Below are 144179 nucleotides of genomic sequence, written 5' to 3' on the forward strand. Positions count from 1 at the left end.
GTCCTTCTTTGTTTTCCATCCCTTTTATTTTTGTGATGTGAGGATCTGTGCTGCTTTCAGGTTATACCACTTACATACACCTCTCAAAATGAGGTTTGTCATATTATTGATGGATCTATGCTTCTCAAAACATATTTTTAGACCTTGTAGAAGTCTGTTTAATCCTGATACTGCAAGGGTGAGCCACTGACTGAGTTTATCTCATGGGCCTTAAAGAATAGTGACCTTTTAAAGTCTGAACAGCTATTTAAAGATATGATATAATCCACAAAACAATGGAGGCTTAGCCTAGCAGCAAAGATTTGAGTACCAGCTGAGTACCAAAGATTTGTCAACTTATTCAAGTCCAATAACTACATTTAAATTCAATTATTCTACTTCATATTATGAAATCCAGTGACTTGGATGGACCAGAGATTCCATACTAAACCCATTTTACACACACCTGCAAGTGGGGGATCCACCATCTGAAGCTAAATTATCTTTTTTTTTCTTTCCATTTAGTTCTCCTTCCGATTTGAGCTGCAATTAATGTAATAAATAAAATGAATAAGTTATATTTTAGAGACTACACTTGGATTTATGGCATTAGAAAAAAATTTATTTGGTGGAGCATCTCTGTGTTTGATTTCTTTGTCTTTGAAAAGGCTCTGTACAACTCAGAAATTATAATATGATGCTAGCTTCAGTATTCAGAAGAAATCATTAAAAAAAAACAGAAATTATTATTGAATTGTGGTCCACAAAATACTGAACTCATTGTGCTGCTGAAAACAAATGCCACAAATAACAGTCATACTGATATGAAATTTGAAATTCAAATAATGGTGCATGATTTGAATCAGGAGGCAAAGTTCACATGTTCCCTGCTTTTTATCGCACAAACATCACTGTGACGGAGCCTTAACAACAGTAATTTAAACCCATTCAAAACCCCTTTGTGTCCAAGGCCAGTAAAAAAAAAACAATGTGCTGAAAAGAGGACCTCTACATTGAGCTCTGAAAATAAACAAAGCTATATTCAGTCTTCTTTCACCATTTTTCTGCCTAACATCTGCCACATTTCCTGTCTCACATTTTCCATCTGTTTCTGTTTAAATTAATTTCTAGCCTCAACCTGCCTCTCTCCAACATGTTTCTGCCCAAACCCACCCACATAATTACTCGTTCCAGTTCAGTAATCCAGTTCCAATGAAGTTTAGTAATCCCTGGAAGATATGAAACTAGTTTCAATCAGTTACAGCAACAGTTTAAATCATTCCTAGATTAAATAAAAAAAGGACCTGGAAACAGGATTCAAAATACAGAAGATCTCCTTTGTACGCTGCATGAATAGACCTCTGTTCTTTTTTTTTTCTTTGCACATCCTTCTTTCCATTTTTTATTCCTCTTGTTCTCCTGTTTTAGCCACTGCTGAGATGACCAAATGTCCAAAAGCTGCTTACAATGACACAATTGAATCAATATTCAATTTAGTTACTTGGTACAGTTGTGTTCAAAATAATAGCAGTGTGTTTAAAAACGTCAAAATCTTAATAGTAGTTTTTATTTCCATGCATTGGGAACATTGCATACTGTTTTCCAAATTAAAACATGAAAAGAAATGTATATAATTTAACTACTTTATAGAAAATACCAAAAAAAATAGCAGTACCTGCATTTGTCTTTACTAACTCAAAAGATGTACTGTTTAGGATTTAGCATTCCTGTGAATCACTAACCTAATATTTAGTTGAATAACCAGTTTTTTAGAACTGCTTCACATCTGTGTTGCATAGAGTCAACCAACTTCTGGCACCTGTGAACTGGTATTCCAGCCCAGGATGCTTTGACTACACCCCACAATTCATTTGCATTTCTTGGTTTTGCCTCAGAAACTGCATCTTTGATGTCACCCCACAAGTTTTCTATCGGATTAAGGTCCGGGGATTGGGCTGGCACCATCTACTGCACCAACTGTTACATTGTTTGTCATGTGGTAATATAATTTATACCAAAAACAGTGATATTCTGGTTAGTCATATTGGACTGCTATTATTTTGAACACAACTGTACGTCAGTGAGCACAATCAGCCTCTCTGTCTACCCCCTGCTTGCCACATCATTGAGCACAAAGAGGGATGACCTCAGGTGGGCTAAGGTCAGCAAACATGGATTTTCTGTCCAGTTCCCACACTGTGCAGAATGTAGGATGGAGATCTCAAGAATGCAGTTGAGAGGAAGAGTTTGTTTGCTGTTTTTCTGTATTTTCATTTTTTGGTTATATGTCCATTAGTCTTTTCCATTTTGAATTATGGCCTACATCCACTTATGTTCTGCATGGGACTATAACATGGCTATGAATTTCTCTTGCCAATATTCAAACATGGTAGATTCAGGATTTCTAGCCACAAATCAAATCAAAAAGACCTAAAAGGTATGTATAAAATCCCTTAGAACCAAGGTATTACTCCCTTCAAAACACACAGATCTCTCGTTATGTGTTTAAAGGGGAATAAATGTCCACTCTAAAATTGACAATATTCATAATTTATTAAGCAGAATGTAGTTGTAGGAGGTAGAAGGACTAGCAGCCGTTACATACATTAGAAACTAACAGTCTCAGGAACAAATAGTTAACACATTTGAGAGCACTTCTGTGGCAATGAAACTGGATGTAGGAACAGTTGTGTGAAAGCGAATGTGTCAGACACATGGCATTAAGCCTATCAGGTGGGAGCAGAACCAAACTTGTCTGGTCCTGATATGAACAGCAGATGGTTTATTTCATGATATCAGAAAAAAAATGTGCCCACTTATGGTGAGCGGAGTCATGTAACGCTACATAAAGTAGTTTAGAAAAGTGCAGCTGAGCATGTGGTTCACATGTTTCTGTCTTATTCTCAGTTTGAGAATGTCTGTTTCAGACATTTTCTGTGAACAGTTCACTCACCATGTACCCACCTCTAAAAATGTCCATCTCCTATTTAGGTCATTGAAAAAGCCTGCTGTGCAGCCATATTATTTTCCTTGAAAGTGCTGTTGAACAATGCACACTTAATATCTTTGCAGTTCATTAAGGAACAAATGTCTATTCCCAAACTTATTTTAAATATAAACAGTATGTTTACTTTTACAAAATAACAAAGTAAAAGTGTATTTATTAACAGTTCATATAAAATCCACTTAGTGCAAGATTGCAATAGTACAAAGAGAACTTTAACACGAGTAATACTGTCACAATGCCACTATGAAGTATTAGTAGCTTAATATTCAGTAACAGCACAAAAAAGTAATATCAAAACTGCAGAGGGCATTTATTTTGAAATGACTAATGACTAACAGGAACGATAAAACTGATAACACCCAACTGCAGTGTCGGCAAATACTCAGTATTAAAATATCTGTATCAGGATCTGGGGCAACAATTAAAATAGTTTGGGATATCACTAGAGGTTATTTCAGATATATACACAAAAAATATATATCCAATAATACTCTAAGAAATATGGTCATATACAGTTGAATAGTAGGCTGTATGTGGCCTGTGAACTAGAGATTTCCCACCATAGCTGCAACAAATATTATTCCCCATGACCACAGAAAAAAACAGTAATAAAAAGAGAGTTTGTTTTATAAGAATAAAACAACACAGCCTTAGAACTCATGCTTAGAAGAGCAGCAAATACTACTGAGAATGCAGGGTTTTTCCAAGGAAAATAAGCTTCTTAAAAAACCTGAAGGAGACTTCAAAGATACTAAGGCAAAGCTAAACTACAGTTCCCTTCACAAATACAGACACCCCGATGAGAGAAACAGAGTGTAAAAACATTCCTTACTACTACTTATTTCTTATTGTGTTTGATGTTTCCTTTATGTTTATATTAATTTATATTAAGTACTAAGCGTGAAAGAAAGTATCATATTAAACTTTGCTGATTGCTGGAGTAAAATCTAATCGTCCTATGTAAATAAATAACATACTATTATCATTTTGTGCAACTTTGAAACATTTTCTCAGAGGACCAACATTTATACTCCAGGTAAATCCATTAAGCCCAAGAGAAACATGATGAAACCTGAAGACATCTGGCCTGGAAAGTACCCACAGCTGAATGCTGAATTCCCCTAACTATTTATCAACCTCACTGCAGTCACATTTTCTGCAGTAGTAGGCGGTTCTTGGACATCTTAAGTGGCAAAATGTACCAGACACACTAGACTCTAGGGCCTAGAGAGTCTGGCAATGCAACACTGACCCACCATTAACCCCCCCTCACTTGTACCTGTTCAGTGGATCAGAAATCAGAGTGTGCACTTGGGTAATAAGCAGATGAGACGTGTTGTTCACAATGGTATTGTCACGGTTGGGCAGGAGAAGACAAGGAGGTGGACATATACGCAAGGAATCACTTTAATTACACAGAACCAAAAGGACTTCTTGAACAGACAGCCGTGAACCGGGGTAGACCTATGAACACAGAGACACAGAAACACACAAGACCAGACAAGGGAGTTCTGAGACAAATGGACTATATATACACAGAGGATGGACAAGAAACTCCTAGGGAAGATAATGAGATGACAGGACTACAAAGGAGATAAATGTGGAGTCACTAATGAGAGGGAGGAGCTAAGACAGGACTAGGGCGGACAACAACAAACAGAGGCATGTGCTACATGAGGTAATGGTGAGGGAAACAGACACAGGACAATACAGGGCAGGGCCAGGGCATGAGAGGTATAGTGATTTTCTAGGAAAAGGATATATTTATGTGTCTGTTCACGGCTGTTCTCTGTGAATGCACACCTTGCAGTGATTAGATATTTTGTGTTTGGTATTTTTTGTCCTTTATTTTCTGTAACTTTTGTTTTAATGTGTTCATACAAGTGCATCTCAATAAAGAAAAGTTATTTCAGAAGATCAGAATATTATATAAGACCAATTTAAAAAATGATTTTTAATACAGAAATGTTGACCTACCGAAAAGTATGTACAGTGTATGCACTCAATACTTGGTTGAGGCTCCTTTTGCATGATTTACTGCATCAATGCGGCGTGGCATGGAGGTGATCAGCTTGTGGCACTGCTGAGGGTGTTATGGAAGCCCGGCCTTCAGCTTGTCTGCGTTGTTGGGTCTGGTGTCTCTCAACTTCCACTTGACAATACCCCATAGATTCTCTAAGAGGATTAGGTTAGGCGAGTTTGCTGGCCAATCAAGCACAGTGGTTATTAAACTGGGTGTTGTTACTTTTGGCAGTATGGACAGGTGCCAATTCCTACCAGAAAATGAAATCCATAGGTCTCCATAAAGCTTGTCAGTAGAAGGAAGCATGAAGTGCTCTAAAATGCTGCGCTGACTTTGGACTTAATATAACACAGTGGAGGTTGGTACGGTGGCGCAGCAGGTAGTGTCGCAGTCACACAGCTCCAGGGACCTGGAGGTTGTGGATTTGAGTCCCACTCCGGGTGACTGTCTGTGAGGAGTGTGGTGTGTTCTCCCTGTGTCTGCATGTGTTTCCTCCAGGTGACTGTGAGGAGTGTGGTGTGTTCTCCCTGTGTCTGCGTGGGTTTCCTCCGGGTGACTGTCTGTGAGGGGTGTGGTGTGTTCTCCTTGTGTCCGCATGGGTTTCCTCCGGGTGACTGTCTGTGAGGAGTGTGGTGTGTTCTCCCTGTGTCTGCGTGGGTTTCCTCTGCGTGACTGTCTGTGAGGAGTGTGGTGTGTTCTCCCTGTGTCTGCGTGAGTTTCCTCCGGGTGACTGTCTGTGAGGAGTGTGGTGTGTTCTCTCTGTGTCTGCGTGTGTTTCCTCCGGGTGACTGTCTGTGAGGAGTGTGGTGTGTTCTCCCTGTGTCTGTGTGGGTTTCCTCCGGGTGACTGTCTGTGAGGAGTGTGGTGTGTTCTCCCTGTGTCTGCGTGTGTTTCCTCCGGGTGACTGTCTGTGAGGAGTGTGGTGTGTTCTCCCTGTGTCTGCGTGTGTTTCCTCCGGGTGACTGTCTGTGAGGAGTGTGGTGTGTTCTCCCTGTGTCTGCGTGTGTTTCCTCCGGGTGACTGTCTGTGAGGAGTGTGGTGTGTTCTCTCTGTGTCTGCATGTGTTTCCTCCGGGTGACTGTCTGTGAGGAGTGTGGTGTGTTCTCCCTGTGTCTGCGTGGGTTTCCTCCGGGTGACTGTCTGTGAGGAGTGTGGTGTGTTCTCTCTGTGTCTGCGTGTGTTTCCTCCGGGTGACTGTCTGTGAGGAGTGTGGTGTGTTCTCCCTGTGTCTGCGTGTGTTTCCTCCGGGTGACTGTCTGTGAGGAGTGTGGTGTGTTCTCCCTGTGTCTGTGTGGGTTTCCTCCGGGTGACTGTCTGTGAGGGGTGTGGTGTGTTCTCCCTGTGTCCACATGGGTTTCCTCCGGGTGACTGTCTGTGAGGAGTGTGGTGTGTTCTCCCTGTGTCTGCGTGGGTTTCCTCCGGGTGACTGTCTGTAAGGAGTGTGGTGTGTTCTCCCTGTGTCTGCGTGTGTTTCCTCCGGGTGAATGTCTGTGAGGAGTGTGGTGTGTTCTCCCTGTGTCTGCGTGGGTTTCCTCCGGGTGACTGTCTGTGAGGGGTGTGGTGTGTTCTCCCTGTGTCCACATGGGTTTCCTCCGGGTGACTGTCTGTGAGGAGTGTGGTGTGTTCTCCCTGTGTCTGCGTGGGCTTCCTCTGCGTGACTGTCTGTGAGGAGTGTGGTGTGTTCTCCCTGTGTCTGCATGGGTTTCCTCCGGGTGCTCCGGTTTCCTCCCACAGTCCAAAAACACACGTTCGTAGGTGGATTAGTGACTCAAAAAAAATGTCTCCATAGGTGTGAGTGTGTGAGTAAATGGGTGAGTGTGTGTCACCCTGAGAAGGACTGGCGCACCCTCCAGGGTTCCGGGTAGGCTCACCCACCACGACTGTGAACTGGATAAGCAGTTTCAGACAATGAATGAATGAATGAATAACACAGTGGACCAACACTAGCAGATGACATGGCTCCCCAAACCATCACTGATTGTGGAAACTTCACACCAGACTCAAGCAGCTTGGATTTTGTGCCTCTCCACTCTTCCGCCAGACTGTGGGACCTTGATTTCCAAATGAAATGTAAAATTTTTCATCTGAAAACAAGATTTTGGATCACTGAGCAACAGTCTAAGTTTTTTTTTTTCATTGGCCCAGGTAAGACGCTTCTGGTGTTGTCTCTGGGTCATGAGAGTCTTGACACAAGGAGCACGGCAGTTGTGGCCCATGTCCTGGATACGTCTGTGTGTGGTGGCTCTTGAAGCACTGACTGAGCAAGCAGTCCACTCTTTGTGAATCCCCCCAAAATTTGCATGGCCGTTTCTTGGAAAATCCTTTCAAGGCTGTGGTTTTCCCTGTTGCTTGTGCACCTTTTTCTACGATGTTTTCCTTCCACTCAACTTTCAATTAACATGCTTGAATACAGCAGGAGGATGTCAAAGACTGCCTTCTGGACATCTGTCTAGTCAGCCGTCTTCCCCATGATTGTGTAGCCTATTGAAGCAGACTAAGGGACCGTTTTAAAGGTTAGGAAACCTTTCCAGGTGTTTTGTGTTGATTATTCTAACTTTCGGAGATAATGACTTTTGGCTTTTCATTTGTTATAAATCATAATCATCAACATGAAAATAAATAAATGCTCTGTTTGTAATGAATCTATATGAGTTTCACTTTTTGAATTGAATACCTGAAATAAATTAACTTTTTGATGATATTCTAAATTACTGAGATGCACCTGTATGTGTTTATAATTTTAGCTCTTTGTTTGAACATGTATCACTCCACCTCTGCTCCACACACTTCCTTTTTGTGACACTTTCAGTGTGATTTGTAGCATGTTTCTTGTTCTATAAAAAGACTCCTGTATCTCAGTATAGAGCTGTAGTGTGAATGTTCTCATTTGGTTTTGTTTCTGCTAGTGTTTCTTTTTAACCTATTTTGTTAATGAAGTTGTTATATTTTTATTCTCTCCTCCAGTGGAGGACAGAATAAAACACAGTAGGAGCAGTGGAATTATGGAATTATAACATAATACAGAGTCACTTCATTTAATGATTTTGCACATCCTTTTGCACTTCTGCTAAGGCAACCTCACTGGACAGCTCAGTGCACAGACCAGCACTGTGCCTGATGAGGCATGATGAGGCATTCCACACACCCAATGAGACAAAAACAACTGTGATGACAGGGCAAAACGCCTAGATCAGTGGGCCATTAGGGATCTCTGTTTGGGCAGGTTTTAATTCAGTAGGAAATTCTCCAAATGTGTGCAGGTACTGTTAATGCCAGACAGCTCCAGGGTCCTAGGTTATGGGCTCTACAGCAGGTCAAAGTTAAAAAAAAAAAAAAAAAACATAAAAAATGTGAGAGGTCATGTATTATGTTTTTAAATAAAAAAATTATTGGTTGTGTGTTTGTGATTTTTATTGAGCAAGTAGGATTCTGTGTAGTTTAACGGACAAGCCTGGAGCTGCCCATACAGATTTGTACCACATCACACATTCCTAACAGGTCCCATTTCACACAACACATAGAGAGTAATTAAAAAATGCAGGTCCTACAATGTTTCATTCTTAATACTGCTTCTGGGTTTATCAATATTATTAAAACCATAAACAGCCGTTTTTTTCCCTCTCTGTCTTTGACTGGACACCATAGTTCTTCAGAAATGAAGGGTTTTAACAGGGAACCTATCCCCTTTATAGCAGTCACAGCTTCTATTGTTTACTGATGGCTTTACATGGGATGCTGGAATATTTCTGTGAAGATTTGATGGCATAAATCAATGAGAAAAAATATATATCTTAAACATCTAAAATAGCTATGTATAGTTATCACAATGTGAGTTTGTGTGTTTTAACTGACTTCTGTTTGTGTGTTTATGTTAGTGTTTTCCTTTGTGAGGTAACACCCAAACTATGAATATTGATCCATTACTCATTTCTCAAAGTAATATCCTATGTTGCCAATATGAGTTTCTATCACACAACCTCAAAATGTGTTAGAAACACCACAGAAAGTTTGAATAACTATTAAAAGCTTGTCTTTATGCCAGAATTTAGCCACCAAATATCCTCTTACAAATAAACATGGTTCCATAAAGAGCCATTATTTGGCTAATAACGTTTAAATGGGCCAAGGACCTGAAAATAGAGGGGTGGACTTTTAAAACTTTTAAAATATTATTCACATTCACACATCTATTAAACAGTTATGTGTGAAACCAGAATCTCATTTTTTAATCTCGTTATTTTGAGATACTATCTCAATATAGGACGTAGTATCTCAAAATAATGAGATACTATCTTGAAATATTGAGATAACAACTTGCATATTAATGAAAAAAAATGGTACCTTCCATATTTTGTAGCACATTTATTTTTAAAGGTGTAGTCTATTTTATCAACGGTGAATCCTAAGTTAAACAGCAAAGTGAAACAAAACAAACCGCACAGTTCTCAGAGGTGTCACAAACATTTTATTTTCTCTACGTTAGTGCACTATAATGAAAAGCTTATGAACTGACTTAGGACTGAATATAAATGCCTTTGGGCATCCTTTAGACGACGTTTAGTTGGTATACACTAACAGCGACCGGTGCAGTACCGTTAACTGTGCTCCAGCATTGCATCCACACAAAACAGCGATAACATCCACCAAAACAGCGATAACATCCACCAAAACAGGGATAAAACACTTAATACTCACTCGAAAAGAGTTGAAACATCTTGGGCGCACGCAACCATTCGTCCTCGGTACTTAGAAACAGATTTCTCTAAATTCTCCTCAACAACATCACAAAGCCCAGACGGTAAAAGCACAGCGACGTTTCCGAAGAACAACTACGGTTAAATCAGCACTGCGGTTAAGCCAGCCGCCGTTTGAGAAAATACGGTTAAGATTATAGTGCGCGTATACTAGTGACAGAGCGGTACTCTGCGGGTGAAAACCTGAATGTAAGAAAGAAGCCCTTCATTTTACAGGAAAAGTAACCGCATTTAAGCGGTTTATATATTGGTCATTTCTAATAAGTAGTCCATACAACCAACAGATATCAGTTCAGTGTTTGCCACACTGTGTACCTGTGAAATATGAAGTGATTTTACTGTATAGTGTTTGAGTAAATAACAGTCAAACTTCCCATAATATTTCCAATGTTTTTAATAATGACTCAAGTTTACTGGTTTATAAAATGGTAATTTGGAATAAATAGTCCATACAACCAACATATATCAGTCCAGTGTTTACCAGGCTATATACTTGTGAAATATAAAGTGCTTTTACTGTAAAAAAAAAAAAAAAACTTCATCTCAGGTTGGAGGTGAGCTGAGGAGACTCCACACTAGGAAACTACTGAAGTCCTTTGCTGCTGAGGTGGGGAAATCTTTACAGCACACTTTTAACCTGAGTCTGACATTTGGGAGGCAAAATAGTAATATGTGTAATATTAGTAAGTTTGAAGTCACAGGGAAAATAGCTTTAGGAGTTGCAAACTTGTAGAAATAATTTCCCCTCCCACAATTTCACAGTTACACCTTCACAAATCATTTATTGCAGGCGCACAAATAAAATTCTACACACACAAGTACAAAAACATCATACACACAGTTTTGCTACAATTGCAGTGGTGAATATGGTGCAAAACACCTTTACATACTTGTATAAACATGCACATAAGTTGCACATTCAAAAACCAATATCTGTGCAATGCGAGTTACAGACATGTATTTTTTTTTTATTTTAGGTTCTTTTGTGGGATATCTACTACCATACTTTCCCAACTTTTTATATGTTATTTTCCGCCCTTGCATCATTTTATTTAACTATTTATTTGATATTTTGTGTGTTCTTATACTTTGATCTGCCATGTCCTGTGAATTTAACATCCCCTCTATAGTGGTCTATATGTCCTAGTAGTCTACTATGACCTGTTTGTTGCTAATGGCTAAATTTCCTTCTGTTTCTTTCTTTCTTTCTATCTATCTATCTATCTATAAATAACAATTTTATAAATCAGTACTTGGTTCATAATTAAGAGCAATGGACAATTCTATGGATTTTGGATGCCATTTATTCAAAACCTGTACAGTAAAATGATTTCATATTTCATTGGTACATATTAGGGTAAAGACTGAAATGATATCTGTTGCTTGTATGGACTACTTATTAGAAATAGCAATTTTACTGAGCATGGAACTTGAATAAACATTTTAAAATATGGGGATTTTGGATGCAAATTACTCAAATCTATACAGTAAAATCACTTCATATTTTACAGATACATAGTAGGGCAAACACAGAACTGATATCTGTTGGTTGTATGGACTACCTATTCAAAATATCCATTTTATAAAGCAGTAAACTTGACTCATGTTGAAAAACAATAGACAATTATGGGGACTTTGATGTTATTTACTTAAAAACTATACAGTAAAATCATTTCATATTTCCAGTTTAAGAAAAAAAAAAAAAATATATATATATATATATATATATTGGTAAACACCTACATATGATGCAATCAGAAATGATATGATCCAAAATTTATAAATTAACATTTAGATTTTATGTTAAAGGGCCACATGTATTATTTTTTTTTATCTGTTTTATTGTATTATTATTTCATGTGTCAGGCTTTAAAGGGTTAAATGAGTGTATTTTCATTTTCAGCTGCAGCCCAAACACCGCTTCCCTGAAGGAATCAAAAACATGGAGCTGGTCCTTAAAATGTTTAGGAATCCTGCTTGAAAGTTTTCCATGGGAATTCCATTTGATAAAACATTCCTGTTAAAGCAGTTTAAACAGTAATGAAAGAATGTTTCTGTTTGTAATCATTTTATTTTAGTATTTGATTCATTCGTTCATTGTCTGTAACCGTTTATACAGTTCAGGGTCGAAGTGGGTCCGGAGCCTACCCAGAATCAGTGGGTGCAAGGTGGGAACACACCCTGGAGGGGGTGCTAGTCCTTCACAGAGCAACACACACTCACACACTCACTCACACCTATGGACAATTTTGAGTTGTCAAGCCACCTACCAACATGTGTTTTTGGAGCACACAGTTGAAACGGGAAACCCACACAGACACAAGGAGAACATATGTCATATATATATTTCCAGATAAAATGCTATTGGATGTGCAAATATCTTGTGTGTCAAGATGTTGCTGGGAGACATTTCAGGGTCACAGTGGGAACAGGGCAAGGAAATAATACCCATGAGAATGAATATTTATCCTGCCAGTCATTATTTGAACCGGCAACCCTCTGATCTCAAGCTCACCTCTCTACACTGAGGCCATGGCTGAGATTAAGCCTTTAATGTGTTTTAACCTTCATTAGACCCTTAAGACACAGGGAAAAGGAAGCAAGGGAACGAACAGACATTTACCCTTCTCCACCACCTCTGTCACATTCAAATACATTCTGATTAATCTCCTGTATTTGTAAATTAGGAAGATTAATCCTCCAGTACATCTTTGAGCAGTTGTCAGTTAGATAAACCTTCAAGAAAATTAACAAATCATAGTCTTGTTTTTAATACATTTATTATAAAATGTGTATGGGAGAGAGAAGAGTGAGGAGTTTTTCATTAATTCATTCATTGTCTGTACTCACTTATTCAGTTCAGTGACAGTGACTCTACCTGCAGCGCCATCCAGGAGTTTATCATTCTCAATTCATCTGTATTTATACGCACGTTTTAATTAATATAATGCAGGTGTGTTAACAACATTTCACTTTCAACCAGGCATCTATTTCTGAATACTATTCAATTCAATTCAGAATAATAAGAAGAATAAAGTAAGGAATTAAAAGTAAGATCCAGAAACAGTAAAATTTGGGCCAATTTGAAAACTAATGTAGGGATCACAAGATTAAACACCACATAACAAGCTGCTGTACAGTGGGGCCAGACCATGAAGAGCCTTATAAACAAAAGTAGGTAGTTTTCAGTGTAACCCTATATAATCAGGAGACTATGACTGATATGATATCTCTGATCTAGGTTTTTAGCACCACAGGAGAGATTAAATCCCAAAAATTATAGGAATTTTTTGAAAGGGCTTCAGGCACTTGGGGAACATTTATTGATGATATTCAAAAGTCAATTCTTATTTATTTAGCGCTTTAAAAAAAAAGTGGCTTTACAGCAATCCGGGTCCAAGCCTCCTTTGAGCAACAGTGGCAAGGAAAAACTTCCACAGCACATGAGGAAGAAACCTTGAGAGGAACCAAGGCTCATAAGGGGGAACCCATCCTCCTCGGGTCGACACCGGAGAACACAACAAATTACAGCACAGCAATAAAGAAGAAGTGGCAGAGTTATATGTAATGTAACAGTACAGCATGAGTTCTGAAGTTGTGAGGGGGTCCCAGACACATGGTCAGTGGGTTAAAACTTTCCATTTGTCCTGAAATAGTCCCTTTCATATAGTCTCGCTGGATGCTGTTGGAGAGACAAGGCCAAGATCTTGAACAGGATGAATATCAGGTCAAACAATGGGCAGAGAAGAAAGAATAGGTCTCTATTCATGGGACAGGGTTCATACAGTTTTTCTAAGGTCAAATTCAAGCACTTTCAAGGTCCATTTTCAAGCTTTTCCAGCACTTTACAGCTGTAGATAAGAGCATATTTATTCAAATACATACAAACTCCAAACGATTAGTTTTGATATATTTTATAAAAGGGATGATAAACAACCAGAACTGTATTTGGTAATAGCAGAAGGATAAGAAATGAAAAAGAAATTAAATAATTAAAAGGCACCACCTGTTTATAAGTAGACTTTCCTTGCTATTTAACCTGGTGGAGTCAAGTCTTTATGTTTTTCACTCTGTGCATTTGTGACCCATATGTTTAAGTGTGCACATTTGTGGTTTATATTTTTGCTTTGTGTTTTGTGTCCTCTAGTAATGGCATTAAAATGACCCCATGAGATCTAACTTTACCCAATTGTATCATTAAGCCTGCAAATTCGCCAGCTAGCAGCGTACATAAGCGAATTATCATCCACATGCTCTCGAAAATTCTCCACTACAATGACTCAAAAGTGAAGAATCTCCAATTGTAAAAAGCTGCAGGTCATTTTTGCAGAATTTGCAGAAGGCTACTCATGGGTTTTGCCCTCATCTTATCCATCATTTGTATTTGTTATTTTCTAGCCAGCGCTCATTAAAACAGAAACCTCCCGGCAATTCTCTCGTGACTTTTTTGTTTTTGCCCCTTTCTCACTAGCATGGTAATCCAATAAAGTTCTGGAGTTTACCCGGAGGAGCTGTATTTTTGAACGCCACTACTCACAATAGTTGGATAGCTATTTTAAGCATTTTCAAGCACTTTATCCAAAATTCCAGCAATTTTCAAACCTGGAAAATACATTAACATTCAAGCATTTTTTTAAGGATTTCAATCACCCGTACAAACCCTGACAGGAGACAGCAGTAAAAAGAAAAAAGAAGAAAAAAAAGGGAAAAAAACTGGCGTTTGTCGGGTCATGGCAAATCACAGTCACTATCACCCTGCAAGAAAATATAAAATACAGGGTTTATACAAAACAATTGTAATATGTAAAACCAGCAATAACACCAGAAGAGAAAACGTAGTCTGAGAGAGGTGGTTTACTACCTTCCTCCAAATGTGACATAGAGCAGCTTCTGCAGTGCTCAGCCAAGAGTAGAAATGACTCTATTCACCCTAATACAGGTCAGTGGAGCATAAAGATTTTGAAGCTGTGATTTTAAGTTAAAAACACTACTGTTGCTTTAAACAAAACTTGGGTGAATATGTAGGTTTTCAGTCTAGGTTTGAGACCAAGAGTGTTTTTGAGCCCTGAACAGTAACAGGAAGTGCTGAGTTGAGGAGTATGATGAAGTCAAGTTTATGAAGTCAAAAAAGGGTCAAAAAGATTTTGAGTTTGTAAAACAATACTCACAAATGTAACGAAATTTGTAACTGCCTTTGAGCAACTACATACACGTAAAACGAAAAAGAACCAGAGTTCTTTTGGTGGAAAAGCTCTATGGTTGACAGAAACAAATCAGTGTTTCCGATTGGTTAAACAAACCTCGCGATCTGATTGGTCCAGCTAAAGCTTTCCTATTGGTCCATCAATTGGCCGTCAAATCAGGGTCTTAAATCTGCAACTGCAAAAAGAGATTCGCACTAGTGATGGGAATTTCGGCTCTTTTTGGGGAGCCGGCACTTTTGGCTCGACTCTTCATAAAGAGTCGGCTCTTTCGGCTCCTAAATGGCTCTTTGTTTTACCACTTATTTCCACTGGTACAGAACAATATTACCTACATTTTACATGACTATATGGACAAAATATTATTGTTCAATATTAAAAATAATACATTGTAATAACTCATTGATTGCACTCACACATTCAATTGTATAAATAACTGGATTTTTATTTAAACACCTTAATAAAAATCACTTGTAAACTCTGAAATATAGCCAACGGAACTCAAAAGGTAGGTATTACAAAATAGCTTATTAAATTAAATAATCATCCATTTCTGGGTAATAAAATAAACAAATACTCTGCAAAGTGCAAAACAGCAGCATTCAACGGTAGTGATTATAACAATCACAATTATCAACAAACATTTAACTGATTTAACATTTTCTTCAACTATTTTTGGAAGCAGAGAAGGCAAATGTGTGGATTTTTTCCACCTCATTCAAAAACTCCCACTGTCACATTTGGAACCTTAAAAAGGTTTGCTCTTGCACATTTTAAGCCATTTGAGAAGGTACTGATTCACACATTCACAGCATTTGATTTACAAATGCAAATCTTTGTTTTATATTTGTGAATTTAAATTATTATTGTTGTTGTTTTTTTTTTTATTTGTGCATTCCAATACATTTGTGGATTTTAGTTTTACGTGTATGTAGTTGCTCAAACACAGTTACAAAATCCGTTACATTTGTGAGTATAGTTTTACAAACTCAAAATCTTTTTGACCATTTTTTGACTCCATACAAGTTGTACTGACCTATCACCAAGGTGGTGCTGTAGTCCCTCTCAGCTGTGCTGTTATTTCATGATAAAACATGACCTTGAGTGTTATATTCTTTTATTCGACAGTTTGGATATCCATCCATCCATTATCTGTAACCGCTTATCCAATTTAGGGTCGCGGGGGGTCCAGAGCCTACCTGGAATCATTGGGCGCAAGGCGGGAATACACCCTGGAGGGGACGCCAGTCCTTCACAGGGCAACACAGACACACACACATTCACTCACACACTCACACCTACGGACACTTTCGAGTCGCCAATCCACCTGCAACGTGTGTTTTTGGACTGTGGAAGGAAACCGGAGCACCCGGAGGAAACCCACGCGGACACGGGGAGAACACACCAACTCCTCACAGACAGTCACCCGGAGCGGGAATCGAACCCACATCCTCCAGGTTCCTGGAGCTGTGTGACTGCGACACTACCTGCTGCGCCACCGTGCCGCCCCAGTTTGGATATTAAATCATGAAATAAATAGAGCAGTGAAAGTGGTGTCAGATATATTTATGAAATTAGTAAATCCTGCCGCCAAATCATAGTTCCTCAACAAGTAGCTTGCTACATCACAGTAACGAACTCTACTGCACTGCACTCACCGCCCAGTATTATCACTAATTATCATTGCCTGATGTTATCAGCACCGTTAGAACGCTTCTCAACAAATCAGTGTGTGTGTGTTTATATATCAAACTAAATTGTTTTGTATAGTTCTTTTTACCGCTGATGTTTAACATGAATATGTAAAAACCCCCAGGTGAGCAAGCCAGTGGTGAAGGGTCAAACATTGCATTTAAAACTGATCCATAGTTGTTCTAATCAGAAGCAGCAACAACACTGTAATGAACACAGTCAGTGAGAGAGTTAGAAGAGGTCTTCTTCTCATATGAGCAGCACTTCTTTCAGAGCATCCTGAAAAGAAAACAACATATTGCAGGTTATAATTAAAATTTCAGAAACAACACTTCCAGTAAGCTAGGACTGCAGCTCTCCCTATTGTCAGTGGTGCTTAACTACAACTGCAACTACTATGACGACAAATAGTAATTTTGAGTTTGTGTTAAATATAATTTTTTTCTCTCTCGTCATTTACGGTCATTAGTGATTGAAAAAAGCCTCTCTTTACTGAATTTAACTCTCTCTGTTTTATGGCATTTATTATAAACTAGAAGAACTATGTCCCTAACATTTATACACACAGACAAAAAAAAAAAAAAAAAAAAAAACGAGAAGCCTATTACTCCCAACAATTCATGTTTGTATAGTCCACACCAGCTAACATTTTGAAATGTAAAACCTATTTATTATATTATTTATGTCATAAAACATAAAAAAATAATTCATGAATTTTAGAGGACACGTCTCGGGGCGGGGGGTGGATGGAGTGATGAGCTCTCGCCCCTCGCTGCCGATGTATGCTTAGCTGAACCTATGTGTGCTTTTAGGTCCTTTACACCTTTATTTGCTACACAAAACATGGGAATTTCTTTTTTAATTTATCCGAGAACTTACATTTACGTTTCGGCATAGCTGCTCGAGCTGAGGGTAGGTACATGAGCTTTGCCTGACGTAAACAAGGACTACTGACGTGCAGACTGACCAATTAAATGTTTACAGAGAAGGTTATCGACTAATAATGGTAGCTCTACCTTCAGACCATCCAATCAGAAGAGTTTAGACCACTTCGCCACGCCCCCTTCTCACTCAAGCGAACCAATCGGAGTAGGGGAGGGCGGGACTAGTTTGTGAACGAAACTTCTCGAAGTTCTATGTAAGCTCTAGAAAAACAAAATCCCGGACGTTTGTGAAATTCCGGCCGGACATTTTTTAAGTCTAAAAAAGTGGTCACCCTACATTTTAATAATATATTCTGCAATTCTGATGTCTGAGAAAATTGAACAGGCTAGTAAAGTTTTCTTTAGTCTGAGGTTGTTTAGTCTGCCACTGTTGCCTTTGGGTTGTTCACAAGGGGCTTTCTGATACTAATTTTGTAAAGCCACTTTGCGACAACATCAGTTATAAAAAGTGCTATATAAGTAAATTCTCATTTGATTTTATCAATAGTGGCACAGTTTAAAACAAAATGATAATAATCTGGGAATGGTTTATAGTCATTGGCACCGCTGCACTAAATACAGTTCAACATAACAAATGATGCTCTCTTGTAGGTAAATGCAGTTGTTTAGTGCTCTTTAAGTACTAGTAAGGGCCACAGTATTCTCAGATGAGTGTATTGTGTTGTAATGTGTCACAGTAATGATAAATATCGCCATACTGCCTGTACATAGCAGTGTTTAACAGTGTAAAGAAAATACAAGTAACAAGTAAAAAAAATTATGAATTTACAATTTATTAATTATGTGCTGGCCATAGTTTACCGTTTTATCAGTGTCCCTAATGAAGCTCAACAATGATATGGTGGCCCTGAAGGACAAAAACACAGAGGGGGACCCCCCAAACACTTGAACGCCCCTGTTGCTCACCCTTTGACCGAGTCAAACATCATCAAACTGCACAATTCCAGGAAGGCCTTAGGGCTTAGGGCAAGTAATGGGACAGGGGACCCTAGCTGTCATCATATATAGTAACAGAAATCCCTAAACTAATGATATCACCATGTCACCAATAGATGTCACCATTTTAAGATACCTCTGCTGTGCCGTTTATGTTAGTGTGGTAGAGTGTGCATCTGGAAGGAGTGCATGTCTGCAGCCAGAGTCTATTGGTGAGATCGCATCTGACGCAGAAAATCTCCTGCTGTGCGCTGGGACAACTCCAGGACATCTCCGGACCTGATATTCTAGAAACTCTCCGAAGTTCATGTGTGAAAGAGGCATTATACACTTGTACCAGAACTAGTTTTTTAATCTTGGGCATGGTTTTAATGAGTGTTCAGTTATTTTATGCTATAAGCATGCTTGTATGCTGTTTAAAAAATGTATGTAATTAGCTAATTTTTAAAACGTGCATATATTTTACAATGTGCTTTTGTCCTTCAAGACCACCGTACAACTGAACAGAAATCAAACATCAACTATTTGTACCTTGCAGCTTTACAGCTACTTGGCTTGACCCACCATAGTATTATCAGTCATTGTCCTTAATGAAGCTTAACAATGATACGGTGGCCCTGAAGGGCAAAAGCACAGAGGGGGACCCCCCAAACACTTGAACCCTCACGCCCCTTTTGCTCACCCTTTGACAGAGTCAAACATCATCAAAGTGCACAATTCCAGGAAGGCCTTAGGGCTTAGGGCAAGTAATGGGACAGAGGACCCTAGCTGTCATCATATATAGCAACAGAAATCCCTAAACTAATGATATCTGGATTGTTCTGCTGTGCCATTTCTGATAGTGTGGCAGAGAGTGCACTCAGGCAGAGTGTGCATCTGGAAGGAGTGCATGTCTGCAGCCAGAGTCTATTGGTGAGATCGCATCTGACGCAGAAAATCTCCTGCTGTGCACTGGGACAACTTCAGGACAACTCTGGACCCGATATTCTAGAAACTCTCCGAAGCTCATGTGTGAAAGTTTTTTAATCTTGGGCATGGTTTTAATGAGTGTTCAGTTATTTTATGCTATAAACATGCTTGTATGCTGTTTTAAAAAAATGTATGTAATTAGCTAATTTTTAAAATGTGCATATATTTTACAATGTGCTTTTGTCCTTCAAGACCACTGTGCAACTGAACAGAAATCAAACATCAGCTATTTGTACCTTGCAGCTTTACAGCTACTTGGCTTGACCCACCACCCATTGCATCTTGTCAAACTGCCAGTGTTAGTTAACTTTGTGTTGACTAATAAAGAAAGGCAAACCTGTCAGGCAGTTAAAAGATAAAAAGATCTGTGACCATTAAAGTAATTTGTAGCTGCGGTTTAAACTGTTAACCAGTGTCTTCCACCACTCCTAGATTTTGTAAAACCAAAAAAGAGTCCATTAGAAGCTTTTTAAAATGCATTAGCCACTTTCATGTTGTAATACATATAGTCAAAAGTTTGTAGACACTTGGTTGTTCAATACTTCTTCTGAGATGAAGGCTATTATAAGGTAGTTTACTACACTAACAGCCTGTGTTGTTCTAAAAATGGCTTCAGACTAGATATTGCAACTTTGAAATGAGGATTTCATTGCATTCAACCTCTAGAACCTCAGCAATAATATATTTGATGTGTACTCTTGAATCACAGCTCCTCAGAATAGCTTATCACTCAATAAAACAGTGAGGTTTTGCACACATCTATTGTTCACTCAGATAACTTAAGCTTTAAAACAAGCCTGTCCAATAGGAGAGTGGAGAAGCATTCCTACTGGTCAGGCCTGAACATTGGGCATAATTTCTCTAGCTGGGGAATTCTAAGAGTAATTTGCAAGATTCAGACAATTCTTAAAATTACGTTCATTAGAAAGGCATCTTTCCAGAGATGGAAAGGAGAAGAATTAACTTTGTGGTTGGCTTATTCTAATCCAAAGCCCCAGAAACACGCTTATGAACACAGATAGTGGGATAGCTAGAAGGCATTTTCTAGTTATATGATCAGCACTTCCTTCACAGCATCCTATAAAGACAACAACATAATGCAGGTTATAATATAAGATCCTTTAGTGGTAACTCGGCCAGGAAGATGGCACTGCAGTGGCTTAACTACAATTCCTACAACAACTACTACCAGTAATAATAATAATAATAATAATAATAATTATAATAACACATTCTTTTAAAAATATATGTACTTAATCAGATAATTTTTTTTATTATCTGGTCATTTGTGATTGAAGCAGTCATTCATTTCATGCCCTGGCCCTGTCCTGTCTTTTCCCACCATGTGCTTACTTAGCACATGGCTCTGTTTGTTATTGTTCCTGTCTCCGCCCTTGTCCTGCCTTAGCTCCACCCTCTCATTATCTGTCCCAGGTGTTCCTTGTCTGTGGTGTGCATTTAAGTTCCCTTGTCCCTGTGCCTGTTTGTTAGACATTTATTTCACTTGCCTACATGCCTGGTATGTCTGTTCCTTCCTTGTGCTTCTTTCATTGTCTGTATACCACTCTGTGTTTTAGTTTAGTTTGTTGAAGTCTCTTTGTCCATATCTGTGCCGTTGTCTTTTGTTTCTATAAATAAAGTCACTGTTATAGCATGTGCGTCTGCCTTTGTCAGGCTGCCCTGCCCTGACACTGCATTATGACATTCGTTATAAACTAAAACACTATCACTAATATATTTACTGTCAGAACAGGTGGAACAATGTTTCTTTGTTTGATTTATTTATATCCCTAATATACTACTCCAATTACAGTTCCTGTATCCATAGCCTACATTGGTCAGCATTTGTGCGCAAACCATTACATTGAACTGGATAAACTGCTACAGACAATGAATGAGGTACAATTTTCTATTTAACACTTAATATATACTTAATCAATAATGGTTACACATTACTGTGTATGTGTAATAATATATTAATGGCTATTTAATATGTCACGAACACTTCAGGAGTCATTAATAAACAGATCCTTATCTAACTCTGTCTTTATCATTTAGCTTTTAACATGCCAGTGTAAGGTGTTTATGACATGCTTATTAATTATTATATTTTACATAATTTATAAACCCTTGATTAGTGGAGTCTTATTGTTATTGTCATTGTTGCAGTCATACCTTGTCGGGGCTGAAGTGTTATTTCTCTAATGAAACGTTGAGACAGAATGTCCATGCTCATCTCTACCACGACAGTCTGTGTAGTGTTGAGACTGAAGGTGAGGTTACTCTCCACTCTGTAGCAGCCTTTAGTGTCCAGCTCTGTGGTCGTCACGTTGTTCCCGACTGGATGCTTCCAGGTCACAGTGGGTTGAGGAAAGCCCTGCGATGACGTCAGAGTCACAATGACGAGGTCACAGGTGTAGTGAACTGACAGTTTGGGGTCATCATAAGGAGCTGGGGTTGGATTGAAAAACACATTAGTTGGTTGATATCATTTCAGTGGTGGACAATATGAAACAATTATAATAAAAACAGCCAGTTCTAAAATCTGACAGGCAGCGCTACACTGAAGACATTGTAAAACTACAGTTGTGATGTTATATATGAAGAAAAACAACCTCAAATGTTTAAGACGTTTTGCAAATGTCCTTAACTCCCAGCTTTTTAATTGAATTTGCCATTCCTCCTTTTTTGGTCAGGAAGTTACATTCCTACTAGGAATTGCTGTTTAGCAGTAGTTAAAAGCTCTAAACCACATTTAATGCTAGAAGAACTGTGGTTATTTTAATTAATAATTTATTTATAATTATCAGAAGGCAAGAACACACCCTACACAAGTCACCAGTCCATCGCAGGGCACACACTCAGCAGTCACTCACACTTGTGTGTTGTTGGACAAACCCACAAGACCTGAGTCATTGACTGAAACCAGGATTGCAAATCCTGGAGCTGTGTGACAGTGACACTACCTGTAGAACCAAATAGCTAGCCTCCTTGTGGATTATTGCTATTTGTAATATTACAGTCCTTTACCTGCCACAATGAGCAACACAATGTGTTTGGTTCTTCCATTTTCATTGTTGACATCACAGAAATATTCTCCTTGATGCTGTGGCTGGACGTTGTTCAGTGCGAGTGATGCGTTTCCTGTCAGTATCTGCTCTTTGAACAGATGTGTTCGTCCACTGTAGGCCTGTCCCTGTCGTTCTAGTTGATCTCTGCCGAGGTAAAAGCTGTGGACCACTGTGTCTTTTTCCTGCCAGTTAATGATTAAGTTGGCAATGTTCAAACTGTCAGTTGCTGGGAAAAGACAGCTCAAAATTACATTTTCACCTGGTGCAGCTATTATAACATCGTTTGCTGCTGTCTGACAAGTGATGGGAACACCTGTGGGGAGGAAGCAGTACAATATTTAAGACTTGGAGAGAGGAGTGTAAAAATAATATTTTAAAATGCAGATCTTCAGCAGTAATGTAATAGGTCAACTAAAGTGACAGATAGTGACATTTACCTGCAGTTGTTAATTTTTCTGTACGTATACTGTACCAAAATACAAATAGTAATGTGTATTATTTTTACCAAGATGCCAAGGCCCCAGCTGTTATGGGCACTGTGGCTAACTATCAGTATGTGATCACTACCCCTAATGTGTGTTCAAATATTGCTCATTTGTGTGTGTGGGTTAAATATGGAGTCTCAATTGCCTCAAGGGGTTAATACATTTTCACCTTTTCTTTCTTTTGTTATTGCTCTAAACCAAAGCATCGAAGGTGTGATAATACCAATAATCAGATTTTTAATTGTCCTGAAATTGTATCTGACAGAAACACAAAGGATAGTATATAGTTTATGTAAACTATGTATAGTTTATAGCAAAAGCAACTATATTATGTGGTTGTTACTAAGATATTTGGTTCTTTAGATGATCAGTAAAGTTATTAAATGATGTGTTTCCTGAAACAAATGTCCCAATTTGCTGCAGTAACAGCCTGTGTTCTTCTGAGAACAGTTTGTTACATGTTGATGCATGATGTTGGAAAGTGATTAATTTCATTTAATTCTGTATTTTAATGTAATTCTTTTATACTTTGTTTAAGGTCACTGTGAACTCTTTCATAGTTGTTTGTCTCTTCTCTGTCTGTCTATCATCGGTTTATAACCTTGATGCTTGGGGGAAAGATTATTTATGGAAAAGTTGAGGGTGATAATTTCCTACACATTTCCTATAGCATGTGTTTGAGTGACAAAGTCACTGTGAACTTTTCCATTTCTACTTTCAAATAAAACATCCTTACTGTCTTCACACACATGTGACTCATTCTAATTCATTCTCAACATCCTCAACCCACACCTCAATCCAGCAATGACTATGATGTGGCCTGAAGATAAAGCAGCAGAATTCTACTGAGGTTACTTAGTAATTACTGTCTACACTGCATGCAAAATGTGATGAACATTTGAACTAAATGTTGTAATAAATAGTCTTTCACCTACCCATTAATATGATCCATAATAAAATCTTTTTGCAGTGTCTTGAAAATCTGGAGGGGAAAAAATAACACAAATTAAAAAAAAAAAGTGAAGGGATCTGTTTTAGAAATAATTTTTCACAGCCCCAAATGAATAAGTTAATAATGCACCTGACACCAACGGTTCCCCTCCAACCGTACATCACCCTGCTTCGTCCCTGGCTAGACCGATCCACACACCCTAGCCCTGACCTTACTCAACAGGAGACACACTACGGCTCCATGCCCCGCTTCTCCATAACAGCTGATCAGGTAAGCAGGGAACTAGACGAGGAACACATGAGAAAAGCGGCTGGTCCTGATGGCATGAACCCCAGACTGCTTAAGGACTGTGCAGATCAGCTCTGTGGGGTACTCCTGCACATCTTTAACCTGAGCCTCAGTCTGAGGAGAGTTCCACGTCTGGAAAACTTCATGTGTGGTTCCAGTTCCAAAGACTGCGCACCCTAGGGAGCCTAACCACTTCAGGCCAGTAGCTCTAACCTTTCACCTAATGAAGACCATGGAGCGAATTATCCTCATTCACCTTCGACATCTGGTAAATAGCGGGATGGAGGAAGCTGTCATCTACCTGCTACACCAAGCACTTTCGCACCTAGAGGGCACCGGGAGCACTTTAAGAGTAATGACTTTTCCATTGCTTTGAATACAATCCAGCCATCACTGTTTAGGGGGAAGTTGGAGGGAGCTGGTGTCAACTCTCATCTGGCTGCATGGACCACCGACTACCTCACCAACAGACCGCAGTATGTGAGGCTACGTGACTGTGTGTCTGATGTGGTGGTCTGCAGCATGGGGGGGGGCCCAAGGTACAGTCCTCTCTCTGTTCCTATTTACATTCTACACATCAGACTTCAATGGACCCCATAGAGGAGGTGTGGGAGAGGAGAATGTCAGCAAAACTGACATCAATCGTGAACAACCCCTCTCACCCCCTATATTGTAGTAGATGGAAAACACATTCATTCATTCATCCGTCCTGAAATCACTGGGCACAGGCAGAAACATTTCACGTTTTTTTTTTGCGGCCAAAATTCCTTATTGTAAAACATTTTTTTCTGTGTCTAAAATTACTTAAGAGTATGGTTCTAGAGTGGTCCTGAACAGAGAGAGAGGGAGAGATAAGCGGGAAAATGAAAGTCTTAAGAAACTAGCTAAGCGCTCTGCTTATATTTCATCGCTAATTTCTTTAGTTTTCAAATCAGAAATTGGATAATGAGCATTTTCATGATTTTTTAAATTTTCCATTCATAAACGATAATCTTATTGCAAAATTAAAACATCACACAGAGTGAAAATGCAAAGCATTGATAAGTACATTTACTTCCATTTGTGATGCATGCAGCAAAGCGAGAAAACTATAAATTTGAATAAACAAACTCCTACCTGTAGCGATATATATGATCCATAATGTAGCTACGTTAATCTTAATTTTCCAGTCATTCAGAAACCAGGAATGGGAAACACGCTCCAGGGTGTATTCCCGCCTTGCGCCCAATGATTCCAGGTAGGCTCTGTACCCACCGTGACCCTGAATTGGATAAGGGTTATGGATAATGAATGAATGAATGAATGATTTTATTGGAGCAGCCATCTATCTCTCTCTCGTCGGCTGCCATGCCTCTATTTAAATGGACACTAAAAGCCAGGGATTTCGAGTATGACATTTTTTGTGGGTGAGCTTTTTGGGCAGGGAGGAGCATTGTAAGGGTCAACACTCATGCGCAGTTAGAACCCTCGCATTTGAGAAGAGACTGAGAGGAGTATGTGGTTTATTGAAACGGGCAACTCGATTACGAACAATAAAGGTTCAAATGTCATGTCCTGAGTTCATGTGGGTTTTAGGGTTTGTACTTTTGTTTAATGCTGTGATATTGCCGTTTAAACATATATTCAATACTGACACACCTGGATAGTCTGTCTGGTGTCAGTACAGTTTATAGCGGTTCCATGCTATATTCAGTATCCAAACACCTGTGTAGTCAGTCTGGTGTTTCATGTCAGTACAGTTTATAGTTGTTAAAGTTGTAGTTGTTGCCTTAAGAGGTGGCTCTTTCATGAAGAGAAGTACAGAAACAAACTTCCATTCTTTTAGGGCCAGTATTCTGAGTTCTGTACTGAACTGTGAATGAAGTGGAAGCATTTCCATGCATTTACCAAACCATTACAAAATTGTTGCTATCATCATGAAAACACAGGAGAAAATCTGGACTACTTTTTTCTAAACTGAAGTAATTCCATGTATGATTTGTACAATGTTACTTGTGGTAAAACTAATAATTTGTGTTCCATTTCATAGATGTAGTGTATACTACATGTTAAATGCTCATTAATTATAATAAATATTCAGAAATGTTCAGAAAAAAAAAAGTCAGAAGAATTTTTTTAACTGATGCAGTGAACTAAATAAAAGACCAAATTAAAGAATATATATATATATATATATATATATATATATATATATATATATATATATATATATATATATATATATATATATATAAATAATCTTGGTAAATGCCTAAATATGATGCAATCAGAAATTAATTGATCCAAAATTTATAAATTAATATCTAGATTTTTAGTTAAAGGCTAAGCACCACTTAATGGACCTCCATGAATATTTCACATTATTTTAGTTACTGACATATATAAGTATGAATTAAAAGCAACGGTCTTTTAAACCTTATTCCTTGAATTAGTAAAATAACATGTTTTCTGACTATAAATAAACACAAGTTAGGAACTCAAATTCCATTGTATTTATTTGTTTGACACTTTCATATCGCTGGTGCTTAGCGTTTAAAGGGCCACATAATGTGTGATTTTCAAAAAACATCTGTTTTATTGTATTATTATTTCATGTTGCGGTGGATCCGGAGCCTACCCAGAATCAGTGGGTGCAAGGTGGGAACACACCCTTGAGAGGGTGCCAGTCCTTCACAGGGCAACACACACTCACACATTCACTCACACCTATGGACAATTTTGAGACATCAAGCCACTTACCAACATGTGATTTTGGAGCATATGGAGACACAGACATAGACCACACAGACGCAAGGAGAATATTTGACACGCGCACACACAAACACACACACACATATATATATGTATATGTATATATATATATATATATGTGTGTGTGTGTGTCAAGTCAACACTATTTCCAGATTTTAAAATGCTATTATACCAACCTTAATTTTCAGTTTTATATTGTGATCGTTTTAGTGTCAGATTATTTATTATCTGCTTATTTCAATGTATTAAAAAATATGACATTTTATTTTACCTTCAATAAGTTAAATCCAACAAATAAACCATAATATATCAATAAATAAGCCTTTATGTTTTAACATTCATTACACCCTTAAGGCACAGGGAAAAGGAAGCAAGGGAATGAACAGACATTTACCCTTCTCCACCACCTCTGTCACATTTAAATATATTCTGATTAATCTCCTGTATTTGTAAATTAGGTAGATTAATCCACCAGTAAATCTTCTTAATACTGCTTCTGGGTTTATCAATATTATTAAAACCATAAACAGCCTGTTTTTCCCCTCTCTGTCTTTGACTGGACACCATAATTCTTTGGAAATGAAGGGTTTTAACAGGGAACCTATCCCCTTTACAGCAGTCGCAGCTTCTACTGTTTTGGGATTGCTTTACATGGGATGCTGGAACATTTCTGTGAAGATTTGATGGTATAAATCAACGAGAATATATATATATAATAAAGCTGACTGAAATAATGACATACTATTTTGAAATATTGAGATAGCAACTTGCATATTAATAAAAAATGGTACCGTCCATACTTCATACTTTGTAGCACATTTATTTTTAAAGGTGTAGTCTATTTTATCAACGGTGAATCCTAAGTTAAACAGCAAAGTGAAACAAAACAAAACCGCACAGTTCTCAGAGGTGTCACAAACATTTTATTTTCTCTACGTTAGTGCACTATAATGAAAAGCTTATGAACTGACTTAGGACTGAATATAAATGCCTTTGTATCAGACATTTAAGGCAGCCTTTAGACGACGTTTAATTGGTATACACTAACATCGACCGGTGCAGTACCGTTAATCCACACAAAACAGCGATAACATCCACCAAAACAGCGATAAAACACTTAATACTCACTCGAAAAGAGTTGAAACATCTTGGGCGCACGCAACCATTCGTCCTCGGTACTTAGAAACAGATTTCTCTAAACTCTCCTCAACAACAGTAACGTCTCAGAACACAGGAAAAAAAGAAGACGAATTAACGAATCGTTCGTTCGAGTCGACTCATTTAACCCTATAAAGGTTAAAGGTTGGTATAATTTTTAGAGGTGGCTCTTTCATGAAGAGAAGTACAGAAACAAACTTCCATACTTTTAGGGCCAGTATTCTGAGTTCTGTACTGAACTGTGAATGAAGTGGAAGCATTTCCATGCATTTACCAAACCATTACAAAATTGTTGCTATCATCATGAAAACACAGGAGAAAATCTCGACTACCTTTTTCTAAACTGAAGTAATTCCATGTATGATTTGTACAATGTTACTTGTAGTAAAACTTATAATTTGTGTTCCATTTCATAGATGTAGTGTATTCTACCTGTTAAATGCTCATTAATTATAATAAATATTCAGAAATGAAAAAAAAAAAAAGTCTGAAGAACTTTTTTAACTGATGCAGTGAACTAAATGAAAGACCAATTAAAAAAAAAAAAATATATATATATATATATATATATTAATATATATCTTATTATATATATATATATATATATAACATAATAATAAGAATAAAGTAAGGAATTAAAAGTAAGAGCCAGAAACAGTAAAATTTGGGCCAATTTGAAAACTAATGTAGGGATCACAAGATTAAACACCACATAACAAGCTGCTGTACAGTGGGGCCAGACCATGAAGAGCCTTATAAACAAAAGTAGAAAGTTTTCAGTGTAACCCTATATAATCAGGAGACTATGACTGATATGATATGCCCCCCACCCGCCCAATAAAATAGATTTCAGCTTGACAATGCAGTGCAGTTGATAAAAGCTACGTTTTAAATCTGAGTTCATTTGTTTGTCATATTTTAGAGCTTTATCAATAATAACATCTAGGTTTTTAGCACCACAGGAGATTAAATCCCAAAATTGATAGAAATTCTTTGAAAGGGCTTCAGGCACTTGGGGAATATTTATTGATGATATTCAAAAGTCAATTCTTTGCAATCCGGGTCAAAGCCTCCTTTGAGCACGCCAAGGGCAACAGTGGCAAGGAAAAACTTCCACAGCACATGAGGAAGAAACCTTGAGAGGAACCAAGGCTCATAAGGGGGAACCCATCCTCCTCAGGTCGACACCGGAGAACACAACAAATTACAGCACAGCAATAAAGAAGAAGTGGCAGAGTTATATGTAATGTAACAGTAAAGCATGAGTTCTGAAGTTGTGAGGGGTTCCCAGACACGTGGTCAGTAGGTTAAAACTTTCCATTTGTCCTGAAATAGTTCCTTGCATATAGTCTCCCTGGATGCTGTTGGAGAGACAAGGCCAAGATCTTGAACAAGATGAATATCAGGTCAAACAATGGGCAGAGAAGAAAGAATAGGTCTCTATTCATGGGACAGGGTTCATACAGTTTTTCTAAGGTTAAATTCAAGCACTTTCAAGGTCCATTTTTAAGCTTTTCCAGCACTTTACAGCTGTAGATAAGAGCATATTTATTCAAATACATACATACTCCAAATGATTAGTTTTGATATATTTTATAAAAGGGATGATAAACAACCAGAACTGTATTTGGTAATAGCAGAAGAATAAGAAATGAAAAAGAAATTAAAGAATTAAAATGCACCACCTGTTTATAAGTAGATTTTCCTTGCTATTTAACCTGGTGGAGTCAAGTCTTTATGTTTTTCACTCTGTGCATTTGTGAACCATATGTTTAAGTGTGCACATTTATGGTTTATATTTTTGCTTTGTGTTTTGTGCCCTCTAGTAATGGCATTAAAATGACCCCATGAGAACTAACTTTACCCAATTGTATCATTAAGCCTGCAAATTCGCCAGCTAGCAGCGTACATAAGCGCATTATCATCCACATGCTCTTGAAAATTCTCCACTACAATGTACCTTTCAAGTGACTCAAAAGTGAAGAATCTCAAATTGTAAAAAGCTGCAGGTCATTTTTGCAGAAGGCTACTCATGGGTTTTGCCCTCATCTTATCAATTATTTGTATTTGTTATTTTCTAGCCAGCGCTCATTAAAACAGCAACCTCCTGGCAATTCTCTCCTGACCTTTATTTTTTTTTTTTTTGCTCCTTTCTCACTAGCATGGTAATCCAATAATGTTCTGGAGTTTACCCAGAGGAGTTGTATTTTTGAACGCGACCACTCGCAATAGTTAGATAGCTATTCTAAGCATTTTCAAGCACGTTATCCTGACAGAAGACAGCAGTAAAAAGAAAAAAGAAGAAAAAAAGGGAAAAAAACTGGCGTTTGTCGGGTCATGGCAAATCACAGGAACTATCACCCTGCAGGAAAATATAAAATACAGGGTTTATACAAAACAATTGTAATATGTAAATCCAGCAATAACACCAGAAGAGAAAACGTAGTCTGAGAAAGGTGGTTTACTACCTTCCTCCAAATGTGACATAGAGCAGCTTCTGCAGTGCTCAGCCAAGAGTAGAAATGACTCTATTCACCCTAATACAGGTCAGTGGAGCATAATGATTTTGAAGCTGTGATTTTAAGCTAAAAACACTACTGTTGCTTTAAACAAAACCTTGGGTGAATATGTAGGTTTTCAGTCTAGGTTTGAGACTAAGAGTGTTTTTGAGCCCTGAACAGTGTAAATAATACCATAAGATTTTATTTCGACTGCATTTTGTTATTTATTGTTCTTTTATTTTGACATCGTTAAATCGGAAGTAGTTCGTCAGGCGCGCAGCGGTCCGAGCGCGGAGATTCGGTTTGGAGAGACACGAATAAAAGAACAGTAAGCGAGAGAAACATTGCCATTCTACAACTGGTCAAGGGCGCACACAATGCTGCTTTGTTTTGTACTAAACTTTCTTTGATGACACGCATATTGATTTGCGATGTGAAATGTTAATTTGCATAACAATCGTATGTTGTAGTATGAGCTAGCCTGCCCTGGGCTGTGGGCACATTAGCACACACTTCCCATATAATGCTGGGTGTTACTCTTTAGGAAATTCTGTTCTGTGATTATTCAATAAGAGTTTAACTTTCACATGGTTGGCTTGTTAAGCTAACAGTGTTTTTGTCTAAAACCTGAATCCTTATGCATGGCTATTGCATAGAACAGTATATTTGAATGTGTGGAAATTATCTGCCTGTTATGAAAGAATTTATTGAAATATTAATTTCATTTCAGTTTTCACGGTGTTCTATGAAGACGAGTTTGTAATGAAGAATAAAATAACTTCATTAACATCAGTATGAAGCGTGGACTTAATGATTGACCAGGAAGTAGTTACAAACAGTAACAGGAAGTGCTGAGATGAGGAGTATGATGAAGTCAAGTTTATGAAGTCAAAAAAGGGGCCAAAAAGATTTTGAGTTTGTAAAACAATACTCACAAATGTAACGAAATTTGTAACTGCGTTTAAGCAGCAACATACACGTAAAAAAAAGAACCAGAGTTCTTTTGGTGGAAAAGCTCTATGGTTGACAGAAACAAATCAGTGTTTCCGATTGGTTAAACAAACCTCGCGATCTGATTGGTCCAGCTAAATCTTTCCTATTGGTCCATCAATTAGCCGTCAAAATAGGGTCTTAAATCCGCAACTGCAAAAAGAGATGCGTACACGCAGCAGAGAAGGCGAATGTGTGGATTTTTTCCACCTCATTCAAAAACTCCCACTGTCACATTTGAAACCTTAAAAAGGTCTGCTCTTGCGCCTTTTAAGCCATTTGAGAAGGTACTGATTCACACATTCACAACATTTGATTTACAAATGCAAATCTTTTTTTTTTCATATTTGTGAATTAAATTATTATTGTTGTTGTTTTAAATTTGTGCATTCCAATACATTTGTGGATTATAGTTTTATGTGTATGTAGTTCCTCAAACGCAGTTAGATTTTGTTTTACTTGTATGTAGTTGCTCAAACTCAGTTACAAAGTCTGTTACATTTGTAAGTATAGTTTTACAAACTCAAAATCTTTTTGACCCTTTTTTGACTCCATACAAGTTGTACTGATTTATCACCAAGGTGGTGCTGTAGTCCCTCTCAACCGTGCTGTTATTTCATGATAAAACATGACCTTGAGTGTTATATCTTTTTATTCGACAGTTTGGATAATAAATCATGAAATAAATAGAGCAGTGAAAGTAGTGTCAGATATATTTATGAAATTATTAAATCCTGCCGCCAATTATAGATCCTCAACAAGTAGCTTGCTACATCACAGTAACGAACTCTACTGCACTGCACTCACCGCCCAGTATTATCACTAATTATCATTGCCTGATGTTATCAGCACCGTTAGAACGCTTCTCAACAAATCAGTGTGTGTGTGTTTATATATCAAATTAAATTGTTTTGTATAGTTCTTTTTACAGCTGGTGTTTAACATGAATATGTAAAACCCCCAGGTGAGCAAGCCAGTGGTGACCGTGGCAAAGAAGAACTCCCTCAGAGCTGAGGAAGAAACCTTGGGAGGAACCAAGGCTCACAAGGGGGCACCTATCCTCCTGTGGTCAATGTACCTACAAATGATTGACAAAAAAAGGACCCTAATCATCAGCTAGTTCATGGCAGGTGGCGGTAGCTGGAGCATGGGCAGCTGGTCTGAAGCGGGTAGCAGGAGCTTGACAGTAGTCTGTCATCCACCTGTGTCCGGCCGGACAGGTGGGCAGTTGTTTACTTGGAAAAAAGTAGAGAGACAAAATTTGTTTAATTCTGTTTGTATATAAATACACACACACATTTTTATATATATATATATATATATGTATATGTGTGTGTGTGTGTGTGTGTATACATACATAGACTGAACTAAAACCCATGTGGCAAAAAAATAAACAAAAAAACAAAAGCTTAATTTTTAAAAAATATCTTACTTGTGGATGGGGCAAAAGGTCAAACATTGCATTTAAAGCTGATTCATAGTTGTTCTAATCAGAAGCAGCAACAACACTGTAATGAACACAGTCAGTGAGAGAGTTAGAAGAGGTCTTCTTCTCATGTGAGCAGCACTTATTTCACAGCATCCTGTAAAAACAACAACATATTGCAGGTTATAATTAAAGTTTCTTCAGAGACAACACTTCCAGTAAGATAGCACTGCAGCTCCCCCTATTGTCAGTGGTACTCAACTACAACTGCAACTACTATGACTACTAACTAAAAAAAACTATAGGCTTATTTATGCTTGTTGTAATTTTGAGTTTGTGTTAAAGCCTATTTTTTCTCTCTCATCATTTCTGGTCATTAGTGATTGATAAAAGCCTCTCTGTACTGAATTTAACTCTCTCTGTTTTATGGCATTTATTATAAACTAGAAGACATATGCCCTAACATCTATACACACAGCCAAAAAAAACCCTGAGAAGCCTAACTGAAACATATTACTCCCAACAATTCCTGGTTTTATAGACTACACCAGCTAACATTTTGAAATGTAAAACCTATGTATTATATTATTTATGTCATAAAACATAAAAAATAATTAATGAATGTACACCAATAGATCTGTTTCTTCAAATAGTGAACACATTTATTTACAGTGTTAAAGCTCAGATCCTTATATAATCTTGTCCTTTAGCAGTCAGCATTTGCCCTGCACATATAAAGTGTTTATGACCTAGTTTAAAACGTTTATAAAACCTCTAAATGGAGTCTTATTGTAAAATGGTGTAGACCTTAAACTTCATTGTTGTAATCATACCTTGTAGAGGGTGAAGTGTTATTTCTCTAATGAAGTGTTGAGACAGAACGTCCAGCCTCATCTCTACCACGACAGTCTGTGTAGTGTTGAGACTGAAGGTGAGGTTACTCTCCACTCTGTAGCAGCCTTTAGTGTCCAACTCTGTGGTCGTCACATTGCTCCCGTCTGGATGCTTCCAGGTCACAGTGGGTTGAGGAAAGCCCTGAGATGACGTCAGGGTCACAACTACGAGGTCACAGGTGTAGAGAACTGATAGTTTGGGGTCATCATAAGGAGCTGGATTTGGATTGAAAGACACAAAGGGTGATGGATCAATTTCTCATTGTGTGGTGGGCAATATGAAATTCTCATTATAAAACAGATCAGTAGAACAGTCCTGGCTCTAAAATAAAATTGGCTGGGCTGTACCAATTGCAGTGTAAATAGTGATTTTTGTTATGGATGAAAAACCTTTCTATTGAACAGTAATTCACAATAAAAGCCCTTATTTGCCAGTTTGTATTAATATTTGTAATTCCAATAGTTTAATTCTAGTGCCTATTGATGATGTTTGTGGCAGAAGTAAAATGTTCTAAATATAGTTAACTTTTAATTTTTAATTTAAAATTTGCATAATATTTAACGAAAGCATTGAATACATTAGTAAAAGTGGTGCATTAGCATGATTATATTACAGGTATATAAATTTTACTTTACTACCCTTTACTAGTGGAAGAAAAGCATTGTAAAGCACCTTCCTGGTGGCTTTTTTCCTTTTTTAAATGTACAGTACTCTGAGGAGTTTGGTGTGTTCTCCCAGTGTCCACATGGGTTTCCTCCCAGTCCAAAAACACACAGTGGTAGGTGGATTGGTGCGAGCCCATAGGTGTGAGTGTGTGTACGTAGCCACTGCAATGCATCGCTTGGTAGTGCGGGTCCCAAAGTTCAGATAAATAGAGAGGGTTGTGTCAAGAAGGGCATCCGGCATAAAACTGCCAAATCGACAATATGAATTGGTTGACCAGCTGTGGTGACCCCTAATGGGACCAGCTGAAAAAGAAAAAGAGAAGAAGGGAAAAAAAAAAAAAGAAAAAAAAAGTTGGGGGTGGGTGGGTGCATGTACAGAACCCTACCTGCCACAGTGAGCTGCACTTTGTGTTTGGTTCTTCCATTTTCATTGTTGACATCACAGATATATTTTCCTTGATGCTGTGGCTGGACGTTGTTCAGTGCGAGTGATGCGTTTCCTCTCAGTATCTGCTCTTTGAACAGATGTGTTCGTCCACTGTAGGCACGTCCCTGTCGTTCTAGTTGATCTCTGCCGAGGTAAAAGCTGTGGACCACTGTGTCTCCTTGCTGCCAGTTAATGATTAAGTTGGTAACATTCAAACCCTCAGTCACAGGGAACAGGCAGCTGAAAATAACATTTTCACCTGGTGCAACTATTACCCATATTGCTGGCACTTGAGGGGGGTCTGCTGGAAGTATCTTTATAAAGAAGACTTTGTGGTTTTAAGGATTAAAAAAAAAAACATTATGTGTACAATAAATAAAAAAATAAATAAATAAACAAAGTGTATACACCTGTCATTTAACATCAGTTTTCTCAGTCTGTCTCTGTTGCAGCAGGTATTAGGATTATGAGTTTTATACACCTCTAGGCATTGAGCATGGTTAGACATATTCATGTACTAGAAGCCACAAAGTATTACACACCAAGGGTGAGTGATATGGGAAAAATATAAAATTTTAGTACTTAAATTTGTAAACAAAAAATGTAAGTATGAGTCTCTCAAAAAAAGTGTTACTGCAAACAAAACAGTAAGCTAGCTATGTTTAATATATTTATTTTTAGTGCTTTCTTTCTTCAGGTCCAGTTTAAGATGGAACAGAATTCAAACAACCATTATTTTTACTTCACAGCCTTACAAGTACTAGCTTTACTCACCATCCTTTATGATGCACAGAAGGCAAGCATTAAGGAGCTTCTCTGCACTTATGTCCAGGTGGTGGAACATCTCTCATGTGATTGTCTGAACAGCTGGAAGTCTTTGAATGTAAACTGAAGACAACTTCGTGAAGCATTTAAATTAACACAGTTCACTATCGTTAAAATGTCTTGTATTTACACCTGTGAGATGTTTTTAAAAAGCCAGCCAGTGTATTTTTTCAAACTGTTTTTGCCAAACAGTTCAATCCACTTGAAATATAACATTCTCTATGTTAATTTAGCATTAATGTGTTGATTTAACACTAGCAAATTTGCTTTGGAAGTGCATAATACATCAGTTGACAGCTGCTAGTGTAACATTGTGCTGATTGAAGAAGAGAGGGCCCAGAAAAAGAGGAACAGTTTCCAACTGTTAAAGTTTCCCACGTGTCACTATGCTGATTAGTCCATTAAAAGTTTACACGTGGCAGATTTGTAGAAACCTGCTGGTTCAACACCTCTCTAATATTAAAGTTATTATAAGGTAGTTTGTCCCAGTTTGCTACACAGCAGCCTCTGCTGTTTTTAAAAGGCTTCAAACTAAATGCTGGAACATTGCAATAACAGTTTGATTGCATTCAGCCTGTAGAAAGTTAGTGATATTAAGTACTGATGTTTGATGTAGTTCTGAATCACAGTTCAGAACAGGTATTGGAAAGAATTCCATCTCCCCATAGAATGATTGCTGGGCTTTGCACCCCTTCATTTGACACTAGGCATTGAGCACAGTTCCCTTAGTTTCTTGTGTAGCTGTTTCAGAGTGTCTAGTTTTGTTTTTAATTTAATGTTTTTTTAAATAGAGAATTAACCATGGTGTCTATAAACTTTTGGACATTGTTGTATACATTCTGCATTTATTCCAGTGTTTTGCTTGTTTTCAGCTGACTCATGGTAGTTTGAAGTGCAGCATAAAGTTCAGAAATGTTGGAGAATGATTTGTAATTTCAGCAGTTAGTAACTAAACAAACATATAAAAGGCATTATAACAGTAATAATAATGACCATATTATTAGTATACGGTATTATAGATATTGCATTAATAGTCTTAGTAGAAGTGTTATATATGTTTTTCTAATTATTAATTTGATTAATTATATTATTATTAGTAATAACAGTAATTATATGAGTAGCATTTCAGACATTCTTTGTGTTGAATGCAACCAGGAGGAAAAAAATGATTAGATGGATTTAAAAAATAAAAGTTATCCTACCATTGAATATTATCCATAAAGTAATCTTCATTTCACAGTCATTCAGAAGCCTGGAGGGGATAAAGAAACAAATAAATTAGCGTTAGAATTCATTTTCTCACTGCTCTTACAGCACTGATGTCAATCATTGAAGGAAACTAAACTGCACCAAGCAAACTGCACATACATATGTAAACTAACCATTTTTATCCAATAAATATTGTTTGTAAAATAATGCATAATATAGATCAGCTGTATATTACTCTGTCCTGATCCTCTCACCATGTGGCACAACATTTGTAAATTTTGGTAAATTACAATATATTACTAGCTTTCTTTCCAACTGCAGTAATTAAAGCAGCAAATAAATCACTTTGCACTGATAGAGACAAATATAATAAATAATAAGCCATATTATTAACATTAATAATTTAATAAGAGCTGTTGCATACTTAACTCTTTATCTCAAGCCACGAAATGAAAGTAAATGCACGAGTCAAATTCTCTTATATTTCCCGCCGTCTCTTCTGCTATATGTTGTTTTCAGTCACGTGTTTCTGACGAAGCAGGAAATGTGAAAAACCAGAACGGAGGAAGTATGAAGGAGAGGAACCTAGACATTCTTACACGAAAAATCTACAGATAATCACAAACTCAGTTGGAAGTGATGTTTATGTTTTGGAAATCGATTTTTAACTGAACTGCTTGATTACTGATTAGCTGCTATCGAGGCATTGTAAGAACTTTCTTCTTTTCTAATCGATAATACCCGAAAATTCATGGAGTTCATCCTGTGATTTAATCAGAGACTGTGTTTATATCTTCCAGTAACAGTACACATTACTCTAATTTAATAAAACATTCATTTTACCTCATGAATGAAATCAAGCAATAAAGACCACTGCGAATAGGAGGATGGGGAAACAACCCCCTCCCTCTCACTCCATATTAGTTTTAGTACAGTGCTGTTAAAATGAATTTCACTAGGGCAGGGGTCGGCCACCCGCGGCTCTTTGATCCGTCTAATGCTGCTCCGCTTTTGAAAATAATTAATGAGTATTTAATTAAAATGTATTTTATTTTGGTTCGTTCATTTTCAAAATGTAATTCTATGAAGATTATGGCGATCTTGTAAAATCTAAAATATTTTAATATTTAGAATATTTTTGTCGCTCTCAATACACGTCACAACTTCCAATGTGCGACACCCGCCAGTCTGCGGTTTCTTGAACGTTTTGACCGCTGACTGCACGGCGCCAGTAAAATAATGACGGCACGCAGAGAGAGGACAGCATTTTTGTTTGCTGCCAGTGGATAATTTAAGTTCAGCGGTTTTTTTCATTACTACAAGGACTCAAATAGACACTGAGTATTTTACTTAACCGTCAACACAACGTCTTTTTTTCGGAGTTAAATGTTTTGTTGCATGCAGAAATGTTATTTCATTTTCTCTGCAGTTCATTGATTTCATAAATGTAACACAGTATAGTTTGTTTATACATAGCACAAAGGCAATAAAATCCCGTTATATTCAGTGTTATTTCATTTAGAATTTCAAAAGGGTTTTGTGGCTCCCAGTGTTTTCTTTACAATGTGAAATGGGTCCAAACGGCTCTTTGAGTGGTAAAGGTTGCCGACCCCTGCACTAGGGGGAGCCCTAGGAGCAAAAAACTCAAATCTTACCTAGTGTTCCTTTAAATGGGAGAAAATGAACTATGTAAAGGCCGCTATGCAGTGTGGCAAGCAATTTTTTTGTTTAATTATTGTTTTTATTTAATTGATTACAAAATACAAAAATACGTATTTAACATGTCAAACACAACAGGTCAATAAAAGGAAAAAAACGATAATCAGAAATACTCAGTATGCTTCAGACAAAAAAGCACCAGAGTGATTTTGTTAAATAGTTTTGTTAAAATATGAGAGTTTATATATTACATTACATCTTTACTGGGTTGGTCCTGTCTTAGTGTGAAATCCTCTCATATTTCTCCAGTTTTAGTGTTGATACTGTTGACTGAGTACAAAAATTATAGTCTTTAAAGTTCTTTAGTTTTCCTCAATGCACCAGATACCTCCAAAATGGCACCTTTATGACTTCACTCATAATAATCACACAAAGGGCTAACCATGCTCCCTCTCTTCGTGGGTAGGATGGTTGCTTCTCTCACTTCATCAAAGGTTAAAAATGGCATCATCAGCTGATTTGTTGTTAACTTGTTCGGATCAGGAGCAGCAGTAACACAGTAATGAACAGAGCTAGAGTGAGAGCAAGAGGTATTGCTCTCATGTGAATGGCACTTCTTTCACAGCATCCTGTAAAGAAAACAAAATATGAATTATTATTTAGTAATAATTATTTATTATGTATTTATTATTCAGTCAGTGATTTATTACAAACACTTCATCCTGATCAGGGTCATAGTGGGTCTAGAGTCTACACTGAATGGACAAGACACCAGTCCATTAAAGGGGAAACCACACACTCACATATATATGTTCCGTTTCAATTAATATTCATCGATAAAAAGAGCAAAATGATCTGTCTCTTGCCAAATAGTGAGCCCACATTTATTGACCCTGTTAAAGCTCAGATCTTTAGACTTTACACATCATTGTTGCAGTCATACCTGCCTCAACACACCCACAAGAGACAAACTTGGGTTGATGTAAGCGACTTCACGCCTGCTAGTATGAACACACGGTGACTGAGATCAACTGGGAAAACGGGCAGCTGGAAAATTTTGGGAGTCATAAGTACCTTTTCATTTCATCATCATGTCTGCTTAATATATTTCAGGGTCAAATTGGCAATAGGGCAACAACAAATCCTAGGTGTCTCTCTCCCCTACAGCTTACTGTGCTGCTGAGCCCCTCCACCGTCACAAAGCACTCACAGGCGGACACACTTCACATGGGCCAAGGCCGTTTAAGCGCAAGTTGGGAATACACCCTGGAGGGGGCGCCAGTCCTTCACAGGGAAACACAGACACACACACACATTCACTCACACCTACGGACACTTTTGAGTCGCCAATCCACCTACCAACGTGTGTTTTTGGAATGTGGGAGGAAACCGGAGCACCCGGAGGAAACCCACGCAGACACGGGGAGAACACACCAACTCCTCACAGACACCCGGAGCAGGAAATGAACCCACCAGTCTTTATTAATATTTGTCATTCCACCAGTTTAATTCTAGTGTCTGCCACTAATGTTTGTTTGGCAGAAGGAAAATTCTCTAAATATTTCTTGCTAAAAAATAGTTAACATTCATTGAAAATTTGAATATTTCGTGAAACCAATCAATTAGTAAAAACTGTGCATTAGAGTTATTATATTCCAGGTATATAAATTTTACCCAATGCCTAACACCACCCTTTACAAGTGAAAAAAAAAATCACTGTAAAACGCCTTCCCTGTTGGCTTCATGGTTTTTATTGTACCATAATTTACCTGCCACAGTGAGCTGCACATTGTGTTTGGTTCTTCCAGTTTCATTCTTGATGTAACAGATGTATTCTACACTGGCGTCTATACACTTCCATGGTAGGATCAAACCTGTATACAGTGGAACCTCTACCTACGAACTTGATCCGTTCCGTGACCCGGTTCGTAAGTAGAAAAGTTCGTTTCTCGAGTCAAGTTTCCCCATTTAAAATAATGGAAAAGCAATTAATGTGTTCCAGCCCCCACCCCGAAAGTCACCCTTTTTGCACTGATATATGTTTACAACACTCTCAAATTAGTAAAAAAAATACATGTACCATTATTAAAAATAAAAGACAAATACAGTGGAAACAGCAGTAAAAAAATAAATAAAAAGTTTTAAGTTTTACACATCGCTACCTTGAAGACGTGACGACTGGCTGGAGGAGTAACACAGGCACTGGCTGTATGACGGGAGGTGGGGGTGGGTGGAGTAACGGAAAGTAGGCGGATGAATGTGGGGAGACGAAGCGTAGATACGGATTAACTTAGCACGAACTTCGATGTTTACACTTCTGCTGTTTACACTAATGCTAAATTGCTAAAGCTACAATTTGCTAATCTTAAAAGCTCACTCAAGTCTGGGCGCGCTGGAACACTCGCCTATTGTGGTCAGTGGCCATTTCCAGCCGCCGGCTCAGCGGAGGCTCGGGTTCGTTTCTAGAGTCGTGGTTCGTTGGTGGAGGCAAAAAAATATTCAAATGACCGGTTCATATCTTGGAAAGTTCGTTAGTATAGGCGTTCGTTAGTAGAGGTTCCAATGTATTACACTAGGTAAGAGGTGGGTGCCACATCTGTATTTTTGGTGTAGGTTAGTTTTATTTGTTAGGGAAGTTGTGTGTTTTTTTTCTTTGGCACCATCCAGTCCACCCAGTAGTGGTTAGTTGGTTTTAGCACGTTGGGTTGTTTATTGTCTTCTACTTTACACTTTACTTCTATAACTACGTTTGCATTTACATGTTGTATATTTTACACAATATCACACTACAATTGCTGCTTTATTGTACCCTGGATTTTTTGCTTCAGATAAAAGTTGAAAAGAGCACTATATTGTATGTTTCCCTTTCACACTGCATCTCACACTCCTTGTTATACCCACCCCTTGATACCTCTAGATGCCATCATACAAAATACAGGGTGGGATGTAACAGGCACACAGTGATGTTTAGATTACATTATTAGTAGCTGTTTCCAAATGCAAAATCAGCAAATAAAGCACTTCATACAGAAAGAGACAAGTCTCACATTCATTAATCATAAGCCATAGTCTTAAAATGACTAGTTTGAATGAGTTTTGAATGAATGAGCTGTTGCCCATGCTGCTGCTTACCGGATGACTCCCAACACAGAATGATAGTAGATACCTGAAAACTCATGAGGATGCATTCATCTTGTGATTTCCTCAGATAACGTATTTGTATTCCAGTAAGAGTACACGTTACTGCAATTAATCAGGTAAACTGTATTCACTTAAAACATTGATAAGATGTTTTATACCTCATGAATGAAATAAAGCTATAAAGACACTATATATTATAAAGACACTATAAAGTGTCTATAAAGACACCATATCTATAAAGATAACACACTTTTGTTTCTTAATTTTTAATTGAGGTGAACTGCACCCAGCCATTTGTGAATGCCTGAGAGCTTCAAGACGTGTACATATTGAGAGCCCCAAATTAACAAATTAATACAATTATATTGTAAACAAGGCAAGGCACCTTTCATACAGAAGTACTTTACAGAATCAAAAGAAACAGTAAAAAAAATAAATAATAATAAAACAATAAATAAATAAATTACAAATATGAATAAAAAAATAAAAAAGGCAATGAAAACAGTGAAAATGATTCAAACTATAAAAATGATACAAAAAAACGCAGTAAATTAGGAGACATTACAATAATCAATCCTGCTAGAAATAAATCAGGAATACAGAAGAATATCTGAATATTTTATTCATTTTTTACAGAATCAAGTAAAAAACTAACAAGAGAGCAGAGAGGCATTCCTACTGGTCAGGTCTCAACATTGGGCATAATTTCTCTAGCTGAGGAATTCTAAGAATAATTTGCAAGATTCAGACAATTCTTAAAATTAAGTTCATTAGAAAGGCATCTTTCCAGAGATGGAAAGGAGAGGATTTAACTTTGGTGTCCAGTCTAAGTGCAAACGAGACATTTACAGCAGATTTTTTGTGGTTGGCTTATTAAGATGGCACTGCAGTGGCTTATCTTCAATTCCTTCTTCAACTACTACCAATAATAATAATAATAATAATAATAATAATAATAATAATAATAATAATAATAAAAATAACACATTATTTAAAAAAATATATATGTACATTATCAGAGTTTTTTTTATTATCTGTTTGTGATTGAAGCAGTCACTCATTTCTGAAGTTAACTCTCTGCATTATGACATTCATTATAAACTAAAAACACTATCACTAATATATTTACTGTCAGGACCGGTGGAACAATTTTTATTTGTTTAATTTATTATATCCCTAATATACTATTCCAATTACAGTTCCTGTATCCATAGCCTACATTGGACAGCGTTTGTGCAAAACATCACATTGAACTGGATAAACGGGTACAGACAATGATTGAATAAATAAATGAGGTACCACTTCCTATTTAACACATAATATATACTTAATCAATAGTGGTCATTACATTGTATGTGTAATAATATATTAATGGCTATTCAATATGTCATGAACGCTTCAGAAGTCATTAATAAACTGATCCTTATCTAACTCTGTCTTCTTTATCATTCAGCATTTAACATGCCAGTGTAAGGTGTTTATGACCTGCTTATTAACTATTAAATTTTAAACTATTTATATACCTTTTAATAGTGGAGTCTTATTATTAAAGTGTCATTGTTGCAGTCATACCTTGTTGGGGCTGAAGTGTTATTTCTCTAATGAAGTGTTGAGACAGAAGGTCCAGCCTCATCTCTACCACGACAGTCTGTGTAGTGTTGAGACCGAAGGTGAGGTTACTCTCCACTCTGTAGCAGCCTTTAGTGTCCAGCTCTGTAGTCGTCACGTTGCTCCCAACTGGATGCTTCCAGGTCACAGTGGGTTGAGGAAAGCCCAGAGATGACGTCAGGGTCACAATGACGAGGTCACAGGTGTAGTGAACTGATAGTTTGGGGTCATCATAAGGAGCTGGGGTTTGATTGAAAAACACATTAGTTGGTTGATATATCATTTCGGTGGTGGACAATGTGAAACACTTATAATAAAAACAGCCAGTTCTAAAATCTGACAGGCAGAGCTACACTGAAGACATTGTAAAACTACAGTTGTGATGTTATATATGAAGAAAAACAACCTCAAATGTTTAAGACGTTTTGCAGTTGTCCTTAACTCCCAGCTTTTTAATCAAATTTGCCATTTCTTATTTTGTAAGAAAGTTACATTCCTACTAGGAATTGCTGTTTAGCAGTAGTTAAAATCTCTAAACAACATTTAATACTAGAAAAATAGTTAACTGTGATTATTAATTAACAATAGTTAACAGTCAACAGTCCATCGCAGGCACACACTCAGCAGTCACTCACACCTGTGGCCAATTTCACATGGCCAGTCCACTTACCAACATGTGTTGTTGGACTGTGGGGAAAAACCTGGAGAACACACAAGACCCGAGTCATAGACTTAAACCAGGACCGCAAATCCTGGAGCTGTGTGACAGTGACACTACCTGTAGAACCACATAGCTGGCCTCCTTGTGGATTATTGATGTTTGTAATATTACAGTCCTTTACCTGCCACAGTGAGAAACACATTGCATTTGGTTCTTCCATTTTCATTGTTGATGTAACAGATGTATTCTCCTTGATGCTGTGGCTGGACGTTGTTCAGTACGAGTGATGCGTTTCCTGTCGGTATCTGCTCTTTAAACAGATGTGTTCGTCCACTGTAGGCCTGTCCCTGTCGTTCTAGTTGATCTCTGCCGAGGTAAAAGCTGTGGACCACTGTGTCTTTTTCCTGCCAGTTAATGATTAAGTTGGTAATGTTCAAACTGTCAGTTACTGGGAACAGACAGCTCAAAAGGACATTTTCACCTGGTGCAGCTATTATAACATTTTTTTCTGCCGTCTGAGAAGTGACGAGAACACCTGTGGGGAGGAAGCAGTACAATATTCAAGACTTGGAGAGAGGAGTGTAAAAAGAATATTTTAGAATGCAGATCTTCAGCAGTAATGTAATAGACCAACTAAAGTGACAGATATAGTGACATTTACCTGCAGTTGTTCATTTTTCTGTATGTATACTGCACCAAAATACATATAGTAACGTGTATTATTTTTACCAAGGTGCCAAGGCCCCAGCTGTTATGGGCACTGTGGCTAACTCTCTGTATGTGTGCAAAAATTGCCCAATTGTATGAGTGTGCATGGGTTAAATATGGAGTCTCCATTTTCTCAAGGCAAATATTGCTGTAAATAAAAGCATCTAAGGTGTGATAATGGCAAGAATCTGATGTTTAATCGTCCAAAAAATTTGATCTAACAGACAAAAGAACAAAGGAACGTTTTCCAGTATTTTCAGTGAACAATCTCGGTTTTGTAAATATGGAAAATGTTTAATTTAATGTCTATAACACACTTCAAAATGTCTGGGACGGGGCAAAATAAGAATTAAAGTTTTATAGAAAATGTACGTAATAATAAAACATAAAATTAAGTGAAAACACTACATGGTTTTTCAGTGAGCAACGCTTTATTTTTTCACGTTTTTTTTTTTTTTTTTTGCTATTTATTTGATCCCAGCTTTTCTGGAAATGGGCTTTGTACAGTTTCCAGCAAAAGTAAATAAATGATGTGGGTGTTACTAAGATATGTGGTTCATTAGATGATCAGTAAAGTTATTAAATGATGTCTTTCCTGAAACACCACTATGGGCAAAATGTATTTGATGTTTATCAAACACTTATTCTGCAATTAATGTTATTAATAGTGAGTTTGTCCCCATTTGCTGCAGTAACAGCCTGTGTTTTTCTGAGAACAGTTTATGTGTTAGATGTTGAAGCATGATTGGGATGCTGTGAAGATAAAGCAGCAGAATTCTAATGAGGTAACTTAGTAATTACAGTCTGCACTGCATGCAAAAAGTGATGAACATCAACAACTAAATATGGTAAAAAAAAATCTTTATCCTACCCATTAATATGATCCATAATAAAATCTTACTGCGGTGACTCAAAAACCTGGAGGGGAAAGAATAACAAATTTTAAGAGAGATGAACAGACCTGTTTTAGAAGACATTTTTCACAGCCCCAAATGAATGAGAATAATTTAATAAGTCAATAAGTTCAATAAATCACCTACACCCAGATAAAATCAGGCTTTCTATTCATTGTTAATTAGAACACCATTTGTTCCAACCTGGCAATGTGATTGGCTGAAAGATGTTCCACCACATACACACTGAATTAGAAAGGACACTGGGGCTTACAAGACCACAGAAGGGTGTACTGATGTTTGGCTGTACATCAGTGCCAATATCTCACGTTATAGCATTCCCTCTCATCTATTATTGCTTCAGTATATTGTCCCCATTTGCTGCTGATGCAGCCTCTGCTCTTTATTCTAGATGTTGGCAAATTGCTGCGTGGATGTGATTGCATTAATCCATTAGTACATTAATAATGATAAGTGGTAATGTTGGATGATTAGCTCTTGACCATGGCTTATACATAACAATTTAGATGGAGATCCTTCACAGCAGTTACACTGTGACATAAATGCTTAGGGTTTTGTTTATTTATTTATTATTATTTTAATTATAGAGCACTGTGGGTAAAATTTACTTTCTTAAAACTTACTGAATTACTTACTGAATACCTACCTAAACGTTCTGCTTATATTTCATTGCTAACTTTTGTTTTTAAATCATAAATTGTATTTTCAAAGTTTTTAAATTTTGCAAAACTAAAACGTCACACAGAGCGAAATGAAAATGTTTGATAAGTACATTTACTTTCTTTTGTATTCCAGGTAGGTTCTGGACCCACCGCGACCCTGAACTGGATAAGCAGTTACAGATAAAGAATGAATGAACTTTCCTTTGTGATTCATGCAGCAAAGCGAGAAAACTATAAATTTGAATAAATAAACCCCCTACCCGTATATATGATTCATAACGTAGCTACGTTAATCTTCATTTACCAGTCATTCAGAAACCTGGAAGGGGAAAGAAACAACTTTTTAAAAAACAACTGCCCCAAATGAATGAGAACACGATGACTTACGTGTACTCTTTTGTTGCCATGCGGTTGCCTCTCGGTGTTAACGTTGCGGTTGTTAACTTAACGTAAGTTTATGGTTTCCGTGACGCTGAACTGGAAAAGACGTTGTAGACAATGAATTAATGAAGTTTAGGTTCTTAGTCCATTAACATCGGACACAGAATTTAGCAAAATACTTTATTACCGGGAGCCACGAGTTATTACACAAAGCACTTTCCACTTTACCTTTTCTGTTGTCATATCAGGGTGATTTCCCCTCTTTCCAGTTCTAAATTAAAATTGGTCCTTTATACAGACACAACAGTTGCATTTTTACAGGAAAAGAGCTGCATGCGGCTCACGAGCCATGTGTCGTAGTGATAGTGACTTGTAAGTGAACGATGAGAGCCTGTTCCCGTCTAAGACTGAGCCATTTTTTTCTAAGGCTTGTCATTCAACCAATCAGAGAACACCAAGCAAGCTCCAACCCTCCAACCCTCCGAGCTGAGACACTTGGTTTTCCTGAATGACAATCTGCCTTCCGACTGGCGCCCCCTCCAGGGTGTATTCCCGCCTTGCGCCCAATGATTCCAGGTAGGCTCTGGACCCACCGCGACCCTGAACTGGATAAGGGTTACAGATAATGAATGAATGAATGAATCTGCCTTCCAAAAAATAGTTGAAGAAAATGTTAAATCAGTTAAATGTTTGTTGACAGTTGTGGTTGAGTTAATCACTACCGTTGAATGCTGCTGTTTTGCACTTTGCAGAGTATTTGTTTATTTTATTACCCAGAAATGGATGATTATTTAATTTAATAAACTATTTTGTAATACCTACCTTTTGGGTTCCATTGGCTATATTTCAGAGTTTACAAGTGATTTTTTATTAAGGTGTTTAAATAAAAATCCAGTTATTTATACAATTGAATGTGTGAGTGCAATCAGTGAGTCACAAGACAGCCATAAAAACAATTGGCCACTGCAACACTATTTATTATTTTTAATATTGAACAATAATATTTTGTCCATATAGTCATGTAAAATGTATGTAATATTGTTCTGTACCAGTGGAAATAAGTGGTAAAACAAAGAGCCGGCTCTTCATGAAGAGCCGAGCTAAAAGAGCCGGCTCCCCAAAAAGAGCCAAAATTCCGATCACTAATGTGTCGGCCACCCCTGTATATATAAGCCCTGTCCTACGTTTTGCCAAATAAACAGTATTAATTTTATTCTATTAAATGGATTTATATTTTTTTCTGATTTGATGATCTACTAGCATTTCTAGTAAGTAGTTTAAATAAATTGTATAATATCAAGTTCTATTCACTGTGACTTTTAAGTTGAAAGGTTGGGGTTCATGACTTGACTTAGATCATTTAACACTGAATGTAAAATAATAGATAATACCCGAAAATTCATGGAGTTCATCCTGTGATTTAATCAGAGACTGTATTTATTTCTTCCAGTAACAGTACACATTACTCTAATGAATCAGGTAAAGTGCGATGAAAATATTTATTTAATAAGACATTCATTTTTCCTCATGAATGAAATCAAGCAACAAAGACCACTGCGAATAGGAGAATGGGGAAACAACCCCCTCCCTCACTCCATATTAATTTCAGTAGTGCTGTTAAAATTAATTTCACTAGGGGAAGCCCTAGGAGCAAAAGACTCAAATCTTACCTAGTGTTCCTTTAAATGGGAGAAAATGAACTATGTAAAGGCTGCTATGCAGTGTGGCAAGCAAAGTTTTTTTTTTTAATCATTTTTATTTAATTGATTACAAAATACAAAAATACGTATTTAAACAGGTCAATAAAAGGAAAAGAACGATAAACAGTACACTTCAGACAAAAAAAGCACCAGAGCGATACTGTCAAATAGTTTTGTTAAAATATGAGAGTTTATAAATTAAATTACATCCTTGCTGGGTTGGTCCTGTCTTAGTGTGAAATCCTCTCATATTTCTCCAGTTTTAGTGTTGATACTGTTGACTGAGTACAAAAATTATAGTCTTTAAAGTTCTTTAGTTTTCCTCAATGCACCAGATACCTCCAAAATGGCACCTTTATGACTTCACTCATAATAATCACACAAAGGGCTCCCACCATGCTCCCTCTCTTCGTGGGTAGGATGGTTGCTTCTCTCACTTCATCAAAGGTTAAAAATGGCATCATCAGCTGATTTGTTGTTAACTTGTTCGGATCAGGAGCAGCAGTAACACAGTAATGAACAGAGCTAGAGTGAGAGCAAGAGGTATTGCTCTCATGTGACTGGCACTTCTTTCACAGCATCCTGTAAAGAAAACAAAATATGAAATATTATTTAGTAATAATTATTTATTATTTATTTATTTATTATTCAGTCAGTCATTTATTACAAACACTTCATCCTGATCAGGGTCATAGTGGGTCTACAGTCTACACTGAATGGACAAGACACCAGTCCATTAAAGGGGAAACCACACACTCACGTATATCTGTTCCGTTTCAATTAATATTCATCGATAAAAAGAGCAAAATAATCTGTCTCTTGCCAAAAAGTGAGCCCACATTTATTGACCCTGTTAAAGCTCAGATCTATAGACTTTAGACATCATTGTTGCAGTCATACCTTCTTTGGGCTGTAGTGTTATTTCTCTAATGAAGCGTTGAGACAGAACGTCCAGGCTCATCTCTACCACGACAGTCTGTGTAGTGCTGAGACTGAAGGTGAGGTTACTCTCCACTCTGTAGCAGCCTTTAGTGTCCAGCTCTGTGGTCGTCACGTTGCTTCCGACTGGATGCTTCCAGGTCACAGTGGGTTGAGGAAAGCCCAGAGATGACGTCAGGGTCACAATGACAAGGTCACATGTGTAGAGAACTGATAGTTTGGGGTCATCATAAGGAGCTGGGATTGGATTGAAAAACACATTAGTTGGTTGATATATCATTTTGGTGGTGGAAAATATTAAACAATTATAATAAAAACAGCCAGTTCTAAAATCTGACAGGCAGAGCTACACTGAACACATTGTAAAACTACAGTTGTGATGTTATATATGAAGAAAAACGACCTCAAATGTTTAACACATTTTGCAAATGTCCTTAACTCCCAGCTTTTTAATCAAATTTGCCATTCCTCCTTATTTGGTCAGGAAGTTACAGTCCTACTAGGAATTGCTGTTTGGCAGTAGTTAAAATTCTAAACCACATTTAATGCTAGAAAAATAGTTAACTGTGGTCATATTAATTAATTAATATATATATATATATATATATATAAAACATTTTCAGGAGGCAGGAACACACCCTAGACAAGTCACCAGTCCATCGCAGGGCACACACTCAGCAGTCACTCACACCTGTGACCAATTTCACATGGACTGTGGGGAAAAACTGGAGAACCCACAAGACCTGAGTCATGGACTGAAACCAGGACCGCAAATCCTGGAGCTGTGTGACAGTGACAATACCTGTAGAACCACATAGCTGGCTTCCCTTTGGATTATTGCTATTTGTAATATTACAGTCTTTTACCTGCCACAATGAGCAACACTTTGTGTTTGGTTCTTCCATTTTCATTGTTGACATCACAGAAATATTCTCCTTGATGCTGTGGCTGGACGTTGTTCAGTGCGAGTGATGCGTTTCCTGTCAACATCAGCTCTTTGAAGAGATGTGTTCGTCCACTGTAGGCCTGTCCCTGTCGTTCTAGTTGATCTTTGCCGAGGTAAAAGCTGTGGACCACTGTGTCTTTTTCCTGCCAGTTAATGATTAAGTTGGTAATGTTCAAACTGTCAGTTACTGGGAACAGACAGCTCAAAAGGACATTTTCACCTGGTGCAGCTATTATAACATCTTTTGCTGTCGTCTGACAAGTGATGGGAACACCTGTGGGGAGGAAGCAGTACAATATTTAAGACTTGGAGAGAGGAGTGTAAAAAGCATATTTTAGAATGCAGATCTTCAGCAGTAATGTAATAGACCAACTAAAGTGACAGATATAACATTTCACTGCAGTTGTTAATTTTTCTGTATGTATACTGTACCAAAATACAAATAGTAACGTGTATTATTTTTACCAAGGTACCAAGGCCCCAGCTGTTATGGGCACTGTGGCTAACTATCAGTATGTGTGCAAAAATTGCCCAATTGTGTGAGTGTGCATGGGTTAAATATGGAGTCTCCATTTCCTCAAGTCAAATACTGCTGTAAATAAAAGCATCTAAGGTGTCATAATGGCTCACATCTGATGTTTAATCGTCCTAAAATTTGATCTAACAGACAAAAGTACAAAGGAACGTTTTCCAGTATTTTCAGTGAACAATCTCGGTTTTGTAAATATGGAAAATGTTGAATTTAATGTCTATAACACACTTCAAAATGTCTGGGACAGGGGCAAAATAAGAATGAAAGTTTTATAGAAAATGTATGTAATAATAAATCAGAAAATTAAGTGAAAACACTACATGGTTTTTCAGTGAGCAGTGCTTTATTATTATTATAATTTTTTTTGCTATTTACATAATCCCAGCTTTTCTGGAAATTGGGTTTATATAATTTATAGCAAAAGTAAATAAATGATGTGGGTGTTACTAAGGTATGTGGTTCATTAGATGATCAGTAAAGTTATTAAATGATGTCTTTCCTGAAACACCAAGTGAACTACTCTGGGCAAGATTTATTTGATGTCTGCTTATCAAACACTTATTCTGCAATTAATGTTATTAATAGTGAGTTTGTCCCCATTTGCTGCAGTAACATCCTGTGTTCTTCTGAGAACAGTGTGTGTTAGATGTTGAAGCATGACTGTGATGATGTGAAGATAAAGCAGCAGAATTCTAATGAGGTAACTTAATAATCTTTATCCTACCCATTAATATGATCCACAATACAATCTTACTGCAGTGACTCAAAAACCTGGAGGGGAAAAAATAACAAATTTTAAAAGAGATGAACAGACCTGTTTTAGAAGTATTTATAATATATAAAATCAGGCTTTCTATTCATTGTTAATTAGAACACCATTAGTTCCAACCTGGCAATGTGATTGGCTGAAAGATGTTCCACCACATACACACTGAATTAGTAAGGACACTGGGGTTTACAAGACCACAGAAGGGTGCACTGATGTTTGGCTGTACATCAGTGCCTATATCTCACGTTATAGCATTCCCTCTCATCTATTATTGCTTCAGTATATTGTCCCCATTTGCTGCTGATGCAGCCTCTGCTCTTTATTCTAGATGTTGGCAAATTGCTGCGTGGATGTGATTGCATTAATCCATTAGTACATTAATAATGATAAGTGGTAATGTTGGATGATTAGTTCTTGACCATAGCTTATACATAACAATTTCAGTTACACTGCTACACATAAGGGTTAGGGTTTTATTCATTTTTTATCATAGTTCAGAGTGAGTAAAATTAACTTTCTTAAAACTTACTGAATTACAGATGGACCTTTGACAGGGCATCAGTCGGACACAAATCATTTCGCTTTTTTTTTTCAAGCCTAAATCCTTATTGTGAAACATTTTTGTTATTTAAGAGTATGGTTCTAGAGTGGTCCTGAACAGAGAGAGGAATAAGCGGGAAAATAAAAGTCTTAAAAACATATCTAAGCGTTCTGCTTATATTTCATTGCTAATTTCTTTTGTTTTCAAATCAGAAATTGTATTTTCACGGTTTTTAAATTTTGCAAAACTAAAACGTCACACAGAGCGAAATGCAAAGCGTTGATAAGTACATTTACTTTCCTTTGTGATTCATGCAGCAAAGCAAGAAAAATATAATTATGAATAAACAAACTCCTACTCGTAGCGATATATATGATCCATAACGTAGCTACGTTAATCTTCATTTTCCAGTTATTCATCAACCTGGAAGAGGAAAGAAACAACTTTTAAAAAACTAATTTTAAGAGAAGTCTCACTGCCCCAAATGAATGAGAACGCTTATTAAATCACCAACAAAAATAATATAATAAAAATATATATTTTATAGAACAGCCGTCTACCTCCTCTCCTACCTCCTCTCCCGCCTCTTTTTTGAATGGACCGTTTTTACGCAAGGAAGAGGGGGCAAGTTCCGGGCGAGGTGTATGTGATTGGTCCTGTAGGAAGGCGGAGTTGGACATCCAACTCCTCCCACATCCAACTCCGCCCATATCCAGCCTCGCCTTCTAAGCACTAGTGATGGGAATTTCGGCTCTTTTTGGGGAGCCGGCACTTTTGGCTCGGCTCTTCATAAAGAGCCGGCTCTTTCGGCTCCTAAAAAGATGTTTGTTTTACCACTTATTTCCACTGGTGCAGAACAATATTACCTACATTTACATGACTATATGGACAAAATATTATTGTTCAATATTAAAAATAATAAATAGTGTTGCAATGGCCAATTGTTTTTATGGCTGTCTTGTAATAACTCACTGATTGCACTCACACATTCAATTGTATAAATAACTGGATTTTTATTTAAACACCTTAATAAAAAATCACTTGTAAACTCTGAAATATAGCCAATGGAACTCAAAAGGTAGGTATTACAAAATAGTTTATTAAATTAAATAATCATCCATTTCTGGGTAATAAAATAAACAAATACTCTGCAAAGTGCAAAACAGCAGCATTCAACGGTAGTGATTAAAACAACCACAACTGTCAACAAACATTTAACTGATTTAACATTTTCTTCAACTATTTTTTGGAAGGCAGATTCATTCATTCATTCATTATCTGTAACCCTTATCCAGTTCAGGGTCGCGGTGGGTCCAGAGCCCACCTGGAATCATTGGGCGCAAGGCGGGAATACACCCTGGAGGAAGCGCCGGTCGGAAGGCAGATTGGCATTCAGGAAAACCAAGTGTCTCAGCTCGGAGGGTTGGAGGGTTGGAGCTTGCTTGGTGTTCTCTGATTGGTTGAATGACAAGCCTTAGAAAAAAATGGCTCGGTCTTAGACGGGAACCGGCTCTCATCGTTCACTTACAAGAGCCGGCTCTTTGAACCGGTTCGCTCGCGACCGACACATCAGTACTAAGCACTGTGTGGCACTTGAACGCAGACATGTTTAGAGACACTGAGTAGCACATTAAATACGCATATAACGCCTTTTATTAATTATTATACTGTTCAGGTGCTTTTGTGTTTTTCCGCTGAGGGTATCTGTAAAACATTACCTGATTTATACCTGATTTGATTTAACTTTTGTCATTGTTGTCAATGCTTGGCAGACTATTATTAATTCAGGGTTCATTAAAATATTGTTCTCCAGTCAGTTAATGTCTTGTCCCAAAAATCGTTATTTTTTTGTTATTCATAATGGTCATTCTCAGCCACAATGACTGGTAATGTTATGCCAACTATGACATGATGGATTGTTATGTAGTGTATGTAGTGCACAGCTGACTGCAAAACAATAAAATTCAGTGCTATTAAGTGTACAGTGCCTTGAAAAAATAATTATCCCTGCCTGGTCATGAACATCTTCTCATTTTAAGAACACACAGATTTCCATAGGTGATGCTATTTGTCTGCATAAAATTTATTAGAAGCTTATACAATTTTCATATGAATTTAAACGTCTGTGTTTTGAGGTTCAGACAAATAAGTGTTCACAAATATTAGAGGTACCACTTATTTCATAATGACTAATAATTACTACCTGTGAGTGGTTAGAGATATCTAAGGGTAATTAGCCAGGTTGTGAAATAAAAGTAAAGACTAAAGAGATAATGATGCCAATGACAATATTCCAAATGTCCAAGTGAAGAAAATGCTGCAGTAAAATATATAACACATGTTCAGATGTCCAGTTGTGCAGGATTGGTTTCAATAAGAAGAAAGAGAAACACATTACACAACTTAGCACTCCATTCACAACTCCCTACAGTCGCGGTCGCTTGAAATATAGTCAAATAGAATATCCTTATTGGCACTGGCATGTAGAACTCTAAAATGTGGTTAAGACACAGGTGTGCAGTCTGTATTAAAGACAACGAAAAACTGGCACAGTAGTTTTATTTTTTTATTTTCAAGCCTTTACAACATTTTATATCTATATCATACACACACTCACACCCCACACAAACATTGGCTCACTCACACACCCAAATCTTCATAAACTTGTTGGCAGAATGGGCTGTAGAACCCAGGATGCATGTCCTCGCTGTAATACCCCACAAGTTCCCCATGTCTCCCATGCCCAAAGTAGCCTGTCGACAACAAATAATAAACAGAAGCACACTTTTAATATGTTCTCTAATTTTACTTCCTTATCTTGTCTGTCTTTTGATGTTCTTTGTACTCTATCGCAATGCATGCATAATGCTTTGAGTCCTTGAAAAATGCTTTATAATTAAAATGTATTTATTATTATTATTATTATTATTATTATTATTATTATTATTATCAAAGCCAGCAACACAGCTTTTGACTGCAAAATTCCAACAAAATCTTCTGATCATAAAACATTTATTTGTCACTTTTTGCAACCACCGTCAAAAGACACAATTCTCAAAATTCAGATTAGAATGTTTAAAAAAAGTTTAGAATGCAGTTTAAAGCTTTACTGGAAATGTATCCTCAAAAAAGTCATAATTTGAAGTAATCACCTGACTGAAGTCAAAAGGCCAAGTAGAGGCCATGTAGAGTGCATACTGAAACATACCATAGATACAGCTGAGAACATTAAACATTGAAGGGTCAAAAGTGGCCTGAACGTGGGTTAGATGCTTAAAAAATAAAACATAATACAAAATAGTGTACTATATAGTGACTATATAGTGACTAGCACCATTTGGGACACAGAAAAAGTCACTGGGCACGATGACAACAACATATTGCAGGTTATAATTGAAGTTTCTTCAGAGACATCACTTCCAGTAAGCTAGCACTGCAGCTTCCCCTATTGTCAGTGGTGCTTAACTACAACTGCAACTACTATGACAACTAATAAAAAAAACTATTGGCCTATTTATGCTTGTTGTAATTTTGAGTTAAAGCTTATTTTTTTCTCTCTCATCATTTACGGTCATTAGTGTTTGATAAAAGCCTCTCTGTACTGAATTTAACTCTCTGTTTTATGGCATTTATTATAAACTAGAAGAACTATGTCCTAACATTTATACACAGACTAAAAAACCCTCAGAAGCCTAACTGAAACATATTACTCCCAACAATTCCTGTTCTTATAAACTACACCAGCTAACATTTTGAAATGTAAAACCTATTTATTATATTATTTATGTCATAAAACATTAAAAAAATGCTTGGTGAAATAAACTGTTCTATGTACCACAATAAATGTGTGTACATTCAGCTGAAAAAAAACAAACTGTAATGTCTATATCATTGCCTGCACCATTGCCTATGATATATACTGATATGTGTTTATCTTATTGGTCTTACTCTGACTAAAATGGGGCAATGGTTAGAGACCGGGCTTGGTACCAGAAAGTTGCTGGTTCGATCCCCAGGACAGGCAGGAACATCCATGGCTGAAGTTCCCTTGAGCAAGGCACTGAACCCCCAAATGCTCCCCGGGCACTGGGGATGGCTGCCACCGCTCTGGGTGTGTATTCACAGCCCCTAGTGTGTGCATGTGTTCACTGCCACAGATGGGTTAAATATGGAAGACAAATTTATAAAAATTACACATTCCACATTGTACTGGATCGTGAAGTATGTTTTAGTGAGATAACTAAGAATATGGACATTATTTTAAAACTCGGTGTGTTGAAAATGTTTTTGAGGGCCGCTACACTGACCATAAATCTGTTTGGTAATGTTAATTTTATTAAAGTTTCCTGGGTCTGATGTCAATTCGTTCTGCATGAAAAATGAAACTATTAATTTCATAACATGGTTGTGTCATAACAACGTTGGTTTTATTTGTTAGGGAAGTTGTGTTTTTTTTCTTTGGCACCATCCATAGTCCACCCAGTAGTGGTTAGTTGGTTTTAGCACGTTGGGTTGTTTATTGTCTTCTACTTTACACTTTACTTCTATAACTACGTTTGCATTTACATGTTGTATAGAGCACTATATTGTATGTTTCCCTCTTTCACACTGCATCTCACACTCCTTGTTATACCCATCCCTTGATACCTCTAGATGCCATCATACGAAATACAGGGTGGGATGTAACAGGCACACAGTGATGTTTAGATTACACTATTAGTAGCTGTTTCCAAATGCGAAATCAGCAAATAAAGCACTTCATACAGAAAGAGACAAGTCTCACATTCATTAATCATAAACCATAGTCTTAAAATGACTAGTTTGAATGAGTTTTGAATGAATGAGCTGTTGCCCATGCTGCTGCTTACCGGATGACTCCCAACACAGAATGATAGCAGATACCTGAAAACTCATGAGGATGCGTTCATCTTGTGATTTCCTCAGATAACGTATTTGTATTTCAGTAAGAGTACACGTTACTGCAATTAATCAGGTAAACTATTCACTTAAAACATTGATAAGATGTTTATTATACCTCATGAATGAAATAAAGCTATAAAGACCACTGTGAAAGTGTTTGTTTTATAAATAGTGTGTACATTTGCAGTTTCTGGGCTGTCTATATTTACACAAACATTGGGAGATGGATATTTTAATGTGATGCCCCAAAATTAAGGAGTCCAAGAGACTACAATCAGTCACTGACAGGGCTATAAAATCTATAAAATAATATCTTAAAAAATTAGGAGATCTTTCTGGTTTATATTAGCAGTGTTAAACAGGTTTCATGAAGATAACACACTTTTGTTTCTTAATTTTTAATTGAGGTGAAGTGTTTCTGGTTTAGGACTAACATGGCTTACCATAATCACTACAGCATAAACGTGTAATATATATGTAATATTTTGTTTATTAGAGGAATATAAAGATTGCACCATTGCAGTATTTTGGTCAAAATGTGAACAAACCCTGCACCCAGCCATTTGTGAATGCCTGGGAGATTCAAGACATGTATATATATATATATATATATTGAGAGCAACAAATTAATACAATTATATTGTAAACAAGGCAAGGCTCCTTTCATACTGAAGTGTTTTACAGAATCAAAAGAAACAGTAAAAAAAAAAATAAAAATAACAATAATAATAATATAATTATAAATTAAAAAAGGCAATGAAAACAGTGAAAATGATTAAAACTATATAAAAGATACAATAAAATACAGTAAATTAGGAGACATTACAATAATCAATCCTGCTAGAAAAAAATCAGAAATACAGAAGTATATCTTAATATTCATTTTTTTCCAGAATCTAGTAAAAAAAAATAAGATTCCACAAAGCAGTCAGATGAGCTTAATAACAAGCCTGTCCAATAGGAGAGCAGAGAAGCATTCCTACTGCTCAGGCCTCAACACTGGACATAATTTCTCTAGCTGAGGAATTCTAAGAATAATTTGCAAGATTCAGACAATTCTTAAAGTTCAGTTCATTAGAAAGGCATCTTTCCAGAGATGGAAAGGAGAGGATTTAACTTTGGTGTCCAGTCTAAGTGCAAACGAGACATTTACAGCAGATTTTTTGTGGTTGGCTTATTCTAATCCAAAGCCTCAGCAACAGGGTTATGAACACAGATAGTGGGATAGCTAGAAGGTATTTTCCTCTTATATGATCAGCACTTCCTTCACAGCATCCTGTAAAGACAACAACATAATGCAGGTTATAATAAAAGTACCTTCAGTGGTAACACGGCTAGTAAGATGGCACTGCAGTGGCTTATCTTCAATTCCTTCTTCAACTACTACCAATAATAATAATAATAATAATAACAATATAAAAAATAACATAAAAAAAATATGTACTTTATCAGAGTTTTTATTTATTTATTTATTTTTATTTATTGTTTGTGATTGAAGCAGTCACTCATTTCTGAAGTTAACTCTCTGCATTATGACATTCATTATAAACTAAAAACACTATCACTAATATATTTACTGTCAGGACCGGTGGAACAATGTTTATTTGTTTTATTTATTATATCCTTAATATACTATTCCAATTACAGTTCCTGTATCCATAGCCTACATTGGCCAGAGTTTGTGCAAACCATCACCCTGAACTGGATAAACAGGTACAGACAATGATTGAATAAATGAATGAGGTACCACTTTCTATTTAACACATAATATATACTTTATTAATAATGGTCATTACTGTGTATATGTAATAACATACTAAAGACTATTAAATATGTCATTAACACTTCAGAAGTCATTAATAAACAGATCCTTATCTAACTCTGTCTTCTTTATCATTCAGCATTTAACATGCCAGTGTAAGATGTTTATGACCTGCTTATTAACTATTAAATTTTAAACTATTTATAAACCTTTTAATAGTGGAGTCTTATTATTAAAGTGTCATTGTTGCAGTCATACCTTGTTGGGGCTGAAGTGTTATTTCTCTAATGAAGTGTTGAGACAGAACGTCCAGGCTCATCTCTACCACGACTGTCTGTGTAGTGTTGAGACTGAAAGTGAGGTTACTCTCCACTCTGTAGCAGCCTTTAGTGTCCAGCTCTGTGGTCGTCACGTTGCTCCCGACTGGATGCTTCCAGGTCACAGTGGGTTGAGGAAAGCCCTGAGATGACGTCAGGGTCACAATGACGAGGTCACAGGTGTAGAGAACTGATAGTTTGGGGTCATCATAAGGAGCTGGGATTGGATTGAAAGACACATTAGTTAAAATAGTTAAAATGTAGTTAAAATTCTAAACCACATTAAATGGCAGAAAAATAGTTAACTGTGGTTATTTTAATTTTAATTTTCAGGAGGCAGGAACACTCTAGACAAGTCACTAGTCCATCGCAGGGCACACACTCAGCAGCCACTCACACCTGTGTGTTGTTGGACAAAGCCACAAGACCCGAGTCATGGACTGAAACCAGGACCGCAAATCCTGGAGCTGTGTGACAGTGACACTACCTGTAGAACCAAATAGCGGTATCTTGTGGATTATTGCTATTTGTAATATTACAGTCCTTTACCTGCCACAGTGAGCAACACATTGTGTTTTGTTCTTCCATTTTCATCGTTGACGTAACAGAAATATTCTCCTTGATGCTGTGGCTGGACGTTGTTCAGTACGAGTGATGCGTTTCCTGTCAGTATCTGCTCTTTGAACAGATGTGTTCGTCCACTGTAGGCCTGTCCTTGTCGTTCTAGTTGATCTCTGCCGAGGTAAAAGCTGTGGACCACTGTGTCTTTTTCCTGCCATTTAATGATTAAGTTGGTAATGTTCAAACTGCCAATAACTGGGAACTGACAGCTCAAAAGGACATTTTCACCTGGTGCAGCTATTATAACATCTTTTGCTGCCGTCTGACAAGTGATGGGAACACCTGTGGGGAGGAAGCAGTTCAATATTCAAGACTTGGAGAGAGGAGTGTACAAAGAATATTTTAGAATGCAGATCTTCAGCTCCAACTAAAATAACAGATATGGCATTTACTTGCAGTATATACCAAATTTTGGATAATTCAGCCTGAAAAATTTAACTGTTTACATTGGAGACATAAACAAATGTGCTGCATGCAAAAATGATGAAAATTTGAATCAAACATTAATTTTTATCTTACTCATTAATATGATCCATAATAAAATTCTTTTGCAGTGACTCGGAAACCTGGAGGGGGAAAACAAATTATAAAGGAGATGAAGGGATCTGTTTTAGAAGGTTTTTGTTTTTTCTTACAGCGACAAATATACGATAAATCTGAAAAAATCAAGCATTAAATTAATAATTTATTGAATAATAAATAAATAAATAAATAAATAAATAAATAAACACGTAAACTAGGAAGAACGACATGAGCTTTCAAGACGACAGAAGGGTAATATTCTTAAGAAGCGATTTTGTCTGTTTCCAAAACAGAAATCGGATAAAGAGTATTTTCCTATTTTACATTTCCATTCAAGAACGAAAATAAATGGCAAAAATATAACTTCACACGGAGCGAAAAGCAAACCTTTGATGAATTAATTCACATTCTTTTGTGCTTCATGCAACAAAGAGAGAAAACTATCCATTTTAATAAATACTCTCCTACCCGGAAATATGATTCATAACGTAGAACATTAATCTTCATTTTCCAGAAACCTGGAGGGGGAAGAAACCAATTTTAAAATAGAGATTTTAGACGTCTCGCTGCCCCCAGATTAATGAGAAAGCTTATTAAATCACAAAAAATAATATAAGTATTACTTTATAGGAGCAGCTGCCTACCGCCCAAGTGTCCACCTTTTTTCTTGGATTCTTTCTGGCGTGTTCTATGAATGCTGTGGCAGATTCGAGAAGCCTCTCGCTGCAACCTGTAGGAAGGCGGCATCCAACTCCGCCCACATCCAACCCCGCCCTCTCACACGTCAGAAGCCACGCCCGTGCCCAGTGACTTTTCTATGTCCCAAATAGTGCTCTAGTCACTATGTAGTACACTATTTTAAGGTAGTGTCCGAAATCGTTCCCTACCCTCGTGAATTTGAACACAGTTCACGCTCGCGCCCAAAAAACTCTCAAACAGAATTTTTTAACGGAGAAAATAACAGCGCACGTTATGTCGGTGAGTAAAAACATTTAGTTTGTAAGAATAATTACAAAGCTCGTTGTTAGTGTTTTTGCTACATACACGAACACGTTATAAATACGGTATTTCAGTATGTACTAGTAGTGTCGTAGATAAATACACGAATATTCAACTGCGGCACGCGTGTTATATGTGGTTGATTTAGGCAAATAAGTAACAGAGTTACTTAATGACACACAGAAAAAACTTGCCTATAATATTGCCTCCGTGTAAGTAACAAGACTTTTGACTTAAAGAAAAGCTCACAAATGTAGTTACAATGAACATTCATATCACAGATAAACTGTAATCTCCTTTTATGTTTTATTGTTTCATCCAGCCCACGTTCAGGCCACTTTTGACCCTTCAGTGTTCAATGTTCTGAGCTGTATCTATGGTATGTTTCAGTATGCACTCTACATGGCCCTTGGTTGGCCTTTTGACTTCAGTCAGGTGATTACTTCAGATTATGATTATTTACTGATTATGACTTTTTTGAGGATACATTTCCAGCTCTAATGTACAAGGAAAGGCCAGTAAACACAAGAAGGGAAAGACTGAGGAGCGTTCAGGGTCTGATGGTTTATTTGAATTTGTAAGGGCACGTCAGTGTGTAACTAGTGTGACTTAAAAGCAGTTATTTACAGCATCTGATAAGCTCAAATTAGACATGGTCCATTGTTAAATAGTATTTATATTAATTTCAGTCTGGATTTCACCTTGTTTTTTTCTGTTAACAGTAAAGGCGACTGAATGTTTACCGTCTCCATTGACCAGGTGTTTGTGTCTGTTCTTGAAGCTGAACTGAGCATTTCAACTTTCATTTTGCTTAATGTGCAATAGCCTTCACAAATTAGAAAACTGTGGTTTGTTTTAAAGAAATTAATTGGAATGTAGGTTCTGTGGTAAATTTATATTTAGCTTTTTTGTTTCACTAAATTTAAATAAACTGTAAAACAGTGTCTGCACTCTTCTGTAACGTCTTTAACAGATGCCCCTTATGGTCCTGGAGTAGATTCTATTAGAGGTTGTCCTGGAAGAGGGTGACCAAGCTTTTTTAAAGCTCTCCCTGGTGTGTCGCCTCTTCCGGGACACTGTTGGAAGACAGTCATTCCGGGCCCAAGCTCATTCTCAGTAGTTTGACAGTAAGTATAAAGTGCATTATTGTATTTCAGTAAACTTTATTTTAAGATGTTTGTATTCCTTATAAGAAGAGGTGGTAATCTCTTAATTCTCTAATTCGACACGTACAGCTGTTGTGACTTGGAAACTCTACTGAATACAAACAACAGTTTCACACAGTGTATGGACTGGAGCGCTGCCTGTGCTGTAGAGAGACGTATAAAGACTGTTTACTGGGTTTGTGAACTGCGTATGAAGTTTGAGAATAATTTCTTTTGCCAGTGGTTGCAAAAAAGTTGACAAATAAATGTTTTATGATCAGATTTTGATGGAATTTTGCAGTCAAAAGCAGTGTTGCTGGCTTTGACAATAATAATAATAATAAATATATTTTAATTATACAGCATTTTTTAAGGACTCAAAGCAATATGCATTCGTTATGATACAGAGTGCAAAGAACTTCAAAAGACAAACAAGATAAAGAATATTATATATATGAATATTAAAAATATGCTTCTGTTTATTATTTGTTGTCCACAGGCTGCTTTGGGAATGGGAGACGTGGGGAACTTGTGGGGTATTACAGCGAGGACATGCATCCTGGGTTCTGCAGCCCATTCTGCCAACAAGTTTATGAAGAATTGGGTGTGTGAGTGAGCCAATGTTTGTGTGGGGTGTGAGTGTGTGTGTGATATATATAGAGATATAAAATGTTGTAAAGGCTTGAAAATAAAAAAATAAAAATACTGTGCCAGTTTTTCATTGTCTTTAATACAGACTGCACACCCGTGACTTAACCACATTTTAGAGTTCTACATCATTAAGGATATTATATTTGACTCTATTTCAAGCAACCGCGACTATAGGGAGTTGTGAATGGAGTGCTAAGTTGTGTAATGTGTTTCTCTTTCTTCTTATTGAAACCAATCCTGCACGACTGGACATTTGAACATGTGTTATATATTTTATTGCAGCATTTTTCTTCACTTTTTTGACATTTGGAATATTGTCATTAGCATCATTATCTCTTTAGTCTTTACTTTTATTTCACAGCCTGGCTAATTACCCTTAGATATCTCTAACCACTCACAGGTAGTGATTATTAGTCATTATGAAATAAGTGGTACCTCTAATATTTGTGAATACTTATTTGTCTGAAACTCAAAACACAGACGTTTAAATACATATGAAAATGGTATAAGCTTCTAATAAATTTTATGCAGACAAACAGCATCACCTATGGAAATCTGTGTGTTCTTAAAATGAGAAGATGTTCATGACCAGGCAGGGATAATTATTCTTTCAAGGCACTGTACACTTAATAGCACTCAATTTTATTATTGTTTTGCAGTCAGCTATGCACTACATACACTACATAACAATCCATCATGTCATAGTTGGCATAACATTACCACTCGTTGTGGCTGAGAATAACCATCATGAATAACAAAATTAACCTGAACGATATCCTCCGTTCACCCTACCATTCATAATAATAGTCTGCCAAACATTGACAACAATGACAAAAGTTAAATCAAATCAGGTATAAATCAGGTAATCTTTTTAACAGATACACTCAGCGGAAAAACATAAAAGCACCTGAACAGTATAATAATGAATAAAAGACCGTATGCGTATTTAATGTGATTCTCAGTGTCGCTAAACATGTCTGCGTTCAAGTGCCACACAGTGCTTCTTGAACACATCAGTATTAGAAGGCGTGGCTGGATATGGGCGGAGTTGGATGTGGGAGGAGTTGGATGTCCAACTCCGCCTTCCTACAGGCTGCAGCGAGACATACTTGGAAGATTCCTGGACATTACTCCCACCTACTGACCAGGAGGTTGCATAAAAAATATACCTTAAGGGAAGAATTTCCCTTAACTGATGGAATTACATTACTCAAAGCGCGTGAAGATCTGAAAGCCCTTTATTTTAAAGAAAGTAACCGCATTTAAACGGTTTATTTACTGGTCATTTCTAAGTATTTCATACAATCAACAGACATAAATTCAGTGTTTTCTATACTATGTTTCTATAAATTATTAAGTGATTTTACTGTATAGTTTTTGAGTAAATAGCATTCAAGCTCCCCATAATTTTCCATTGTTTTTGAACATGAATCAAGTTCACTGCTTTATAATATGGTCATTTCTAGTTAGTAGTCCATACAACCAACAGATATCAGTCCAGTGTTTGCCATACTATGTACCTATAAAATATGAAGTGATTCTACTGTAGTTTTTGAGTAAATGACCTTCAAAGTCCCCATAATTGTCCATTGCTTTTAATAATGACTCAAGTTTACTGCTTTATAAAATAGTAATTGTCAATAAGTAGTCCACACACCCAACAGATATCAGTTCAGTGTTTGCCACACTATGTACCTATAAAATATGAAGTGATTTTACTGTATAGTTTTTCAGTACATGACATTCAAACTCCCTTTTCTTTATCCTCGCTGTCAAATTAAAAACATGTATGTCCATTTTGGTTAGTACTACATCATCTAAACACAGGCAAGTTTATTTAAAGTGCTTTATAGAAGAAACAGTTAAATTAAAAACCAGAATAAAAATCATAAAAGTCCAATAAAACAATTAAAATATTACAGTAAAACAAATACATGAGTAAAATGATTAAAATAATACAATAAAAGAACTAAAACTAAAGTGCAGTTACAGAATAAAAGTGCAGAGTATTTTAGACTGAGCTGTAAGCTTCTCAAACAGGAATGTTTTAAACCTTGATTTAAAAGTGTCTAAAGTCGGGGCTCTTCTAATATTCTCAGTCGGCTGGTTCCATTTAAGAGCGGCGCCGGAGCTAAACGCTGCCTCTCCATGTTTAATTTTGACCAGAGGCAGGACTAACTGACTAGTTCCTAAAGATCTGGGAGCTCTGCTCGGCTCATATCTCTGTAGCAGATCTGATAAATACACTGGTCCTACCCCATTTAGACATTTATAGACCAGTAATAACACCTTAAAGTCTATTCTGTTACAGACTAGTATCCAGTGTAAGGATTTGAGGATGAGGGGGTGATGGGATCTCTTCTTTTGCTCCTAGTGAGAACTCTGGCAGCTGCATTTTGAATCAGCTGAAGCTGTTTAATGGTCTTTTTTGATAGTCCAGCTAATAGACCATTACAGTAATCAGTCCTGCTAGAAAGAAAAGCATGGATAAGTTTCTTCAGGTCTGGTTTAGTCAGAAAATCTCTAACCTTGATTAGAGCAGTCTCAGTGCTGTGATTAGACCGGAACCTGGACTGGAATTTGTCTAGACTACTGTTTATGGACAAGAAACAAGTGATTTGCTTGAAAACTCTTTTCTCAATGATTTTGCCAATGTATGGTAAATTAGAAATTGGTCTGTAGTTACGTATCTGAGATGATTCTAAATTTTTCTTTTTTAGAAGAGGCTTCACAACTGCAGTTTTTAGTGAGCTCGGAAAATCCAGCAGCTCTCCTTCACACTGTGTGAAAATTTCATGATGAATGGACCAAAACAAAGGCTCCAAAATAACTTGAAATAGAACCTTTTAAAACTGACTTCCAATGAAAGTCAAGTTTTTTCCTTCTCCTGTAAAGTTACTATTTTGGGAGATATATGTTTTTAATGGAATAGTAATAACATTTTTCTTGTTCGGCTATTTCACTCAAAGTTGTTGTAATGCTTGTTGGAATACCAGTCATTGGTCCAAAGTTGTCCAAATGTTGTGCACAACACTAACACAGTCACCTTCAGGATTCGCAAGTTTCTAAACACTAAGCTCAGGAGAAGGGAATCTGTTCCAGAGAAGGGAGGTTTTGTTGTCCAGTCTAGGAGCACACATGGCATTTACAGCAGATTTGTTATAGTTGGCTTTTTCTGATCAGGACCAGCAGGAGCACATTCATGAACACAGTTACTGGGAGAGCTAGAAGAAGTCTTTCCCTCGTCTGAGCAGCACTTCTTTTACAGCATCCTGTAAAGGAAACAAAATATTTCAGGTAAAAAAAAATTTTATTTTATGGTAAAAGTTCCTTCCTTGAAGTTCCTAATATTATTGTATATGTGTCATGATATTAACTGCTATTAAATATATCATACATATTAATACAGTGTCAGTAAATACACATCTATAAACAGCAACAGTGATCTGTGGCTTGCCAAATACTGAGCTCCCACTAGTCTGCATTTAATCTGCCAGTGTAAGGTGTATATGACCCATTATATTAACTTTTAATAAGCTAATTTTAAGCAATTTATTAGTGGAGCCTTGTTATAGAACTTTATAGACATCATTTTTGCAGTCATACCTTGTTGGGGCTGAAGTGTTATTTCTCTAATGAAGTGTTGAGACAGAACGTCCAGGCTCATCTCTACCACGACAGTCTGTGTAGTGCTGAGACTGAAGGTGAGGTTACTCTCCACTCTGTAGCAGCCTTTAGTGTCCAGCTCTGTGGTCGTCACGTTGCTCCCGACTGGATGCTTCCAGGTCACAGTGGGTTGAGGAAAGCCCTGAGATGACGTCAGGGTCACAATGACGAGGTCACAGGTGTAGAGAACTGATAGTTTGGGGTCATCATAAGGAGCTGGGATTGGATTGAAAAACACATTAGTTGGTTGATATATCATTTCGGTGGTGGACAATATGAAACAATTATAATAAAAACAGCCAGTTCTAAAATCTGACAGGCAGAGCTACACTGAAGACATTGTAAAACTACAGTTGTGGTGTTATATATGGAGAAAAACAACCTCAAATATTTAACACTTCTTCAAATGTCCTTAACTCCCAGCTTTTTAATCAAATTTGACATTTCTCCTTATTTGGTCAGGAAGTTAAATTCCTACTAGGAATTGCTGTTTAGCAGTAGTTAAAATGTTCTAAAGCACATTTAATGCTAGAAAAATAGTTAACTGTGGTTATTTTAATTAATAATTATTTTTTAAATAATTTTCAGGAGGCAGGAACACACCCTACACAAGTCACCAGTCCATCGCAGGGCACACACTCAGCAGTCACTCACACCTGTGTGTTGTTGGACAAAGCCACAAGACCCGAGTCATTGACTGAAACCAGGACCGCAATCCTGGAGCTGTGTGACAGTGACACTACCTGTAGAACCAAATAGCTGGCTTCCTTGTGGATTATTGCTATTTGTAATATTACAGTCCTTTACCTGCCACAATAAGAAACACATTGTGTTTTGTTCTTCCATTTTCATTGTTGATGTAACAGATGTATTCTCCTTGATGCTGTGGCTGGATGTTGTTCAGTGCGAGTGATGCGTTTCCTGTCAGTATCTGCTCTTTGAACAGATGTGTTCGTCCACTGTAGGCCTGTCCCTGTCCTTCTAGTTGATCTCTGCTGAGGTAAAAGCTGTGGACCACTGTGTCTTTTTCCAGCCAGTTAATGATTAAGTTGGTAATGTTCAAACTGTCAGTTACTGGGAACAGACAGCTGAAAAGGACCTTTTCACCTGGTGCAGCTATTATAACATCTTTTGCTGCTGTCTGACAAGTGATGGGAACACCTGTGGGGAGGAAGCAGTACAATATTTAAGACTTGGAGAGAGGAGTGTAAAAATAATATTTTAGAATGCACATCTTCAGCAGTAATGTAATAGACCAACTAAAGTGACAGATATAGTGACATTTACCTGCAGTTGTTCATTTTTCTGTACGTATACTGTACCAAAATACATATAGTAACGTGTATTATTTTTACCAAGGTGCCAAGGCCCCAGCTGTTATGGGCACTGTGGCTAACTCTCCGTGTGTGTGCAAAATTGCCCAATTGTGTGAGTGTGCATGGGTTAAATATGGAGTCTCCATTTCCTCAAGGGAAATATTGCTGTAAATCAAAGCATCCAAGGTGTGATAATAGCAAGAATCTGATTTTTAATCGCCCTAAAATTTGATCTAACAGACAAAAGTACAAAGGAACGTTTTCCAGTATTTTTAGTGAACAATCTCGGTTTTGTAAATATGAAAAATGTTGAATTTAATGTCTATAACACACTTCAAAATGTCTGGGACAGGGGCAAAATAAGAATGAAAGTTTTATAGAAAATGTATGTAATAATAAAACATAAAATTAAGTGAAAACACTACATGGTTTTTCAGTGAGCAACGCTTTATTATTATTATTATTATTATTTTTGCTATTTACATAATCCCAGCTTTTCTGGAAATGGGGTTTGTACAGTTTACAGAAAGAGCAAATAAATTATGTGGGTGTTACTAATGTATGTGGTTCATTAGATGATCAGTAAAGTTATTAAATGATGTCTTTCCTGAAACACCAAGTGAACTACTCTGGGCAAGATTTATTTGACGTCTGCTTAACAAACACTTATTCTGCAATTAATGTTATTAATAGTGAGTTTGTCCCCATTTGCTGCAGTAACAGCCTGTGTTCTTCTGAGAACAGTTTATGTGTTAGATGTTGTAGATGTTGAAGCATGACTGTGATGATGTGAAAATAAAGCAGCAGAATTCTAATGAGGTAACTTAATAATCTTTATCCTACCCATTAATATGATCCACAATACAATCTTACTGCGGTGACTCAAAAAACCTGGAGAGGAAAAAATAACACAACAAATTTTAAAAGAGATGAACAGACCTGTTTTAGAAGTCATTTTTCACAGCCCCAAAAGAATAAGTTAATAAGTCAATAAGCTCAATAATCACCTACACCCAGATAAAATCAGGCTTTCTATTCATTGTTAATTAGAACACCATTGGTTCCAACCTGGCAATGTGATTGGCTGAAAGATGTTCCACCACATACACACTGAATTAGTAAGGACACTGGGGCTTACAAGACCACAGAAGGATGTACTGATTTTTGGCTGTACATCAGTGCCTATATCTCACGTTATAGCATTCCCTCTCATCTATTATTGCTTCAGTATATTGTCCCCATTTGCTGCTGATGCAGCCTCTGCTCTTTATTCTAGATGTTGGCAAATTGCTGCGTGGATGTGATTGCATTAATCCATTAGTACATTAATAATGATAAGTGGTAATGTTGGATGATTAGTTCTTGACAGTGGCTTATACATAACAATTTAGATGGAGATCCTTCACAGCAGTTACACTGCTACACACAAATGCTTAGGGTTTTATTCATTTTTTATTATAGAGCAGAGTGGGTAAAATTAACTGTCTTAAAACTTACTGAATTACAGATGGACCTTTGACAGGGCATCAGTCGGACACAAATCATTTCGCTTTTTTTTTCAAGCCTAAATCCTTATTGTGAAACATGTTTGTTATTTATGAGTATGGTTCTAGAGTGGTCCTTAACAGAGAGAGGGATAAGCGGGAAAATGAAAGTCTTAAAAACCTATCTAAGAGTTCTGCTTATATTTCATTGCTAATTTCTTTTGTTTTTAAATGAGAAATAGTATTTTCACGGTTTTTAAATTTTGTAAAACTAAAACGTCACACAGAGCGAAATGCAAAGCTTTGATAAGTACATTTACTTTCCTTTGTGATTCATGCAGCAAAGCAATAAAAATATACATTTGAATAAACAAACTCCTACTCGTAGCGATATATATGATCCATAACGTAGCTACATTAATCTTCATTTTCCAGTTATTCAGCAACCTGGAAGGGGAAAGAAACAACTTTTAAAAAAACTAATTTTAAGAGAAGTCTCACTGCCCCAAATGAATGAGAACGCTTATTAAATCACTAACAAAAATGATATAATAAAAATATATATTTTATAGAACAGCCGTCTACCTCCTCTCCTCGGCTCTCCCGCCTCTGTTTTGAATGGACCATTTTTACGCAAGGAAGAGGGGGCAAGTTCCGGGCGAGGTGTATGTGATTGGTCCTGTAGGAAGGCGGAGTTGGACATCCAACTCCTCCCACATCCAACTCCTCCCACATCCAACTCCGCCCACATCCAACTCCGCCCATATCCAGCCTCGCCTTCTAAGCACTAGTGATGGGAATTTCGGCTCTTTTTGGGGAGCCGGCACTTTTGGCTCGGCTCTTCATAAAGAGCCGGCTCTTTCGGCTCCTAAAAAGATGTTTGTTTTACCACTTATTTCCACTGGTACAGAACAATATTACCTACATTTTACATGACTATATGGACAAAATATTATTGTTCAATATTAAAAATAATAAATAGTGTTGCAATGGCCAATTGTTTTATGGCTGTCTTGTGACTCACTGATTGCACTCACACATTCCATTGTATAAATAACTGGATTTTTATTTAAACACCTTAATAAAAAATCACTTGTAAACTCTGAAATATAGCCAATGGAACTCAAAAGGTAGGTATTACAAAATAGTTTATTAAATTAAATAATCATCCATTTCTGGGTAATAAAATAAACAAATACTCTGCAAAGTGCAAAACAGCAGCATTCAACGGTAGTGATTAAAACAACCACAACTGTCAACAAACATTTAACTGATTTAACATTTTCTTCAACTATTTTGTGGAAGGCAGATTGGCATTCAGGAAAACCAAGTGTCTCAGCTCGGAGGGTTGGAGGGTTGGAGCTTGCTTGTTGTTCTCTGATTGGTTGAATGACAAGCCTTAGAAAAAAATGGCTCGGTCTTAGACGGGAACCGGCTCTCATCGTTCACTTACAAGAGCCGGCTCTTTGAACCGGTTCGCTCGCGACCGACACATCAGTACTAAGCACTGTGTGGCACTTGAACGCAGACATGTTTAGAGACACTGAGTAGCACATTAAATACGCATATAACGTCTTTTATTAATTATTATACTGTTCAGGTGCTTTTGTGTGTTTCCGCTGAGGGTTTCTGTAAAACATTACCTGATTTATACCTGATTTGATTTAACTTTTGTCATTGTTGTCAATGCTTGGCAGACTATTATTATTAATGGTAGGGTGAACGGAGGATATCGCTCAGGGTTCATTAAAATATTGTTCTCCAGTCAGTTAATGTCTTGTCCCAAAAATCGTTAATTTTGTTATTTATAATGGTCATTCTCAGCCACAACGAGTGGTAATGTTATGCCAACTATGACATGATGGATTGTTATGTAGTGTATGTAGTGCACAGCTGACTGCAAAACAATAAAATTCAGTGCTATTAAGTGTACAGTGCCTTGAAAAAATAATTATCCCTGCCTGGTCATGAACATCTTCTCATTTTAAGAACACACAGATTTCCATAGGTGATGCTATTTGTCTGCATAAAATTTATTAGAAGCTTATGCAATTTTCATATGTATTTAAACATTTGTGTTTTGAGGTTCAGACAAATAAGTGTTCACAAATATTAGAGGTACCACTTATTTCATAATGACTAATAATTACTACCTGTGAGTGGTTAGAGATATCTAAGGGTAATTAGCCAGGTTGTGAAATAAAAGTAAAGACTAAAGAGATAATGATGCCAATGACAATATTCCAAATGTCCAAGTGAAGAAAATGCTGCAGTAAAATATATAACACATGTTCAGATGTCCAGTTGTGCAGGATTGGTTTCAATAAGAAGAAAGAGAAACACATTACACAACTTAGCACTCCATTCACAACTCCCTACAGTCGCGGTTGCTTGAAATATAGTCAAATAGAATATCCTTAATGATGTAGAACTCTAAAATGTGGTTAAGTCACGGGTGTGCAGTCTGTATTAAAGACAAGGAAAAACTGGCACAGTAGTTTTATTTTTTTATTTTCAAGCCTTTACAACATTTTATATATATATCACACACACACTCACACCCCACACAAACATTGGCTCACTCACACACCCAATTCTTCATAAACTTGTTGGCAGAATGGGCTGCAGAACCCAGGATGCATGTCCTCGCTGTAATACCCCACAAGTTCCCCATGTCTCCCATGCCCAAAGTAGCCTGTGGACAACAAATAATAAACAGAAGCATACTTTTAATATGTTCTTTCATTTTACTTCCTTGTCTGTCTTTTGATGTTCTTTGTACTCTATCATAATGCTTGCCTAATGCTTGAATCCTTGAAAATGCTGTATAATTAAAATGTATTTATTATTATTATTATTATTATTATCAAAGCCAGCAACACTGCTTTTGACTGCTAAATTCCAACAAAATCTTTTGATCATAAAACATTTATTTGTCAACTTTTTTGCAACCACTGGCAAAAGAAAAACTTCTCAAACTTCATACGCCGTACACAAACCTGGGAAGCAGTCTTTATATGTCTCTCTGCAGTACAGGCAGCACTCCAGTCGATACATTGTGCGAAACTGTTGTTTGTATTCTGTGCTGTAGGGTTTCAAAGTCACAATAGCTGCATGTGTCGAAATTGAGAATTAATAATGAGATTACCACCTCTTCTGATAAGGAATATAAACATCAAAACAAAATGAGCTTGGGCCCGGAATGACTGTCTTCCAACAGTGTCCCGGAAGAGGCGACACACAAGTGAGAGCTTTAAAAAAGCTTGGTCACCCTCTTCCAGGACGACCTCTAATAGAATCTGCTCCAGGACCGTAAGGGGCATCTGTTAAAAACATTATAGAAGAGTGCAGATATTGTTTTACAGTTTATTTAAATTTAGTGAAACAAAAAAGCTAAATATAAATTTACCACAGAATCTACATCCCAATTAATTTTTTTTAAACAAACCCCAGTTTTCTCATTTGTGAAGGCTACTGCACATTAAGCAAAATGAAAGTTGAAATGCCCAGTTCAGCTTCAAGAACAGACACATAATAAATACCTGCTCAATGGTGATGTTAAATATTCTATCTCCTTTACTGTTAACAGAAAAAAACAAGTTGAAATCCAGACTGAAATTAATATAAATACTATTTAACAATGGACCATGTCTAATTTGAGCTTATCAGATGCTATTAATAACTGCTTTTAAGTCACACTAGTTACACACTGACATGTGCCCTTATAAATTCAAATAAACCATCAGACCTTGAAAGCTCCTCAGTCTTTCCCTTCGTGTGTTTACTGGCTTTTCCTTGTAGATTAGAGCTCACCATTCTAAAATACAGTTGGAATATAAATGATGTAAGCTAATTGAAAATTAGGTTTATCAGCTACATTTACAAACATTAAGTTGTTTGCAATACACCAATCAAACAAAAACAATTTAAATAACTCAATACAACGACTTTAACAAGTGGTCTCTCCAAAATGCAAAACATCACTGTACAATGTACAATGTGTCTGAAGAGAAAGCTGCATGTATGTGTAAATATTTTTGTTTGAGTAACAGATGTATATATACCTTGCAGGTGATATGCTCCTTAAAAGTAACCGGCACCATCACCTACGGAGCTGTGGGATGTCACTCTAACAGACACATGACAAAGTTCAGAATGCAGTTTAAAACCTTAATGGAAATGTATCCTCAAAAAAGTCATAATTTGAAGTAATCACCTGACTGAAGTCAAAAGGCCAACCAAGGGCCATGTAGAGTGCATACTGAAACATACCATAGATACAGCTGAGAACATTAATCACTGAAAGGTCAAAAGTGGCCAGAACGTGGGTTAGATGCTTAAAAAAAAAAAAAAAAAACATAAAAGGAGATTACACTTTATCTGTGATATGTATGTTCATTGTAACTATGTGGGTCGTGATACAACAATATTACAGCAATGTAAGCTTTTCTTTAAGTTAACAGTCTTGTTACTTACACGGAGGAAATATTATCAGCAAGTTTTCTCTGTGTGTAATTAAATAACTCTGTTACTTATTTGGCTAGACAGACGGCTGGATAAATCAACCACATACAACACGCATGCCGCAGTTGAATATTCGTGTATTTATTTACGACCCTACTAGTATATACACATTCATTATCTGTAACCGCTTATCCAATTCAGGGTCGCCTGATTCCTTCCTGGAATTCCTCATTGGGCACAAGGCAGGAATACACCCTGGAGGGGGCGCCAGTCCTTCACAGGGCAACACAGATACACACACATTCACTCACCTACGGACACTTTTGAGTCGCCAATCCACCTACCAACGTGTGTTTTTGGAAACCGGAGCACCCGGAGGAAACCCAGGCGGACACGGGGAGAACACACCAACTCATCACAGAAGCGGGAATCGAACCCACAACCTCCAGGTCCCTGGAGCTGTGTGACTGTGACACTACCAGCTAGCATATACTGAAATAACGTATTTAACGTATATTTACAACCTAAATGTTTTTTACTCACAGACATAACGCGCGCTGCTACTTTTTCCGTTAAAAAATCAGTTTGAGAGTCTTTTGGGCGTGAGCGTGAGCATTCACGAGGGTAGGGAACGATTTCGGACACTGTCTTAAAATAGTGTACTATATAGTGACTAGAGCACCATTTGGGACAGAGAAAAGTCACTGGGCATGGGCGTGGCTTCTGACATGGTGAGGGGGCGGGGTTGGATGTCCAACTCCGCCTTCCTTCAGGCTGCAGCGAGAGGCTTCTCGATTGGTCCAGGTGCTGTGTAAAGCTATTTCCGGTGTTACACCAGATTCAGTGACCGTCGAGTTCTGTGACCCTAAAGGGCGCTACTTCGTGTCCCGCAGTAAGGTTTAACAATTTCTGACAACTGGCGTCACAATTTGTGACCCACACTGAATGTTAATTATATAAATGTACTTTAACATGAACGTTTATAAGGTTTATATGGAGATTCAGTGGGGGTCACAAATTCTGATGGCAGTTGTCTGAAATGTCAAGGCTGTGAAGTAGCGGCCTCAAGGGTCACAGAATTCGGTGGGTTTGCTTCTCCACTACTAAGAGGGATGGGTTTTATTATTCGTCGTTTCTAGCCGAACTCCCACGCTTTAAGCAGGACGATATGGTCATAACCGCTGATCGAGGACAGAACAAACACAATTCGATAAAGACTATAAATTATTCTTTGATTTTTTTTATTATTATTAAGGTAAATGATTCCAGTACTGCAGCTAGTATCATAGTGTATAAGTATCCTGGTGCTAAAGAGTGCAGACCTTCCTGTGTCGTTGATTTAGTACATTCAGGCACCCCCTTCCCCTAACAAACCTTTCAGTGGCCACATACCATCACCTGAGTCATGAAGGTTGTATTATGCTTGCATTATTATGAATTCTGCTCAGACTCCTGAACATTAGCACCACATTCTGAGCAGGAGCTTGCATTAAAAATACTTACGGGATACACATAAAATCCTCAGATGTTTCACTGAACAAGGTGGAAAACTGTAAAGGGTTCATTTAAGAGGAAAAAAAGAAAGGAATTCTCTTTAGGGTTATAATAAAATAATTTATTATATTAAAAATATGTATTGGTCTCAGGAGGTAATTAGTATCAAGATAGAAGCATATCCCCTGGAAGTGTTTATAACTTGAAAGTAACTCATTTATATTATTTGCATTCACATGAAATTCTAAATAAATCTTATAAGATCTACTGGACCACTGATTTATTTTGTAGTGTATTCACTGTAATTAAAGGACTGTTTAAAGCAACAGACTCCTGTACATCAAATACACACATACACAAATTCGATTCTCTCACCTCTGTCTTTTCAGTTCTCTCATCTCTGTCCACATAAAACTATAATAGTAGATGCTGCAACTGCCTATATCCACTCTACATCATGCAGGACAAATAGACTGGGTTGACTCTACTTCATCTGTTCTTTATAATAGTTTATAGTACACTAGCACCACTTGTTTTACAAAAACTGAATCGAATTTTAATTCAACTGAAGGATTATTTGGGGATTTTATACCTCTCCAGTTGATATTATAAGCATAACATCCTTAATCTCATGTGCAGCTACTCTGAATCACCCAGTTATATCATTATTTAAACAAAAAATAGATTTAAAAAGTTGTCATTGTAAAACTAAAGATAATCTTTGTATTTTGTTGCAGCGTCTGTGTCGTGTGGTGTGGAGATTTTTCTTTGTCATGAGTGAAAAGTAAAATGCTGTGTGGTCTCTGACTTTTGCTCAGTGCTGATGTGTGTCTACAATATTCCACACATGCTCTAAAATAAGAAGCTCAGGTGCTGATGTGAAAACAAAGTGGTAAAGTGCAATGAAGAGAGAAGAGGAGGGAGAGTCATGGGTAGAGTCCATTAAAAGCCTGTGTTCACGGGATCATGTGCAGTATTTATAAACTAGCTGAAACATCACAGTTTATTTGGGGAAAAAAACTTTTCCATCACCCCTTTGTACTTCAGCGATATTCTAACATTTCCATCTTGTTTGAGCATGAAAAATGCAATATTTGGGTGTTTGTTTTTTTTTAATATTGGCCTTTTTCCATTCAGTTTTTTCATGCACATTTTCATAATTTACAAAAACTTGGTGGATAGAAAACTCACTATAGATGACATTACTGTACAAAAAATGCAATAATCATAATAATAATAATACAATTATTGAATATATAATATATAAACAAAGCAGCATCTGTTGATTTAAAATCTGAATTAAAATTAATAAAATTAGCAAGAATTTGCAAATTGTATAATGTTCTGAACAAAAATATTAATTATATATAAAAATATGTGATATTTCTGACTTTCTCTCCGTTAAGTTGTTTTATCTCTATAATATGATTTATTCTGCATGTATATAATCACACACACACACACAAACACACACACACACACACACACAAATAAATAAATAAGCTGTCCTAAAACCTGTGTGGTTGGGAGGCCAAATCAAAAACTTCCATTTTAAAAAATATCTTACTTGTGGATGGGGTGAAAGGTCAATCATTGCATTTAAAGCTGATTCATAGTTGTTCTAATCAGAAGCAGCAACAACACTGTAATGAACACAGTCAGTGAGAGAGTTAGAAGAGGTCTTCTTCTCATATGAGCAGCACTTTTTTCACAGCATCCTGTAAAGACAACAACATTTTGCAGGTTATAATTAAAATTTCAGAGACATCACTTCCAGTAAGCTAGCACTGCAGCTCCCCCTATTGTCAGTGGTTCTTAACTACAACTGCAACTACTATGACTACTAACTAAAAAAAACTATAGGCTTATTTATGCTTGTTGTAATTTTGAGATAAAGCTTATTTTTTCTCTCTCATCATTTCTGTTCATTAGTGATTGATAAAAGCCCCTCTTTACTGAATTTAATTCTCTGTTTTATGGCATTTATTATAAACTAGAAGTCCTAACATGTCCTAACATTTATACACACAGCCAAAAAAACCCTGAGAAGCCTAACTGAAACATATTACTCCCAGCAATTCCTGGTTTTATAGACTACACCAGCTAACATTTTGAAATGTAAAACCTATCTATTATATTATTTATGTCATAAAACATGAAAAAATAATTAATGAATGTACACCAATAGATCTGTTTCTTGTCAAATAGTGAACACATTTATTTACAGTGTTAAAACTCAGATCCTTATATAATCTTGTCCTTTAGCAGTCAGCATTTGCCCTGCACGTATAAAGTGTTTATGACCTAGTTGTTAGCCACAAATAAGTTTAAAACATTTATAAAACCTCTAAATGGAGTCTAATTGTAAAATGGTGTAGACCTTAAACTTCATTGTTGTAATCATACCTTGTAGAGGGTGAAGTGTTATTTCTCTAATGAAGTGTTGAGACAGAACGTCCAGAACACGTATAATAAAAACTGTTTTGATTGTTCACTCAGACTCTGTGTTAACCTCTGTTCCAGTTATTTGTATCAACGAATACGCAGGACAGATTTGTCCACAGTAGAAAAGTGCGTTTCTCGAGTCAATTTTCCCCATTTAAAATAATGGAAAAGAAGTTAATGTGTTCCAGCCCCCACCCCGAAAGTCACCCTTTTTGCACTGATATATGTTTACAACACTCTCAGATTAGTGAAAAAAAATACATGTAGCGTTACTAAAAATAAAATAGAAATACAGTAGAAACAGCAATAAAAAATAAATAATAAAGTTTTAAGTTTTACACATCGCTACCTTGAAGACGTGACGACTGGCTGGAGGAGTAACACAGGCACGCGGCTGTATGACGGGAGGTGGGGGTGGAATAACGGAGAGTAGGCGGGTGAATGTGGGGAGGCGAAGCTCTGTGTTGCCCTGTGGCGTCCCCTCCAGGGTGTATTCCCGCCTTGCGCCCGATGATTCCAGGTAGGCTCTGGACCCCCCGCGACCCTAAAATTGGATAAGCGGTTACAGATAATGGATGGATGGAAGTCTGGGGGCTGGGACACTCGCCTATTGGGGTCAGTGGCCATTTCCAGACGCCGGCTCGGCGGAGACTCGGGTTCGTTTCTAGAATCGTGGTTCATTTGTGGAGGCAAAAAATATTCAAATGCCCGGTTCATATCTTGGAAAGTTCGTTAGTAGAGGTTCCAATGTATTACACGAGGTAAGGGGTGGGTGCCACATCTGTATTTTTGGTGTAGGTTACTTTTATTTGTTAGGGAAGTTGTGTGTGAGTTTTTTTGGCACCATCCACAGTCCACCCAGTAGTGGTTAGTTGGTTTTAGCACGTTGGGTTGTTTATTGTCTTCTACTTTACACTTTACTTCTATAACTACGTTTGCATTTACATGTTGTATATTTTACACCATATCACACTACAATTGCTGCATATTGTACCCTGGATTTTTTGCTTCAGATAAAAGTTGAAAAGAGCACTATATTGTATGTTTCCCTCTTTCACACTGCATCTCACACTCCTTGTTATACCCATCCCTTGATACCTCTAGATGCCATCATACAAAATACAGGGTGGGATGTAACAGGCACACAGTGATGTTTAGATTACACTATTAGTAGCTGTTTCCAAATGCGAAATCAGCAAATAAAGCACTTCATACAGAAAGAGACAAGTCTCACATTCATTAATCATAAGCCATAGTCTTAAAATGAATAGTTTGAATGAGTTTTGAATGAATAAGCTGTTGCCCATGCTGCTGCTTACCGGATGACTCCCAACACAGAATGATAGCAGAGACCTGAAAACTCATGAACGCGTTCATCTTGTGATTTCCTCAGATAATGTATTTGTATTCCAGTAACAGTACACATTACTGCAATTAATCAGGTAAACTATTCACTTAAAACATTGATACCTCATGAATGAAATAAATAAAGACCACTATAAAAGACCTATAAAGACCACTGTGAACGTGTTTGTTTTATAAATAGTGTGTACATTTGCAGTTTCTGGGCTGTCTATATTTACACAAAAGGAAACATCGGGAGATGGATATTTTAATGTGATGCCCCAAAATGAAGCCCAAGAGACTACAATCAGTCACTGACAGGGCTATAAAATCTATAAAATAATATTTAAAAAAATTAGGAGATCTTTCTGGTTTACATTAGCAGTGTTAAACAGGTTGTTTCATGAAGATAACACACTTTTGTTTCTTAAGTTTTAATTGAGGTGAACTGCACCCAGCCAGGGCGGCACGGTGGCGCAGCAGGTAGTGTCGCAGTCACACAGCTCCAGGGGCCTGAAGGTTGTGGGTTCGATTCCTGCTCCGGGTGACTGTCTGTGCGGAGTTTGGTGTGTTCTCCCTGTGTCCGCGTGGGTTTCCTCCGGGTGCTCCGGTTTCCTCCCACAGTCCAAAAACACACGTTGGTAGGTGGATTGGTGACTCAAAAGTGTCCGTAGGTGTGAGTGAATGTGTATTTGTGTGTCTGTGTTGCCCTGTGAAGGACTGGCGCCCCCTCCAGGGTGTATTCCTGCCTTGCGCCCAATGATTCCAGGTAGGCTCTGGACCCACCACGACCCTGAACTGGATAAGGGTTACAGATAATAAATGAATGCACCCAGTCATTTGTGAATGCCTGAGAGCTTCAAGACGTGTACATATTGAGAGCCCCAAATTAACAAATTAATACAATTATATTGTAAACAAGGCAAGGCACCTTTCATACAGAAGTACTTTACAGAATCAAAAGAAACAGTAAAAAAAAATAAATAATAATAAAAAAATAAATTACAAATATGAATAAAAAAGGCAATGAAAACAGTGAAAATGATTCAAACTATAAAAATGAAACAAAAAAACGCAGTAAATTAGGAGACATTACAATAATCAATCCTGCTAGAAATAAATCAGGAATACAGAAGAATATCTGAATATTTGATTCATTTTTTACAGAATCAAGTAAAAAACTAATAGGAGAGCAGAGAAGCATTCCTACTGGTCAGGCCTCAACACTGGACATAATTTCTCTAGCTGAGGAATTCTAAGAATAATTTGCAAGATTCAGACAATTCTTAAAATTCAGTTCATTAGAAAGGCATCTTTCCAGAGATGGAAAGGAGAGGATTTAACTTTGGTGTCCAGTCTAAGTGCAAACGAGACATTTACAGCAGATTTTTTTGTGGTTGGCTTTTTCTAATCCAAAGCCCTAGCAACAGGGCTATGAACACAAATAGTGGGATAGCTAGAAGGTATTTTCCACTTATATGATCAGCACTTCCTTCACAGCATCCTGTAAAGACAACAACATAATGCAGTTTATAATAGAAGTACCTTCAGTGGTAACACGGCCAGGAAGATGGCACTGCAGTGGCTTATCTTCAATTCCTTCTTCAACTACTACCAATAATAATAATAATAATAACACTTTAAAAAATAACATTTAAAAAAAATATGTACTTTAAACTAAAAACACTATCACTAATATATTTACTGTCAGGACCGGTGGAACAATTTTTATTTGTTTTATTTATTATATCCCTAATATACTATTCCAATTACAGTTCCTGTATCCATGGCCTACATTGGACAGCGTTTGTGCAAACCATCACATTGAACTGGATAAACGGGTACAGACAATGATTGAATAAATGAATGAGGTACCACTTTCTATTTAACACATAATATATACTTTATTAATAATGGTCATTACTGTGTATGTGTAATAATATACTAAAGACTATTAAATATGTCATTAACACTTCAGAAGTCATTAATAAACTGATCCTTATCTAACTCTGACTTGTTTATCATTCAGCATTTAACATGCCAGTGTAAGGTGTTTATTACCTGCTTATTAACTATTACATTTTAAACTATTTATAAACCTTTTAATAGTGGAGTCTTATTTTTAAAGTGACATTGTTGCAGTCATACCTTGTTGGGGCTGAAGTGTTATTTCTCTAATGAAGTGTTGAGACAGAAGGTCCAGGCTCATCTCTACCACGACAGTCTGTGTAGTGTTGAGACCGAAGGTGAGGTTACTCTCCACTCTGTAGCAGCCTTTAGTGTCCAGCTCTGTGGTCGTCACGTTGCTCCCGACTGGATGCTTCCAGGTCACAGTGGGTTGAGGAAAGCCCTGAGATGACGTCAGGGTCACAATGACAAGGTCACAGGTGTAGAGAACTGATAGTTTGGGGTCATCATAAGGAGCTGGGGTTGGATTGAAATACACATTAGTTGGTTGATATATCATTTCGGTGGTGGACAATATGAAATAATTATAATAAAAAAAGCCAGTTCTAAAATCTGACAGGCAGAGCTATCTACTACTGAAGCTAGCTACTGAAGACACTGTAAAACTACAGTTGTGATGTTATATATGGAGAAAAACAACCTCAAATGTTTAACAGATTTTGCAAATGTCCTTAACTCCCAGCTTTTTAATCAAATTTGCCATTCCTCCTTATTTGATCAGAAAGTTACAGTCCTACTACGAATTGCTGTTTGGCAATAGTTAAAATTCTAAACCACATTTAATGCTAGAAAATTAGTTAACTGTGGTCATATTAATTAATATATATATATATATATATATATATATATATATATTTAAACAATTTTTCAGGAGGCAGGAACACACCCTAGACAAGTCACCAGTCCATCGCAGGGCACACACTCAGCAGTCACTCACACCTGTGGCCAATTTCACATGGTCAGTCCACTTACCAACATGTGTTGTTGGACTGTGGGGAAAAACTGGAGAACCCACAAGTCACGGACTGAAACCAGGACCGCAAATCCTGGAGCTGTGTGACAGTGACACTACCTGTAGAACCAAATAACTGGCTTCCCTTTGGATTATTGCTATTTGTAGTATTACAGTCCTTTACCTGCCACAGTGAGAAACACTTTGTGTTTGGTTCTTCCATTTTCATTGTTGACATCACAGATGTATTCTCCTTGATGCTGTGGCTGGACGTTGTTCAGTACGAGTGATGCGTTTCCTGTCAGTATCTGCTCTTTGAACAGATGTGTTCGTCCACTGTAGGCCTGTCCCTGTCGTTCTAGTTGATCTTTGCCGAGGTAAAAGCTGTGGACCACTGTGTCTTCTTGCTGCCAGTTAATGATTAAGTTGTTGATGTTCAAACTGTCAGTTACTGGGAACAGACAGCTCAAAAGGACCTTTTCACCTGGTGCAGCTATTATAACATCTTTTGCTGCTGTCTGAGAAGTGACAAGAACACCTGTGGGGAGGAAGCAGTACAATAATTAAGACTTGGAGAGAGGAGTGTAAAAATAATATTTTAGAATGCAGATCTTCAGCAGTAATGTAATAGACCAACTAAAGTGACAGATATAGTGATATTTACCCGCAGTTGTTAATTTTTCTGTACGTATACTGTACCAAAATACAAATAGTAACGTGTATTATTTTTACCAAGGTGCCAAGGCCCCAGCTGTTATGGGCACTGTGGCTAACTATCAGTATGTGTGTGCAAAAATTGCCAAATTGTATGAGTGTGCATAGGTTAAATATGGAGTCTCCATTTCCTCAAGTCAAATATTGCTGTAAATAAAAGCATCTAAGGTGTGATAATGGCAAGAATCTGATTTTTAATCGTCCTAAAATTTGATCTAACAGACAAAAGTACAAAGGAACGTTTTCCAGTATTTTCAGTGAACAATCTCGGTTTTGTAAATATGAAAAATGTTGAATTTAATGTCTATAACACACTTCAAAATGTCTGGGACAGGGGCAAAATAAGAATGAAAGTTTTATAGAAAATGTATGTAATAATAAATCAGAAAATTAAGTGAAAACACTACATGATTTTTCAGTGAGCAGTGCTTTATTATTATTATATTTTTTTTTGCTATTTACATAATCCCAGCTTTTCTGGAAATTGGGTTTATATAATTTATAGCAAAAGTAAATAAATTATGTTGTTGTTACTAAGATATGTGGTTCATTAGATGATCAGTAAAGTTATTAAATGATGTCTTTCCTGAAACACCAAGTGAATTACAATGGGCAAGATTTATTTGATGTCTGCTTATCAAACACTTATTCTGCAATTAATGTTATTAATAATGTGTTTGTCCCCATTTGCTGCAGTAACAGCCTCTGTTCACCTGAGAACAGTTTATGTGTTAGATGTTGAAGCATGATTGAGATGATGTGAAGATAAAGCAGCAGAATTTATGTAGGTTATGTTCAAAAACATAGACAGCTAGGGTTAGTTTCCAACCTATACCAAACCACCTCTAACCCCCCCAACTCCAACATCCTAACAACTTGAACGTTAATAATTATCAAAATTATGAAGAACTTGAATTACTGTGTATTTACAGATTCTGTTTAAAAACAGCTGTGCAGTCTGCCTTCCAAGCATCACAGAAAAACAACTGTAACTCAAATGCTTTTGCCATATGATATGAAAATGCACAAGGTCCTTTCCCATGGGCTTCAGAAAATATATCTTATCTATGCGAAGCATATACAGTGAAATTCTGTCAAAATCATACAGCTGATAGCCAAGAGGTCCCTCTGTTTAATACGAGTAAAATGGTTTAGGCATTATGGGTAATTTTTGAGAAATCCATATCGGTAAATATTCAGTATGAGTTTATGAGAAAAGTATACAGTGAAATCTTACCAACATCATACAGTTGATAGCCAAGAGTTCCCTCTGTGTAATGACAGTAGAATGGTTTAGGCATTATGGGTAATTTTTGAGAAATCCATATTGGTAGGTATTCAGTATAAATCCATGAGAATATTATACAGTGAGGTCCCTCTGTTTAATGACAGTAAAATGTAATCTGTATTTAATCTGGATTATTATTCAAAGCCAGTTAAGTGTTTATAGAAAAGTAAAAAATACGTAAATACATGAAATAATCAAAGCGCGTTTTGCTTCTTTAAAGTGATTTAAAACGAAATATATTCCTAATGGCTTGTTAATTGTAGCCCATTTAGTCCATTTTAGCATTGCGTGCATTAATTTAGTAACAGAGACATCACTGCTCAAACGTGGGTTTCAGACTCTCTATCTGTCCCTAAGCAGACGCGGTGTTCTCCGCAATGAAAAACCGTAATGACGCGCCTATACGTGCATTCGGATTTGAAGCGCGGATGGCTTGACCGTCAGTTTCCAAAGTGCGGATAGCTTGACTCCAGTCCCACCGCGACCCTGAACTGGATAATGGTTACAGATAATGAATGAATGAATGATAAATACATTTACTTTCCTTTGTATTTGAGGTAGGTTCTGGACCCACTGCGACCCGGAACTGGATAAGCGGTTACAGATAATGAATGAATGAATGAATGAATGAATGATAAGTACATTTACTTTCCTTTGTGTAGGTTCTGGACCCACCCCGACCACCCCAGATAATGAATGAATGAACTTTCCTTTGTGATTCATGCAGCAAAGCGAGAAAATTATAAATTTGAATAAATAAACCCCCTACCCGTATATATGATCCATAACGTAGCTACGTTAATCTTCATTTACCAGTCATTCAGAGACCTGGAAGGGGAAAGAAACAACTTTTTAATTAAAAACAACTGCCCCAAATGAATGAGTACGCTTATTAAATCACCAACAAAAATAATATAATTAAAAAATATATTATTTTATATGAACAACAGTCTATCTCCTCTCGTCGGCTCTCAGCAACGTGAAGACAGCAACAATAGCGATCCGATTCCCACGTCAACCGGAAGTAGATTTTTCACAATAAAAGACTCTGGGGTTTAATACTTTTAACTGTGTAATTATTCAAATAAATATTTAACTTCAAAAATTGTTCTAAAGAATTTCATAATTATGTATAAAACAAGCATCACTATGTAAGAATCTCACACAGTATGCGTGTGACACACCATATGGTGTAATTCATTCACATGTATGAGTGATGGACAAAGTTTTAACGGAATACTGCCTAAACTATACATTGTGTCAACACAAACCCATAGTGAAATGAACTCTCCAGACCCTCCTGTTTCTGAAAACATGCAGTTTTATATCAAACAAGCGTCACTGCACATGTAGGAGTCTCTCACACTATAGGCGTGACACATCATATGGTGTAATTCATTCACATATATAAGTGATGGACATAGTTTTAACGGAATACTGCCTAAACTATACATTGTGTCAACACAAACCCAAAGTAAAATGAACTCTCCAGACCCTCCTCTTTCTGAAAACATGCAGTTTTATATCAAACAAGCGTCACTGCACATGTAGGAGTCTCTCACACTATAGGCGTGACACATCATATGGTGTAATTCATTCACATATATAAGTGATGGACATAGTTTTAATGGAATACTGCCTAAACTATACATTGTGTCAACACAAACCCATAGTGAACTGAACTCTCCAGACCCTCCTCTTTCTGAAAACATGCAGTTTTATATCAAACAAGCGTCACTGCACATGTAGGAGTCTCTCACACTATAGGCATACTGTGTGAGATTCTTACATAGTGATGCTTGTTTCATACATAATTATGAAATTCTTTAGAACAATTTCATTTGAGAAATTTGGGTCATGTGAGAGGGAAAAGAGTACTATCTCTTGATGCTGAGTTTTACTTACCTGGTTGAATCCATTCTCCACAGAGGGAAGGGGGAACTAGCATCTAGAAGAGGGAAAATATATTATCTAATAAATAGTGATATTATGAATGAATGTTAAACATGCCATGGCTGTAATTGAATCTTGGTACAGTTGTTAGTTCATTGTTATTTTTATTGTTTATGAAACTTGTGTATCCAAGATACAATAACTTTTACCTCTTAAGGGAATGGTATATTCTAAGGGGTGGGGCTACCTATATATATACCACACAAGGGTAAAAGAGGGAAGACTCTGCTAGACTGTAGCGAGAGGAGCAGAACCTAAGGGCATAATAAGACTCAATTGATTTAATTGTCTTTATCCTTTTTGTCTCTGCTAATAGAGAATTTTGTTTTGTTATTTTTTTTTTGTCCTCAAGGAGCGCGCGTGTATATATTGTAAATAGTAATACAAAGTTTGGTGTGTAAATAAAGGTGGAAGGGAACCAAAAATCGAACCTCTCGGTGTTATTTCGAGTCGACCTTATAACATCTCAGGCCTCTCGCCCGACTCTACCCATAGAGAACACCGCCCACCATTTCACTTTGCGATGGTGTAGGGGTGAGCTTTATCACAAATGGTGGCAGTGACTACGAACCTGATGACAGCAACCACATATAGTCTACGACAAGAAACGAGAGAAAGGTACGACACCAAAAGCAGAGGAGCGTTGTGTAACTCCAATAATAACCACTAGGAGAAGATGGCTCCCAAGAAACCACCAGTCACCCAGACTTTTAAAGGGCAATCCTACCTTGTACGCGTAGGCGTGGTACAAAACGCTCCATATCCCATCATACTAGGCAGAGACATTCCTATTTTGATTGATTTACTGAACTATAAAAATATGAAAATGGCAGAGGCTATGGTAGTGACCAGGCAAAGCAAAAAAAATTTAGCCAAAGAAACCACAGAACTTAAGGAATTGCCATATGCTGCAGAAACTAAAAAAAAGACAAGGAGAGATGTAAGGAAAGCTAAAGTTATGAGAACCAAATGTCTGGAGAAAATAGAACTGCCAGAGACAGATAACATTTGTTTACCCATTAACTTTGAACAACTCCAAAATTTAGATGAAACTTTAAAACCACTATTTGAAAAAAGCAGACAATATAGTGACAACACTGATAAAGGTTGCCACTTAGCGATTAAAGATAACAAGCTATATAGAATCACTGATAAAGGTGAGCAACTAGTACTCCTGGTAAGCCTTAGGGAGAAAGTGCTTAAAATGGGACATTCAGATCCCTGGGCAGGCCACTTCGGGCAAGCTAAAACATTCAGCCGCATAGCATACAGATTTTACTGGCCAGGTCAGTATGCAGATGTGATTAGATACTGCAATAATTGCCCGGAATGTCAACTCACTGCAACTCTAAAAAAGTCAGACAAGGTGCCTATGGTGAGCATGCCTATAATAGACATACCATTCTCTCGCATAGCAATGGACGTAGTAGGGCCGTTACCTTGAACAAAAAACGGAAACCGTTACATTTTAGTAATATGCAACTATGCGACAAAATATCCATAGGCTTTAGCCCTCAATAACATTAAAACTTGTCAAATTGTCAATGCTATGATACAACTTATTTCAAGAGTAGGGATGCCGAAAGAGATATTGACAGACAGGGGCACAAACTTCACTTCACAACAAATAAAGCAAGTGTACGATTTATTAGGCATTAAAAGTATTCACACCACACCATATCACCCTCAAACAGATGGGTTGACGGAACGTTTCAATAAGACTCTGAAACAAGCTTTACAGAAGGTGACGAACAACAACGGTACAGACTGGGACATGTGGTTACCCTATGTGCTGTTCGCGTATCGTGAAGTACCTAAAGCTTCCACCGGATTTTCCCCGTTTGAACTCCTTTATGGAAGACAGGTGAGAGGTCTGATGGATGTCCTGAAAGAAGCTTGGGAAGGTGAGCAGAGTGAACAGAAACTGAACATTTTAACGTATGTCTTGAAGATCAGAGACAAGTTGAGTCAATTGACAAGTACTGTCCATGAAAACATGGAGAAAGCTCAAGAACAGCAAAAACACTGGTATGATAAAGTGGCAAGGAAGAGAGTTCTGCAAGTCGGGCAGAAAGTACTTATTCTACTACCCACCAGTGACACTGGGCTTTTAGCCAAATGGCAGGGGCCATATAAAGTGCAAAGACAAGTTGGAGAAACTACATATGAACTCCACCTGCCTGACAGACGGAAGAAATTTCAGAGCTTCCACATTAACATGTTGAGACCCTGGAAGGAGCCTGAGAATAAGAGTTCGGAGCAGCTATGGATAAGGGCCGTTCATGATGAAGACGAGGTGGCCAAACAGTATTTCCCCACAAGAAAAGAAGGTACCGTTCTTCCAAAGGTGCCCCACTTAACATCACAGCAACAAAATTAACTACTACAGGTGGTCCCACCTAAGCTTTTCTCAGATGAACCAGGATTAACAGACGTTACCCAGCATAACATCAGACTCATCAAAGATGAACCGATTAGGCAGTTCAACTGCAGAGTTCCAGCACGACTTGTCCCAGAGTTGAAAAAAGAAGTTGAAGCAATGATCAAAATGGGAGTAATAGAACCGTCAAAGAGCGCATGGTGCAGCCCTGTCGTCTTGGTCTCCAAGAAAGACGGAGGCTTACGGTTTTGCATTGACTTTTCAAAGCTAAACGCAGTGTCCGCTTTTGACCCATATCCCATGCCAAGAGCAGATGACCTAATAGAGAGGCTAGGGAAGGCTAAAATTCTGTCCACGGTGGATTTATGCAAGGGATACTGGCAAGTTCCACTCAGCCAGTCCGCTAAAGAGCTGACTGCATTTAGAACACCATCAGGACTATACCATTTCCGTACAATGCCATTCGGATTACACGGTGCGGCTGCAACCTTCCAGAGGTTAATGGACAACGTTCTCAGAGGTACGGAGGACTTCGCGGCAGCTTACATTGATGATGTGGTGATCTACAGTTCATCATGGGAAGAACATCTACAACATCTAGGCATTGTCCTGAGGAAGATCGCAGATGCAGGTCTAACAGCAAACCCCAGCAAATGTCATCTCGCTCGTGAGGAGGTCTCATATCTAGGTTACATCCTGGGCGGGGGTCAAATAAGACCTCAAGTGGACAAAGTAGAGGCCGTGAGGGCAACACCCCAACCTAATACAAAGAGGAGGGTATGTTCATTTTTAGGTCTTGTGGGATGGTACCGCAGGTTCATCCCTAATTTTTCGTCTAAAGCAGCAGCACTGACGGATTTAACCAAGAAGGACATGCCTCAAAGGGTTAAATGGACAGAGACCTGTGAGTATGCTTTTAAAGACCTCAAAAATGCATTATGCCAGGAGCCAGTTTTGGCCAGCCCTGATTTTTCGAAACCTTTTATTGTGCAGGCTGATGCATCAGGTACAGGGTTGGGTGCTATCTTATTAAAGGGGGAGGACGATGAGAGAAAACCTATCCTGTATATAAGCAGGAAACTGTTTCCACGTGAGACTAACTACTCTACCATCGAGAAGGAGGCTCTCGCTATCAAATGGACGCTTGACTCTTTAAAGTATTACTTGCTTGGACATGACTTTGTTCTAGAGACAGATCACAAAGCTTTGCAGTGGATCCAAAGGATGACAGACTCTAATGCTAGGATCACACGATGGTACTTGTCATTACAGCCCTATCGTTTTACTATAAGGTATAGAAAAGGTACCCATAATGTAACAGCTGACTACCTGTCCCGCCGCTGGGAAGGCGTTGAGCTTAAGGAGGGGGGTGTGTGATGATGTACAGTACCTGTGACACATAACCAAGAGAAACCATTATGTATACTTACCTGTACTTACTCACCTGCATACGGGTCATGTGAGAGGGAAAAGAGTACTATCTCTTGATGCTGAGTTTTACTTACCTGGTTGAATCCATTCTCCACAGAGGGAAGGGAGAACTAGCATCTAGAAGAGGGAAAATATATTATCTAATAAATATTGATATTATGAATGAACGTTAAACATGCCATGGCTGTAATTGAATCTTGGTACAGTTGTTAGTTCATTGTTATTTTTATTGTTTATGAAACTAGTGTATCCAAGATACAACAACTTTTACCTCTTCAGGGAATGGTATATTCTAAGGGGCGGGGCTACCTATATATATATACCACACAAGGGTAAAAGAGTGAAGACTCTGCTAGACCGTAGCGAGAGGAGCATAACCTAAGGGCATAATAAGACTCAATTGATTTGGTTATCTTTATCCTTTTTGTCTCTGCTAATAGAGAATTTTGTTTTGTTAATTTTTTTTTTTGTTCACAAGGAGCGCGCGTGTATATATATATTGTAAATAGTAATATAGAGTCTGGTGTGTAAATAAAGGTGGAAGGGAACCAAAAGTCGAACCTCTCGGTGTTATTTCGAGTCGACCTTATAACATCTCAGGCCTCTCGCCCGACTCTACCCATAGAGAACACCGCCCACCATTTCACTTTGCGATGGTGTAGGGGTGAGCTTTATCACAAATGGTGATAAAATAAAAAAAATATATAAAATATTTTATATATAAAATATAATATAAAATATTTTATATTTATATAAAATATATATTTTTTATATAAAATATTTTATTTTTAAATCAAATATTTCAAATAACATTTTTCTCTTGATGAATAGTTTCCATAAATTCCCAACTCTAATGATCCTGTTGTAATACAGCTGCTTCAGTTTGTGATGAACTTTGCAAGTAGAGGTTCCAATAACTTACATTCATTGCTGCACAATGTGTTACATTAGGAATAGAAAGAAAGGTACTTACTTGCAAAGTTCATCATGTTGTAAATAATGTTATTTGAAATATTTGATTTAAAAATAAATATACAGTTTGGGAAACCCAAGGTTAGTGTGATGTATAAAAATGTACAAAATAATTTGCTTGAATCCTACAAATAATCAAAAACACTGGGAGTGAACAGCAATTTATAATATATATTAAAATAAAAACTCAGGATAAAGATATAGAAATCAGTTAAAATGTCATATTAATTGAATCTGGGTGAATTATGCCACATGTGCGCACAGAGGTCTTATCCCTGTTATACACAGTGGGTCAGTATTCCAGTTTGTTGTAATAGATCAACGTCTGTCAGTCTCTAAATAACAGTCAATTACATGTTTCTTTTTCTCTCTTTTTTCTCTTTTTACTCTGCAGATACAGTGTAATGTGTGCAATTTCTGGTTCCACCACAAATGTCTGGCAATGACACCAGAAGAATGGGAGACATTCTCTCAAACTGGACAGGACCTGCACTGTCCACACTGCCCTGATGTGTAATATGTCCCTGTGTGTGTTGATGTAAATAGTTAAGTAACAGTTCCTGTAGTTCAGCAGGATAGTGCATAATTTTATGTTCAAAAATATATATTTTAGAGCATCTACAACCAACCTAAATAAAATGTGCAGTTCGAAGACTTAATTGTGATCCCCATCTTTCCTAGTCCAGAAACAGAAAATATAGGAAATCTGACAAAGAATCTATTTTCACAAATTTGTTAAAAGGTTCACATGTCCAAATGAGCATGAAGGGTATTGGTCCTTGGGTGTACTTCATCATAGGCCTGAAATTTGGGCTGTGAGTCATGTCATTTAATTGTGACACCCATCGACCCATAGAAAATATAGGAAATCTGACACAGAATTTGTTTTCACAAATTTGTTAAAAGGTTCACATGTCCAAATGAGCATGAAATTTATTAGTCCTTGGGTTTACTACATCATAGGCCCAAAATTTGGGCTGTGAGTCATGTCATTTAATTGTGAAACCCATCTTTCCTAGTCCAGAAACAGAAAATATAGGAAATCTCATATAAAATCTGATTTCACAAATTTGTTAAAAGGTTCACATGTCCATATGAGCATGGAATGTATTGGTCCTTGGATGTACTTCATCACAGGACTGAAATTGGGTCCGTGGGTCATGTCATTGAATTGTGAAACCTATCTTTCCTAATCCAGAAACAGAAAATATAGAAAATCTTATATAAAATATGTTTTCACAAATTTGTTACAAGGTTCACATGTCCAAATGAACATGAAATGTATTAGTCCTTGGGTGTACTACATCATAGGCCTGAAATTTGGGCTGTGAGTCATGTCATTTAATTGTGAAACCCATCTTTCCTAGTCCGAAAACAGAAAATATAGGAAATCTCGGAGAGAACGTGTTTTCACAAATTTGTTACAAGGTTCACAAGTCCAAATGAGCATGAAATTTATTGGTCCTTGGGTGTACTTCATCATAGGCCTGAAATTTGGGCTGTGAGTCATGTCATTTAATTGTGAAACCCATCTTTCCTAGTCCAGAAACAGAAAATATAGGAAATTTCGGATAGAATGTGTTTTCACAAATTTGTTACAAGGTTCACAAGTCCAAATAAGTATGAAATTTATTAGTCATTGGGTGTACTTCATCACAGGACTAAAATTGGGTCCGTGGGTCATGTCATTTAATTGTGAAACCCATCTTTCCTAGTCCAGAAACAGAAAATATAGAAAATCTCATATAAAATCTGATTTCACAAATTTGTTAAAAGGTTCACATGTCCATATGAGCATGGAATGTATTGGTCCTTGGGTGCACTTCATCACAGGACTGAAATTGGGTCCGTGGGTCATGTCATTGAATTGTGACACCCGTCAACCCATAGAAAATATAGGAAATCTGACATAGAATTTGATTTCACAAATTTTTTAAAAGGTTCACATGTCCAAATGAGCATGAAATGTATTGGTCCTTGGGTGTACAACATCATAGGACTGAAACTGGGTCTGTGGGTCATGTCGTTTCATTGTGAAACCCATTTTTCCTAGTTCAGAAACAGAAAATATAGAAAATCTGACATAGAATCTGTTTTCACAAATTTGTTACAAGGTTTACATACAACACATAGGGAAGCAGATGTTCAATCAGCTTTCAAAAGTGTGTTACAGGGTTTACATATTTAAATGCTGATATTTAAATGGCTCATACCCAAGACTTTTATTTTGAAAAGAAGTTGCGTCGCTAAAGCGCTTCTCTGCCAGAAAGAACTCATCTGTAAATCACATAATGATATTTTCACATCTTACAGCAGTAAAAACATTGAACGCCAGTGTGTGTGAATAAGTTCACAATATGTAGTAATTGCACTGAAATAGTCATTTGGCGTGTAAATTTTGTTTTTTTTTTAATAACCAGGATATTCGTGGGTGAATGTCTGGCGAATATCGCACGCTGAGCCAACTTTACCGCGGTAAGGACTGGTGTGTATTCCCGCCTTGCGCCCAATGATTCCAGGTAGGCTCTGGACCCACCGCGACCCTGAACTGGATAAGCTCTTACAGATAATGAATGAATAATCTTCATTTCACAGTCATTCAGAAGCCTGGAGGGGATAAAGAAACAAATAAATTAGCGTTAGAATTCATTTTCTCACTGCTCTTACAGCACTGATGTCAATCATGGAGGGAAACTAAACTGCACCAAGCAAACTGCACATACATATGTAAACTAACCATTTTTATCCAATGAATACTGTTTGTAAAATAATGCATAATATAGATCAGCTGTATATTACTCTGTCCTGATCCTCTCACCATGTGGCACAACAGTTGTAAATTTAGGTAAATTACAATATATTACTAGCTTTCTTTCCAACTGCAGTAATTAAAGCAGCAAATAAATCACTTTGCACTGATAGAGACAAATATAATAAATAATAAGCCATAGTATTAACATTAATAATTTAATAAGAGCTGTTGCATACTCAACTGTTTACCTCAAGCCACGAAATGAAAGTAAATGTACGAGTCAAGTTCTTATATTTCCCGCCGTCTCTTCTACGATAGGTTTTCAGTCACGTGTTTCTGACGAAGCAGGAAATGTGAAAAACCAGAACGGAGGAAGTATGAAGGAGAGGAACCTAGACATTCTTACACGAAAAATCTACAGATAATCACAAACTATGTTGGAAGTGATGTTTATGTTTTGGAGATCGATTTTTAACTGAACTGCTTGATTACTGATTAGCTGCTATCGAGGCATTGTAAGAACTTTCTTCTTTTCTAATCGATAATACCCGAAAATTCATGGAGTTCATCCTGTGATTTAATCAGAGACTGTATTTATTTCTTCCAGTAACAGTACACATTACTCTAATGAATCAGGTAAAGTGCGCTGAAAATATTTATTTAATAACACATTCATTTTACCTCATGAATGAAATCAAGCAATAAAGACCACTGCGAATAGGAGAATGGAGAAACAACCCCCTCCCTCTCACTCCATATTAATTTCAGTACAGTGCTGTTAAAATTAATTTCACTAGGGGAGGTGTCGGCAACGGCTCTTTGATCCCTCTCATGCGGCTCAGCTTTTGAAAATAATTAATGAGTATTTAATTAAAATGTATTTTATTTTGGTTCGTTCATTTTCAAAATGTAATTCTATGAAGATTATGGCGATCTTGTAACATCTAAAATATTTAAATATTTAAAATATTTTTGTCGCTTTTAATACACGTCACAACTTCCAATGTGCGACACCCGCCAGTGTGCGGTTTCTTGAACGTTTTGACCGCTGACTGCACGGCGCCAGTTAAATAATGACGGCACGCAGAGAGAGGACAGCATTTTTGTTTGCTGCCAGTGGATAATTTACGTTCAGCGTTTTTTTTTTTCCATTACTACAAGGACTCAAATAAACATTGAGTATTTTACTTAACCGTCTATACAACGTCTTTTTTTCGGAGTTAATTGTAACACAGTATAATTTGTTTATACATAGCACAAAGGCAAAAAAAACGTTATATTCAGTGTTATTTCATTTAGAATTTCAAAAGGGTTTTGTGGCTCCCAGTGTTTTCTTTACTGTGTGAAATGGGTCCAAACGGCTCTTTGAGTGGTAAAGGTTGCCGACCCCTGCACTAGGGGGAGCCCTAGGAGCAAAAAACTCAAATCTTACCTAGTGTTCCTTTAAATGGGAGAAAATGAACTATGTAAAGGCTGCTATGCAGTGTGGCAAGCAAAGTACTTTTATTTAATTGATTACAAAATACAAAAATACGTATTTAAACATGTCAAACACAACAGGTCAATAAAAGGAAAAGAACAAAAAACAGAAATATTCAGTATGCTTCAGACAAAAAAGCACCAGAGTGATATTGTGAAATATGAGAGTTTATATATTACATTACATCTTTACTGGGTTGGTCCTGTCTTAGTGTGAAATCCTGTCATATTTATCCAGTTTTAGTGTTGATACTGTTGTCCAAGTACAAAAATTATAGTGTAATTATAGTTCTTTAGTTTTCCTCAGTGCACCATATACCTCCAAAATGGCACATTTATGACTTCACTCATAATAATCACACAACGGGCTAGCCATGCTCCCTCTCTTCGTGGGTAGGATGGTTGCCTCTCTCACTTCATCAAAGGTTAAAAATGGCATTATCATTATGATTTGTTGTTAACTTGTTCTGATCAGGATCAGCAGTAACACAGTAATGAACAGAGCTAGTGTGAGAGCAAGAGGTATTGCTCTCATGTGAATGGGAATTCTTTCACAGCATCCTGTAAAGAAAACAAAATATTATTATTTAGTAACAATTATTTATTATGTATTTATTATTCAGTCAGTCATTTATTACAAACACATCCTGATCAGGGTCATAGTGGGTCTACAGTCTACACTGAATTGACAAGACACCAGTCCATTAAAGGGGAAACCACACACTCACATATATCTGTTTCGTTTCAATTAATATTCATCGATAAAAAGAGCAAAATGATCTGTCTCTTGCCAAATAGTGAGCCCACATTTATTGACCCTGTTAAAGCTCAGATCTTTAGACATCATTGTTACAGTCATACCTTGTTGGGGCTGAAGTGTTATTTCTCTAATGAAGTGTTGAGACAGAACGTCCAGGCTCATCTCTACCACGACAGTCTGTGTAGTGTTGAGACTGAAAGTGAGGTTACTCTCCACTCTGTAGCAGCCTTTAGTGTCCAGCTCTGTGGTCGTCACGTTGCTCCCGACTGGATGCTTCCAGGTCACAGTGGGTTGAGGAAAGCCCTGAGATGACGTCAGGGTCACAATGACGAGGTCACAGGTGTAGAGAACTGATAGTTTGGGGTCATCATAAGGAGCTGGGGTTGGATTGAAAAACACATTAGTTGGTTGATATATCATTTCAGTGGTGGACAATGTGAAACACATAATAAAAACAGGCAGTTCTAAAATCTGATAGGCAGAGCTACACTGAAGACATTGAAAACTACAGTTGTGATGTTAAACATGGAGAAAAACAAACGCAAAAACACGTTCTGCAAATGTCCTTAACTCCCAGCTTTTTAATCAAATTTGCCATTCCTCCTTATTTGGTCAGGCAGTTAAACTCCCACTAAGCATTGCTGTTTAGCAGTAGTTAAAATTCTAAACCACATTTAATGCCAGAAAACTAGTTAACTGTGGTTATTTTAATTAATAATTATTTTTTAATAATTTTCAGGAGGCAGGAACACACCCTAGACAAGTCACCAGTCCATCGCAGGGCACACACTCAGCAGTCACTCACACCTGTGTGTTGTTGGACAAACCCACAAGACCCGAGTCATGGCCTGAAACCTATGGCGTTATTTTTGTGCCACAATTCTGCACGCGCGCGCGAAGATATTTCGAACGAGCAAGAAGGTTTCTGCGCGCGCGGTAAATAACTTTCTAAAGGAAGCTTAATACTGCAGTTCAAACTGTTCATGTAGAGAGAGGAAGGCAGGTTTAAATCAACCTACCTGAGCAACCCTCCTGAGTTTTACACACACACACACACAAAACAACACTGAACAAATAGGTTTTAACTCTGGAAAGCTCAATTTAGTTTATCAGAAAAAGACCCAAAAAAATAAAAAATACAGAAAGATTTCACAGACCAGGTGGGTTCAGTTCACCCTCCTACAGGCTACATACATTGCCAATATTTACGGCAAAAAAATGAAACACTATTTTGCTATACAAGCTAACTTTATTGCACTATTAAGCTTCCTTTAGGAAGTTATTTAGATTTAAGCATTACACAATCAGCTAGCCCTGTATGTTGGTAACTACCGATCTAGATAGCATTTACAGTACTTTCTTTTACTAATAAAGTAGTTTCTACAGTCGTTGCAATACCATTTACCGTCGTTGCTAGCACTAATTTACATTATGTACATTGTTTTTCGCATATCAGCTACGTTGCTGACTCAGTTAATCAAGGTAAATACAAGGATAAAAACTCTACATTGTGGCCAATTCAATGAATATCAAATAAAATGTCTGGCTGTGGTGCACTGGTCTGTTGCCGTTCAGAGGGCATTGTCAGATTTCTCCCTAACCATAACCTTCCACTCGCCGGTATCCATCTATTTACTGTTCTCCGGCCTGTATGTCCTTCCCACTTGGCGGTCAAACCATCCAATCAGAAATGACCTTTGTCATTTGAAGTTTCTGATTGGCTGAATCTGAGGCAATTTGTAATGGCTGTAAGTGTGTAGCGAGCGCGCAGGTCAGAGACATCGCGCGTGCAGAAACCTTCTTGCTCGCTCAAAAATATCCGCGTGCGCGCAGAAACCTTCTTGCGCGCTCGAAATAACCGCGCGGGATTATCCCCGCACGTGCGCAGAAACTTTCTTGCTCACTCAAAAATATCCGCGCGCGCGCGCAGAAACCTTCTTGCTCGCGTGCAGAATTGTGGCACAAAAATAACGCCATAGAAACCAGGACCGCAAATCCTGGAGCTGTGTGACAGTGACACTACATGCAGCACCAAAAAGCTGGCTTCCCTTTGGATTATTGCTATTTGTAATATTACAATCCTTTACCTGCCACAAGGAGCAATACATTGTGTTTGGTTCTTCCATTTTCATTGTTGATGTAACAGATGTATTCTCCTTGATGCTGTGGCTGGACGTTGTTCAGTGCGAGTGATGCGTTTCCTGTCGGTATCTGCTCTTTGAAGAGATGTGTTCGTCCACTGTAGGCCTGTCCCTGTCGTTCTAGTTGATCTCTGCCGAGGTAAAAGCTGTGGACCACTGTGTCTTTTTCCTGCCAGTTAATGATTAAGTTGGTAATGTTCAAACTGTCAGTTACTGGGAACAGACAACTCAAAAATACCTTTTCACCTGGTGCAGCTATTATAACATCTTTTGCTGCTGTCTGAGAAGTGACGAGAACACCTGTGGGGAGGAAGCAGTACAATATTCAAGACTTAGAGAGAGGAGTGTAAAAAGAATTTTTTTGAATGCAGATCTTCAGCTCCAACTAAAATAACAGATATAGTATTTACACGCAGTATATACCAAATTTAGTTTAAATAATTCATCCTGAAAAATGAATCTGTTTACATTGGAGACATAAAGAAATTTACAGTTTGCAAATGATGAAAATTTGAATCAAACATTAATCTTTATCTTACTCATTAATATGATCCACAATAAAAAAAACCTTTTGCAGTGACTCGGAAACCTGGAGGGGGAAAACAAATTATGAAGGAGATGAAGGGATCTGTTTTAGAAGGTTTTTGTTTTTCTTACAGCGACAAATATACGATGAAGCTGAATAAAAAAAAATCAAGCTTTATGTTAATCATTTAGTGAATAATAAATAAACACGTAAACTAGGAAGTACGACATTGGTTTTCAAGACGACAGAAGGGCTCCTGATATTCTTAAGAAACAGAAATCGGATAAAGAGTATTTTTCCTCTTTTACATTTCCATTCAAGAACGAAAATGAATGGCAAAAAACTATAACTTCACACGGAGCGAAAAGCAAACCTTTGATGAATACATTCACATTCTTTTGTGCTTCATGCAACAAAGCGAGAAAACTATACATTTTAATAAATAAACTCCTACCCGTAAATATGATTCATAACGTAGAACATTAATCTTCATTTTCCAGTAACTCAGAAACCTGGAGGGGGGAAGAAACCAATTTTAAAAAAGAGATTTTAGACGTCTCGTTGCCCCCAGATTAATGAGAAAGCTTATTAAATCACCAACAAAAATAATATAAGTATTATTTTATAGGAGCAGCTATCACTAACTACCTCGATGACCCAAGTCCGCCTTTTAATTTGAATTATTTTGTTCTATGAATGCTGTTGGCAGATTCCTGCACATTGCCGCCACCTACTGGCCAGGAGGTTGCATAAAAAAAATTAACCTTAAGGGAAGTATTTCCTTTAACTAATGGAATTACATTACTATGTGCATAAAATCCAGATGTTTCACTTAACTAAGGGAAAACTGTAACAGGTTTACTACAGTGACTGAAGTTTTGTGGCTGTAATAATCGAATATTTCCATGACAACACGTCTAAATAAATAACGGTCTTAACCGTGGTCAGTAGGGGTTGGGTCTTTGCGCGGCCTAGTGGTGAAAGAACCGGCCATTTCGTTCGCTAGTTTTGGTAAAGACGTCCACTTCGCCAACGGCTTCCCGCCAGTTTCTACGCCTGTGAATAGAATTGTTAAAGTTATTGTTGGTTAAATCTTAGTTCTGAGTCTTTGCTTACATCAAACTTGTTCCGTTCCTTCGTATTTTAAATAATGATGATGATTTACTTTGCAACAAATAAACCCACAAGTTCTAAATACATCTTGATTTAATTTAAATTCAGATAGGATACAGTTACCAAAGCTGCTGTCATTAAGGTAAGCCAACTATGAATTTGTTCTATAATTTATTATTCATTGGCTGATCATGTAAACTGCATATGTGGAACATGGCAACAGTTCATTTGTAGTGTGTTCATGATTTAACGTTTTTAACAATATTTTAGAACTGTTTTGTTATTTAAAAAAAATCCTTATAACTGTATTTCTAAATCTCATAAACAATAAAGCACATTAGGTGTGATGTGGATGATAAAATATGATCATATCAGGTAGAATAAGCATTTACAGCATCTGTGATTTTTTCCCTTTCCTAGATAATACAGTCCTGATATATTAAGTTTATTTTCAATTATTTTATTGCATACAATAAACATATTCCATTCAATTAAAAAAATTTGTTTCTGGTTTGTGTTTTTTTTCATTCACTGTACAATTGTTTGTGAAATCAATCTAAGAATGTTTCATGACATAAAAAGTTTAACTGCTTGTATCCAACAACAATAAAACAACGACGCTGGAGTTGGTTACTTATTCGCCTCTTTCTTATTCGGATTCTCTGTTCCACCTTAAATGGTGAAATAGTTGCATTCTGTCGCCGCTAGATGGCAAAGTACGAACACACCTTCCATAACATGGAAAAACTACACGTTTAGCTTAATTCGTTTGACATTATCTCTTTATTTTCAAAGAGTCTCAAAAATCTGAAAGGCCCACTGAAGACACAATATAACAGACTATTAATTTCCTGAAGATGATGGAATTTTACTGTGGAATGTTTTTATAATGGCCCTATAAACATAGCATTGGATATAATATGTGGAGAAATTGCACATTTAAATTAACTGGAAATTATCTCTTTATTTTCAAAGTGTCTCAAAAATCTGAAAGGCACAATATAACAGACTATTAATATCCTGAAGATGAAGAAATTTTACTGTGGATTTTTTTTGTAATTGCCCTGTGAACATAGCATTGTACATGATAGAATACATACCCAGCCATTACCGTGTCTTGGGATGTCTTAAGACATGTCTAAAGACACATTATGAAGACATCTTAAGTCATCTTGTGGCATGTCTTAGGATCTGAGTACAATGTCTTTAAGATATGTCTATAGACATAGATCTTAAGATGTCTTGACTATAATAACATCCAAAGATGTCTCAAGATGTGGGATGCATAAAATTTAGTTTAAAAATTTTCCCTAAAATATAAAAAAAAAGTTAAAGTTAAATATTTTTAAGGGAATATTAAAACATTATGCATTATTTACAGCAAGGACACTTTTATATATTAGTAAGTATCTTTAGTATCTTTATTTTTTTTATTCTATGTAGGATGAATAACAGTATTATTTATATTCATACACATTTTACAAACATTTAAACATTTTATAAATATATATATACAAACCGGATTCCAAAAAAGTTGGGCACTAAACAAATTGTGAATAAAAACTGAATGCAATGATGTGAAGATGGCAAATGTCAATATTTTATTCGTAATTGAACATAGATGACAGATCAAAAGTTTAATCTGAGTAAATGTAACATTTTAAAGGAAAAATACGTTGATTCAAAATTTCACAGTGTCAACAAAAAGTTGGGACAAGTAGCAATAAGTGGCTGGAAAAAGGAAATTGATCATATAACTAACAGCTGGAAGACCAATTAACACTAATTAGGTCACTTGACAACATGATTGGGTATAAAAAGACCTTCTCAGAGTGTCAGTATCTCTCTGAAGCCAAGATGGTAAGAGGATCACCAATTCCACCATTGTTGCGCAGAAAGATAGAGCAGCGATACCAGAATGGTGATACCCAGCGTAAAATAGCAAAGACTTTTAAGTTATCATCATCAACTCTGCATAACATCATCAAAAGATTCAGAGAATCTGGAACAACTGCTGTGCGTAAGGGTCAAGGCCGCAAAACTCTACTGGATGTTGGTGATCTCCGGGCCCTTAAACATCACTGCACCTCAAACAGGAATGCCACTGTCAATGAAATAAAAGAATGGGCTCAGGAATACTTCCAGAAAGCATTGTCAGTGAACACAATCCACCGTGCCATCCGCTGTTGCCAGCTGAAACTCTACAGTGCAAAGAGGAAGCCATTTCTAAGCAAGCTCCACAAGCTCAGACGATTACACTGGGCCAGGGGTCTTTTAAAATGAAGTGTGGCAAAATGGAAGACTGTTCTGTGGTCAGATGAGTCACGATTTGAAGTTCTTTATGGAACACTGGGACGCCATGTCATCCGGACCAGAGAGGACAAGGTTAACCCAAGTTGTTATCAACGCTCCGTTCAGAAGCCTGCATCACTGATGATGGGCAGCTTGCATGTCTGGAAAGGCACCATTAATGCAGAGAACTATGTTCAGGTTCTAGAACAACATATGCTCCCATCTAGACGTCATCTCTTTCAGGGAAGACCCTGCATTTTTCAACAAGTTAATGCCAGACAACATTCTGCAGCAATCACAACATCATGGCTACGTAGGAGAAGGATCCGGGCACTGAAATGGCAGCCTGCAGTCCAGATCTTTCACCTATAGAGAACATTTGGTGCATCATAAAGAGGAAGGTGCAACAAAGAAGGCCCAAGTCGATTGAACAGTTAGAGACCTGTATTAGACATGAATGGGAGAGCATTCCTATTTCTAAACTTGACAAACTGGTCTCCTCTGTCCCCAGACGTCTGTTGAATGTCGTAAGAAGAGGGGGGGGGGGGTGCCACACAGTGGTAAAAAAATGGCCTTGTCCCAACTTTTTTGGGATTTGTTGACACCATGAAATTTTGAAACAACATATTTTTCCCTTAAAATGATACATTCTCTCAGTTTAAACTTTTGATCTGTGATTTGTGTTCTATTCTGAATAAAATATTAGATGTTTGCACCTCCACATCATTGTATTTAAATTTTATTCACAATTTGTTTAGTGTCCCAACTTTTTTGGAATCTGGATTGTACTAGTCCATGCTAGTACAATTTAACAAATTAAAAGTAATACAATGAAATACAATTATTATTATTTATATATATATATATGTGTGTGTGTGTGTAATAACACCAAGGTAGCTAGGAAGACTGCACAATAGATATAAATCAGTGTAAGTCAATTTTATACAAATTATCAGTAACTTAAGTAAGTTCTTGAAGAAATAAAATAAAAGAAGGCGACAAAAAGATGATTTAAAGATTCATTTTAAATACACAACAGTACCACAAAAAAGTGAAAAAGCTAAGTCACTGCATTGTAACAGAGAGAAGAAGAGGGTCAAGGACAGAGGTGGACGAAACAGTGGACGAAAAAACATTTTAAAAAATAACATTACGTGAGCATGAAGATATCTGTTTTTTATGTAGCACCTGTTGTTGACATTGTGGCGAATCAGGGTCCCTGTGTTTTCACAGTAGCTACCACAGCTACTTGATTTTGTCCCTATCCCAAGATGGTGTTGAGGCTGCCAAAAGCACTTGTGGTGGAGATGGACTAGAGTTTCTGTAATGGCTGAAGGTGCAATGATAACCTTAACCCAAAGTTGTAGCATAAGCAGGAACATTAGTAAGTGTTGCCTTATAATATAAACTTTTTTTTTTCTTGAGATATAGATAGACTGTAGAGAGTATTTTATAAAAAGAAAAAAATCATCAAGTTGTAAAGGAATTCATAGTTATTATTTTCTACTCCAGAAACCAGCTGTGAAGCTGCTCAGAAAAGGAGTCTGGAGAAGAGCAAGACTCTGTTCCTTGAGAGACGTTTTCCCATGAGTGAAGAAAAGCTGCAGTTGCTTACTGATGGAGTTTCGATAAAAAACGTCAAACGAGGATGTTTCTTATCGTTTGCTGCTCTCCAGTGCATCTGCATGCTTGAACCCAGTCTAATGTGTTTACAAAGCTCCAGTGTCTGTAAAAAGTGTCTTGGTCTGGTATGCTAGGCCTTCTCTCTGCTCATGGCAGAGAAACAGCATCTGGAGGTTTTTAGAAAAAGGGGAGACTCCAAACATTGAAAAGAATGAAATGAGATGAGGATATTGCTCTAGTCCTGTTCCATAGGGGAGTAACACTGACTTATTTTATCTGTAGACGGAACAGACTCTAAATTCGGGAGTGTGCTAACTGCATGAAAGTAAACACAGAGTAAAAGTGTTACAGAACTAAACAACTTAAAGTAACAAATACAGTTCAACTTTAGCCATGTACAAACGACAACCATTTTTTTCCCCTTCAAACATACTGCTCTGCCTTAAAAGACACTAAACTTCGGAAGGTAAACAAATGAGAGAAGACAGTTTCCACACAAAAAAAAATTTGTCTAAATATTTACACAGATTTTCTGTCATTTCAGATACTGTATGTTCAGTGTGCTTAAGAAGCGTGCAGCAAAGAAGATCAGATGTACCACTACAGAAGAAAAGATCACTCGCATGGTACCAAAGGCAACCCGACTTGCTTTCAAGCAGTTCTTGGCCAAAGATCGCATCTTAAATGAAGGTTGCTACAGGACAACAACTGTTTTTTTTTCACACATGGCTGGATGCACTTAAGGCCAATGAAAAAGCAGAGAAATCTGCAACTGAAGCAGTGAAAGTGATGGACTCTGAGCTTTAGATTTGTATTTAGAGATTTAGTATTTTATTATAATATCAATATAACTTTTTAATTTATTAATTAACATTTATTAATTAACTCATGGACAGGGTCTGAGAATATGAAGCCCATCCAGCATATGATAGGGGGAATCCTAGCGGGCAGATAGAGGGGTATGCAGACTAAAATTGTGACTGAATTTTTGAGACTGAATATTTGTGTGGTTTCAGTTGTAGGTCATTCACTGAATTTTAGTCTGCTTACCCCTCTACTCTCCCCATACTCCATCTGCAGGCTAGGATTCCCCCTATCATATGCTGAGTGGGCTTCATCTCAGACCATATCCACGAGGACTGTAGAACAGTACACTTACATTTAGTATTAGGAAATTTATTTAATATAATTTATTTTGTGAATTTTATTACCTAGTTTTCACTCTTCTGTAATTCTCAAAATACTGATGTTACTAATATCAAATTTCATTTTTGTTATTGTTAATTGTTTTCCTGGTTAAAACTATTTTTGAACCAAACCATTTTGTTCTTCATTAAACATTGATATTTACATGAACTGATTATTCTGAAATGTTTAAAGAATGTAAAGATAATTAGACAAACTTAAATTATTAATGATTTTAAGAGTATACTACAATTAAGACATTGTATTAATATAAAACACCCTTAAACACATCTTAAGAAACACTATTAGGTCACAACTGAACCGTCTTAAGACATAAAATGTCGGTGTCTTAAGACAATATGAAGTCTTAAGTCATGCCCAACTTATAACTTTCATGTCTTAAGACAGAGATGTCGTCTTCACTCATAAGTCACAAGGTGTCTTGAGACGTCTTGCTATAACAATTTGTCTCAAGATGTCTTGTCCAGCCCGTCAAGACATCTTAAGACACAGTGATAGCTGGGTATGTATGTGGGGAAATTGAGCATGTGCCTACATTCATTGAACATTTTCTCTTTACTTTCAAAGTGTCTCAAAAATTTGAAAGTCTCACTGAAGACACAATATAACAGAATATTAATATTCTGAATATGAAGAAATTTTACTGTGGAATTATTTTTGTAACAGCCCTATAAACATAGCATTGGACACTGTAGGATGTGTGGAGAATTTGCTTATTTGGCGTAATTCATTGGACATTATCTCATTATTGTCACAGTGTCTCAAAAATCCGAAAGGCCCACTGAAGATTCAGATTTTTGAGACTGTTTGAAAATAAAGAGATAATGTCCAATGAATTAAGTCATATGTACAATTTCCACACACATTCTATCATGTCTAATGCTATGTTCACAGGGCAATAACAAAAATATTCCACAGTAAAATTTCTTCATCTTCAGGATATTAATAGTCTGTTATATTGTGTCTTCAGTGGGCCTTTTAGATTTTTGAGACTCTTAGAAAATAAAGAGATAATGTCAAATGAATTAAGCCATATGCACAATTTCCACACATTTTATCGTGTCCAGTTCTATGTTTATAGGGCCATTATATAAAAATTCTGCAGTAAAATTTCTTCATCCTCAGGATATTAATAGTCTGTTATATTATGTCTTCAGTGAGCCTTTCACATTTTTGAGACTCTTTGAAAATTTAGAGATAATGTCCAATGAATTAAGTCAAATGCACAATTTCCCCACACATTCTGTCATGTCCAATGCTATGTTCACAGGACAATTAAAAAAATCCACAGTAAAATTTCTTCATCTTCAGAGTATTAATAGTCTGTTATATTGTGCCTTTCAGATTTTTGAGACTCTTAGAAAATAAAGAGATAATGTCAAATGAATGAAGCTATATGCGCAATTTCCACACATTTTAGTGTCCAGTTCTGTTTATAGGGCCATTATAAAACATTTCCACAGTAAAATTTCTTCATCTTCAGGATATTAATAGTCTGTTATATTGTGTCTTCAGTGGGCCTTTCAGATTTTTGAGACTCTTTGAAAATTTAGGGATAATGTCCAATGAATTAAGTCAAAATGTGCAGTTTCCCCACACATTCTATCATGTCCAATGTTAAGTTTATAGGGCCATTATATAAAAATTCCACAGTAAAAGTTTTTCATCTTCAGGATATTAATAATCTGTTATATTGTGTCTTCAGTGAGCCTTTCAGATTTTTGAGACACTTTGAAAATACAGAGATAATGTCAAATGAATTAAGCTATATGCACAATTTCCACACATTTTATCGTGTCCAGTGCTATGTTTATAGGGCCAGTATATAAAAATTCCACATTAAAAGTTTTTCATCTTCAGGATATTAATAGTGGGGCGGCACGGTGGCGCAGCAGGTAGTGTCGCAGTCACACAGCTCCAGGGGCCTGGAGGTTGTGGGTTCGATTCCAGCTCCGGGTGACTGTCTGTGAGGAGTGTGGTGTGTTCTCCCCCTGTCCGCGTGGGTTTCCTCCGGGTGCTCCGGTTTCCTCCCACAGTCCAAAAACACACGTTGCAGGTGGATTGGCGGCTCAAAAGTGTCCGTAGGTGTGAATGTGTGTGTGTGTCTGTGTTGCCCTGTGAAGGACTGGCGTCCCCTCCAGGGTGTATTCCCGCCTTGCGCCCGATGATTCCAGGTAGGCTCTGGACCCCCCGCGACCCTAAATTGGATAAGCGGTTACAGATAATGGATGGATGGATATCCACTGAATTAAGCTAAACGTGTAGTTTTTCCATGTTATGGAAGTGTGTTCGTACTTTGCCATCTAGCGGCGACAGAATGCAACTATTTCACCATTTAAGGTGGAACAGAGAATCCAACAAGTAACCAACCTCAGCGTCGTAATAGAGTTGTTGCAAAAAAGTTGTTGGAACAAAATCAGCACCTCCAAACCACTTTAAATCACTTTCTGGCCCGGTCCACTTTTTAAATGATTATTATTTATTTAGGAGAGCAAAATATATTTCTAGCATCATTTGTAGAGAATTAATTACAGCATGTAAACAAGTGTTATTATCATACAGACCAGTATTATATGTCACATTTTCTAGAATTATCACAGATTATTGCTGAATGGGTTTATTAAAAGTACACTAGCCATTATTAGCAGCTTACCTGTGTTAATGTAGTTCACCTTCCTAGCTGCTAGTTATTACTCAATTGATTATAGTGCATTATATAATGTGGCTTCCAGGGGCCAAGCAGGAAAATCACAATACAACAGCAGCCATTTCAGGCAGGAATGGAGTTTTTCAAACTGGTTTTCTCAGACACAGAATGCTTGCGTATTGATGTACTTGTTAAAATATCAATTTCTGTATATGTTCTCCATAATAAACATAAAATGTATGCCACTTAAAAAATTAATTACAATGGCATAGTGCACTTTTAATATGCTATAATGGCAGTCTCCGTGCAGTAGGTGGAGCTATACTCACTATCCGCTCTTAGCTCCACACAAGAGAAGGAATTAGCCAACAAAGTATTAGCCTGTTTTGTTTATCCTAGGCATTATTGTGTTTTACGAGGCAATTTCAGGTAAAGAGACACTTTTCATACATTTTATATGACAGGCACTTCACTTTGCTGCCATTTAAACATTTTTAATCTGTCATTTTTCATTATAAACGAATAGAGTCCGGAGAACTGAGCTAACGTTCACTCAGAGCGGCTGCAGAGTTCAGGTCGAACACTCACATTCAGAGCCTTTTTTCTTAAACAAAAACCTTCAGAAATGTCCTCTGAATCATATATTTTACATCGTCTGCGTTTATATGAGTTAATTAATAAGGAACTGCAAGAAATACGTTTTTACGACTATACTATAACCAACGCAGTTCATTTTCTCTGTAAAATTCTCTCTCTCTCTCTCTCTCTCTCTCTCTCTCTCTCTGTGTGTGTGTGTGTGTGTCGGTTATAGGTATGTGGTAGAAATCAGCATTGTGAAGTATTAAATGCCAGATATTATCGCTCCTAAATGTTATTTATATTAACAGGAGTTAGTAAACTCCCTCAACCTTTAATTGGGACTGAATGGAACTTATTCCAAGTAATTTTTGTAGTTTATTTTGGCCTTTTGAATGAAGTGATTTTGAATATGTTGATTTTCATCACACCGTTTTTTCAAAAGCATTATTACTAGTGTTTAATATTATTAAAAGGGTTTATATAAACCCTCTAAACCAGGGTAGTAATTGTTGGTATATCTAAGCTCGCTCTGTGAATAAATAAATAAAAAACGTAATATTAAAAAAAACTTGTTAATAAGTCAAACCTATTTTTGTTTAGGAGCCTCTCATCATGGCACTGAAGTCGGGTGAAGAGCGCCTTAAAGAAATGGAGGCGGAGATGGCGCTGTGAGTACTGTAGTGGATCTTAAATTTACCCTTTCACTCTTTTAAATAATTTTTATTGTGATAACTATCATGAATACCAGCATTCGTACCTGGGCCCTAGCAAGAGTTGTGTTCAAATGAATAAATATACATGTACATACCTCACCTTTTTAATAAATATTTAGCAATCTTATTGTCCAGTCATTGTTTTTCTCATGCTTTAGTGCTAATTCTCTTGTGCAGGTTTGAGCAGGAGGTTTTGGGGGGTCCTGTGGCTGTAACAGCTGGTGGCCCTGCAGTTGTGGAGGCTGTGCCAGTGGCTCTGGCTGTGCCAGCTGTGACTGCTGTACCCATGGTCCGGCCCATCATTGGCACAAACACTTACCAGCAGGTGCATATTTGCATTAAGTAAAACATGTGATTTAGAATCTATAACTAGCTGAGTGTAATGGATGTGGAGGTGATTTAAGCTCTTCATAAATGTTAATTAATAAATAAATATGGTTTTAGAATGTGTGTGTGTGTGTAGCCCTGCAAAGACAAGCGGTTACAGACTGTAAATGAATGAATTGATATGTATGAATTTACTTCTCTGTATCTTGCTTCTTTAGGTCCAACAGAGCTTGGAGGCTAGGGCTGCTACACTTGTTGGTCCCCCACCTCCTACATTTGTTGGTCCAGGTGAGGCTTGTTGGAAGGGTTGGCATGTTGATACAGTTACAGTGGACTGTCATGTTTTATACAGAGACAGAGGAATGTATGTGAAAACCTTTTTCCTCCTGTGCTTATGCAGTAACTGCAATGCGACCTCCTCCAATGATGCGGCCTGCATTTGTCCCACACATCCTACAAAGACCAGGTAACTAGACAACATTATTTACCTTGAACATTCGAAAGTGGTTAAGGCTAGGACATCTGGATAAACACATGCAGAACAAAGTTGTGTTTAACCCTGTCCAGAATACTTAGTGCGCTGCAATTATTTATTTGTTTTATTTAATGCACAAAAAGGCATAGTGTAAACACCTTTTTTTTTTTCCCTCAGGTGGTCAAAGAATGCCAGTGATGCGTGGTCCTCCTCCCCAAGGTATGATGGCACCTCCTATGCCCCGACCCCCTCCACCTCCACCTATGATGATGGCGCCCCCAATGTCCGGCCCTCCGCAGCCCCCTCTGGGTCCAATAGGACCACCTATGGGGCATATGAACCCAGTTTCACCTGTAAGTGCAAGTGCAATATATTCAATACATTCGCATAGTGTCCACAAGAAAAAAAGCTATGTTTAAATTATTTAATATTGTTATTAAAATCTATGAGATGTTTAACATTATGACATGTCATTGACTGAGATGCATTGTATGAGTGCTCATTTTTCTCGATATCTCACTGTGAAAACCACACAAGTTTTTATGGAAAATTACACATTGAAAAGTTTTTCTTCCTTTAGCAGGTAGACACAATGTCCGCAATGGTGTCTGCACCACCACGTTCAGTGAATCAGGTCCCTCAGAAACCCACCCCCAGTATCATACAGGCAGCCCCCACTGTTTATACAGCACCACCAGCCCCCAAGAGACCAGACCTGAGAGCACAGAGACAAGCTCGAATGGTAAAGGTTTACAATACGTTAATATACAAAAATGTGTTTGTTTTAAATGTATCTCCAAAATGCACAAGTGTGCAGTTATGTCTCTGGGATTAGACATATGGACTTGTATAAAACCTACATTTGGATGCATAGGTGTAATCTTAGTCAGCTATTCTTCTTTACTTATTATAATCAAAACATGAAATGAAAGGCTTGATATGTTACTCACCCAACTAGTGTCAAGTTAATGCATGCAGTAGTATGTTTAATGTGAAAAATGGTAGTCTGTGGCTACTAGTTTGGCTACATTAGCTTTGTCTTGTCTTTTTAAATCTTTACAATCTGTCATATATAACCACATTATTTCATTTATTGTGTCTATTGTTTTCTTTTTCTCAGGAGGAATTAGCAGCATCAGTGGCTGAACAGCAGGCAGCTGTGATGGCAGCTGGTCTCCTGGAAAACAAGAAGGACATTTCCTCTGACGACAGTGTCATCGGGCCAAGCATGCCTGAGCCAGAGCCTGTTCACACTGAGATACCCAGTGTATGTATAGTTTTAACATGATGCGGCTTTACAAGTTGGTCCAATAAAGCCAGGTCTGATAGCGAGCAAAACACACCAACTTTATAGGGAGAAAATCTCAGTGGGGTCAGTGTTTAGAGAAGACTTTGAGCCCCCAACTCTTCAAGATACACATAGTGTAAGCCGGAAAGTCTGGTTTTAATGTATGCAAATGAGGTGTAAAACATTAAAAACCCTTTGTGTTTCATACAGATACATTCTATACACATGAAAATATGAATTCTATAAAATCATTTTTTTAATACTGTAACTTGTTTACACCAAACCTAATATATTCTTTACGTTAAAAATGATTGGTACAGACTGGCTAATTTTGACTGATATTTAACTGCTTATTTATTGTGAGCCAGAATTGCAAAATCTGTTAAAAACTGTGCTAAAATATCTATTTTATTACATCAACACCACAAAAACTACACCATTTCTTTTTCTTTAATTCCTAAACGAGTGTTTGACCCTATCTTCGCCTTTTATAAACACTAACGTACTGGCATTAACATAAACTATTGACATTCCATATTCCAGAATTCTTTTATCAGTGCATCCCTAATATTCTATAATAATATATTTTTTTTATTTTGGTTTAGTCAGCAGAGGGCAGCACAGAGGATAAGAAAAAGGGGAAACAGGAGAAAGTAAGGAAGTGCATTCGAACAGCAGCAGGCACCACGTGGGAAGACTCCAGTCTGTCAGAGTGGGAGTCAGGTACATGAACATTTCTTTACTAATATTTACAGAAAACTTTAATCTGCCCTCCTTAAAAAATCAGCCGTTCTGATTCATTGTACCACAGAACACTAAAAACTCGATTACCACTATGTTGCTGTAAAAAAGAACCACGCCTCTCTTTAATCAAACAGAACCGTTGATTCCATATTGATGGTACGAATGTGTCTAGTTTATGTTGTCACTCTGAGATCTCCCTTCTCTTTCTCCTTAGATGACTTCAGGATATTCTGTGGCGATCTTGGTAATGAGGTGAACGATGACATTCTGGCAAGAGCGTTTAGCCGATACCCGTCCTTCCTAAAAGCCAAAGTAGTGAGGGACAAACGCACTGGGAAAACCAAGGGTTATGGCTTTGTCAGCTTTAAGGATCCCAATGATTATGTGCGTGCCATGAGGGAGATGAATGGTGAGTGTTGCTGTGCCTCGCTGAGCAATTTTTATGACATTTAAATCTAGTCTTTTATTTTAGTAGGGTTCTTAGGGCAATTTAATTAAGTCAAAATCGAAGCTTTTTGGACAGATGTGAAAACATCCGCTATTCAGTGTATCTGTAACTGTTGCTATACCTTCCCATAGTGCCATGCTGTTACCTGCAATGTTTGTGTGTTTCCAGGAAAGTATGTAGGCAGCAGGCCCATTAAATTGCGAAAGAGCACATGGAAAGACAGGAACATCGAAGTTGTACGCAAGAAGCAGAAGGAGAAGAAGAAACTTGGGCTTAGATAAGTTTTAAGGGCATAAATTATAACTGTGTGTGAGCAAGTGTTTGTTTTCACCTCCTTCTCCTGCAACACAAGCTCGGGAGTGGAAGGACTGAGAGGAATAAAGGACTTTTTATGTTTCAATAACAGCCACTGTGACTGTTTTTGTGTTGGAGGAGAGTATCAGTAACACTTCATAATTACTAAATCCACTGACAAGATTTGGCCATGCTCCTGTGGCTATGGCATTTCACCAGCCTGTCTTCTGGCCTGTCACAATGCTCTGATACCTACTCCTTTTGTGTTGTTGTGAGTCCTGCTTAATTACATTCTGCTGAATGAAATGCAAATGCAGGATTAAAATTATAGATCTACAAAGACAGATGAAATTTGGTGTTTTTAGGTCTCCATTCTCCCTCAGCTCATTACCAAAAATGTCATGTTCTGTATTTTATCCAAGAGAGTTCAGGTGGAGAGTAAAGCAAAACCTTTCAATAAACTCAAGTGTTGTGTCCTATAAACATTATTGACCAGAACCACTTGGCCCAGTCAGTTAAAGGAGATATCCACATGCGGTTCATCAAATTGTAGAGGTTGGTACCCTATAGAACCATTTCTAAAATAGTTGTTATAGTACTGTATTTAACAGGTATTCAGTCCTTTTGTTTAAGACTGATTATGTATAATTCCTGAAGTGTTGACATTTGAAATGTAGATAACTAAAGACCCTTTTAAAGAACTTTTTAAGGGTGATATTTCACTGTATGAATAGTTTCCCTATAATTAAATTTCATATAAATAACAAGGAATTTTAAGATGAAAGGAAAAGTGAAAAATGACTCACAAAAAAGCCCCCTAAATTAAAACCATAAAGTAATCTCAGTCCCTCAATTTTATTTTAAGAAAAAAAATATCCTAATGAACTAAAAGTGACTTACATGTTATTTTACAGCCAATTGAAAGGGTTGTTGTTTTTTTTAGGTTTATGAGGTAAGAAATGCTAGCTGTTGCTTTGATTTTTCTGGCTTCAAAAAAGCCAGGTTTTCAAGCTTTAAAAAAATATATTTTTTCACCTAAATTTTCATTAGAGTGTGTTTAAAATCTAAATAAAATGATATTGTATGCTCTAAACTTGACTGCTTAATAAACACTAGAACAGAGTTCCAGAAAACAGAAGCAGCGCATGGTTAGCATAATGGATAACAGCCTGGCCCTCAATGCAGCAGAATGGGATTCGACCTCCCACTTGAGCAACACTAAACAATGTCCATACCAGAGAGGTATTAAAAAAAGCAGGATCTCTGAATTTATCTAGACAATTGAAGTCAAAGTTTAAGCCAGGGAAACAGGAAAAGAACTGAGCTCCTGTTGGACACTCCTAAACACTGGGCTCCAGTTATCTAGCTCCCCCAGTTCTGGATGAACCTGTCTCTCAAGCAGACTACAACATTCAAAAGATGAATGAATGCAACTCAATGCTGTGGACGTTTCTTCACCTATCCACAAGATGGCGGTTCAGGACTTGATTTGAAAGTGATTCCCCAGTTGAACAGGTGAAATAAAATATGACATCTTAACAATGAAGGCAGTTAATAAACATGGCTTTACTAAATATACACGAACGAAATGAACGAAAATAACACACTAGTAAGTGGCAAACCACAGGAACTTTGGTTCCCTTTTAGCCGAGCTTTAAAGTGAAGGTCTACTTTCACAGCTTCATTTCCTAATTTCACAAGACACGTCGCTTAACGCGAGGCTTTATAATCTAACAGATCTCTTTTTGACCACTTTAACTGGACAGAGAGAAAACCCTGCAGAATGCGGAGGACCGGAACTGGTATGATCTCAATCAACTGTTTTTAAAATGTCCTTTAGCGATTTTTTCCATTACTCTCTGTCTCTCAAGGTTACACTCAACTCAACTTTACAGCTCGTATTTACACCGTATTTTAATCTTTGTGTAGTTTGTTGTTTATTTTACATATTTGTGTTTTAGCACAATTTTAGTACCAGTTAAATAAGTGTAATTGTAATTGTGTCAAACATAAAAAATAATTCCAAACGCCGTCGTATTCACGTGAGAAGTTTCGACTTTTTTAATGTATTTATTTAAATTTGCAGTGATTATTGGAAATACAGTTTGTATGGCCCGTAAAATTAGTAAATTTATCTACCTTTTGGTGCACCTATTGATTTCAATCGTTGCTTGTAGGTTTATCACCAGGGGCAGTTATAAAAACGTAAAATATGTAGCACTAGCTAAACCAGCATTAAACGAAATATGCTTGTTTTTTTTCAGCAGAACTCTAAACATTCTTTCTGACTCTATTTATATAGGGAAAAAAATAAATTGATATATTAAAGCCCAATATGTTCTACTCAGCATATGAAACAAGCCACAATTTAAGGGTGGAAAATCAACAAAATCTGCCAATGGACCTGGGGTGTTTAAACATCTGCTCTCGGCTGTAGCTGGAGCCCTGTGTATTACAGAACTGTATCAATTATTATTATTTTTTTGTTTTGTTTTTAAAGAGTCGGTTCATGAAAGTGATTCACTCCCTTTGCCGTTGCTCTGCCTCCGCCTCGTGCTGAAGAGGCGCGCGCTCCTGGATCTCTTTTGTCCGCCCGGGCTTCTCAGTGGGACAGACCACTCTGACAAAATGGGGGGAGGAAGGAGGAATGTTTGGCGATATTGAACCAAAGACAGCATTACGTGTTTGAATCCCAGACCATACTGTGTCTGGGTGTATTGACTGATTTTGTGTTTTGTATTGTGTTTGTGATAGTATGTTGTCTCTGTCACTGAGGCTGAGTTAGTCTTAGACCCCGCTCCCCACTGTAAGAGGTCTTTTTTTTTTAGCTTTGCTCCCAGTTTGCCGCTCATTGGAGGATGATATTGCTGGACACTTCGACTCTTTTTAGTGAGTCATATCAATTAGGTCCGCTCATATAAAGAACCGACACCTCTGGATCTTCATTCTGACAGCAGTGTTTGACTGGCCCATATGGCAATAATAACAATAAGTAAACAAGGATATTCGTAATACTCCACACATATGATGGTATTTGGACACCATGCACTAATATCTTCTATCGAATGTTGGTTACCATGACATTTATTTACATTGTATATGCTGTATTGCTTTAAATCTAGTTTAAAAACAAATTATTTTAATTTAACTATTTAATGCAAAATGCATTCCATGGTTAGTGTTTTTTTTCTTCAGTGGAAACCCTGCTGTTAATCTTAAATTGAACTTATCCATGGTTTGTTACAGTTTCATTATGTTTTAAATGCAGAATATTGCAGCATACCAGTGTCCTAACTGCAAGTGATACGAGCAAGAGTCAATGTAGAAAAAAAACAAAACACACCCATTAAAATCAATACAGCACTGTTTTTGTGTGGCCAGGAGCAGTTACCCACTATGCTGTTCCAACGGTTTTCTGAAAAATCATAGATCCTAGACAGATTCATCTTCTTCTTCTTCAAAATGGGCTTTGATGCTTGTGAAAGAACCCTTTTTGTTACTATACCGAACCCATATTCATTGCTGTAATGAAAACCTTTATAGAATGATATATAACCTATTGTCAGTACTATGCAGAACCCTTTTTATTGCTGAGTGTACACAGCAGAACATCTCTGCGCTGCTCCAAAGCTAGGGAATCGACTATCCGTTTTTGAACGCTTTGGAAACGCAGAGTCGATTCCTCGGGAAGGGGGATCGACTCCCAGAGCTGAGTGGTGTAGATGTCGTGGATAAGATGAGAGCACATACACACACACACATGGGCTGAAACCAACGAGAGGAGTGAAAGCATGGTAAGACACGGAGCGGGAACGGACTGATTCATTTGAATCGTTTGGGTTTCTGTGGCCACTGGCGTGTACGGGGGCTCGTTTTTGAGAAGCTGGACATTAGGATGTCGTGTTGAAGCCTCGAACCAGCGTCGGGTCTCGCCTTCCTCCCTTCCTCATCCTCCTCCCACTCCTCCTCCCTTCTCTTCTAAATAGCGTTGAGTCTTGTGTGAGTGTGTGTGTGGGGAGATGAGCTCGCTATATCAGAGCAAGTTCCCTCCACTCTTCATCATGTAAGGGGAGAAGGTTGATTAATGTGGCCGGCCAAAGAAGAGGGAGCTCGGGGAGCGAATCGAGGAGCCTCAGCCAAAAGCAAACCCTGGGAATCCGATCTGAAAACGGACGGAATGGTGGTAAGTTCATGTTCATGTTAGAAACACAGCCATTTTCGCCTCTTGTGTGTTTTTGACCATTTTGTTGGATCTCGGTGCACATTATGAACGCGCACAATGGATACAGAGTCGTGAGCTGATGATTATTTTGTTGTTTATGTTTAAGGGGATAAAACTTGTATTTTAGTGCTAGTTCTTTTGCATAGCTGCTTGTCCGTGGCTTTTACACACGGTCTCGGTTTGACTCTACACTTAATATTGTATGTTAATGCATGTGGTGAGTTCCTAACACTTACTCTCTGGCTGTCAGTGGCTTCTGACAAAATGCTATTGTCCTCCTTATGGGATAATGAAGGCAAACCCCAGGCGATGATCTCCGGTTTGTGCCCCTCCCTACACACACATGCATGAGTGTTGTGTGTGTGTGTGCATTGTTCACTTACTGCCCGTTCAGAATGATGGATCTTACTAAACGGATCTACAAACGCCAGTCCACCCCCATTTCTTTCATTACCACCATGTTTACTTTACAGCATTTCCAGCTTTTCCTTTTATTAAGGCTTCCATCTTAATCTTGACGGAAGAAACCCGCCTGTGATGATTATTGCACATCTCCAAAGTTCAGTGTTAGAAGTTGGTTGTGTGTTCTGCTTCATGAAGAGTACAAACCCAAATCCTGAATGCGTTTCAATGATGTAGAGGTCTGAGCTCTGGGGTGGTCGGTCCATTGTTCTGAGAAAACAGCCATTTCTTTGTTTTTTACCTGTTTTCTAGTTCCTGTGGGTTTCTCGACAGCTCCACGTCATTTTCTGAATAAAGTCGTCATCATCTCACAGCAGAAGGATAGAAGGATGGCTAGAAACAGTTAATGTTTGAATCATATCTGAAGCAAACGTGGAAATTTAATATGTAATTTTTTTGTAGTTTAATTTGATACATTTTTTAAAATTTGGATAAATTTGTAGGAGTCCCATTTTTTTCTGTGATTTATTTAATAACATTTTGAGATTCAAATTTGACACGTCCTGTTTATTTTCACTTTTATCTCTCATATCTAAACTGATATAGTAACTGTAGTGTAAATTCCCGTAGATCCTTTACACACAACGCTGCTTATTGAAAGTTGGTGTCTTTGACTGCTTGCCAGAGATTTTGGTGTCTGTTTGCAGATTTTTGCCCACTTCCGAGCCTGCTTTCCTTGCCCATCCATGCTCATTGTTTATGCTGCTCTGATAATAAAACCATCCATCTCTAGTAAGAACAAAGCCCTAGCCAAACCGTAAATCTCCACAGGCCTGAAGGTTGCCGTTGGTCATTGTTATCATTGCTTTTAAGAAGTTACCCCTTGTTTGAGTCTATTGCTCCACCAAATGCACAACACTGTGTCACCACGGGTGGCTTGTGATTGGGATCAATTTGCTTTGCTGTTCCTAGGTAGGCGAACGCTCCGGGAAAGGGTCCAAGTTGGGACGAGTGTTTGCTCTGGGAATGGTTTGCACAGGCAAAGCAGAGCAGCCGGTTTCACTGGATATGTATTGGCCTACATGACAATCCCACTCAGTCCGGTCAAGCATGCGTGGGAAAGCGCAGCTAGCCCAGGAGTGCTCACTGAGTCAGCAGAGCCTGGGAGCGGTCTTTAGACTGACTCCCACTATGTGGTTGTCAAGACCCCTTGCATATTCTTCGCCCTAGACTGCTGTTAGTGACTTTTTCTCTTCCGGTGTTTAAACCTTGAGCATAGTTTCTAAACGTCGGCTACTGTGTGAGCATATACATAAGGATTAATTCATTCATTCATATTCTGTAAGTGCTCCGTCCTGATCATGGTTGCAGGGGGTCTGGAGCTTACCCAGAATCATTGGGCACAAAGCAGGAACACCTGGACAGGTCATAAAGCAACGTGCCTATGACAAGGAATGGCACAGTGTGTGTGTTTGTGCTATTTCAGCAATGGTTTGTTACAGTATATATACTTCATACATTAGAAACTTAAGTGATTGTTGTACAGCACAGGCTTAAGGTCGTTGCTAAAGTCATTAGATACAAGTTTTCATAACCCAATAATTAGCCTCTCTGCTGATGTGAACGTCCTCATAACACAAAGGATCTTGTGGTGGAGAAGCTGTCATTTCCAACACTTTCAGGTAATTAAAGGGGTCTTAGCACTACAGTGTTTATTGGCAACCAGATACTAAGCAACTATTCTTTCACCTCTGCTCTTTACTCCTTCAGACAGGTTTGTTGTCGCATGATGTTGAGGCATTGTTCCAGCGTATCACTGTTTTTGCTAGTGGAATTAGATCCTCTGTGCTGACAAGTGTGTTGGAGATTCTTATGTCTGAGTATAGTTTATTTTAGGCAGATTATAATCTAGGGTGGTGGGAGTGAAGGAACAGCACGGTCCTCCTCCCTCAATCCACGGCTCAGGGGCCCTTGAGCAAGGCACCGAACCCACAACTGCTCCCCGGGCGCCGGGGATGGATGCCCGCCACTCTGGGTGTGTGTTCACAACCCCTAGTGTGTGTGTGTTTTTACTGCCACAGATGTGTTAAAAAATGACAAATAGTTGCACATTATTATTATTATTATGATTTGTTTGCAATTTTTCAGATTGTCTATCAATTTTGTTGATGGGTGTCCTCTTCCTGTTTTACTTTCATATTTTGTAATAAATCATTTTCTCTCATGGTTGGTCCAAAAGAGAGTTTCAGGTTTACTATGTGGGCCTTGAGGGAGAGGTTAGTCTTTGTCATTAACATGCTTCAAGGTACTTTTCTTTTGTGTCATTTCAACTTAAAAACCCCGGAGTGAGGAGCAGGGACCGTTCTTGATCTCAGTATTTAATCAGTGCAATTACTTTCACTCTTTTGTGTTGTTTTTGTCCTTTTAACCTAGTCCTTGTGTTTTCACGTAGACGCAGGTCAGCACTGTGATTGGAGAGACACAGACGAGGAGGCGGGGCATTTCTGAGTTGCCTGCACTCTACATAAGAAGCAGTACAAAACCAGAACTACTTGTTTTTTTCCCCGTGTTTACTTGACTTATGCAGGCCCAAAAAACTCGTTGATCATCTTTTACAGTTTATGAATCAGTGGGGTCCAGATGCACACATTAATAAGGACATTTACTGGACAAGTTGTTATTATTATATAATTTTTTCATGATATTACCTGATAATTTTACTAATTCTGACTCGGATCATTGTTGATCTCTGCGTTCAAATATCCTGGGGAACTTGAGATTAGACTGTGTTAGTTGGCGTCACTGAACTTGTACTGTCCTTTAGTTTGCTGTAGTCATCTCATACCTACTTCAGATCTGGTCCCTGCAGGACATTGTTAATTTCCGTCAGGCTTCCTAAAGATGATTTGTGTGCCGTCATAGAGCAGCAGTGGGCGATCAAGGTGTTTAATTACCAGCACAGCATCATGGTTCTGTTAGAGCAAGAGGTGAGGCTGGCCATGTGGGTTTGTAAGCTGTCCTAGGTCCGGTTTGTCAAAGAGGTGTGAGGCTATTTTGAGTGCTATTTTGGCTCCCTTTTCTTGTAGTTGGCAGTCAGTCGAGTGAGGATCAATACGGCCCTGACTCTAATACTTTGCTAAGTACCCTATTAATCTTTGTGCGCTTAACAAAGGCCAATTCGACTACAGGAAAAGTAGGCCTACTTTGTTGGTTTGTTAAAGAATAGCAATTTTCTGCTCATTTTCTGGTCCTTTTCAAATATAGGGTGTTTTCGATGTCAGAGGTTTATTTTACCAGTTCACATTTTACTGAGTATTTCCGTGGCCTGCTGTTGATAATTAGGGTAATTGGGGATCAGTCACAACAATGGCCCCTGCTTTGAAATATGGCTTTAGTTTAAATCTAGTGGTGTAGTAGGATACAAACAGTTATGGTGGAGGCTTCTATTCACCCTGAAGTAAAGACGACTCGGAAAGGCCAGTACATATGAGTGTGTAACCTCAGAAAACATGCCATTTGTGTCGGAATCATATGTTACGTAACCCCTTCCTCTTCCTCGGCTATGGCTGCTTGGTTTATTGCAATTATATAAAGAACTCCTGAATGCTAAGTGAAGTGAGAGTGGCAGAATGAGAGTGCAAGTACATGGGGTTGCAGTATGCCCCCAAGCCTTCATCTCCATCATTTTATCTCTCCGGTTTCCTGTTTACTGGCAGGGTCTTCTCCTTCAGAGCCATTTTTTTTCTCTTGATTGCACCCCCTCCTGACCCTGGTAAACTACAAAGGCTGTTCACTCCTGCTTGTGTCCACAAAAATGACAAGGCCACTTTTTGTCCTATTACGCTCTCTATGAAGTTGGCTGGCCATATTTCAGCTCCTAAACATGCTGGGAATTGGTGCACTCCCATTGCCTGAACTTTATAACAGCCATCTATTACAATCCAGGCAGACTTCGCCCAAATGCACCATATCGCAAAGATCATCCAGAGATTTGGGACTTTCACTTTGAGCACTGTCTCTGACAATTAGGATCACAAAAATGCCGGGATGCTTTTGGGGAAACGGGATCCTGGGTGTGCCCAAAACAGCGGTTCTCATGTCTCTTCTCCAAAAAAGATGGTACAATCAACCATGCCCAGAAAGAAGGTCTATGATGTTTAGAAATATGAAGAATATATATATGTGCTAAATGAAAAATCGCTATATATGCAGGGAGTAGTCTATAACTAAATAGGTTGTGTTCTCACAAACATGAGCACTTTTAAAATTCAGTGATTCTGGAAAATGTTCTGATACCTGTGCTGTAACTGAAAATCAAGAACAAAAATGTCATGTATTAATGAAAGGAGAAAAAAAACTGTTGATTGGACACTCATGGGAAAAATGAGACGGAAGAAAGAAGAACAATACAGACTCTACAGCAACGACTTATTGCAACATTAGTTAGACCTGAAGGACACAACGAGTTGCCTCAGGTGTGAGCTTGGAAAACATAAAATTGAGCAACACTGTTGTTGCCTCACTAACAGCAGTCAAGGATGTGTGATCCTTAAGAATTCTGGATCACTCACAATCCTCATTCTCCACATGACAGCCTAGGATTGTATTCCCAACTTGAACAGACACACTGTATGAGTCCTTGGGCAGATTCGTAATGCTGCACGTCATATGATTCAAATCATTTGTTGGTCTGGGTAAGATGTACTTGAATCACAGTACTGCAGTGATATGCTTGTGTACATCTTAATTATCGTAGCTTCTGTAAAATGTATACTCCCATAGAAACATGAACATCTGAAAATAAAAAATAACAACTGAATCTAATGGAGCCCTAACAACATAAAGATTTTATAAGGCCCTAAATCTAGTATCTGTTATGGCCTAATCCCTCAGTAATTGGCCAAGAGTTTGTATTGTTAGTAGTCTCAGCTGTGTATTTGACCTCTTTCCCAGCTGAGCTGCACTGGCTTTGGGGAGCTTGGGTCTTGGGGCAGTCCCCCCGGGCCACAGTAAGGGCAGATTTACTTGATGAACCAGACTCACGCCTCATCAACCCTCATCAGCTCTCTCTGACTGACTGCACCTTGCCCCATGTGGGGTGGGAAGGGCGTGGTTATATGAGTAAACCAGATAAATTAAACCAGTGTAAATTTATGACCTCAAAATGATTCACTATGATTATGACTCTTGAGGAAGTGATTCAGCTTTTTATGGAGTGTTCAAGTGCACCACACTTCCATTATACAATGAAATTTAAAGTTAATTATTAACAAATTTATGCTGAAAGCAAACATGTTATTAATTTGTATTCAAATAAATAAATCATAAAATAAATCACGCTTTTGGAACCATAAATATACCAGTAAGTCATAACATGTAACTTGCCTCTTAGCTCTCTATATAGGTCTGCATTTAAAGACTGTAGTTCATAAACAGCTCTGAATGCTTTATTAGCCCTCTTTAACCCTGTTTTTTAGTAGTAAGTACCCCCCCAACAACCACCAGAGTGGGGGTAGTATTTGGTTGGAGGATCATTCCTAGCATTGCAGTGATAGTGACTGGTGACTTGTTAGCATGTGTTGCGCTAGAATGAGATGATCAGATACGGCAGTGCTGCTAGAGTTTTGCAGACACAGCTTATCTAAATATTTCCATGCATTAATGTTTTGTTTATACCAATATCTACCAATATCATTTTCACCAGTGTGATACTCCTGAATATCCAGGCAGTATCACAGACTCACTGTACCCCTCAGGTGGAATCATGGTTTTTATTCTGATGAAGAAGGAGCACATTTCAGATTCAAGATTGTAATTTCATTTTGGGAGAGCAGAACAACTCCATTGGAGAGAGGCATAAATCTGTCAGTAAAGGCATGGTTATTGATGGTGAATGCTGCCAGTCACTCTCTGTCTCACAGGGAACATGAACCAGACGATGGATAGTATAGGCCACTGTTCCTGGATCAGATTGGGTTCTTCTTGAGGCTTGAAATATCACATTTTCTTCTTGATTTGCTGGCCATTCTTTTCATTTAGTGAGATTTTGTGGATTATCTGCAGTGAGTCAGAGCAGCTCGATCCTCTTGAATTATGATTCATATCCTGGAGGCTTCAGAGGCCAAACACATGTGAAGGCATCAGCAAGCTTATAAAAAAAGAAAGCAGTGTACACAAACTCAAAATTGTATGGCGTTTTAGCATAGTCTGAGGCTTTAGCTCAGTGTTGCCACGACAACGCTTCTCACAAACCCACACATTCAAAGTTTCTTCTGCATTAGGTATGTAGACCGTCAAGATTTACCTGTGCATAGATGTGCTGTTCAGAAAGTTATATACTCAGGATAGACAATGGTCGTGACTTTAAAAAATCCCAGGACCAAACTGTGTGGAATCCTCACTTTTAATATTAGCGATGTTGGTGTTTTTGGACGAGTTGCTTCTCCTGGGCCCAGTAATACACCTACACTGTCTGCCATACCATATGTTCATGGATCATATCTAACATGAATATGATGCAGCGTATATGTATCATATTAATCTGAATACTCTACAATTAATAAGCAAGTTTTTGCACATTTTGCGTTTTGTTGTAGCTTGGAAGTACACCTCCATGGAAGTGAGTGTGATTAGTTTTCCACAAATTAGCAGAGCAGTTCAGTGTTTTCATACACTATTTTATTTGCTGATGGACCCAACAGTGTGTTCCATTTGAAATTTCAGCCTGAACTCCCCACCAAAGTTGGGAGAGCCTCACAAATCCAGTTCAGAATCCAAGATGGCTGCCCACACGTGAACAGTTTGTAAACACATTAGTAGTGTACAGTTTTACAGTGTACAGTGCTTTCTATCTATTTGTGTCTTGTTAAATCATTCATACACACAGTATTGTCCAATTGCTGTATGTGGATGTGTTTCCATGGTGTTCGGATATAAAAAATATATTGCATAATGCGCTGTTACCAACTGGAAACGCTAACAGTGCTAACTGAGAACAAACAATAAACTGGGACATACCTAGTTTTAGCGGTTAATAAATAATGATTTTAAACAATGTGTGCTGTTGATTTAACAAATTCATACAATCAAGGAAAATCTGAACAAAATATTATTCTTCAAACTCACTCAAACTTACTGTGTGCTAAACCTATTTGTATGTGCTGTGCGGGCAGCACGGTGGCGCAGTAGGTAGTGTCGCAGTCACACAGTTCCAGGGACCTGAAGGTTGTGGGCTCAAATCCCGTGGACTCAAGTGACTGTCTGTTAGGTGTTTGTATGTCCTCCGGGTGACTGTCTGTGAGGAGTTTGGTGTGTTCTCCCTGTGTCTGTGTGGGTTTCCTTCGGGTTACTGTCTGTGAGGAGTGTGGTGTGTTCTCCATGTGTCTGTGTGAGTTTCCTCCGGGTGCTCCGGTTTCCTCCCACAGTCCAAAAACACACATTGGTAGGTGGATTGGCGACTCAAAAGTGTTTATAGGTGTGTGTGTGTGTGTGTGTGTGTGTGTTGCCCTGTGAAGGACTAGTGCCCCCTCCATGGTGTGTTCCTGCCTTGTGCCCAGTGATTTTGGGTAGGCTCAGAACCCAGCGCGACCCTAACCTGAATAAGCGGTTACAGAAAATGAATGAATGAATGAATGTATTTACAGTGATTATATATAAACTTCATACAAGCATCATGCTTACTGAGAAGGCATTAGTTTAAATATATATAATTGTCTTAGAACTACTGTGTAAGTAAAAAAGAGAGAGAGAGCGGGAGATAATCATTTAGAGTTAGACTGTAGTACACAATTGGGACACAGCCATATTTTCCTTTTCTTTCAAAGCAGATTAAAAAAAAAGGCTGTGCTTTCAGCATGAGCTGCTCCTATAGAACAGCTGGTTGCACTCCTATCCAGATCACCACCTCATGTGGCCACCATGGTTTGTGTAACTCCACCAACACCACGTCAGCCTGCTACTCTCTGCCAAAACACTCTGCCATTCTCTCGTCTTTCTATTGCGTCCCTTGCTTGGTCACTTGATTTCAGACTTTCAGCTTCGTAAACTTTGCCTTTTGCTTAGCGAACATCTTCAGCTCTGCTTCTTTGGGTTTCTTCCATCATTCCTTCATCGCTCTCTCATTTCCCTCCCTTTTGCCTCCTCCCTCTTTCTCTCATGTTGCCCCAGCTGGGATGGAGGGAGTGTTTAGTATGCTGTCTGTGACACTCTGTCTTTCCTGCTCCTCCATAGAAAGGAGGAGAGTGTTTTAAGTTGGGAGGGGGAGTGGGGGGCTGCAAGAGGTGGGGCTACTGGGTTGTGGGTCATGCGACTGTGGGAGCCCAGTCTCTAAGAGCCCCTCGTCGGGAATGCCCATGCTAAATTTGACCCTGGAATTATTCAACCTCAGCGACCTTAGTTGTTACACACTCCTCCTCCAAAATCGGCCTGACTCACTCCGAGTTTCTGTTCCCCGTTCGTGAGCATTGCCTAGGGTTTTGTGTTCAATTGCATCACAGAGACTGTCGTGAGAAGTTCAGGGCTATGGAGTGGATGGCATTGGATTGGTGAAAGAGAGCCTTCAGAGATGTGGGGGGAAGGGTGGGTCCTTAAAGAGGAGGCTTGGGGAAGTGTCAGCTGGGGGGTTATTTTGTGAGGCTTGGGGAATGCATAGCTCAATAGGAAGGCCAAGGCCTGCTTTGTTCCATGAAAGGTCGAAGGCCAGTGGGAGGCTGAGGGACAAAGCAGAAAATTTACACAACTCTTGTGAAGGTGATGGAGAAAGAGGAACACTTTCTTAACCAAAGAGGGCAAAGCAAGGATGAACCTGTGTTGGTCGGCTATGTTTGGTTTTTACCTGTGTCATTTAACTGGAAAATTCAGTGAAGACTTGTGCAATTATATCATTTGTAAATCAGTATTGCAATTCTGGCTTTTGCAATATTAATGTCAAGATATCATAGCTACAATATGCTACTGTGATTGCTCTTAGTTTCATTTTAATATTTCTGTTGGTTGAATCAAGATATAATGCACATTTTTTCTACTGGCCAGTTTTTATATATATTTTAAAGTTGTTATTATTGCAATCACAATTATGTGAAATCGTAGATTTTCCCTGAATTAAAGATCTTAGAAAGAAATCTCTAAAGACCTCCCCTGCTCCAGAATATGACATATTTTACCCACTCTGCAAGCATTTGGAACTCCCACAAGTTCATCCACTTGTTGCCCCTCTTCCCTACTCCCACGGTGCTCCTACGAAGCACCATTCACAGCTCCCTCTTTCCGCACTGTATCATTCAACCCATTCATTTCATTCTGGTGCATGAAAAGACCCAATGCAGTCTTTGAAGCAATTCTTCCACCCCTGAGGGTAGGAATCAGAATGGGGAGTACTGCAGGGTGGGGTGCATTTGCCCGCTCCCCCTTTTCAGACAGGAGGAGAAAGTATGCTGTTTAAGACCTTGAAAACAAATGAAAAGCATTTTGCCCAACACCTGTCTATAACGGGTTTGTCTCTGCCATGTGCAGCCAATGAAAATGTGTTAATAGACGTGGGTTACAACCAAGTCTGACGAAGCAGTGATGTTATGACTAGTACTGAAGGGAAATGAGTCAGCTGAATTAATTTTAGCAGGCTACTAGCTCTAATTCACTATAAGATGTAGAGATTGACAGTTTGTGCAATTGCCAGAGTGACATTTTAGAAATACAGATATCTTAATTATTTAAACTTAACTAAGCTGTTGTTACCAGCAAAAATGTTTGAGACAGCAAAAATAAGACAGTACCTAGCTATGAAGCAGGAATACAGCCAAGTCTCTACCGCTTTTCATGCTTTTCAAACACCTCCAGAAACTATTTCTCACTTGTGCCTGAGCCACACCAGGACTTTTTCCAGTGCACAAGACTGGACCGAAAAAAGACATCTAGAAAATGGTGAGGAATCTTTCACTAAATTATTCAGAAATTATATTGGGTTAAAATCATGAACCTTGCCTTTAAGCCAAGGAGAGATTTCTAAAATATTTTAAAATTGAGGTTGGTAGAATTAAGAACAGGAGGAGTCAAAAAGCCTGGGTCAGTTTGGAGACCACAAGCTGTTTAGGAGCTCTGTGTGATCTTTATAAACAGAACATCAAAATCACTCCAAAATGTATTTTATTTTCCAGTTTCAGTTTAAACACAACACTGAAATACAGATATATTTCAAATGTATACTCAAGACCAGAGCGACAGTTTTGTCCAAGTCTTGTAAAAGCAAGGATATTCCAACACGTACTACCGCTGTTGGGGCCCCAAGTTATCATCCGTGACGCCTCTAATGACAGATCAATAATTATTCATTATAAAATCATTTTATGCACCCAACGTCTAGAATTAGAATAAACGCTCCAGTTAACAGTACTTAATACTGACTAACTCCAACCAGTGTCCAAAATGAATGCCTCCCCCTGATAAATCTACAGGATTACTTGCAGTTTTTTAGCATGAGTTACTTAAAGGCGCTTGTCAGTTACGACCCGAACCAAGGCCGTTGTTCCTAAAAGACAATTGACAATAGACTATGCCTCTTCAGCCTGAGTGATCTGGCTGCTGTCCTTTTGTCTTGTTTTGGGGTCAGACTCGGGGCACCTGCTGGGAGAAAACTATAATTATAATAGCAGTCTTCAGTTTGATTGGGACAGTTTTTATGGCATTTTATGGAGGCCTTGTTGCGTTTTCTTAGTGTCACTGTTGTGTGAAAGTCCCCAAACCTGTGTTGATTTTTACTGGACTGGACTGTGACCTGTCACCTTTTGATTTTTGAAACGTTTGCTTGTATCTACACATCAAAGATGTGGTTTAAAAAATCCAAAGTACAGAATTTTTGACTGAAATCAAATTACAATAAAAGTCTTTGTACTGACTCCTAGGGGCTTGGATGTGTAAGAGATTCTGTACAAGACATGGAACCTAAACTATTTTATTCAGGTATTACAAATCAATTAGATTCCTCATCTAAAAAAAATGGTGACTTTCATATACATTACTTGCTACTATTTGAAGGTAAATATGACAGATTTAGGTGGAGTCTACAGGACATGGACTATTATCAGTACATCCGATTAGGCTTACTATGTGTAGCATAAACTACGGCACTAAACTGGCCACTTTAAAGCCCTGAGCTATACGTTTACTCATTTCCCAACAGTGCTGAGATAAGATGAGGCGTAGTAGAGGCTAGTGAGGTCAGACGATGCTGCAGTCCCGTGTGTAGAAGAGGTCAGCACTACTCTCCTCTGGTGATCTGACAGGGTTAGTTAGACACTGCTGAGAATAAGGAAGGCAGAAGGACATGAAAGTTTGTGTGTGTGTGTGTGTGTGGAGCAGTAGTGTGTGCATGACCCACTTTTCTCCACTCCTACAGGCATGTACGGCACTACGCTGCTCGTTTGCATACAGAGAAACGTGACATAGCTATCCAATGTAGACATGATACAAAGCGTTATGTATAATTTCTGTCACATCAATGCATTGTTGTTCAATGTTTATCACGCCTCTGGCCAGCAACACTAAAATAACAGCCCTCAGTGATGGTAAAATGTATTTATAACCAGTTTAGAAAATATTAATTCATTTAATTTACTTCAATGCAAATCATAGCAAAAGGGTTTTGTATGCTGTTCCTTTACAAAAAATTGCTGGGTGATAATGATATGATATCTTGCATTATTTACTATATTTTACCTTCCAAAGAGAAGGTTATTCTATAATCCCAGCTCTAAAGTGCTATTACTTTATATACACTTCAAACTTGGGCTCAAATGTGCTAGAAGAATATAGGTTTTTTACTACTACTATTAGTAGTAGTAGGTAATAGTAGTAGTAATTATAATAATAGTAAGTAATAGAAGTAGACGTGGACACAGGGATCTTCCTGGAAGTATCAGCATATATTTAATTTATTATTATAATGATGATGACAATGATAATGGCAAAATGGTGAGAGAAGCTTTATTTATTTCCCACATAGTTATTTGAATGAGAGGATTCCGTTAGAGGCCTTGGCCTGTCAATACATGGTGATGTGAGATATATAATATATTTGAATAAGTTTGGCTCTAGACATGGTGATGCAACGTGTTACATATACACTGTCATTTGGCTCCTTTTTCCCGCAGGCTAGACGAGCTCATTTCCAAATGTAGGCTCTACCTACTGTGGTATAAGGAGTCTTTCTTTTGACTCTCTTTGCTTTCTCTCTCTCTCTTTCTCACGCACACACAGAGCGGCATGCTTGCAGCCTCTTGTGACTAAAGCCTGCGCAGTTACTATAGAGATGCTGCACACATGATGTTAGAGGCCTTGACAGCACGCCTCTGCTATATTCAGCCTCTCTCTCTTCTGTATCAGCACAATCCTTCCAAAGCCAAACGACAGCTGACTGACCCACAGCCGAGACAAATGCTGCACGGTTACTATGGAAACCCACAGCTTGAGGGAGTTGGTTACCTAGTGCAAGGGTTCAGTGTTATGTCGCCTAGTCAGATTGACGCAGATAACATCAAAACGTCCACAGCCGCCGATGAAAACTGTTTTTCTTAAATAGCTAATGCTAAGATAAACTGTTTACAGTTTGTGCAGGTGATTTAAAGTACTTTGTGACATGAAAACTGGTGATAAGTTTTAAATTAATTAAGTAAAATAGGAGATATGTCTGACGCCTATGGGGCAATATAGCAGCTGGCGTAGTGGAAGCGAAGTCCACAACTGCCCTCCGTACTATAATACCATACTATACCAGTAAGAGCCCACGGGTGTGACTCCTAATGCTGCTTTTGCCTACCACTGTCATTGTAATATAAAACTGTAAGTCACTCTGGATAATAATGTCTGCCCAATGCTGTGTTAAGCATAAACATCTGTAAACTGGAGCATTCAGAAAGATGTTGACTAAGACAAGGTATGTGATTGTATGCAGCCCTGTAACATACAATATCCTGAGTTCCTGAGGACCATTTACTCTCCAAGATGTCACAGCACAAGTGGACTATGTGTATATAAGTGTTTGGCAGCTATTCCAATGCAGCTGCCTTGTAAACTCGACAATCACTTGTCTTGAGGTCAGTGGCCACACTGTTGCATCAGCCTGCTTTGGGACAGCACTAAGCAAGATTCAGTTTCCTCCAGAAAATTTAGAGATGGTCTGGTACAGTGGTCCTCAAGGCAGCCTTTAGCTATAACCAGATGGACCATGCTTACATTCCACAAACGCAGACCAACCTGGGGTCCTTATGGGCCAGTTTCAAAAACATCGATTCATTATTCCTGTTTTCACTTAAGTCACTATTCTCTTATAGACTTTTTATTCTACATTATCTACACTTTTCAGCAGTTATTATGTATCTCATGTAGAAACACTGTGTGACCAGAAATTTGTGAAAATGTCCTACTCTAATGGGAAGACTTTAGATGTTGGAACATTTCATAGCATTCAGCCTGCAGAGTATTAGTAAGGTCAAGGACTTGGGTTGTATGATTACTTGTGACACTCCAACTCAGCCTAATAAAACTGAATGGAGCTCCATCACTCCAGAGAATGTGGTTTTGCCTGGGGCCTGAGACGCCCCTAGCCAGCACTTTTGTATGGTGAATTAAGCTTTTTTTTTCCAGCTCCTGTATAGCCATTTATATTTCATGTTTTTTTATTTTACAGTTTATGCCACAAATAATGCTCCTTATATTAGCTAAATGCAATATTTAAAAGCAGTTATTACAGTATGGAACAGTGGGAGAGTTGTTAGTTCTCTAGAGAAGAGCTTGATTTGAGACAGGGTCTTGACTAATGGGTGGATTGGGAGTGTCTCTGATGTAGAAATCATATTTGGACAGCTGAGCTAGCTGCTGTTTCCAACAGACCAGAAATCTTTGCTGCAAAAACACCTTCTTGCCCTCACATTCCCATGGTAGAGGAATACTCCCATACCAAAAAATTCTAGCCTCTTGCCCTTTCCCCTTTCTTTCTCTTGCTTCCGAACTTGTTTACAACTGTAGGCTATCTGTCCTAGTGTTTTGCTATCAGGCAGATAATGCTAAGCTAGCATTCCATTCTGAAATAACCAAACAGGGTGGCTTATTATTAGCCAGATTTGTTCCATTGTGTTTGTAATAACTTGTAATTATTATTGGACTTTGCGGCAGGCTAGCGCCATTTTAAAGCTAAGTTAGAAATGCTTCTTAGAGAGAGAGAGAGAGAGAGAGAGAGAGTTTATTTGCTTCACACTATATACACAATATGTTAAAAACTATATCAATTCTCTGGACACACACTCAGGACACATTAACTGTTACTACCCTTGATTTATGAAAAATAAATGTTAGTTTAGTATATTTCCTTTATGTTGTTTAAAATATTTACATTATATTTTAAAACAACTCCCACTAAGTGAAATCCAGTATTTGTTATTATTATGTGTATTTGAAATGACTGACTTTTCTGTCTGTTATCACACTTTTGCCACTGAAGCATTTGTTTGTATGGAGTTTCTTATCAGTGTGTTGATATTTTTGGATCTGTTTGCATATTTGTGAACATTTCCTCTTAGCTTGTTCCTCATGATGCATTTTCAAAGTCTATGATTCATATCTACTTCACTCTTGTCAATGGACAAAAATTTTGAGAAGATGGTGTTTACATTGAGGATTAATTTAATTTTGTGGATGATGTGTGTTTAACATTCACATTATGAAGAATTTTATTTTTATTTATATTTATTTATTTATTTTTAAATGTATTATTATTTTTTGTGTGTATGCAAAAGTTTGGACACCCCTGGTCAAGTTACACAAGTTGGTTTTCTTTGTCAAAATATGCTAAATTTTAACAGAGAAAATATTTAAAAAATGGAAACAATATTTTCAGCAAATTTTAGGAATTTAATTAAACTGTAAATAATAAAAAGAAAGAATGTCAAATGTGCCAGACCTAGAACAAATAAATTTAGTTAATTTTGTAATTTTGTGTTGTCCAAGAATGTTTCACTGAAATATCTCCAATTTACATAACTTTGCCCTTATCTCATCAGCATGACATGTTTAATGTCTGAAGTTTCCTTCTTTTGTTTGGCACTGAGGCTTAAGTCTATGGAACTTGTGTATGTTGTGTATTTTTTAGTAATCCATTCTTTTAAAGTGAACTTTTTACTGATTTCACTTTTTTATTATATTTTTTATGCCTTATAACTCACTCAGTCACTCATTCCACAAAGACAAATTGATAAATTATGGGATTGTAAATACAAATTCCATTTCCAGAAAAGTTGGGACATTTTGAAAAAGCCATAAAAGCAAAAATCTCTGATTTTATTCCCTTGGCGCTGACAAAAGTGCAAAAAAAGAAATTTGTTTTCACTAAATTAAATGATAATATTTTGTAAATAATGAACAGATCTAAAATTGAAGCCTGAAAAACACACTAGAACAGTTGGGACAGAAACATATTTACAACTGTAATGTCTTCTTTCCATTTGTTTACACTGTTTAATCATTTGGGAACTGAGGATATCGATTGTTAAAGTTTGTGCATTCTTTCTCAGAAGTTTATGGTCGCAGTTGTCTGATTCTATTTTTTGTGACATAGGAGACCGATCTGGACTGCAGGCGGGTTAGTCAAGCACATGCATTCTGTGTCTATGAAACCATGTTGTTGTAGTGAGTACAAAATGAGGCCTGGCATTGTCTGGCTGAAATAACCATGGACATCCCAGGATAAGGTGTTGTCTTGACGACAGCCTTTGTCTTTCTGAAAACCCGGTGCTGGCCTCCACATCAGTGAAGGTTCTCACATATGTAAGTCACCAATGCCGTGGTCATTATTACAACCACCAAACCATGGGACATACCATAGTGGCTTTTTGCACATTTAGCATGGAGAACACTTTATGAAAATAAGCTGAAACCTGGATTCCTCTGACCACAGCAAATATTTTATATATATTTATATAAAATGCATTTCTTAATGTAGTGGTGGACTACCAAAGTGCTTCCAAGCTCATTTGCTTATATTTATCAGGGTCTCATGACAGTTTGAGGGCTCAAAGGTAGTGTGCTTCAATGTTGTTGCCCTACACAGAGGTTTCTCTGGACTTCCTCAGTCTTTTTCATATTATGTACAGTAAATTGTGAAAAGTCTTCAGTGGAAGTTTACTTGCATATTATGTAATGTTTTAAAATTCAGATGTATTTTGTATATTATTTTCACTCCTATTTTGCCTCTGTCCCAACAGTTTCGAGAGTGTTGCAGACATCTGGAAATCTTTCCTTTGTGCTTTTCTTAGTTAAAACAAAAGAGAATTAATAAATCACAGATTTAGTTTTTTATTGCTTTTTACAAAATGCCACAACTTTTCTGGAAATGGGCTTTGTATAATTTGTATAAACATTTGACACTCTGCCATCTCAGCATTTCATGTCTCTAACTTCATTCCCATCTTCATTAAGAATTTGTTTAAGGGGCAACAGCTTCTGCTGTTGATTTTTTTTGTCTTACATGTGAATTGTGAGCCAAAATTTAAAATGGCATTTGTTCTTCCTTTCTTGTGCCAAGTGTCAGGAGCCCACTGGGTTCGGAAATGTGCCATGTTTATGCGATCAATGAGCCTGACAGACATGTCTGGTAAGTGGCCTTCCCTCCTCACCTGCGCTCTGTAACAGCAGAATGGGCTCAAAACTCTCCTGATTTCCTCTGCCTGATTTCACATGGTCACCAGCAACTGAACTGAACTGAATTTTAGACGTGTACTCTGCATTTTTATTGTATGACTGACAGTGCACTTCAGTGTTATTGTTAGTTAATCACTGACAATTACCAGATATTCTGTAGTAACGCTGCTAAATGCTAAATAAGATTTAAAACATGTATGCTACCAGTAACATTTAAAAATTTACTGGAGAATGCTTACGCTCTTAATTTAAAAAAAAAAAAATCATATTATATATAGAGACAACCCATAAAGCTTATGGGATCAATATTAATGCCAGTACTGGGTGCATGTTTTTTTAAATGTTATCCCATGAACAAAGCTAAACTCAGCATATATGTAAGTTGAAAGCCATATTGTATCAGTGTCATTTCCAAACACGTTGAGAAACTAAAAACATCAAACAAGTAGTTAATATAAATAGTGAATGATTATATTCATGGTACATACACTTAATACATTATTTGTACTCTACTGAGGTTACATTTGGACTGCTGTTTCTTTTAAAAAGTAAGTTACAAGTGATTAAATCTAATTTAAACAGTAATGTACGGAGTGAGATTTTGATTCAGGTTCACTTGCTGAATGACCGGATTTGAACCCAGCTCTGTCTGTGTCTGTGGCTTGTTGGTGTGCATGTCGTCTTCATGTGTTGGTCATAGTGTGTGTTATGTGTGCTGTGTAACCGGAGTCTGTATTAATGATTTTAATAAAATTACTGTCATCATATTTAACTTCTTCCTCAATCGAGTATAAGTAATCTTTAGTTTGGATGAATGGATTTAGGGGAATTATATGATTAGGCTTTTCTCACCAAAACTGATTAAATGCATTAAAAATGTGAATTAAAAGCTCCAGGCCTTTTATTTCCTCAAGAAGATCGGCACATATCTTTCAGGCCTCGCACCTGAATGCTGAATTCAATGTGTGACTGCTAGATTATGAGTTCTGCGTTTATAGGTCCAGTTTGACATCTTGTCATCTAATGTGAATTCATATAATATACAAAATTGGAGATAGAAAATTGCTTTTTATTCAAATAGAATTTGAATAAAATAAATAAATTAATTAAACTTTCAACCATATGATACAAAATATTCCTCAACATTGTCCAGTCCTCATGTGGTGTGTGTGTGTGTGTATGCATATATATATGTGTACGTGCATGTATGTTGTTTCTGTGCATTTATGTATATGTGTATGTCTGTGCTCCTGCAATGTACTGTCATCCCTCTGGAATGTACAGTTGTTCTTTTAGTAATACATCCAGTAGTCCATTCAGTTCCAATCAGAGGATTTATCTTGTGTATATATTTAGCATGAAAGTGTTCCCTTGTTTGTCTTTTGGGCCAAGGAGAGAGAGAGAGAGAGAGAGAGACTGTGTGTGTGGTGTGGATGGTGGTTGTTAGAGCAGCTTGTCTAGAACATGAACATCCAAACTATGCAGATGGGTTTTGTCTGCAGTTGCCCTCTTCTTAAAAAAAAAAAAAAAGATAGGACTGAAAAGTCAGCGAAGTGGGATATCTGATATTTTCTGATCAATATCTTAATGTGGTTTAAGTTGATTTTTATATTTTATTTATATATATATAGAGAGAGAGATATATCATTATATATCACTGATAGAGAAGCATCAGTGTCATATGAGCGACTCCACCTCGTTCTGCCCAGAACAGCTGAGGAGCCCGTGTGGTGGCATTGACCCAGAGTCCAGATCACCCTTCACCACATGAAATATTCAACAGGTGCCTCAGCCAGCACTTGAGAGAGGGTGCAGAGAGAAAAAGGGGAAAGAGAAAGAGATTATACTGAAAAAGAGAGGGTCCTTGCACAAAGGTCCCAGAAAAGTCAGTGCTATGACGTGTGTAATGGTCCGGTAAGGTGAACTCTGGCAGAAATGGGGGAAAGCATCAGCAGGTGGCTAGCAGTGGACAGGTCTTGGACACTCTACTTCTGACCCACAGAAAACTTCACAAAGGACAGACGATGTTTTGGAAAATGGGGATGCGAAAGGTACTAAAATTTTGTGTACTCAGCTGGACTTGTCATGTAGTATAGTGTATTGGCTACGAAGGTTTGGACAGGGTTCAATTTCATGGTGCTAATATGCTAGTATTGTCTGATGTTTGGCTGAATAATTACTAAACAATAGATCATATTATTCATCATATTATAGATCATATCATCCATAGATCATATTATTCGTATTATTATGAAGTTATCCAGTCAGGTGAATTAGCTAGAACTGGCTAATCAATCTCAAACCAATAGACCTTCTGTAATATCAGTACTACTGTAGTAGCCAGTCTCATGTTGCGTAGTGCCAAATTAGCATTTTATGTCTTAAACAGAGGACTAATAATTGCCTTGTGAAAGTATTTTTGTATATTGACATTATTATGACCGTAATCTGACAGAGAGCAAAGATATTGGTTCAGAAGGGTTAGCCCAGGATATGGCCTAATTCTAGGACTCTGGTCTAAAATACAGATCGTCTGAATTTTGTATTGTGACTGTTTTGCTTCATGGAGTCATCTCTGAAGCAGCTGCCAGGTGAAGGCACGTCTGTCCCATGATGCCTAGCACAGAAACTCGAGCTAGTCACAGAGGATGGGTGTGAGGTTACTGGACATGCTGCCAGACGGTGCAGCATCGCGGCTGTGACTTATCTCTTCTCAGCTCAATCCTTGCTGACACTGCGGCTTAACAGGCTGCTCGGCAGCTTTGTGGACAAGCTAACATGCTAGTTTGGCAAAATAAACTTCACCTCAGACGTCCGCAATGAGAACTTTTGGCTGTTTAAATAGTTTCCTTTTTAGTTTTGCAGGGGACTATGAGATCAGTGTGGCTAACAACCCTAGTTAGCATTCTGCTATCAAAAAGACATACCAATACAAATTAGTGTGGCACCACTTTAACATGCAAAGTGAGATATTTGAAACAGCTTTAACAATCACTAAATTGTTAGTTTTGCCTAGAGTGTCCATTTTAAGTGTGTTTTACAAGGTCTGAATAGCTGGAACATGCAAGCTAATGTGGCTGAAATAAATGGTAGCTGATACCCTACCATTACCATGGCATAATCTTTAGCTAGGTTTCACTAGCAGCATTCACAGTGTTGAGGGATCTGTTCTTTTAACTCAGGTTAATCCCAGCAGGCTGTTGTATCCATGGCAGTGAGCAGGTGCTAAGTTCATTCAGCCATGAGGGATTGTTTGCAGTAAATTTGCTCCATCATTGTCAGCTAGGTGCATGTTTGTATCTCCACTCAGACCTGTGTGTTTGGGCTAATGTTGCTCAGTACCTGGGTTTATTGTAACTACTGTTGAGGTGCCTGGGCTATGGGAACTCTCTTTGAACAATTTGGAGGTTAAAATCGTTCCAACAGATGTGGGAAAATTCTAGCTGTTAAATAATCTAGGGGCAGTATTTGGCAAAATGGCACTGGGCTGGCTGTTTTGTTGTTTCAGTGTTGATAGATTCAAGGTAGTGCTTTCATACGTGTTTTGCAGTGTGATGAGGGGCACTGCCCTGCATAGAAATTGCTGGCTAGATGGGAGATGTACGCAGGGAAGGAAATGTATGTTGCCAGAGGAGGTTCTTATAAACATTAGCATTCACCTTGCCATGTAGCTTTATCATAGTCCCAACTCTTGCTGAAAACTCCCCTAAATCATGATTTTTTCCTACTCTAAACTTAACTAACAATTCTTAAACACTTTTTATTCAGCCTTTCCCTAGTCCAGTATTGAACATAAGAGGTCCCTGACCCAAATAAATTAAGTTTATTCTCATCACTTCTCATCAGTTCTTATCTGTCCAGACAGAATGCTCCTCAAGAAAGGTTAGCCTAGCATTTAGGATCTTCCTGCCCATGAGAGACATGGTTGTTTGAGCCTGGAATAAATTAATGTCATTGGAAAGCTTTAGTAATCTAGAAATTAATGCTAAAATTGTCATCCCTTTGGCATTCCTCTGAACTACCTGCTCTCAAAGGATATCAAGTGTTGCCACATTAACAGGGTTTGTTAGATAATTAAGGACATCAGGCGCTAAATTAGCACCAATAACTGAAACAGGCTTTTGAGTTTTTCAGAGAAATTGCAGGGATATTTCCAAATCAGTCTTGGAGATTAGTTAATTTTTTTTTTGCCTCTTTTGAGTAAAGTAAACCCATTTTCAAATTAATTCATCAGTCCATAAAACTTTTATTGTATTTCCTTCTCTCAGTAACAGATCTGACACAAATTTAGCAGTTTTTATGATGCACTAAGAAAGCTGAGGTATGCCTCTTGAGTTTTTCTCTTAAATATTTATCAAATATATAACAAAACCTTTTTTTTTTCCTCAAACCCTGAATAATAAATTGTGTTTGTGGGCCCACGAGCGGTAGGAAAATTGGGGACGGTGGGAGTGAAGGAACAGCACTGTCCTCCTCCCTCAATCCATGGCTGAGGGGCCATTGAGCAAGGCACCGAACCCACAACTGCTCCCCAGGCGCCGGGGGGTGGCTGCCCGCCGCTCTGGGTGTGTTAACCACCCCTTGTGCACTAGTGTGTGTCTGTGTGTGTTCACTGCCACAGATGGGTTAAATATAGATGACACATTTCACTGTACATTGTAAAATGACAAATAATTATGCATTTCATTTTAAATAACCTGCACCTAACAGCACTGTATTTGATTCTGGATTCTAGTGACTTTAAAATTCGCCAGTGGGGCTTAAGCACCCCTCCCTTCAGCGCTCCTCCAGAAGCTCAGTTTTGTGTAGTTGAGTCTAAGTCACTTGCTTCCTGTTGAACACCAGTGTCAGATGTTTTTCCAGCATGAAAACAGAACAGAGAGTTAATGAAACATTAGGAAACTGAATTTTTTTTAAACAAATGTACTAGATTTAACTTGTATGCAGCACATTTAATATCTATTTTGTTAGGAAATTAAATAAATGTAAAAGTGGTTTATGTGTTTTGCACAGTACTTTGTATATGCTTTGATTAATATTTTTTCCTGATCTTGTGTATGTCCCCTTTTGAGAAGAAATGACCCTGAATAACCCTTGCTTTGTGCATGTTTGTGTGTGTCTGTGTGTGTGTTGGTAACTCAAGTTTTGAATCACCATATGACATCAATTAGCATTTTTCCAGCCCATCAGACCACAATTGGCAGTGTAAGTGTAGTATTTCTGGAGCATAGTGCCATCAGAGGTAGACAAATATAAAACTGTACCGATCACTCTAAGCCAATGAGTTTTGTGGCCAAAAGGAAGAATGTGTGGCCAGAATTAGTCATATACTACTATATCTACAACTTCAGTATATTGCATTTACTCACTGAAAATGTTTACTTATATATTTGTGTGTGTGCAAATCTATAGTACGCCATAAATTCATCAGATAAGTTTAAACAACGGTAGAGCATTCCTTCCTTAGACTGTTAGACTGGGGAATGTAATTTCAAGGGAGAAATATATAGGCTGAGGGAAGTGCTGCTCTTTCATAGGCTGAAGATAGTAGCCATTGACTGTAATGAAGTTATCTGTCTGACAAGTGTCTGAGCATGTTCTGGAACACTGTGCTTAAGAGAGGAGCACTGGAAGAAAGAAATGAGGATGTTTTCCCATAGCTTCGCTCTACTTCCTTCATAGAGGGAAGAACAGAATGCAAATCCGGACAGAAGGCAGTTGAACTGCTGAGGAATTACAAAGCCAAGGGCTTTAGCTTGTGCTAGAAAGCAAGTAAGCCGGTTTTTTGAGCTACATGCATCAACAGCTATGATCCCTCTTCCTTTCGATATGTTGAGATTCCGAAAGTATGCTGATTTGCAGTTTATTCTAAGGCACAGGCTGAAAGGACTGGAACCTGCTAGGAAAAATGTTGACGTCTGCTTTTTAGGATTTGTGTACACAAAACAGAAGGACTGGTGTCTCGCTTGCTGTGCTAAGTGTCGCAGTTTCCCTAAATATAAGACATATGTTTACTGTTGACCATCTCTCAAGGTTTCTCCTTTCCCAGTGCGATGCAGTTGGCCTTGCCGGTAAGTGCCCTAGGTTTTACTTCCACTTCTTGCCTTTGTCTTTGGCAGAGCTTAACCAATCAGCTTTTAACAAACCGGCCTTTTAATTTTACTCTGTTGATGATATGTGACCTTAAGAAACCTAAAGGCATGGCTTTTGGGTGGAAGCTCCATGTGATTGGAGAGCTTTGTGGGCAAATCAAGTAGGATCAATTCAAGGAGCTACTTGTACCCTGAGGGGAAACCAGGAATAACTTGCCCAGTATGTCCATAAACATGATGGAAAATGTTTTCTCTGAAATTGTCTGTCATGTGGGTGAAACCTAGCATTGCAGACTATTGGCTGACACCAGTGTTAACAGAATAAATGTTATTGAAGCCATGCTCCACGCTGATGCATTTCCTTTGTCAAAAATAGATGAATGCTCATCTGTGTGGGCTGTGCAAGGCCCAGCAAGCCATGTTCTAACCCTGTCTCTGTATTATGCCTGTGCTGTTTTCAAACTGAGCAATCATCCTTTGCTTGAATTGCAAGATGTACAGTAATGCTAGATGCTTACATTAGCACAGCTCACTAAATTGGGGCTAGCTCAAAGCAATAGTTAACAAATATAGTCAGATTTATCTTTATGCACCTCATGTGATGTACATCAAAGATGTGTAAGGTTGGACAATAATTCAGGATATATAACAATATAAAATGTTTCAATAACAATGATATGATTTTTAAATACATGTACAATGTTTCGATATACATTATTTACAACATCTGTCACTGATTGAGGTTCATTTCAGGGCACTGCTGTCAGTTCATCGCTCAATTTTAAAGTTAGTTTAAAAAATTAATATTGACAAAGCCAAGAGGTAGTTGTTTGATGATGTCATGTTCCTTGTTTGTTGTGGGTAGTTTTTCAGTGGCTTTTTTTATTGTTCAAATCGATATCAGAATTATATCATATCGACCAAAATGAAGAAATATATTGTGATATAAATTTTGGCCGTATCGTCCAGCTCTAGTTTAATGTCAGTTGTAGCTAACCGTACATAGATGCGAAGCACTGATTAGCACCCATTGTGGAGAATTTTGTTAAATGTGAATGAGAAAGTGATTAGTGACTATCAAACCAGTTCCATCAGCATTCTTCGCATCTAAATATGAATTAAAGCATCTACACCACCAATTAGCTATGGTCCTACATTTCCAACGTTCCCTAGATCTGCCAGTGTTACATTTATAGGAAACTGGGACCTGTTTTCCACGTCCTATGACAACTATGCTCTGAATCTCCTTCTTGTTTTCCCCATGTATGGCATCTGGTGACCCAGTACGTCATAGGAAATATAGCAACCATATCAGAGGTCTCCTTAATGTGTCATACTGAGGTTTGATGTTTTATTTAAAGAGGGATCATAGACACGCTAGCCGACGTGCACACTGTAGCCTAAGTCGCTGCTTACTTGCCTCAAACCACATCGAGTTATTAATTCACCTCACATAGATTGGTTATGTGGTTTCTCACACTATGACAGACTGTTATTTGTAAAGTCGTATCAAAGTATGCAGCATAGCTAAAGTTATTTTAGTATTATTTTAGAAATAACAGACATCTCCAATATCAGAAACCCAATAAGTCTGTTTAAGATTGCATAACTCGATGTTGGTGAGGCAGTCATGTGATTCAGTTTGCACATTACTAGTTAAAGCCTCCATAATCTGTCTGCTACAGTAGTCTTGCCGCTCCAGCTCAACACTAAAGAAGCGAACTCTAAATACTGAACATGGGAGAAGTTTACATACTTACATCGCCGCCGTCGATTTGCGATGGTTGGCTGCATGGAAGTGTCAGGTGTTCATCGTACTCATGGTGCTCTATGGGAGTAGATAAACTGACTGAGCATCCCAATCTCTTGTCTGGGAGAAGTTTACAAATCAGTTATTCAACCAAAATAGCACTGTGAATGGTACATACTTTTGATTAGTTTTACATATAATCAGATGGTGCAAGGAACCAGACATCTCAAGCTCTAATAGCTTCATCACAGTAGTGATTACTTCACAAAAAAAGTGCTACTCAAAATATGGAATCCCACATTTCTTGCAGTGTTCTGATTATTAACACACATTTCTTGAAAAATTACCAGACCAAAATCCCAGCTGATGTCTGCTTTTATGTATGTCTTACTCTGTTCCACAATCTGCTTGGCGTTGTGCTAGTACCTTTCTCAATGTGATCCAATAGAGTACACCCAAATCTGTGCTAGAGTGGCCCACTTGAAAGAGAGGAAATAAAATAGCCTACATTTCCCAGGAGATCAATTCCAGTTACATTACTGCTGTGGAAATGGGAGTTGTAGTCCATTCCCTCTCAAAGTTTAGCAGAGGTTGCATGACATTTAAAATGTAGTCAGCTGCATTTTCTGTAGCAGGTAAAAGAGGAAGTTTTGTGGAAGATTGTGTCATATTATTTCAGTAATGTCGAGCTAACCAGAGCCCAGAAGATCTTTTTTTCTAAGACTGCCTTCTTCTCTCCCCAGGCTCGGAGCACAGATAATCTGGACAGTTCCGGAGAGCCCGCCACCCGCTCAGTTGGCACCACTGCCAACTGCAAGGGGAAGATGAGCAAGAGGTGAGAAACTGTCTGCCCCCAATTGTCTGTCTTGGTGTTATTTGTTGTCTGTTTTAGATGGGCTCTAGCCAGTCTCAGTTGATTTTGCTGTGTGCTGTGACCATATTGACCAATCACGGTTCCAAACGAGCATTTCTGTGGGTGGTTTGTTGAGTGAAATTTAACAGGAATCCCTTATTGTAGGCAGAATGTTGCAGACCATTCCTTATGCATGTCACATTGTTGATTTAATATGCTTCAATTAGTCTTGTAGGCAAATTGCAACATACAAAAATGCAGCCAAGAAACCACCTCCCCAAGGACCATTATGTAAGCATTTGATTTTGAAAGCTAGCAATTCTAAATGTAATTCCTGTTTTTATCATACTCAAATCAGCCATAATATTTAAATGATCTCTCTTGTTTCTACATTCACTGATGTTCTACAATCATGAACTGCAGTTAATCTGTTGCTCTGCATACTTTTGTTTGCCTAGGTTCACCCCATACATTTTTTATTATTATTATATAAAGTTCAGGACCGTCCCAGAGCAAGTAACATTTGGGTTATACATTGTGTGTATACAGACAAATAAGTCGAAAAATAAAACACAAGGTTGTGATTCTTTGAAGCTGATTTGCAACATCGGTTGTAAAATGTGCTATACAAATACGTTTAGATTTGATTTGATGAGGAGCACAGTCAGTGTTTGTTGTTTAATGCAATGATGCACACAAAATAGCAACCACAATTAGACTCAATTTGTTTAATTTACAGTTTCAAAGCTTGGATGCGAATAATCCTAAAACCCAGTATTGCACCCGGTATTGCAAGCATTGAAACAAAGGTAATGCTCATGCAGGATCTTCATGAAATGCACTGTAGTCTAAAATAGGAAGCATTTTAGTTTCACTTCCTTTTGCAAAACTGATAGTGAGATGCAAATATACCTCTGTCATAAAGCTGTTCAAGTCTGGCACACATCGTCACACAAAAACAGGGCAACAGTCTCCAGGCCTAGCTTTAGCATGCAAATGATCAAACCCTCAAGGTAATGTTGTAAAATATCATTCAGTATTCAAATCCACTTTCAAGACGTGTCATGAAATTGATATGTCCTTTGGAAACATTTCTTTTTTTTATTATGATACAGATTAAATTGTTAACTGTGTAATTATAACAGTACAGTTAACGTTATTTGTGTTATGGGATGTTAAATAAACTATCGCTATGTCACTATCTTCCCCGCAACATGCAGCAGAACACATATTTACATAGCTATAATGCAAACAGGAATGTATTTCCATAGATTATCAGTATGATACCTGTAATGTGAGGATTTCAAGTTTGACAGATACTTCAAACAAATTATGTTTAGAAGCAAAACAGGGGTGTGGTACAGTGTGGTCTGTGCCACACCTCTGGCCTGTGGTCTGTGGTCTGTGACCCCCCCCCCCCCAAACTTTGTTTAATAACTTACAGGGTGTTTAGCAGTAGTTTAGTTCATATATCCTTTCTATAGTTGTCCCAATGCTTATTAATCAGTAGTAAGTACAAAAAGAATGCTGTGATGCATGTCATGGGACTTTGACATGGTTTCTAAAGGGTTAACTAGAGTCTTCTAAGTTGTGCTTGTGTCAGTTGTGTTACAGTAGTTAATTTTTTTTCCCATTGAAAACAAACCTCTGGGCT

The 144179-nt window shown here is 37.7% G+C and overlaps 5 protein-coding genes and 1 long non-coding RNA gene across 11 annotated transcripts in view; 2 read left to right on the plus strand and 4 right to left on the minus strand.

The window, feature by feature from the left end:
- LOC136666545 (CD276 antigen-like) overlaps positions 1 to 9818 on the minus strand; it is a 16962-nt gene extending 7144 nt beyond the window's left edge. Inside the window, exon 1 of the mRNA XM_066644810.1 lies at positions 9705 to 9818. Coding sequence (XP_066500907.1) covers positions 9705 to 9742 — 38 coding nt within the window. The 5' untranslated portion in view covers positions 9743 to 9818. The remainder of the gene's footprint in view (positions 1 to 9704) is intronic.
- Positions 9819 to 22739: 12921 nt separating this feature from the next.
- Positions 22740 to 28309, minus strand: LOC136691928 (uncharacterized). Its single transcript, XR_010801915.1, has 3 exons — positions 28181 to 28309; positions 23997 to 24043; positions 22740 to 22889 (listed from the first exon to the last, which is right to left on the minus strand). It is a non-coding gene; the product is annotated as an uncharacterized lncRNA (long non-coding RNA).
- Positions 28310 to 48727: 20418 nt separating this feature from the next.
- LOC136708102 (CD276 antigen-like) lies at positions 48728 to 60402 on the minus strand. Its single transcript, XM_066682386.1, has 4 exons — positions 60375 to 60402; positions 59857 to 60210; positions 59249 to 59524; positions 48728 to 49163 (listed from the first exon to the last, which is right to left on the minus strand). The coding sequence occupies exons 1-4, from the start codon at positions 60400 to 60402 to the stop codon at positions 49060 to 49062; spliced, it is 762 nt and encodes a 253-aa protein (XP_066538483.1). The 3' UTR covers positions 48728 to 49059.
- Positions 60403 to 75184: 14782 nt separating this feature from the next.
- Positions 75185 to 113043, plus strand: rbm42 (RNA binding motif protein 42). 4 transcript variants are annotated; one of them, XM_066678202.1, is made up of 11 exons: positions 75185 to 75258; positions 108835 to 108902; positions 109125 to 109272; positions 109493 to 109562; positions 109675 to 109740; positions 109927 to 110102; positions 110330 to 110491; positions 110870 to 111016; positions 111643 to 111760; positions 111996 to 112190; positions 112398 to 113040. In XM_066678202.1, the coding sequence occupies exons 2-11, from the start codon at positions 108847 to 108849 to the stop codon at positions 112508 to 112510; spliced, it is 1251 nt and encodes a 416-aa protein (XP_066534299.1). In that variant the 5' UTR covers positions 75185 to 75258; positions 108835 to 108846; the 3' UTR covers positions 112511 to 113040. The 4 variants fall into 4 exon arrangements, with proteins under 4 accessions (XP_066534299.1, XP_066534315.1, XP_066534292.1 ...); XM_066678218.1 differs by lacking the exon at positions 75185 to 75258 and adding an exon at positions 107965 to 108084 and having other exon boundaries at positions 110333 to 110491; positions 112398 to 113043; XM_066678195.1 differs by lacking the exon at positions 75185 to 75258 and adding an exon at positions 107965 to 108084 and having other exon boundaries at positions 112398 to 113039.
- On the minus strand, positions 95805 to 99004 carry LOC136702040 (CD276 antigen-like). Its single transcript, XM_066676870.1, has 5 exons — positions 98984 to 99004; positions 98495 to 98503; positions 98195 to 98417; positions 96209 to 96484; positions 95805 to 95908 (listed from the first exon to the last, which is right to left on the minus strand). The coding sequence occupies exons 1-5, from the start codon at positions 99002 to 99004 to the stop codon at positions 95805 to 95807; spliced, it is 633 nt and encodes a 210-aa protein (XP_066532967.1).
- A 1163-nt stretch (positions 113044 to 114206) lies between the features above and the next one.
- The window catches only part of arhgap33 (Rho GTPase activating protein 33), a 59015-nt gene continuing 29042 nt past the window's right edge, over positions 114207 to 144179 (plus strand). The window contains exons 1-4 of one of the 3 annotated variants that reach the window (XM_066645170.1): positions 114207 to 114325; positions 133715 to 133783; positions 139864 to 139901; positions 142416 to 142507. In XM_066645170.1, the coding sequence (XP_066501267.1) occupies positions 114307 to 114325; positions 133715 to 133783; positions 139864 to 139901; positions 142416 to 142507 (218 nt within the window). In that variant the 5' untranslated portion in view covers positions 114207 to 114306. Of the gene's footprint in view, positions 114326 to 116274; positions 116707 to 133714; positions 133784 to 139863; positions 139902 to 142415; positions 142508 to 144179 lie in introns of those variants that run through there. The other 2 variants (XM_066645177.1, XM_066645185.1) reach the window with 2 other exon arrangements.

Source organism: Hoplias malabaricus, chromosome 1 (genome assembly GCF_029633855.1).
Source record: "Hoplias malabaricus isolate fHopMal1 chromosome 1, fHopMal1.hap1, whole genome shotgun sequence".
In the NCBI taxonomy this organism is placed as follows: Eukaryota; Metazoa; Chordata; class Actinopteri; order Characiformes; family Erythrinidae; genus Hoplias; species Hoplias malabaricus.

Excerpts from the sequence above, each read along its gene's own strand:
- rbm42 (XM_066678202.1), top strand. The coding sequence starts at position 108,847 with ATGGCACTGAAGTCGGGTGAAGAGCGCCTTAAAGAAATGGAGGCGGAG. Across the intron at positions 109,273-109,492 it reads GCACAAACACTTACCAGCAG|GTCCAACAGAGCTTGGAGGC; the intron begins GTGCATATTTGC and ends TTGCTTCTTTAG. Across the intron at positions 111,761-111,995 it reads TCTGTCAGAGTGGGAGTCAG|ATGACTTCAGGATATTCTGT; the intron begins GTACATGAACAT and ends CTTTCTCCTTAG.
- LOC136702040 (XM_066676870.1), bottom strand. The coding sequence starts at position 99,004 with ATGTCGTACTTCCTAGTTTAC. Across the intron at positions 96,485-98,194 it reads TGTATTGCTCCTTGTGGCAG|CTCCTTATGATGACCCCAAA; the intron begins GTAAAGGATTGT and ends ATCCAACCCCAG. Across the intron at positions 95,909-96,208 it reads AACACTTCAGCCCCAACAAG|GATGCTGTGAAAGAATTCCC; the intron begins GTATGACTGTAA and ends TTTTCTTTACAG.
- LOC136708102 (XM_066682386.1), bottom strand. The coding sequence starts at position 60,402 with ATGCAGCACATTTGTTTATGTCTCCAAT. Across the intron at positions 60,211-60,374 it reads CATTTGTTTATGTCTCCAAT|GTGTTCCCATCACTTGTCAG; the intron begins GTAAACAGTTAA and ends TCCTCCCCACAG. Across the intron at positions 49,164-59,248 it reads AACACTTCAGCCCCAACAAG|GATGCTGTGAAAGAAGTGCC; the intron begins GTATGACTGCAA and ends TTTTCTTTACAG.